General features: G+C 32.9%; 11 protein-coding genes, 1 long non-coding RNA gene and 1 pseudogene across 17 annotated transcripts; 4 read left to right on the forward strand and 9 right to left on the reverse strand.

The window, feature by feature from the left end:
• Positions 1–5,908: 5,908 nt before the first annotated feature.
• Positions 5,909–10,830, forward strand: LOC107915129 (probable ADP-ribosylation factor GTPase-activating protein AGD11). 2 transcript variants are annotated; one of them, XM_016844276.2, is made up of 11 exons: positions 5,909–6,094; positions 6,196–6,273; positions 6,363–6,482; positions 7,067–7,177; positions 7,546–7,630; positions 8,092–8,167; positions 8,861–9,024; positions 9,119–9,347; positions 9,651–9,767; positions 9,889–9,984; positions 10,294–10,830. In XM_016844276.2, exons 3-11 carry the CDS (start codon positions 6,440–6,442, stop codon positions 10,573–10,575), a joined length of 1,203 nt encoding a protein of 400 aa, XP_016699765.1. In that variant the 5' UTR covers positions 5,909–6,094; positions 6,196–6,273; positions 6,363–6,439; the 3' UTR covers positions 10,576–10,830. The 2 variants fall into 2 exon arrangements, with proteins under 2 accessions (XP_016699765.1, XP_016699766.1); XM_016844277.2 differs by having other exon boundaries at positions 6,368–6,482.
• A 1,797-nt stretch (positions 10,831–12,627) lies between these two features.
• Positions 12,628–14,161, reverse strand: LOC107915131 (uncharacterized protein At5g39865). Its single transcript, XM_016844278.2, has one exon. The coding sequence runs from the start codon at positions 13,874–13,876 to the stop codon at positions 13,055–13,057; it is 822 nt and encodes a 273-aa protein (XP_016699767.2). The 5' UTR covers positions 13,877–14,161; the 3' UTR covers positions 12,628–13,054.
• A 10,480-nt stretch (positions 14,162–24,641) lies between these two features.
• On the forward strand, positions 24,642–30,157 carry LOC121222472 (protein ACTIVITY OF BC1 COMPLEX KINASE 3, chloroplastic). Its single transcript, XM_041103330.1, has 7 exons — positions 24,642–25,163; positions 25,583–25,810; positions 26,509–26,844; positions 27,541–28,096; positions 28,209–28,395; positions 28,680–29,046; positions 29,872–30,157. Exons 1-7 carry the CDS (start codon positions 24,882–24,884, stop codon positions 29,998–30,000), a joined length of 2,085 nt encoding a protein of 694 aa, XP_040959264.1. The 5' UTR covers positions 24,642–24,881; the 3' UTR covers positions 30,001–30,157.
• A 1,289-nt stretch (positions 30,158–31,446) lies between these two features.
• On the reverse strand, positions 31,447–33,919 carry LOC107915133 (protein SENSITIVITY TO RED LIGHT REDUCED 1). The gene is made up of 2 exons (XM_016844280.2): positions 33,754–33,919; positions 31,447–32,623 (listed from the first exon to the last, which is right to left on the reverse strand). Exon 2 carries the CDS (start codon positions 32,462–32,464, stop codon positions 31,601–31,603), a length of 864 nt encoding a protein of 287 aa, XP_016699769.1. The 5' UTR covers positions 32,465–32,623; positions 33,754–33,919; the 3' UTR covers positions 31,447–31,600.
• An 893-nt stretch (positions 33,920–34,812) lies between these two features.
• Positions 34,813–43,331, forward strand: LOC107915529 (flowering time control protein FY). 3 transcript variants are annotated; one of them, XM_041103331.1, is made up of 18 exons: positions 34,813–35,246; positions 35,794–35,885; positions 36,657–36,725; positions 36,815–36,919; positions 37,646–37,741; positions 37,844–37,926; positions 38,043–38,114; positions 38,188–38,285; positions 38,603–38,662; positions 38,747–38,807; positions 38,887–38,974; positions 39,076–39,139; positions 39,351–39,429; positions 40,298–40,387; positions 40,877–40,965; positions 41,202–41,719; positions 42,090–42,338; positions 43,000–43,331. In XM_041103331.1, exons 1-18 carry the CDS (start codon positions 35,072–35,074, stop codon positions 43,066–43,068), a joined length of 2,157 nt encoding a protein of 718 aa, XP_040959265.1. In that variant the 5' UTR covers positions 34,813–35,071; the 3' UTR covers positions 43,069–43,331. The 3 variants fall into 3 exon arrangements, with proteins under 3 accessions (XP_040959265.1, XP_040959266.1, XP_040959267.1); XM_041103332.1 differs by lacking the exon at positions 43,000–43,331 and adding an exon at positions 42,523–42,653 and having other exon boundaries at positions 34,863–35,246; XM_041103333.1 differs by lacking the exon at positions 34,813–35,246 and having other exon boundaries at positions 36,646–36,725.
• A 22-nt stretch (positions 43,332–43,353) lies between these two features.
• On the reverse strand, positions 43,354–45,696 carry LOC107915134 (reactive oxygen species modulator 1). Its single transcript, XM_016844282.2, has 3 exons — positions 45,450–45,696; positions 43,892–43,929; positions 43,354–43,678 (listed from the first exon to the last, which is right to left on the reverse strand). Exons 1-3 carry the CDS (start codon positions 45,520–45,522, stop codon positions 43,565–43,567), a joined length of 225 nt encoding a protein of 74 aa, XP_016699771.1. The 5' UTR covers positions 45,523–45,696; the 3' UTR covers positions 43,354–43,564.
• Positions 45,697–47,159: 1,463 nt separating this feature from the next.
• On the reverse strand, positions 47,160–56,799 carry LOC107915135 (PH, RCC1 and FYVE domains-containing protein 1). Of its 2 annotated transcripts, XM_016844284.2 has the most exons (10): positions 56,105–56,776; positions 54,876–54,962; positions 53,225–53,314; positions 52,551–52,631; positions 52,188–52,382; positions 52,052–52,106; positions 49,968–51,946; positions 49,512–49,658; positions 48,146–48,528; positions 47,160–47,667 (listed from the first exon to the last, which is right to left on the reverse strand). In XM_016844284.2, the coding sequence occupies exons 1-10, from the start codon at positions 56,183–56,185 to the stop codon at positions 47,535–47,537; spliced, it is 3,231 nt and encodes a 1,076-aa protein (XP_016699773.2). In that variant the 5' UTR covers positions 56,186–56,776; the 3' UTR covers positions 47,160–47,534. The 2 variants fall into 2 exon arrangements, with proteins under 2 accessions (XP_016699773.2, XP_016699772.2); XM_016844283.2 differs by having other exon boundaries at positions 49,968–52,106; positions 56,105–56,799.
• Positions 56,800–57,549: 750 nt separating this feature from the next.
• LOC107915136 (60S ribosomal protein L7-1) lies at positions 57,550–59,929 on the forward strand. Its single transcript, XM_016844285.2, has 6 exons — positions 57,550–57,755; positions 57,831–58,035; positions 58,470–58,567; positions 58,658–58,795; positions 59,274–59,376; positions 59,461–59,929. Exons 2-6 carry the CDS (start codon positions 57,835–57,837, stop codon positions 59,677–59,679), a joined length of 759 nt encoding a protein of 252 aa, XP_016699774.1. The 5' UTR covers positions 57,550–57,755; positions 57,831–57,834; the 3' UTR covers positions 59,680–59,929.
• A 2,137-nt stretch (positions 59,930–62,066) lies between these two features.
• Positions 62,067–63,185, reverse strand: LOC107915138 (two-component response regulator ARR9). The gene is made up of 2 exons (XM_016844286.2): positions 62,812–63,185; positions 62,067–62,729 (listed from the first exon to the last, which is right to left on the reverse strand). Exons 1-2 carry the CDS (start codon positions 62,921–62,923, stop codon positions 62,284–62,286), a joined length of 558 nt encoding a protein of 185 aa, XP_016699775.1. The 5' UTR covers positions 62,924–63,185; the 3' UTR covers positions 62,067–62,283.
• A 4,625-nt stretch (positions 63,186–67,810) lies between these two features.
• Positions 67,811–69,820, reverse strand: LOC121222474 (septin and tuftelin-interacting protein 1 homolog 1-like; annotated as a pseudogene).
• A 131-nt stretch (positions 69,821–69,951) lies between these two features.
• On the reverse strand, positions 69,952–70,320 carry LOC121203216 (septin and tuftelin-interacting protein 1 homolog 1-like). Its single transcript, XM_041103335.1, has one exon. The coding sequence runs from the start codon at positions 70,279–70,281 to the stop codon at positions 69,952–69,954; it is 330 nt and encodes a 109-aa protein (XP_040959269.1). The 5' UTR covers positions 70,282–70,320.
• Positions 70,321–78,521: 8,201 nt separating this feature from the next.
• Positions 78,522–80,652, reverse strand: LOC121222475 (uncharacterized). Of its 2 annotated transcripts, XM_041103337.1 has the most exons (4): positions 80,583–80,652; positions 80,084–80,151; positions 79,586–79,950; positions 78,522–79,508 (listed from the first exon to the last, which is right to left on the reverse strand). In XM_041103337.1, exons 3-4 carry the CDS (start codon positions 79,925–79,927, stop codon positions 78,672–78,674), a joined length of 1,179 nt encoding a protein of 392 aa, XP_040959271.1. In that variant the 5' UTR covers positions 79,928–79,950; positions 80,084–80,151; positions 80,583–80,652; the 3' UTR covers positions 78,522–78,671. The 2 variants fall into 2 exon arrangements, with proteins under 2 accessions (XP_040959271.1, XP_040959270.1); XM_041103336.1 differs by lacking the exon at positions 80,583–80,652 and having other exon boundaries at positions 80,084–80,335.
• A 36,088-nt stretch (positions 80,653–116,740) lies between these two features.
• LOC107915873 (uncharacterized) lies at positions 116,741–118,220 on the reverse strand. The gene is made up of 2 exons (XR_001689303.2): positions 117,419–118,220; positions 116,741–117,115 (listed from the first exon to the last, which is right to left on the reverse strand). It is a non-coding gene; the product is annotated as an uncharacterized lncRNA (long non-coding RNA).
• Between the last annotated feature and the right edge of the window lie 842 nt (positions 118,221–119,062).

The following is a 119,062-nucleotide window of genomic DNA, read 5'->3' on the forward strand; positions in this document are numbered from 1 at the left end:
TGTATTATCATGGCCTATGTTCAAAACACGTGCTCTTCAAATCCTATACTCGTCCCAATCAAGAACAAATCAAAATTTTCCAGCAGACAAGGTCCAAAAGAACTAAAATAACAAATTCTATTGACTAACAAATCAAGAACAAGGTCCAGCAGACTAAAATAACATTTCATCTTCCACAACAGTTTCATCTTCTACTCACTAACAAACTAAAATAACATTTTCCAGCAGACTATCAAAACAATGTCCAGAACAAACCAACAAAATCTTTATCGCCTATAACCTCTTCAAACATGAATTTGTAATGTACAAGTACTTTAACTTACCTACAAGATTGAAATCATAATAAATTTGATATCTATGTAACTGACCATGTGTATCAAAGCTAACCCACCTCAGAGGTTAAAACTGTTCTATCTCGATATTATCTATCTTGTGACATTACTAGCAGAAAATACATAATTATGTTTAATAAATTATCCAAACACAATGTACTTTGATAAGTTCAAAAACCAACAATAGAACTTAATGACTGTAACAAGTTGATAAAAGGTAGTTGTAGGGAATTTTGCAATAATATTATTGCTTTTTAAAAAGTTCCGATGAAACATTATAAGTTTGACTATAGAATTCAGAACTTTGGACCTACAATTAAACATAAACATATAGATAGCTTGGTTAGCAGAAAAAAAAATCATATTACACTGATTGGAAAATCTAACTCATCATTGCTTTTCTGTTTATCAAAGTCTGAAAATATCAAAATTTATTCTTAATTTACAACAAATTAGTTATATACATATAACTCAAATTCATATCTTGCCCAAATTCATAGATTAAAACACAAAAAGAAAATAGAAATTCTTACTCATATCAAACATCCTATTCAATCAATAACAAGAACCTCAAATTCCAAAATGTTTAATATCTTAAAAAAATCATATTTCTGTTCATCCTAATTAACTATTTAGAAAAAATGGAATACATGAAAGACATTGAAGTACCAGTATCAGTATCTTCACACATATATCCAAAGCCAGGCTACACAAATTGCATCTAACAGCTTCTAGTTACTATGATCTGCACTCAGCATGAAATTCAATATTCTTAATTATAAATTGTTTTGAACATTCGTTATCATCTAACATTTTCATCTTACCTATTTTTGCTACTTTCAGAGGACCAAATTACAACAGAACAAACAAACAAAAGAACTCGAACTGCAAAAATCTTACCTATTTTTGCTACTTTCAGAGGACCAAAAGAACTCAATGATCTTACCTATTTTTGCTACTCAGTTCAGGCACTTAAACAAACAAACATTGGAAGAAATCTCATTCGGTTTTGGAGATCAAAAAAGGACTCGAAAATTACAACAGAACAAACAGAAATCGAAGATTAGCAGAGAAGAGAGAACAACTTCGAACGGCATGCATTTCTTAAGCCTAACCAACAACAGAAAACACATTTTAATCGCACATGCAATACAAACAGAATAAAATTGGCTAAAACTAACCTATTAGCAAATCGGGGCACAATAAGAATAACCTGAAAAAAGCAAAAGGGGAAACCGATTAGATAAAAACAATAGATCATATTTACCTCGAAAGTATTGGTTTTCATCTACAATAGAAAAGGATATTAATCTATCGAGAAACATAGACTAACCGATGACGCAAATCGGCAGAAACTGTGAGCAAATCGGCCGAAATAGAAAAGAAAATAATCAGGGGAGCAAATCGGTAGAAAAGGCAAGAAAATAATACCGGGAAAAAGCAATGAAACAAGGAAGCAATTCGGATGAAGGTGGGAAACGGAAGAGAAACAGAGGGGATCGATTAGGGGAAAAGAGGGAGGGTTTAAGGTAGCGTCGTCTAATCTGGGCAGAAGGGGGGAATAGAAATCGGTGCTTTTCACCGATTAGGGAAGTAAGGGGATACACGTGTATTAGCAATACGCTCAACCAAATGGCATCTTAGATAGGTATTACGTGGGGCCCACCGATTAGGGGTGTATTGGCTTAGCCAATACACCAAACCAAACAAGCTGTAAGAGTACTTGGGAAAACTCGTACATAATGTATCGTACCAATGCCATGTCCCAGACATGGTCTTACATGGAAATCTCGTATCGATGCCAATAGCCCAACTATGGTCTTACATGAAATCTCACCTCGGAAGTCCTAATATCATGACATCAATATCCAATACATTTACTAAGGTTCATTCGGAGCTTTCGACTTCGTAATTAAATCAATTCATGCACGAAACCAATCATCCAATGCTCAAATCAATTTGGCAATATATATCCATATACGAATCAAATTCGACAATGTATAACCATATACAAATCAAATTCGGCAATGTATATTTATAAACAATTCAAATTCGGCAATGTATATCTATATACAAATCAAATTCTGCAATGTATAAAACATATACATTTAAATTCAAAAACATTTATTTACTTATGAACTTACCTCGTACGGAAACGAACGGATCGGATCAACTACTCGTCAACTTTCGATTTCCCCCGATCTAAATCCGATTTATTTCTTTCTTGATCTATATGAATTCAAATTTAACTCATTTAATCACCTATTCATTCAATCTCATCCAAAAATACATATTTGGACATTTTTTCACTTTAGCCCCTAAAGTTTCACATTTATTCAATTTAGTCCCTATTTCACAAATACACAAAATTCACACAATTCAATATAACCCAAGCTTAGCCAAATTACTATAGTGCCCCTAGCAACCCAAAAATTTCATTATTTCACATTTCAACCACTCAATTTGCATATTTCACAATTTAATCCCTATTTGACATTTTTGTGAAAAATCACTTTACAAAACATATTAATCTGTCAACAACTATTCATTTTCCATCATCAACATTCAAAAAAATCAAGCTATCATCAATGGCAACTCACAAATTCATCAACCAATTCAAAAATTAGGGCATGGGCTAGCTAGAACACGAAGCAACAATCTCAAAAACATAGAAATAATTAAAAACGGGACAAAATATCTTACCAATCAAGCAAAATAAGCATGGCCAAACCCTAGCTATGGTTTCTCCATGTTAGAATCGGTTGAAGTGTTTTTGTGAAGAAGATGGACATATAATTCTTATGTTATTTTATCATTATTAATTATTTTACCTTTATAACCTTATAAAATATTACTAATTTCAAAAATGCCAAGCCAACACATTCCACTATCACCATTTATGGTCTAATTACCATATAAGGACTTAAAATTTAATGTTGTATAGCTATTAGACACTTTTAGCTTATAGAACACAACTTTTACACTTTATACAATTTAGTCCTTTTTACCGAATTAAGCATTCAAACAGTAAAATTTTCTTATGTAACTTTCACACATATATAATCACATGCTGTAAATACCAAAAATAATATTAAAATATTTTTTCTCGTCAAATTTGGGGTCTCGAAACCACTATTCTGACTAAACCCAAAATCGAGTTGTTACAAAACCTAACCATACATGTCCTCCAATTATATCTTCCAAACCGTCCAAACTAACAATCCACCCTTCGCCTCCAAGGGGTTATTTTAGTAAATAACCAAATGTAACACTTGGGCTAAGAGTCAAGTTGGTAATTTTTCTTACATCTCCCCCTCCCGGAGCCCAGGTATCGTATACGCCCCCAAAATAAAGAGCCTTGAATACTAGAAGAAAAGCATCTATACCTAGCAAAATTAAGTAAATACCCAAAATTGTGGTCATTTTATTTCTATCTTTCCATACACAACCGAAAAATGAAAAAGATTCTTCAAGAGTTTCAGGTCACAGAAGTGCATGATAAATACCGCAGAGAAGGGTAGTGACATTGATCCACAAGAAGCTCAACAAGCTCTTAAAATAACGGAAGCTAACTTGAGGAAAGCTGAAGGCAAGAGGCAAACAATTGAGGCAAATCTAGCTCTCAAACTGGCTAGGACACGAGTCGAGGCTATCAACGCGATTTCGTAACGAGTTGGTTAATCGAAAGAATTTTCGTAGAAACAGAACTTTCATTTATACATCCCATTTTGATTCTGCTGATTAAATAGAATCAAATACAATCAAAAGTGAAATCAGATTTTGATCTAACGAAAAATTTGAAAATTGAAAATGAAAATAGAATAGGATGAAAAAGATAGAAAATCAATAAAAGAAGGTGGGTAGAAAAACTTGTTAGACACCGGGATCGATGGTATTTAATAAGTTTTACCTACTATTGGATTTGAACCAATGACTCCCGCCGTATGAAAGCAATACTCTAACCGCTGAGTTAAGTAGGTCATTTATTATCATAAAGAATCATAAAGAGAAAGAAAAGGGACCTATTACATCGATGGATTATAAATCCAATATATCTTCTAAGCAATACCAATCAAATCGATCAAAAGGGTATGATTATGATGTTGGATCATGTAATATTCATATTGGCAAGAAATTATCTACGTAATATGATAAAATATGTATCACAAACACAAGGGCTATAGCTCAGTTGGTAGAGCACCTCATTTACACGTGCGCCAATGTATTTTTGTACCAAATTGGTGCCGCCCATCTTTCCCCCTCCACCCTTAAAAAAATATTTTTTAAACAAATCATTTTGTAATGATGATTCAATGAGTGTGTCAGAAAAATCATGGATGTCGCACATCTCTCTCCCTCCACCCATTGCTATTGTTTCAAACATACAATTTGGTAAATAATAGTATTGATATACCGTTTCAGTATTTAATTTTTTTTATTTGCATTATACATGTAAAAAAGCCTGAATTTATTTTCTATTAAGTGCTATGTAGGTCTCTATCTACTTATCATTTGTCACACTTTTTTGTTGAAAAAATGTTATAGTAAATTTCATTGTGGGTTATCAAACTCATTTAAAAAATCAAGTTTCTAAGAATATTAAATTTTATTTGATTGAATTTTTTCAACACTTTATCAAACATGATCTAAGTTGGTATCTAATTAACCCGTGACATTAACTCAATTAAAATTTTTATAATAAATATAAATATTTTAATAATTATATTGAAACGAGACACAAAAATCTTCGTAGCCCATTCTCAATTCCACCTAATTTAAAAAATATATATATTTTTCTTAATGGGGTTGAAATTAAAGATGCTCATGGACCAGACCATGTTAGGTTCATGCCCAGCTTGTGTATAATATTAGTATACTTTGTGTTTGCTCAAGTCTGATCCGACCCAAAATATAAGCTTAAAATTTTGCTCAAGGCGACTCATATTTGTAAATGATTGACCCAAACATGTTTTAAGCTCATCTAAATATATATATTTTTAATTTAATATCAAACATATTTTTAATATTTACATTATGTTATGTTATTATATATTTAATTTTATGTTATATAAAATATATGATATATAAATAAAAAATATAATACAAAAGTATAAAACAAGTTGAGTTAGCCCTCGAATACTGAAACATAAACCAATTCATATTTTAAATAGACATTTTATTTGTCTAAACTTATTTTTTAAGCTTCGTACATAATTCAAATGAGATTTCAAACTTAATTGGATTATTTGACTTATGAACAGATTTACTAAGCAAATCTTTATTTTTTCTTTTCACTCTTAACCATAGTTTAGGGGGAAAAAAACTAACAGAAAGATAGGTTAAGATTTGAAAATTATATACAAGCAAATTATTTAAAAAAAAAAAGAGGGGTGGTCTCACGCGCACGAAATGCGCGTGAAAAAATTAGATTCATGCGTCTGGTAAGAACACAACCGACAAAAAAAGGGCATTTAAGTTTTGAGTTGCCAGAATTACGACTTTGACTTTTCTGAGGGTATTATTCCTCAACATTCTATTATTAAATCTTTTTTATAAAAAATATTTAAATTCAGGTAATATTTTCCTTCTTCTTCTTCTGTTTTTTCTTCCCTTATCCATTTCTTTAATTCTTTTAGATTTGTTTTATTTTTACAGTAAAAGCCAAATTAATTTCTTTTGAAAAATCTCGTTGTTCCAACTAAAACTTCTCTGTTTCCTATGCAAACCCTTCATTGACTTTGTAATTTGGTTTTCCCAACAATGTAAGAACAACCCTTTTTTAAAATTATTGTTTTTGGCATTTTGTTTCAATTTTTTAAATACCATTATTTTATTTATTTTTTAAATAATATATATGATGCAGAAGAAAACTTGATCAAAGGTTCATCATTCTTCTTTCTGATGATCTTCTTTTCAACAGAAAAAGCCACATATTTAGAATGTAAGAACTTTTTTATTTCTTTTTTGTTTTTGGATTCTAATTATTGTATTTTGCTTCTTTGTTTAATGGATGTTTTTATGCTATTTTAGTGCAGATTTAAAGAAGTCATAAATGGGATTTTCCAAATAATAGCAGTGATTAGGGTCTTCAAATTTGAAGGCTGGAGATGTCTACCCAACATGGAAATTCTGATACTAAACCACCTTCTGGTAATGATTCATGCAAACCATTTAAAGACAAAAAGGCTGTCTTGCTTCTTTTTGATGTTGTTTATTTTCAATAATTTCTTACTTTGAATGATTATGAAAAAACAAGAAGGAATTTGAAAGCAATGAAAAACATTCATAACATCAGATCATCTAAATTGTTGCCAAGGCAATGGATTTGGCTGCGATTTCTTGACAAAAAACACTATGTTGGAAACCATTTTGGCTTATGTTTTACCTGAGTTTGGGGGGGAACTGAAAACAAAACATTTTAGCTTCATATGTTGAATAATAGGTTAGATTCTTGAATTTCTTTAATCGTCCGTTGCCGACGATTGTGCTTATTGATGGTGATCTTCTATTTCTGGATCGATTTTGGCGAGTAATGATACCTTTGGTTGAACCGAAGCCAAGAGTCCTTATACATATATTTTTTATGTTTTGTGAGCTTGTGATTAATTGTTTCCTTACTATGACATGTTGAACTTCCTTTAGCGGTTCCCCTATTAGTATTTCAATGACATTTGGCCGGGAACTTGGATTTTTCTGATAATATGTTTGGTTTATTCATTGTGTTGCACATGTAGGATCCGGTTCTCGCTTATATGATCTCCTATGTGCGGAACAGCCATATTGGAATCGACCAAGTGATGCAGATTGTACACCTTGGAATTTTAGGGAGTCGTGGAAATCTTCTGGTATGATGGCCTTTAACTCAAATGTTACGCTTAAGCATATCGAATGGAAAATGAAAAATAGCAATTGCAAAATGAAATGCGTCAAAGGGCATAGAACCTAATTCCATCACGCTACACTATGTTGGTCCCTAACATGGATGCCTTTCCAGTGCTTATATACTTACAGAACCCTGTGTTTGTAGTTTTGTGAAAGCACTCGTGTTTGTCTTTGTGCATTTGGATTAATTCTTTGGTTTATCCCTTTGAGGACCTCAGTCCCTGTTCGAATACGGAACCTATAGTAGCAGTAGTATCTCATTTGACTTCCCGTACAGCTATATAATTTTATCCTGATTTCTAAATTTTAACCTCTACTGCTCATTAAATAGGTGCAAAAGGGAGGCTGGAGAAATTGTTGAAAGAGTCTGGGAACGGTGTTTGTGCAGATTGCGGGACCCCAGATCCAAAATGGGTGTAAGTGAAGTACTTTGATTTATTATAAAGTTTGGTTTATTCGTTTTTAGGAAATAATTTGGATTTCTCAAGACTTAAGCTTCTGTATCTTTCTTTATGGAACTCCATTTCAAGTTTAATACTCTTTTCTTGAGTGACGCGAATGCGTCTCCCAGCTTTCCGGGGGTGAATTCTTGTACTGAAACTGAATTCATACTTTTGAGCATATTGGTATTGGACACGTAGCATTTCCATATCCGACACTTATCCTGAGTCCATGCCGCATATGTCTATGCTCTATTTTGTAAATACTTTTTATCTCTCTTTTTCCATTGAAGTTTGTCCCAATATCTGTAATAGTGGCAGTAATTCATTTGTTAGCCCTTTTCAGGTGTTTTTCCATTTTGTTTGTGCTTAAGTTTGGTATATTAAATCGACATTTCCTTCTTTTTTACTTTGTTTCTCCTTTTCCTGCATATCAGATCATTAACACTTGGAGTTTTTATTTGTATTAAATGCTCTGGTGTTCATAGAAGCCTCGGAGTACATATATCAAAGGTATGGTTTTTGGATTTGGCTCATATTTTACTTGAATGAAGTTCTAAAGGATTGAATTACATTGTGTATTTAGCGAGACTTCTTAAAACTTATTCTAAGTAGAAATTACTACTTTAAATATGATAGTCAAAGGATTCTACTGGTATAAAACCTTGATTTAGTTGCATTAAAGCATCGTGAATCAGCCATCCCTATATCTGCTATGTACAGTCATTGTCATTGCAGAACATGAAATGCCAAGAATCAAAATTATTTCATATTATTTGGACTTGCACATATTAACCATCTTCGGTAACTGGAAGTTGCCACATAAAATTACCGGCCTTGCTGTATTAGTAATTTTTTTCTCATAGATACTCTGCATTTAAGTTTGCCAAATAGAGGCTATTCAACCAGTCCGTGGTCATTGATCTGTGATATGTTGTAGTGTTTTGATTATCTAAGTTACACCAACTCTTCATTTTTGCTTGAAGTATCCATGTTTAACCCATGCCCTGACATGGTATGGGGATATGACATCCAAGAATCTTCAAATACATAGAAAAAATTGAAAAAAAATATGAAAATACCGATGTCAGGTGCGTACCTATACCTACACTTACATCCGAATCCAAGTTACGTAGATGGTTACAGTGTTCTGTCCAGACATGCACTTATCTGCTAATTTTCTAATTTGAAACGCAATTATGCTAGGTTTTATCAGTGAAGCTCGATGAATGGACAGACGAACAAGTTGATGTTCTGGTAAATTTGGGTGGCAATAATGTAGCAAACAATAAATATGAAGCTCTCATTCCTGAAAACCTCAAAAAGCCGTCACCAGATTCATCCAATGAGGAGCGTGCCGATTTCATTAGGTAATGCCAAAATTAACTTGCCAATACCTTCTTTCTTTTTCTGGCTAGAACACTTAATTCGTTTTTCTGAGTATTTTATTTCTTGAATGCTTAGGAGAAAATACGAGATGCTGCAATTTTTCGATGGCAATAAACATGACCCCCATTCTCCTCAACGGACTTTGTCTTCCTCCTCACAGGGTTCTTTGTCCAACCTGTTCGGTCAAGATAAAAGACAGTATGAGAAACAGCCGACCAGACATCGTATCGGGCAAAAATTTAGAAACAGCTGGGGAAGAAGAGACAGTGATCATCACAAGTCCGTAAGGAAGAGCAACTCATTGGTAATTATTACCTTTTCTTTTACCAATGCTTATTTTAATTTTCCGATTCCAGAAGCACTTCTTTCCGCAAGAACTAGCTAGTTGGTGCATATTGGAGTAAGAAAAATTGATATCTCTAAATCTGATACAATCTTCTATGCCTCATATCCTTCCAAATTAACTGGACTGGTACTACAGCACGGTTATTCCATGTTAGCTTTCTGGGAATATCAGTATGATCATAGAAAAGCCTTCAATGAAGTTATTTCTGCAAATTAACTGTGTTACTGAATGTTATTTTTTCTTTAAATGTACTGTTTATAGGCGGGTATGGTTGAATTCATTGGGATGATTAAGGTGAATGTTGTTAAAGGCACCAACCTAGCTGTCCGGGATATGGTTACCAGCGATCCGTATGTCATGCTCACGTTGGGTCAACAAGTATGCTTTTATCTTTTTCACAAATTTGATGATGTTATTAAATCTTGAACTGAAACGGACAAATCTAGGGAAGCAAGTTGTTGTAAATGATCTGAATTCTTAGTAATCTCTTTTCTTGCAGTCAGTCAAGACCCGAGTCATAAAGAACAACCTAAATCCGGTCTGGAACGAAAGCCTAATGTTGTCAATTCCAGATAGCATTCCTCCTTTGAAAGTGGTGAGTTGGATTTTTTTAACACAAAAGCACGAAATGACTATACTTTGACACTTCGCAACGCAAGTTTTATTACACTGGCAGTACTATGTTTGCCTGTAAATCATTAAGAATATCTTTACTTGACCAAATGAACTTCTAGAGAAAATGATTAAATCTCTACCAAGACATTATAATTATAAGTTCCTGCTTTTGTCCAAAAGAATGAAACGTTTTCTGGTTAGATAGTGGTAATTTGCCTTTATGTTGTTCTAACTTTTTGTTTTTCCCTAAGTACTCATATTTAACACATTTCCGGACCTTTATATGCAGATTGTGTATGATAAAGATACATTTTCACATGACGATTTTATGGGGGAAGCAGAGATTGACATTCAACCGCTGGTTGCTGCGGCAAAAGCCCATGAGCGTTCAGAGATTCAGGAATCAATGCAGCTAGGGAAATGGGTTGCGAGCAAAGACAACACCCTAGAAAAAGACGGTATAATTACTGTGACAGATGGGAAAGTAAAACAGGATATCTCTCTTCGGCTACAAAAGGTAGAGAGAGGGGTGCTTGAGATTGAGCTCGAATGTGTTCCACTTACTCAATAGCTTGTAAAAGGGAGGAAAAATAGTCAGGTTCATATCAGAATGTCCGAAAATATGCTTGTTATGACCACTTTGAATGGATACGTGTAATTTTAGGAAAACATCATCATAGAAGGTTTTAAACATGGCTTGGTGATGATAAAGCAGCAGGCAAAACCCCATTTTATAGTGTGAAACAATGATGTGTATAATTTTGTAGCACTCATTTGTACTCCTCAGCTTTCTTCTTTATAATGGTTCTTCTGTTCTTTACTGGAACTCAAATATGAACAGCATATATGAGTATGTTTGGTCTTTTCATATATTCGGAGGATCGTATCTCATACTTATATCTGAATGTGTTGGAAGAACATAAGCCTCTCCAAATACTCCAACGGAGCTAATATAGTGAGAGTTATGCCTAAATATGTATTGAATATAAATGCCAAAATATGGAGAATGGTTCTTTCTGTTCTTTACTCAGACTCGAATGTGAACAGAAGTTATTATGTTTTAGTCTTTTCATATATTTCGAAGGCATATCTCATACCTGCTTTCGAATAATGAAAATGGAGAACCGGAACAACATAAGCCTCTGATACTCCAATGGAGCTAATATATTTCAAGGATTATAGTCGTGCCTAATTTCAAGGATTACAGGCGCATTTCCATGGCAACCATCCTGATGGTGAATGTACTCCCAATGTTGGAATGCAGGAAAATGGAGGCGTAAAATGGTGCAGTTTCTGAAAGATAATCCCAGTGTTCTGGTTAATTTAAGAGCTAGAGTATCAGTTGCTCTTTCATGCTTGCTCTTAAGGATAGCAAGTGGTCGCCTAAATGTTAGTAACTTCATGTATACAATGCTCTCTTTTCATTCATTCATACCTGGAATATTATACTGATGGAAAAGAGAGGATTGAAGATGAGGTGATTAGTGCCTACTCCAAGCCTAAGGAGTTATGATGGTGACTGCTCACCTGAATTATGATGGAGATGGATTGTCCCGACCAAACTAAGGGGAAGGGAATTAGGCCAGAAGCATCCAAAATTTAGGTCTACCTTCAGAAAATGGAAAGCTATTGTTTACAGGCACAGATTAGTGTAAAGGGTCTTTGCATTGTGTGGCCCAAAAAAAAGTCCTTGTATTATCGTATTCCCACACAGGTACTTCAAGTGAACTGAAAAGTCGGAACTAACATAGCTGGAAAATAAAACAGTAAATAATCCTTGACATAACAGCCCTGATATCGATCAGTAATCAAGAGTTAAAACATGCAGGAGATAAAATACAATATAACTTGGGCAAAAACTAAGAACAGTCTTTTAGGTAGAACAGACTTGTCATGAAAACACAACCCAGAAAATCCTATAAACCAAATTTAAAGGAAATACTTCATAGACCAACACAACTACAGTTTAGCACTAATCATGTAACTCATGGCTCTTAAACATATTAAAAATTTGCCTCAGAAGAAAGGGATAGAATGAATATAACAGTATAGAAGTATTATACACCATCCAATGATATGTTTCTACGACTCTACAATTTTCTTAAGTAACCCCGTATAAGATATAAGATTATGAGCCTCCAAATACAGAAAAACTTGGAAACAATAAGCATACCCATACTGTCACATCCAAGTCAAAGTAACGTAGTAATTTGCTAACACTTTTACAGACTCCAAAATCCAAATTATTCCACCATTTGGAGCATCTCTAAATTCTTAGCATATCAATATAGAGGCACATGGACTGAATTGCATTGATAGAAAATTGGTACAAAGTAAAGTAGTTAGGTTATCAAATCAATGCATGCAAGATAGTCGACATTTGTAGAATCTAGACATCAATCTGTCTAAAATCTCACAATCTATGCACTCAACACACAAAGCAGCTTTTGCTTACGGTTCACTCATTCCTTAGAGTAGGAATAATTCCAGAGCAATAAGCGATTAGGTATATTGAGTTCAAGGCCTTGAATAAACAAGAAATTTGTTCCGTATGAATGAATGAAAATCCAGATATATATGCATTGCAGCTTCTTTGATTACAAAGTGAATTCAAGAAAAGAAGTAAAGCATAAATAATATTCTATTCTCATTATAATCTATCACAAAAATATGTGAGTCCATTACATTAAGATAGCACTAAATATTTACAATACCATATGGGAGAGAGAAATTTCGGATCTCCTCCATAATCGAAATGCCAGAACCAAATATGGCATTTTGATTTTACATTACAATATTATTTGTCAACATCCAGTTGAACATGACAAACGAACGATCATCAGCTCTCTGCTAACAAAACGTTTCACGCCAAACACAATAGACCATTAAACACGACATCTACATTAACAAGCTTCTAAATCTGCTACTGAAAGGGCTCATACCGACACACTAGACCATTAAACACAACATCTACATTCGTTAACACCTACCTTCGTTAACGAAAATGAAAACTTCTAAATATACCTTAGCACCATGCAAGTACCAAAGCTTTAAGAGCAGCAATCTGGGCAACGAATCAAGCCATTCTCATTGCATTCCAAGCATTTTTTAGGCAACTCTTCATCTTCGTCAAACACTTTTCGACTCCCACTACAGTTCCAACAAGGCACAAACCTGACATCCCCACAACCTTGACAAACAAACCCAGGTTGTCTCCTTGGGAACCCATCAAGAATCTTAGCCAATTCCCCAACTTCAAACATGCTTTTAATCACATCAGCACCACCAACGTACTTGCCCTTTATAAAAACCTGAGGCAAACTCACTGTCTTCTCTTTCAAAACGCTTTGCAACTCTTTCTTGTAAGCTGCATCCATGGAGATATCTCTCTCATCGACCCAAACTCTAAACCCTCTAAATATCATCTTAACAGCATAACAATCCTCGTAAGTCCTTCGAATCCCTCGCAAACTAGTTAAATAAACAACAATTCGATCTTCAGTTCCCGGTAACCTTATCGAAGAGTTATTAAAGCTCAAAGAAAACGAAGACGAATACGCAATCGATTTCGAGGGTCTCAAAACAACTCTGGGAGAAGTTTCTTTAGGACTGGCTAAGTTCGATGGTGAAGACGAAGACTTAGCGGATTCGAACAAATTGCAAAGCTTTTTAACTTTACCTTTGACGGAATCGAAGGAATTGTAAAACCTCGAAATGGAAGCTGCTCGATTGAGAGACGACGGGCTGTTGAGAAGGAGATGGAATTTGGGGGAATTCGACTCAGCTGCCGCCGTAGAGTTCATCGTGAACGAACGATTGAAGAACAACGACCCAGATGATGACTTCGCCTTGCTGTCTTCCATTTCTGCCATCGACCCAGATAAAAAAAATCGCAAATTAACGGAAAAATTCAAACTTTTCCGGGAAAAAAAAATCAAGATTATTGGGAATTGTAATTTGGGTTCTTCTTGATTTCGTTGATAAAACAACTAAAAAATAGAATCCCTTCCAATCGGTTGAAAGAAGATGAAGGCTTATTCTTGTTAGCCTTTTTTTTTTTAATTGTTTATTTGGAGAATGGTAACTGAAGAAAGAAGGAGAGCTTTGCTTTTTTGTAGGCGTAGCAGCAAAGCAAGAAATATTTCTTGTTTCTATGTTGCTTAATTTTAAATTTACAAAATAATTTATTAAACCAATATTTTTCAAAAAAATTTGAATTTAAAATAATATTCAGGTATATTTATTTACTCCTTCTTACGTCATTTATCGTTATAAGTAATTTTTTTATTTTTTATGTGATACAAAAACGGTCAGATAAGATATCATTTTAAAAAAACAATTGATGGAAAATTAAAAATCTTTGTCTAGAAAATAAAAAGAATTCCTGATAAAAAGGAATTTTTATTAAAAAAGCTTTTTCTTAATAATATTATAAAACTTACTGTGTAGGTGAACAGGAAATGAGGTAGAAGCTGTCTCTTTTGAAAGACGCGGTTTTTGGGCTTTTGCCGTTCTTTGAAGGGTGTGATTTTTGGAACAAAATCATTTGTCTATTTATATATATTTTTTATTCACAATAAACTCACGTGTATAACACATGCCACTTTCGTTCTTTTTTTTAAAAAATAATCCTAATAATAGTAGTCATAAAAATGGTAAATATAAATTATTTACAGTGTGCTCTCTCAGTTTCATCCCACTGTTTCTCTTCTTTTTTTCACAATTTTACTGTGTGCTTGAAATTACTGCCCACAATCAATAAATTCACAATTAAAAGGAAAATATATAGAGAAATAAAATAAATGGAATTATAAAAAAAATTTAAAATTTTAATTTTTTTTTTTAAAAATTGTGTTTGGATTGAGCATATCTAAAAATAAAAAATGGAAATAAAAGTTTTGGATAAAATTATCTAAAAATAATCCAAATTGTTTAGATGAGTAAGTTCCAATTTAGTTAGTAAGAATAATAATATGCATTTTTTCCATTTTCTTTAATTTAATTTTGGAGAGTTGTTCACCTTCACCGTATATGCTTCACCAATAAAACTCATTAATTTAGTAAGAAAGGATGTCTATTTTCCATTCTAATGCATAAAAACCAATCATTCCAAATTAGAAATACGAGAGGAGAGAAAATAAGATAGATGCGTATATTAATTCAAAATTATGTATTTTTCAAATATTTTATTTTCTTTTATTCCATTTTTTAACTCTACAAAGCTTAAAGAAAAATTATGATTTCCATCATTTTAATTTTTTACCTCTTCGATTTTCCATGTTTTTAAATTTCTTCTCACCCTATAAAACAAAGCCTATATCTCAAATTTGAATGATCGGAATAACAACATTATCTTTTAAATCAAAACAATTTTTGAAGAAAAAAACAAAACAATCCAAAAAATATATTATTATTTCGATTTAAACTATAAATGATCCGTTATAATAAAATAAAAAATATTTCTTTTATCCAAAGTCCAAAGGAATCATAAACAAATGAGACATGACACCCTAACCAAAGAAATTATGGTCGACTAATTAAACCTTACTCTCTCTCTTTTTTTTTTAAATATAAATAAAAGAATTACAAGTTTTAGAAGTAAAAAAAATTGTAACCTAATATTGAAAATATTTGGAAAATAATTTTAATTCAGTCAACTTATCCATAGTGACCAAATTAAATTGAAATTTCGGAATAATGAAGTTCATAAAATTATTAAATATTATTTAAAATTGATATTAAATCCACATGACTTCATTAAAAAGAAATTCAACCATTATTTTCTTAATGAATTACTGTACCATTATGTTAACAATTTCAAATTATGTCAAAATTTTGAATGGAAAACTGATGTTTGGCTTTTAATGACTCATTTCAAAGTCAATGAAGTGGATGGGAGCTGGTGGGCGGATTAAAGTTTTCATTAAGTTATAAGCTAAAATCATTACTTCAATTTTAAATTTTTGTCGAAGTTTTTATTCCGAATTAATGATAAATTTGATAATTAATGTTTGCATATTTTGTCAAAATGGTTCTAATTGTATTTTTTAATTTTTATTTTTGTTGCCATCAACCTTTGTATATTTATTGAGAAATTTTTCTATTGAGTTAATTTTTTTTAGATAATTACATCTATTTTGTTTAAATTAAGAGTTATTTTTTAAAATTTAATGTATTATTTTTTTATTTTCCACATGTAATTATCTTGTTGGGTTATATAAGTAATAAATTACATCTCAATAAAAATATTCTACATATGAAATTCCACATCATCTCTATTAACTTTTTTAACGGTGTTTTTATTAAATCTGTTAGAAAAAGTAGATTGAAAAAAAAAAGAACAAAAGTTGATGGCAAAAAAAGACTCAAAATACAATTAAGACCATTTTGACAAAACATACAAACATTAGTGGCCAAATTTATCATTAAGCCTTTTTATTCATTCTCATTGTGGTTTATTTTTATTTTATTTAATCCATTTATTTTTTTTTATGAAAATCAATATTTTGTGTTCTTTTTATATTTATATTAAGACAACAAGATTAGTTGATTGAGCCTTAATTTAGCTGACACTATTAATTAGGAGAATATGAGTTTAAATGCTTAAGTATGTTTTTTTCTTTTGATTTAAGAGTTGAGAGATTATGAATAAAAATAAACATTTATAAAAGTCTTAAGGGTGCAAAAAGCCCTCAATTTAAAAAAAAAAATTTAAGCCTTTGCTTTTTTTTTCGCACTTATTTTGGTACTTGAACTTTCAAAATGCATAAAAAATGCTCTCAAACATTTAAAAAAAAGAAGCAATTAAGCCCTACCTTTTTTGCACTCAATTGGGTACTTTAACTTTCAAAATGTATCAAAAAGACTCTCAAACTTTTTCAAAAAAATAATTAAGCCCTTGCTTTTATTAAAAATTATAAAAAAAATTAAAATCAATAAAATCTATAAATAATATTATATTTTAATAAAAATAAAATATTATAAATTCATTATAAATTATAAAAATTATAAAAATCATTAAAAATATATAAAAATTTGTAAAAAAATTTAAAAATCATAAAATTTTATAAAATTTTATAAAGTCGTAAGAAAATTATACAAAAGGTAAAGAAATATAAATTTCATAAAAAAATTATAAATTTTATCGTACCAAAAGAAGTATTTTATAATTTTTCTATAACTTTTATTGATTTTTATTTTTTATCATTTTTCGCCACATGTCACATTATGCTGCGACACGTGATGATTTTAATTGAAAAAAAAAACTAGGGGTCATTTTTTATGATTTTTATAAAATTTTATAATTTTTTTATTTTTTACGATTTTTATAAAGAAATTATAATTTTTAATAAATTATAATTTTTATAATTTTTATAATTTTTTTTATTTTTTATAATGTTTAATAAGAGCATGGGCTTAATTTCTTTTTTAAAAAAATTTTGAGGGTTTTTTTGATGCACTTTGAAAGTTCAAGTGCCCAACTGAGCAAAAAAAAATATCATGGGCTTCATTACTTTTTTTGAAAAAATTTAAAAACTTTTTACACCCTTAAGCCTTTATAAAAAATATATAAAAATAGATTTATTCAATTTATTTTATGTACATTAATCAAATTTATAAAAAAAATCTTTTATTAAAACCTCGAACTCCCCTTTTTTATTGGTTTAACAGACTTAAACGATCAAATTTATGGTCAATTTACCAAAAAAAACTTTTTTTTAAATTACCGAAATGGGCCCGGTATTTTATTATTTACCGAAATGGGCCTTTTCCGGTAAATCACGTCCACGTCAGCACGATGTCAGGGGACGTGCCAGGAAATCGCAGCCACGTCAGCGCGTTTTGCTGACGTGGCAACAAATCGCATCCACGAGGGGGCGATTTGTTGCCACGTCAGTAAAGCGCGCTGACGTGGTCGCGATTTCCCCCAACGGTCCAAAAAAAAACTATAAATACCTCCATCCCTTTTTTTTTCACAAACTAATCATCGCTCAATTTCCTCTCAATTTTGGTGTTGAGAGGAAGCATTGCAAATAATTAAATAAGATATTTCGAAAGAAGGTGGAAAGGAAGACTAAAGCATATTGACGATAAAGTTAAAAAAAATTGAGAGAAATTTAAAAAAAAAAATTAGAGTCAAAATTTTAAAGGGTCAAAAAGTTCTTTCACAATTATTCATAGTGATTTAAAAATAAGAATTACAAAATTAGCAATTAATAAAAATAATGAAATAAATTTTAATTATAATGACATTAATGATTAAAAACGGATGATAAAAATTTTCTATTGGTGATGGTTAATAGCAAAAAGGAATTCTTTTTAAGGAAAAGAAAAAAGAAAAAGAAAAGCATTCAAACAATAGGTAAAAAGATCAACAAGAAAGTACTAATTGAACGAACTTCCGATTATTGACCTGATCATGGCTCGGGTTGTCTAGCTTGGGTCGAAGGTCCGCCCAAAAAATAGTAGGATTTGAATAAAAATATAAATTCGAAAAATATGTTTGAATAAAAAATAAGGTCCGTTGTCTAAACGGATCGAGCCTCGGGTAAAAGTTTTTTGGCTAGGGCCCGACCTAAATAAATTAATTATTTTTTAATAAAAATTATCTTGTTGTTCCTAGTGTTTTGGTGCTGTTATTTTTCTGTTGTTTTTGTTGTTATTTTTGCTATTGTTTTTTTGTTATTTGTACTGGCCAATTTACTAACAAAAGCTTAAATTTTTTATAATTTTTTTATAAAAGCGCGGCCACGTCAGCGCGCTTTGCAGACATGGCAACAAATCGCCCCCTCGTGGATGCAATTTGTTGCCACGTCAGCAAAGCGCGCTGACATGGCCTCGATTCCTGGCACGTCCCCTGACATCGGGCTGACGTGGAAGCGATTTGCCGGAAAATGGCCCATTCCGATAAATAATAAAATACTGGGCCCATTTCGGTATATTTATAAAAAAATTAAACTTTTATTGGTAAATTGGCCCAAATTTATGATATTTATAATTTAGTAAATTTACCAAATTAAATTAATCTAATATCGTTTTATAGATAAACACAATTTAAAGCGACAAGTTTTGGTTGAAATGATAGTGTATACATTAATAAAACTCATTTATAAAATATAGTTTTTTTTTAAATAATCTCATTATAGGTTATTATCATATCAGCTCTTTTTGACACGATGCCTAAAACTACCCATAACCCCTCCCCAATTCATAATTAGGAGGATAATGCGCTTCGACGTACTCGAACTCACATCCTCATGTATTGACAATAATGTCCATGCCAATCAAGTTAAGACTCAATCGATCATTTATAAAATATAGGGAAATGTTGTCCCAATGCTGCAGTGGTATGATTTAGTTACATTTCTTACCTTCTTATCTTCTATTTTATCATATTCAAATAAAATACCTAATTATATGATACAATTATATGTTGTTGATAGGAATCACGATATATCAAAATCTGAATATAATGTAGAAATATGATATTTATGTATTAATTATGCTCACAAATACAAGTATATTAAGCCAATATATTATATTTGATGAATTAAGTTTAGCTAAAAAAATAGCAGAAATATATTCACAGAAGATTATGATTGCATTCAAATATAACTCATGACATCTTCTATGTTAAAAAATTTGGGGGCAAAATTTATATTTTTAACCACCATAATTTTGTTTTATTGAAACATTTATATTTTAAAAATTAATCGGATCTTTAATATTTCAATTACGTACAAAAATCATATCGAAGTAATGTTTTTGTAATTGGATCAGTGGTTGAGCTGTTAGGTTACTAGTTTTTGGTTTGACTAGTTGGTCCGGTTTGATTAAATGAATTATTTAAAAAATCATAAAAATAAAAATAAATGTTTTTTTAGCTCGGTTACAGTTTCGCAAGTCAACCAATTCAACTTCTTTATCCAGACCAGTGTACCGACTAGTCTGGTCCAGTTACAACAACCTTGTATCAGACAATGTTTTTTTGAAACCGAACCGGTTTGATTAAAACATATTAAAATTTTTAATTTTAAATTTTTTTATTCAGCCGGTTTTTAAATGGTACAACTGGTTCCTGATCTAACTTGTTTAAAGTTACTTTTCGAACCGGTCCCCTGATTGGTTTTCGATCCGACCAATTCGGTCCAATTCAAACAAAATTGTTATATAGTAAAAATAAGATTTTGAAATAAATTTAGTATAAGATCTACATTTTAATGAAAAATTTGATGATCGCAAAATTTATTTTGCAATTTTATGAACCTCGAGAAATTATAAGGCAACATATGGAGAATTGTGTAAAATTATTACACGGTACATAACATCTTTTTATAATCTTCAACATATATTTGTTTAGAATTAGTTTAATACGATATAGGTATTTTAATATTTTAAAGCTTCCTAATATGACAACATTTTAAATAAGTAGTTTTATTTTAATTTTGTATATATTGTATATATCGCATTATCATTTATTTTAAATTATATGTTTTATTATTTAATAGATGTTATTTTCACATATATATATATTTTAAATATGCAGTTTTCACGTGCATACATTATTAATTATCATTTTAAGTCAAATTAGTTAAATTAGTATAACTACGGTCAATCCATTATTCATTAAAATTTAGAGAGAGGTTAAACGTCTATTGATAACAAGTTAATTTTGTGTTTTTAATGTATCTATTTTTTGGATCATTTTTGAATAGCATACTGTTAAATTTATTATTTACTGCTTAAATCTTATCAAGGATGAAATTAGAATGCCAAAATTAGAAATCAAGCAAAGTTAAATTGGAACAAGAAGCAAAAAAAATGGGCCGAATTGAAAAAATGGCAGAATTAGTGGCTGATTAAATCACATTTTTTAAGTTGTCAAATTCTATAAATAGAAAAAAAAGAGAGTTGATATATTATTAAGACGAATTATGCTAAATATATAAATACCTTATATTGGTGGCATGAAAAAAAAACAGATTTGAATGGAATTAAATACAATTGCTTTCTTTTATTTCATCCAACGTCCGTAGCTTTTGAGCTTCTTGTCAATTTCCGTCTTTTTCTTTCTTTTGTTTCAATTGCTTTGTATGCCTTTTATCCTTTTTCACCTATCACAATTACACTCAAATCCACTTTTAAACCCCAATTGAGCATGATTAATTTTAATGCTCAACAAAACCTTATTTAGCCTTAGGTCGGTTATCATTCCTTTTAAAAATCGTGAGATATGAACCCCACTAAAACCTTTCAATGCAGTATTCATTATCTCTTCGGAATATGGGATAGTCATAATCGTCCATTTAAAAAGCGTGCGTTGGGTTGGAGTTGTTTGACATATAGTTGGGAAAACGAGACGGTCGTCTGTCGAGTTCAAATTCTTGCGAATAAGTTGGCGTGTTCAATTGAGAAAAGCCAGTTGGATTCCTTCAAGGGAGACAGTGATCGAATTTAAATGACCCACATGGTTAAGGTTGTTAATTTGAGTTGGGGCTTTTCTAGATCACAAGGCTGTCGAGATATTAAATTGCGGACACGTGTCACGTGATTAGATAATCGATAAGGGTTGGTTTGTAGGTCGTATCAGGACCAACTACACAGGGAAAAGTTGGTGGTTGGGGCATCCTTGACCGCTATAACCAGCTTATCGTTTGGAAAGAAAAGTTTACTTTCAATGATCGATTCAATTTTGGAGTGTACCGAGGTTGAGGTTAAGCATTCATATATTTGATTCACCGATTTAATTTAATTTCCTTAATTTTATTTTGCAATCATAATTCTGTTTTTATTTTTTTTATCAACTAAAATCCCCCTTTTATTTTTTTTAGCTCTGTAACGCACAGGTCGTGAGCATAACTAGGGGTGTGCAAAATTCGGGTAAAACCGAAAAAATTCGGTTAACCGACTGAATTCGGTTAATCGGTTGGTTAACCGAATTTTTTCGGTCGGGGGTCGGTTAATTATTTTTTAATTTTTCGTTTAACGGTTAATTCGGTTAGAAACCGGTCGGTTAACCGAATTTTTCTATTTAACCAAAAAAATTAATAAATAAAATTATAATATATAAATAGGCCCACTATTCACCTAAACCTAATTTAAACCCATGTATTCAACCCAACCCAATTACCTAACCCAACCCAATCATAAAAATTACAAATAATTTAATAAATAAAAATAAAATTCTAAAACTAAAACTAAAACTAAAGTCAAAAGTCTAAAAATAATTTAATTATGTAGTGATTTAATTCGGGTAATTCGGTTAATTCGGTTAATTTTTAACCAAAAATAAAAAACATATAATTTTCGGTTAACCGATCGAATTAACCGAAAAAATTTCGGTTCAGTTAATTTTTTTGAAAAATTTCGGTTCGGTTAACGGTTAAAAATTTTGAAAGGTCGGTTAATTCGGTTAATGTTATTTCGGGTCGGTTAACCGAATGAACACCCCTAAGCATAACAATTGTCTAGACTTAGGAATCTGATTATGTAAATAGGAAAATTAGGAGTCCCAATCCTGTGGGATCGATCCTACTACTTTATACTACTATTTAATTAAGTTAGAGCGTAGGAAATTATATTTGGTGGTTTTGACACCCATCATCTATTGATCGAACGTTTATTTTTTCCCAAAAGATACCAAAAGAAATTTAGAGTCAGATTATTAGGGCTAGTTTAGCAGTACTTTTAAGAAGCAATTTTGGGACAAAAAGCTCTTTTGAGATAAAAACATCCCAAAACAAGCCGCTTTTGAGAGAAAAATACTTTTCAAATGCCAAAAGTTGATCAAATGCAGAAGCAGAAAATTTTGAGCTTTTACTGCAATCAGGTTTCGAATTACTTTTTCGCAAACATTTAAACACACCAACAATATATTTTTTGATTACTACACACCAACTAAAATAACATTTTCTCTAGTTCTTTCAACTTCTGGAGCAATTCTTTGAACTACTTTTCCTTTGTCCTCCTTCTTCAAAGATACATCTTTTGATCTTTGTTCCTTCGAGGTATGCTTTTTATGTTAAGGTTATATTTTTTAGGTTAATATCTAATATAGTTTATATATTCAAATTACATTTTACAAAAAAGTAATACAACTTATTTTTAAATATATTTAACTTTTCTAATTCATGTATTAAAATATTAATATAAGTTACAATAAAAATTTTTATAATCTAATTTGATGTATTTCATATATAATAACATTAACGAATTTTAATATCATTTAAATACATCTTTTCTTCCTTAACATCATTATGTCTAAAATATACATTTTATCTTTTTAAAAGTACTTTTTTACAGCAATACTACACACTTAAATTTAAAATCAAAATTTTCAAAATTAATTCTGATAAATAATTTTTAAAAGTACTTTTTAACAGCAATACTAAACAAACCCTTAATTTTTATTTTTATTAACAGAAGAAACCAATTGCTGTATAACGATCACGTTTGTACGAAAAAGGGTGAAAATTAAGATATACCGGCTCGGCCCAGAATTTGGCTTAGTTCGGCCCAACTAACTTTTATTTTGCCAATCAATTTCTTATTTTATAAAGCAAGCCTACTTCATAAAATTGGACCGCTCGATGCCAAGACCCGTTAAAAAAACTGGATTTTTTTCTTGGAAATATTTCTTAAAACGATATTATATTATAACTTACGTCTAATTCTGCACTCAGTCCCTGTACATTTAGATTTTTGAAATTTAGTTTCTCTACTTTTAATTATATAAATTTATTGATTTGATTTGAAAATTAAAGTTCAATCGATATTACTTTTAAGCTTATTTGGTTGACTATTGAAAAAATTAAATCAATTGAAAATTAATATTTTCAATAATTTTAAATTTTTTTTACCCATGTTTGATAATCTAAAACAAAACAATTTGATAGAATTATTTTATAAAAAATTATAGAAAATGATTAGTAGATGAAAGCTACTTAACACTTAGTGGAGATGTTTCAATTAATTAATTTTAGTTTATTTAGTTTAATATTATATTATCCTATAAAATCTTAATGTTTAAAATTTGATTTTTGTTTAGAATAATTTAAAATGTTTAAAAATTAAGGATAAAATGTAGAATTTCTTTTTATAATTTAAAATCTACATTTGTAAAAAAATATAATTATATTTCGTAATTAATTTTAAATAATATATCAAATGATTTTAGAAATTAAATTCAGTACCTAAATTTTCAATACTTAATTTTTCAACACTTATTTTGTCAGCTCTTAATTTTTTAAGTTTATCAAAAAATACCTTAGTTAAATTTGAATATGTGATATCATTTGGACTTTAATTTGTAAATCAAACCTTTGAATATTAAAATTTAACAAAATTCTATTAATAGCATTATTAATTCAACTTTTAATTTTTAAATTAGATAAGTAGAGACACTACTTGGAATTAAAATTAGAGGGATTGTTGACTGAACTACGGTGGATGTAAAATCTTCAATTGACCTCAGCCTTGAGTTCAATCCATGGAAAACTCGAACCCATTTACCTTATCAAAGAAAAGAGAGGGACTAAGTTTCAAAGTCTAAAGATTACGGAGACTGTAGGCACAATTAAACCTGAGATTTAATATAAAGTTTTAATTGAATTGTTGAAAATTCTCATGGATCTTTTTATGATTGATTGGATGAACACTGCGGCAGAAGTGAGTCAGAGTGGGACAAATGGCAGTTTTTGGTTCACTTACGTTCATGGCAGTCGTGCAAGCAACGAACTTACGTGGAGAAATACAAATAAAAAAAATATCCAAATACCCAATTGCTTGAACTGAGTTAAATCAATCAAACTGTGGCGTACAGTTTCCGTTATTTTTCCTTCACTTTCCATTTGTTGAAGCAGAGGGAAAGTTTCAGCAATGGCGGCCATGAATCTGGTTTCAGCTGGGGTTCGCTCTTTCAATTTAAAGGCCGGTAAAGGGTTTTCAATTTCCAAACCCAAGGGGTGCAAATTGGGTCCGCGGGCTGCTTTGGTAGAAGCCGGACCAAGAGGCGATGGTTCCCCGGTGGCTCTGCAAGTATCGAGAGGGGACCTTGCGGCTGACCTGCAAGCGGAGGCCAGGGCCATGGCACGAGCCGCAAATGCCTCCGTTTACAGCCCCGAACTTCTTGCCAACAAATATGGGTCACGACCTGTCCAGGTTAGGCCCCAGAAAAATTGAAAAAAAAAATACACTGAAAATTTACTCTAATAATAATGATAATAATCAATTCAAAATCGGTGTAATCCAATTAAGTTAATTTGGTTATCTATAATATTTTGTTTGATTTCAATCAATTTTTAGGTAAGCATATATATATATTAAAATTAACCATTATCATTCTTCATCGCTCTTAAATTCATCACTATTCTTTTTAAAAATGCAAGAAATAATTTATGGTTTAAATTTGAACATAATTCTTCTATCTTTTATTTATCAAAAATCGATCCTCTTGTTAGAGGTTAATTATTGAATATTGGTAAAAATTCAGAATTAGGGATAAAATTTGATTGTGAACGAATGGAATTAAGATGGGTTTCGTGTTTGGTTAACGGCGATGGAATTGATATGATGAATAGGCGGCGAAAAGGACATTGGAAATATTGGTAGCCTTAGGCTCATTTGCTTTGCAACTGTTGGTGGATCAACGGAACGGGACATTGGATCGAAACAAGAGAAAGCGAGCCATTAAACTAAAAGGCATATTTACCAGATTAGGGCCCACATTTGTAAAACTGGGTCAGGGTTTATCCACTAGACCCGATCTCTGCCCACCTGAGTATCTCGAGGAGCTGGCTGAACTCCAGGTAATTTTCTTTCTTCTACTTCTTTCGGTTTTGTAGATTAGCCCACAATAATCAATAAATTGGAAATTGATTATAATACATGTTTTTGGGTGATTTATGAATTATAAGTTAAAAATAAATTTAGAATTAATCTATTTATTTTTATAATGTAAAAATAAATATTATATTTAAAATAGTGAAAATGATTTAGAATTTTTATATAAAAATATTTTTTGAAAAATGCAAGTATTTATGATTATTATTTACTTGAAAATTTATTTTTTTAGTTTTTTAAAATAATGCTTACTAAAAAAAATTAAACCCTTATAAAATATTTTCAAACTTTTATTGAAAATAAACTAGTTAAGTTTTCTCGTTAAAATTGATTATGGTAAATGATTAGGCAAGGCAATAACATATGACATGTCAACGGTAACTAATGTTTATGTGACAAATGCCTGAAAATCAATTAAGCTCTTTCGTTAAAGTTTATCGTGACAAATGATTACACAAGATAATAGTATATGATATGTCAACTGTAGTTGATATTGATGTCACAAATTCCCTCCACTACTTGAAATAGTTCAGTTGATTGTGGCAAATGATGCAAGAGAATAGCATATGACATGTCAACTATAGCTTATGTTGGTGTGGCAAATGCCTGTCGCTACTTGAAATAGTTTGTTGGTTCGACTTTACTAAGTATTGTATGTTACTAGGATGCGCTGCCTACATTTGCGGATGCAGATGCATTCTCATGCATCGAAACAGAGTTGGGGATGCCGATCGAATCCCTTTTTTCTTCAATATCTCCATCTCCTATTGCGGCGGCCAGTTTAGGCCAAGTCTACAAAGCTCAACTTAAGTATTCAGGCCAAACTGTTGCTGTCAAAGTACAACGACCTGGTATTGAAGAAGCCATTGGACTTGATTTTTACCTTATAAGAGGTTTGGGATTTTTCATCAATAAGTATGTTGATATCATCACAACCGATGTTATCGCCCTTATCGATGAATTTGCACGCCGAGTTTACCAAGAGCTCAACTATGTCCAGGTTAGTTTCTCTACTATGTTACATGTAATGTTGGATATGGTGCGTGTTTTCAAGTCTTTTATATATCGGACTACATTTTGCACACTCATGTTTAAGTATGTATTGGATACGATGATTTCAGCAACCTCATTACAACATTATGCTTTTGATTCCCAATTTCGTTTTCAATAAGGAAACATCCTTAACCACTCATCAATTTCTCTTTTTTTGTTTGTTTTCTATGTTTCCAAAGAGTGGATTTGGATTTAGTTTTGTATTGTATCGTTTGAATGTTATTCACATACTATATAAAAAAAATTCACATATTTAGTTGGGGTCAAATCTCTATATCTATGTTCATACATGGTATCTAAGCAACATAGCTTATATATGTTAAAACCTTGTAGTAAAATTACTTACTTGTATCCTTTTTGAATTTGTGAAACAAAATTCATGTTACTTAAACTCTTTATTTTTTTAAATATTTCTACCACACATATTTGAATGCAAGTATGAGGATATGATCTCAAGACAGGACGTTTCCCAATTCTAAGAGCATGAAAAAACATAGAAAAAAGTTAAAATTACTTGTGTAAGATACACATCCTTGTTAAACATTCACATTCGAGTCCGAGTGATCTTATAAAAGAAAATAATAAATGATGTGCAGTTTCTTATTCTATATATGAGATGTTAATTTTAACAGGTTGCCTGCAGGAGGGACAAAATGCAAGAAAATTCAAGAAGTTATATGCTGACAAAGAGGACATCCTTGTCCCAGATATATACTGGAATTACACAAGTGGCAAAGTACTAACAATGGAGTGGGTTAACGGAGTGAAACTAAACCAACAAGCCGCCATTGAAAGCCAAGGTTTAAAGGTTTTGGATTTAGTAACTACAGGCATCCAATGCAGCCTAAGACAACTCCTAGAATACGGATACTTTCATGCCGATCCTCATCCTGGTAATCTTTTGGCGACCCCCGAAGGGAAGCTGGCTTTTTTGGATTTTGGAATGATGAGTGAGACACCAGAGGACGCAAGATCGGCAATAGTAGGGCATGTTGTTCATATGGTGAATAGGGATTATGAGGCAATGGCTCGTGATTATTATGCTTTGGATTTCTTATCGACTGATGTAGATGTTTCTCCCATTGTGCCAGCTCTTAGGGACTTCTTTGATGATGCACTTAATTACACTGTCAGTGAACTTAACTTCAAAACACTTGTTGATGGTTTGGGTAATGTTTTATATCAATACCCTTTTAATGGTGAGCTGGTATTTCTTTTTGTCCATTTACTTTTGAGCCCTATAATTCAGTTTGGTTAGTAATTACTAACATTTTATGGAGGCTAATGGTTTGGTTTTTAATGTTGTTGCAGTACCTGCCTATTATGCACTGATATTGAGGTCGCTTACAGTGCTAGAAGGGTTAGCCCTGTATGCTGATCCTAATTTTAAAGTGTTGGCTGCCTCATATCCTTACTTTGCTAAAAGGCTTCTCACTGATCCTAATCCATATTTGAGAGATGCTCTCATAGAGTTGCTTTTCAAGGATGGCAGGTTCAGGCATGTATTTCCTAACCAACTTATTTATACATCATATTTTCTCTGTGCATTTGAGTTCCTGAAATCTAGCTACTTGGAATTTGTTGGATATATGTACATGTCTGACACGAGTATGTTTAGTTTTATAAACTTCTTTTTCATACATACGGAAGGTCCTTAGAGTATTATATCATTATACCCATGTCGAAATATGTATTGGACACGAGATCAGATTAGGGTACTTGAAAAGTGAAGAGTCTGTAAACAGCATAGCTTGAAATACCTATAATTTTTGTTTGTGACAGGTGGAATAGACTAGAAGACCTTCTTATTGAGGGAAGAAAAGACCGAGATTTCTCTGCAAAAGATGCATTACAACCTGTTTTAAGGCTACTTTTGGGACCAGACGGTGAAGAACTTAGAAATTTAACAATTAAAGAGGCAGTTCGTGTCACTGAAGCCATTGTTTTAGGCTCAGTCGCTGATACATACAACTCTGCACCTTCTTTTATTCAAACTCTAATGATCAATGGCAATGGAAATGGAGCGCTTGCAATAAGCACCGCTGATTTGGAAGCCACGATGGAGCTTCGGAACCAGGTTTTCAGAATCTGGGGGCTTCTGAGTTCCTCTGAAAATTTCGATCCGGCACTTTTGCAGCCTATTTTACAGGTAAGTAAACCTTATTTCTGGTATAGTTTGTTTTATGTCTAGCACTTATATCTGACACAAATTCGAACATAGTATAAAGATATGAATATGACTCTCCATATACGCTCTAAATACGTGAAAAAAACTTATAATTTTTGAATATGACCATCTTAGAGGCATATCAATATCCGATACTCTCATTAAAGTCTGAATACCATAGGTTACTACCATAGAAAATTATACAAAAACACAGATATTCAGGAAGCCTCATTGGTGCAACGATGTTATATTTTTATGTCAGAAGTTCTTTTCTCAAAATGTTTTAAATGGTTGATACATAGATACACCCTGTATGAGGGCTGGGATTAATTGTTAATTGAGGGTTTAAAGTTGCATAAGTTGCTCTCCTTGGCATCTTACTTGAATACTCATTTAGATTATTCAAATTCAAAGGTGAATATCATATATGAGTACGCATAGGAATATTATATTCTCGTATCTATATCCAAATATGTAACGTCTTGAGTCTAAAATGACTGTTTGCACTGAGACTTGGCAATCGCCTCTGGTTGTGCTAACATTAGAAGTATTGTCTTCTTTGAGCACTTATCGAACCCTGAAAAAGTTAATCTCCAAAGACATTCTTCCCATGGTTCGAACTAAGGGAAGTGCACTTCAAAGGCCGGTGAGTGTGTAAAAAGAAAAATACTTTCGGTGTAAGCGCACTCACAGGCGACAGTTAGGGTGACACTGACATGGATAGTGTTGCATTTGGCTTAAACCATTTTCTTTTTACAATTATTACACTGAATGAAGTTGGGTAATGAAGGGTGGGTTGTGGAACAGGTCCTCCAACAGCCGGAGGGACGCAGTCTAGGGGGCCGAGTAGTTGGAGGGGTCACTCAGCGACTTGCAGCTCGCTTACTGCAACAACTTCTTCGAACACCAACTGTTCCAACTTCCTCTAGTTTATGACCATTGGATTTCCAGATAAAGGTTACAGAATTGTATGTTTATGAAACATGTTAAAATCTGCAACTATATTCTTTGTCCTGTGATTTAACATTAAAAAAGATGTAACAAAAATGGTACACTTGTGTTTTGGAATGTATAGTTTTACCATTTCCAGCTATTCAGTTTATAGCATTATTTACAGAGTCAAATTGGTGAGACCTTTGAGTCGTCGGTTCAATGAACTTAATTACCATACTTAACTTCAAAACTTCAAACTTGCTCCAGCTCGAGTTAAACTCAGTTTTCATTTTATATTAAATAGTATTAACAACCTCGCAATGCGTTTCAAATTTTCTTTCAAGCTATATAATTTATGGTTATGTTCGAGAAATTGAAAAAAATAAGTGTTGGAAAATAAGTATTGAAAAATTAAGTGTTAAATTTATTTTGTATTAAATAATAAGCATGTCTATCTATTTATCATTTTTACACTTTTTTGTAGAAAAAATCCTATCCGCTAATTTTCTAACTAATCAAATATGAATATTAAATTCATCTTTGAGTAAATGTATGGATAAATTTCTTTATTTACAGCATTGAAAAAAAAAATAAAAATGTTTCGCAAGATCGTAAATGGATTTGTGAGTGGATGTACATCATTTAAATTTAAAATAATAATTATTTAAATATATATTTTTAGACTGAACATGCTAAATCCGAGATGTAGTTAGGGGGATCTCCCTAAAATAAAAAGCTTTTTTTAAAGTTATTTAAAATTTTAAAAATTTTAAATTGATAAAAATAAAATTACACTTTGACTACAAAAATAATAAATTTTGATTTAATCTTTTAAAAATTATAAAGATATAAGTTATTAAAATAGTGAAATTATATTTTTACTATCATAAAAATTACAGCTTAATTTCGACCCTAAATTTTTTTTTGGGACTTCGCCCCTATGCTAAATTGACATTTGAAATAACATACAAAACAATACTTTTAAATATATAAATTAAAAATATAATAAAACTAATTAAGTAATAAAACATTTTTCTCTAAATTAAATCACTATAACAAATTATTAGATTTTTTATAATTTAATATTTTATGTAAAGAATTTTTTGATAAAAAATTTATCGCAATAATTTATGTAAAATATGAAATGAATTGAAATACAGAGAAAATAATTAAAACACTAAACAAAAATAACTTCAACATAATATATAAAAAAATATAAATTCATGCATTTATCTATTTATAATGATAAAATTATAATACTACAATATCTAGAAACAAAAAAAAAAAAAAAAGAGACCTGCCTACAGGCTACAGCACCCAAAAGTTAAAATATTAAATGGGAAATTAAAAGGACACCTGGAGGGTTCATGGGTGTGCACATCTACAGTGCCACCCATGCATCCTCTTTTTATATGATGTTTATAGATAAAGAAGAAAAACTCAGATAGATACAAGGAACTCAAACTAAGCATTAAGATATATATTGTTACAGCTCAAGCATTTAGCAAGCTATCAATCCTTTATGCAGTTATAAACCACACACCAAAATGATTTTAGAAAAAAGCAATATGTTCTTCTTAAATTCAGAATAAAAATCGGTAACTTAATTCAACTGCAGCTCATTCTCACAAGCAAGCTTGAAAAAATGCCAACTTGAATCATGAAAAGCTGCAAAATAATCGTCTGAAATTGTCTCGATCCTGAATTCATCTATGAATCTTCGAGCAGCTAAGATGTGTGTGACTGACTCAGCTACAGATGAGTTCATAAGTGACACTTCCTGATCATAGTACTTAAATGACACATGCTGCTCGTAAGTTTCAAAGCTATTTCCGAACAGCGCAATTCGATTCAATGACTCGACTCCCCAATTTGCCTGTAAAAGATTGTTGTATAACTCTGCTTCACAATGTGGCATGAAGAAAAGTGTTGACTTCTTAGCTTCCCGCCTGCCTTGCTCATTTAAAGACAAAACGGAACAGCCAAGGTCTTCTAACACCTGAGATTCAGTTGCAGATAGAACAGGATCAAACACCTCAATATCCCCAATCCAGCTGAACTTTCTTTTCATCAAGAGTGCAAGGCTAAGTTGAAGTCGAGGAGTTTCATGAGACTCAATGCTGCCAATACCATATATCACCATTTGCAGTTGCGACTCAGATCCCAAAACCCTGTGAAAGTGATTCAAGACTTTCGGAATTTGCATCTGATCCAAGAAAGCCAAGAAAAATTGAGAGTTTTCAATTTTCTTCATACATGCTTGTATCTTATGCATAAGTTTTGATTGTCTCTCAGGGTCAATCTTAAGATCGGTTGGAACCCACGGCTGTTGTTCTTGTTGTTGTCCTTTTGCAATTGTTATTTTTCGGGAATTCCTTCTATGTCTACCCTTACGGGGTAGAACAACTGTCCACTCTCCAGTTTGAGTTGGACTCTCAAGGGCGAGAACTTTTGTAGAAGCAGCCATTGGCAAAACAAAGATTTTCTTGTCTCCGACAATCCTCCTTTTTTCCCCAAATCAATAAGGTACAAGTACTGTTAAGATCTTGGGGAGTAGTGGGTAGCATATGACTTACATCAACTTATGCAAAAAACTCTTCTTCCCAGCGGGGAGAGATGATTGCACCTATTATCATTATTGCAAATATTGAATCTTAATCAGATGTAAATATAGAATTGCAGCGGAAGGAAAACAACACAAATACACAGGCAAGACACATTTGCATGCTAAGTTAGTTTGATTCGGGTGTGAGTATCAGAGACTGGCATGTTTAAGTTTTTTTTTTACCATGATTTGCATGTTTTTAGAGGATCTTTAGAGGATCATATCTCCACTTCTTCATACCTACGTCTGTATATGCATTGGACATGAGTACTTCAAGAAATATGAAGAATTGGAGCAACATAGCATTACAACCAATGCTACAACTTTTGAATGATGAATTTAAGTTAAACATATTTATTAGAACACTTAAAGAGCAGAAAAAGGTTTTTCGAATGCCAGACAACCAACATTAGTTCTTCCAAATTAAAGCCAATCATGCTCATCCAGCTTCATGTTTTGTAACTTCAATGATGCATTTGAGAGAAAAACAATATCCCAAGTCAGCTCTACTCTAATGGAGGAAAAATAAAGAACTTGAAATCTCATAAAGTTCAAATGTGAAGGAATTCTAGTTTTCTTAAAGTGTCAAACATATAATATCTTAAAAATGTTTATGCCACAAGTGACGATAACACGAACAGGACATGAATACATCGATTATCAGGTCAAGCCACAATCCCCAACCATAGGCTCAGTTTTTTTACAGTTTTTTGCAGTAGGGATCACATAGCCTAATTGGCTTCCCGGCTAACATGAAGATGAGGAACATAAACAAGAAATACAGCAACATGATCTGATGTCATCTTCGCTTTAAGGTGGAGAACAAAATCTATGATGATAGCAGACAGGAACGCCTAAAATGTAATAAAATACAAGGTTGAACAAGAACCAATCTTTTGCCAACCGGACCCTACCTTAACACTAACAGAGAGGAAGGAAAAAAATAACTGAACTGTTACTATCCCATCCCCAATTCTCAAATCAACACATTCAAAAGAACAACTAAAGTCGAGTTTAGAGATTCAAGTTTGGTAATATGAAACCAGGCATGTGTTTTTCTTCTAACAATTTAACCTATACCCTAAAATTGATTGTGCAGAGGGGTAAAAATGTAAAATTGGTCTCCTGGATGATTTCCTTGTGTGGAGTACCTTAAAAGTTAAAAGCTCCGTTGATTGGACTCGTCTTTTTCGACAGCACACCGGTGCCAACGCGATTAGACACTGACGCCGATGTTTGAAGTGTGTCAGATTCAATGGAGGCGGGCGATTATGGGTGGCTGTTAGTGGAGAAAGCAGATGAAGAAGATGCACAAAAAAAAAGGTATTGGGCTTGATGATATTTGGGCCAAAAATAAAATCCAAAAGTTATTTTGGGTTTTGGTTAATTAAAGATATTATTAAAGAGTTTAGGCTTTCATCACAGTTTTTCATTTTCATTTTTCTAATAAGTTTTTTTTTTCTAATGCATGTCCACTCTAATTTTAACTAGTTATAGTCCTTCTTAACTCTTAGACAGGAGGTTAATACATGTTCGAACTTACATCTTTTTGTCACGGGTAAAAGTTTATAGTTGAGATGAAAGATTTCTATTTACAGTTGAACTTCCTTAGATTCAATGATATAAATTGAGTTATATCGACAATAAAGATTAAAACCTATCTACAATTGAGATTCTTAAGGGTTACAAAATCAAATCTTTTAAGATAAGTTTTTTATATTTACCATGACAACCCTAATTTTTTTTAAGTGCTTTATTGGACCATCAAAACTTCAAGTAGATAAGTTTTTTCACATTTTCCATGGATCGAATCAATTCGAGTGAATCGAATGTGCCTTATGTAACAAATTGACATTTACGAGACTCTCTTTGTGCATTTGTCACGGGCTTTGATCCGTAGCCTGTGAAACTTTTATATTGACAATAATACTGAAACTAATCGAGTTAAGACTCAATCGAAAAAAGAAAATTCAATTCATCCAATTCAATTTTAAATTTATCCGAATTTGAAAAAAATGAATATAAATTATTAAAAAATTAAAACAAATAGTTTATAATGTTTAATTCTAAAAACAAAGATATTCAAAATCGAAATATTAAATCGCTCAAATTAAATCCAAATTAATCAGATCTGAATCAGTCTTTAATCGATAGATTCAAATTTAATATCTTAAAATCAAGAAACAAGCAAGGTTTGATTTACCTAAAATGAAATTAGAGGTAATCAAATAGAGAAATGATTTACGCATAATTTCATAAACGGGATGATCCTAGTCCATTTTCATTAATGGGTAAAGACTAAAGGCCAGAACCCGGTCTTATTTCCTTTTGCTTTTCACTAGAAAATTTCCACTTGCTTTCCCGCTCCCAATTCCACAACAGAATTTAGGGTTTAGGGTTTTATTCAGCGCTTTCCAAATACAGTCACTCCAATTGAATTTAGGGTTTAGGATCTCTGGGGTTTTCACAATGATGTACGGTGATCCGCAACAGCAGCAGAACCAGCCGCACCCGCAAGCTGGGGAGTTTCAGAGAGGTCCTCCGCCTCCGCAAATGATGCGGCAGCCATCTGCTTCTTCCACTACTCTTAACTCAGAGTACCACCACCCTGGTGCTCCTCCTCCTCAGATGCCGCCTTATGACGGTAGAGTAATTATCTCTGTTTCTTTTGGTTCGAATTGGTGGGAATTGTAAGAATTCTATCGAAAAATAGTCACTTGGTTCTTGAAATTCAATGTTGAAGTTGGTTCATACTAAGGCACTTCTAGAGATTAGTAGAATACCGGGGGGGGGACTGCGCTTAACGTAGATAGGCTTCGCGCCTAGGTTTATGGTTGCTTTATAGATTCTTCTGGAAGGCATATTTGCTGCTGGAATTCTAACAAACAAGTTCTTTAGGCTTCAATTAATTTTTGCTTTTTTATAACTTTGTCTGCCTAGTTAATAGTGGGGATATTTGATGTTCTTATACTACAGGCTTTTATTGTAGTTTGCTTCTATTGGCTCTAAGCCTTATGTATTTACACTCTGATGTTCATTTTCTACCATGAGCCTTATCTTTTGGTAACCCCTCTAGGTCCATGGCTACTCTCAACTGCCTGTTTAGATGATTTACAATTCAGAGAAGTTAGGCTATCTAAATTTTAGTTCTGACAAAATTCTTTTATTTTTCTATTAAATACTTCTTTCAGCTCATGGTGACAATTTTGCTGCGAAAAGAATGAGAAAGCTGACCCAAAGGAGAGCTGTTGATTATACTAGTACTGTTGTGCGATATATGCAGGTATTTTTTTCATGTTTAGTTGTTTTCATAAGCATTTTTTTTCTATATCTTTCTATAAGTTCTTGCATGGTCAGATTGGTGAATCTGATTAACATGGATGCTTATGTTTGTTCTTAGATGGCTTAAATGTCTCTTCATTATTGTGGTTGTTGGCCTTCTCTTTATCAATATGGGCATTGATTTCTCTATCATAGAAATCAGTTTGCTTTTTTCTTCTGTAGCCTTTTGCTCAAGTTTATTATTCAATGTACTTGGCTGCTGTATTTTAAAGTTTATAAAGCTCTCTAGCACTATTATAGCCATAATTGTATCTTTATGATAGCTTAACTTATGGAGTTTTGTTTCAGATTGCTGCTGGAAAATCCATTAATATAGAGGCAAAATGACTTGGTCTTGCTTGCCATTGATGTATGGTGTTAAGATGTTTTTTTTTTTTTGCTTCATGGGAAAAATATTAAGTTGATGTCTTTTTATGTCATATTTTTCCTAGTTGCTAAGAGTAGCTCCTCTTTATCATAGTTTGGACCAATGCCAATAGACTTTGTGTTCATCACTATTCAGTTCATGATTCATGAGTAGAACCTATCATTACACCCATAATCCTTGTTCATGCTTAGGGGTGTAATGGTTTATATCCTTAGGAAGAAGGTGAGAAGGTGTTTATTTTGTTTGAATACATGTTCTCCTCTTATTGATATTAAACACAATTTTTTCCCTTTTGAATCTCAAATGATGTTGACGTCCTTATATCTAATAGCAGTGGTTTTGCAGATTCAAATGTCACAGCGGGATTCACGGGACAGGACAACATTGCAGCCTACACCAGCAGCAGCAATTGATGTTACTGAACATGCTTTTTCTTTATTCTGTTATTTCCTGGATTATGAGTAGCAAGATATAAATATGTACTTGGTTGATCCTCCATGCAGATGTTGCCGACAGCTGCTTATTTAGATAATCCATCCACAAGCTTTGCTGCCAAATTTGTTCATACATCTCTAAACAAGAACCGGTGTTCTATAAATCGCGTTTTGGTGAGTTTTATTAGAATAAACTTTTTTCAGTAGGGTTATCTTTTCCTTAGCAAGTTAGATTACAATCAATCTTATCCAAGTGTTTTCCATTATTTCTGTGATTAAATGCTTCGGTCTAGCTTCACTTGGAGGAAGCAATGGAGCCCAAATTTATTTGGCATCTGACTTTGGGACTATTGTTTTTTAGTTAAAAGGTTCCATAACTAGCTTTTCTTGCTAGAAATGATGACACATGTTACTGTAATGTGTTTAACATGATTACATACAAATCCAATTGAATTAACTTCTAAAATTTTGGGTTTTCTTTGTTTACCCAACAAATTGAAAATAAAGGAGGCGGTGATATCAGATGGCCAAAAAGCCAGAACCCTTCAACTTATCTTAGTGCATCTTTATCCACAAATCACTGTTAGGTGTAGTTAGGTAGCAAGTAGCACCTGTATTTATACTTGCATGCTTTCATTACTTATCTCTTGATGTTTTATGCATAATCACAGCTAGGCCTATGCTGTGGAAAGGCTTAGCTTGTCATTATTGCTGTTAATGACACTTCTTTTTGAAATTGTATACAACTATCTGGATAGGATAGGGTTGGTTCTACTGTTGTTTTATCTATTTTCTCTGGAATAGCAATGTGTTTCACCCAGTTCCCGAAAGGGAAAATGGTTTTTGTTTTAAGTTACCAAATTTGCTAAGCTGCTATACCGGTTTTTTCCCTCATCTTAGTGGACTCCCACGGGTAGACGTCTTATCACAGGGTCGCAGAGTGGAGAATTTACTCTATGGAACGGACAATCATTCAATTTTGAAATGATTCTTCAGGTATTTTTATTAACTGAGATGTTTATCATATTTAATTAGGATTACTCATTAAAGAATCCATATTGATGGCTTTTGGACTCATTTTCCCCGTAAAATATTTAGGCCCATGATCAAGCCATCAGGTCTATGGTATGGAGTCACAATGACAACTGGATGGTTTCTGGTGACGATGGTGGTGCAATAAAGTATATATTATTGTTGTTCTTTTGTACTATTTAGCCTCACTGCTTTCATGCTTGTGAACTTTTGTTTGAATTAGACATGTTTTTGTGCTGATATAATTGTGTTCGTGACTTTACAGGTATTGGCAGAACAACATGAATAATGTTAAGGTCAATAAGTCTGCTCACAAAGAATCAGTTCGTGACTTAAGGTTCCTCTTCTGACATGTCTTTTTTCTGTAAAAGTTTTATCTGTATGGAAGTTAAGATGTACTGTTTTAACAGTTTCTGTAGGACAGATTTAAAGTTTTGTTCCTGTTCTGATGATACTACTGTAAAAGTATGGGACTTTGCCCGGTGCCAGGAGGAGCGTTCATTAACTGGTAATGTTTCTTTACTTATCAACTATAAGAACTAGTATGTTTCTGTAGTTGGTATTTTCTTGATGGCATAGTGAAGCAGCATAATCTCTTGCCTCATTGATTACACTAGGTATTCTGGTTTTTTGGCAGTTTTATGGTGATTTGTTTGTACTGAGATATGTAATATCATTATCTTCCGGTAAAGCATTGTCTTTGACAAAGATTGTCAAAATGCACATATATTGGTATATACATGCATATACATACACATACACATATATATTTCTTGCATGCATGGATTCACCTAAGAGTTTCTTACATGGTTTGAACTCAGGCAGGCCATGGTTGGGATGTCAAAAGTGTTGATTGGCATCCTACAAAATCCTTACTGGTTTCAGGTATGTGTCAAGTTGATTTTCCTAGCTTCTTGCATGATCATTTTGCTAGTTGTCATTGTAATGCCATGCTTGGCTTCTCTTTAGGTGGAAAAGACAACGTTGTGAAACTATGGGATGCTAAGACAGGGAGAGAGCTTTGCTCATTGTGAGTAAATATCTTGGTGAAACTAATAGAAATGCTAACGATTATAATTATCTTGAGAAGTAATGCAAGTCTTTTGCAGTCATGGCCATAAAAATACAGTACTTTGTGTCAAATGGAACCAGAATGGGAACTGGGTGTTGACTGCTGCAAAGGATCAAATCATTAAGGTCACTATCCTTTTTCTCCCTGCTTTATTTAATTGATGGGAGTTGATATATAAACACATAAATGTTAATATTTTCTTTTTCATATTCACTGTCCTTTTCAGCTCTATGACATTAGATCTATGAAGGAACTTGAATCTTTCCGAGGCCACAGGAAGGATGTGACTGGTCAGTCTTAGTGGAACCCCTTTTGCTTAAAGCATCTGGCCCATCAAATATATGCTTCAGTGCAGGATTTTGGTCACCATTGTGATAGAATTGATGAGAAGACTGTGTTGATTGTGGCTTATTGTTATTATCGTGCATGATCATTTAGTTCTTTTCTTGCATGAATTCTATAAGGATGGTACTTAAACTTATTGATTTCCAATTTTGCCAGCATTGGCTTGGCACCCATTCCATGAAGAATACTTTGTCAGTGGGAGCTTTGATGGATCTATTTTCCATTGGCTGGTTGGGTAAGTCTTCTGATTCAAAGTGCTGGCTGCATTACTGAATTCTTTAGTTTTGTCCTTTCCTCTGTGCTCCAGGTCACAAAGCTTGTTTGATTTTATTTGTTTTACTCTACATAAGGTATTTATCTTTCGGAATATACATTTAGGGTGGATTATTAAGTTGGTGTGTGACAATGCCAATTATCAGAGACATCAAAACGTTTGAAACATTCAGTTTATAGACCTTGATGGGGTTAAACTTGAGTTGTAATCATTAAGGCTGATAATACTATAAGGGAACAGGACCTTTTACCAAAGAAAATTTATTATTTTATTGTGTATATATTTTTTCATATTAAAATTCATTTTTGATGTTCATCTAGGAACATGCTCATCTGTTTAATGTACATATGCAAGGTTCATTATGCCCTTCCATATCCAAAGCTAATTTATCTCTCTTATTTCAAATATTAGTTATATATTTATTGTTGTTCTTTGGAAGACTAAAGTAACAAAAAGAGTCTTGAACTTTATCACTTTTTTTTTTTTTACTTTAGCCCTTATACATTTATTGCACCAAATAAGTCCTTTAATTTGCACCCAAATAAGCTTTTAACCTTTTATTTATAACTGGATAAGCCTTTAGCCTTTAATTTGTTCCAATTAACATTTTAAAATTCGAGATATAAGTTTTTGTTTAGAATAAGGGCTTATTTGGATACAAATTTAGGGTTAAAGACTTATTTGGGTACAATAAAGCATAGAGGCTTACTTAGAAAAAATGAGAAAGTTCAGTGGTTCATTTGATATGTTAGCGTCTTTCAGATTAATGGTAGTTGATTTATTATTATTATTTCAACTTATGTTTGCTAAAGATTATTATGATGTGCAGGCATGAAACACCTCAGATTGAGCTTCCCAATGCACATGATAATAGCGTGTGGGACATCGCCTGGCATCCTATCGGATATCTTCTATGCAGGTGCCCAATTCTAGACTTATGGTTGTCCTGCATCCTTGTTGATTTCCTAATATATGCATACCATATGAAACTTAAAATGCATATGCTTCTATTTTTGACATGCTGCACTGTTTGAATGCTGGAAAGTGTTGGCTATATATCATGTTTGATTTTCTGCGATAGAAATTGAATGAAATGTTGGGGAACATCTCTAAAGCTTCAAAATGTCATCTGATCCTCATCTGACTCAATACCATTTCATTAGTGAACATTATCAAGTTTCTTATGGTGATTGTTGTTACTGTTTTTTCTTTTTGCTGCTCTTAGTGCTAGAACTCATTTGATTTTATTTGGATTTCTGTTCTTTTCCTTTTTAGCTGTATTTGGAATATAGAACTTGATTTATTCCTGGCCAGATCAGTATACTAATAAGCATTGAGTCTTATCAATCTGTAAATTATATGTCAATCCCATCATCAGGTGTTTTAACTTGTATTCATAATTATGCAGTGGTAGCAATGATCACACCACAAAGTTTTGGTGCAGAAATAGGCCTGGAGATACCCCTCGTGATAAATTTAACATTGGTCAAAATCAAGGTTTCTACTTATTCTACTGCTTTTTACTGTTTTTATCTCTTCCCAATAATCAGGAAAAGTAATAGGCGAAAAGAGAAAAATGTTTAAGCTGTTATATTTTTTTTTCCATTCTACCTGAATGATTCAGTTGTGCAAGTCATTGTATTTGTCGCAAAAGTCAATGTTGTTCTGTAATTATCCCGGAGTATACTGTTTATACTTGTTCTATACTTAATAGCACTATGAACTGTTTCTAGGCTATGGTGAGCAAAATCCTGCATTAGCCAGTCGCATGCCTGGTAATTTTGCAGCACCTGAAGGCCCAACAACTCCGGGGCTATTTGCAACCCGGAATGAGGGAACAATCCCTGGCATCGGAGTTCCCATGCCATTATCAGTTCCATCTCTTGATGCATCTTCTCAAGGGGACCAAAAGCAGCTTCATCCTGGTTCCTTGCCTTTTGGTGCTCCTCCTCTTCCTCCGGGACCACATCCATCTCTTCTAGCCAATCAGCAGCATGGATATCAACAAAACCCTCAACAAATTCAGCAACAGCAGCAACAGGGAATGCAACAGCAAATGCCTCCTATGCCAATGGGACCTCCAAATATGCAGCTACAACCTCCATCTCACATGCCCCTGCTTCCACATCCTCATTTACAACGCCCTCCTCCCCAAATGCCTCCTCATGGTATGGCTTCACAAATGCCAGGATCTTTGAATCCACCTTCATCAATGCCGACATCACATCCAATGCCAATGCCTGGTCCAATGGTATGACCTTGTAAATAGCTCTACTACATAAATCATTCCTTTTTGCAACTCTGGTTTTCTTTTTTGTATATTACTCTCTAAATGGGTCATAGTTAATTTGTTTCCAAAGAGGGAAGCTGTTTTATGCTCTATAGTTCCTTTGCTGACTGGCTGCATGCGTGGATGGCATGCAGTCGATATTTCTGTTGAAACTAGTTTTTTGAGTATGGGTTGTGGATGCATCTCTTGTAAAATTTCAAAATTTATTCCGTATTTTGATTGGAAAGTGGAATTTTCCATAAGCCTGCGGTGCTAAGATATTTGTTTAGATTCATTCTTTTACCGGAGACAAATTTAAGAAGCTTGATCAAAACTTATTTCAAAATTTTAGGGCATGCAAGGTACAATGAATCAGATGCCTCCTTCAATGCCACAAGGTCATTTTATGGGCATGAATCCAATGCACTCAGGATCATTACCCACCAGTGGTGGCCCTTCAGTTGGAGGTTTTCCAAATGGTATGCAAAATATGCAGGGCCCTGGAAATATGGGCGGTGGCCAAATGTATCTGCAGGGTAGTGGATTCAATCGTGCACAAGGTGGTCAGATGCCAATGATGCCTGGGTACAATCCATACCAGGTAAATGATGTCGTTCACTATCTTTATATTGTTCGTCTCTGCCCTTATATTTTATGTCAGTGACTGGATTTATGGCCAGAATTAGTGATAGAACAGCATTCAGAAGCACTTAAGTGGGACTGATTGGTAAATGAATGAATAGCTGTCACGTTCCTTCTTTCCTGATGCTCCCTTCTCTTTATAGTAATCGGTGATAATCCAAAGCTTAAGCAGGAGTGAGGTTTGAACCTTGTCCCTGCATCATCAATATGAGCCACAGGGCCAAATCCTGCAGTTCCTCTTCAATGCCCCCTTCAGTTTCAGCGGAATGGAAAGTTAATGGAAACTATTGAGATTCTTTGCTCGTGCTTTTACTTCTGTTGAAAACCAATTTGATTAAGTGCTTATTTTCATTTTGTCTGGATTGAGAGTAAAACAATTTATGCATCCTATTTCCTATAGGCGATGCTGCCATACTCGTTAGATATTCCACTATTATAATCATATTTGGATACATATCTATATTCAGCACTCATAAAAACACACATTTGATTCTGCTGCGCGGTTGTATAACCGCTGGAATGCTCCTGCATTTCATGCAGCCTCATCTGAGGCAACTGTATTTGGGTAAAATACCCAAGTTCATATGATACTAACATGTTATTGCTTCCGCTTATTGCAGTCTGGTGGTCAGTCTGGTAAGCCTCCACCGCCAACAGGTCCCACACCACATGGCCAAACTCCGCAGTAAGACCTATGGTTCTAGAATGTTTACAAGTATTTATTTTGGCTTCGTTGGGACAACTGTTTTTTGTTTGACGTGGATGGAACAGTTGGGATATCACCAAGCAATTGGTTTTTGTTTGTTTTTGCTGTACGTTATCGTATGAAAATTGGAATGCTTGAAAGCCCAATCCTCATTTTGCCTTGGCTTCTCAACTGTACGTTTCAAGTTTTTCTCTTGGAAAGAAATATTGAACATCGGTTGACAATAATGATTTATTTTGATTTAAATGCGTTTTTATGGGGATAAAAATTGAAATAACAAAGGAGAAACATTTATGCAACATTGATTGAAGTCAAATGTATTCCCAAGTATGCATTCTCCCACAGAAAGGCAATAGAGGAAGCTCAAAGAACAAAACCGAGGCTTGCAATCGTTAAACACCATTTCTTTTTAAATCTAAAGCTAAGCACCATTCTGAGAAATACATTCTCAAGGTCTTCAAGACAAACAATGAATTGGTTTAGTAGGACTTCCCACAATGGATTAGGCTCCCTGCACCCAAGAAAAGTCCGAATATTGCTGCACTGCCCAATGTGGTTTGCCCAATATATCGAATCTTCAGCAGTCCTGGAACCTGCACAACTCGAAAATATGAATATTGACATACACAGCCATTTTATACCATTGCGTGGCCGGATATCTTTAACTACTACCTCCGTCACCACAGAAGTAGGAAAAACAGCAAAACACGACATAATCATTGCATGGGCTATAGAAATATGAATCATATATATCCATGATAGTTTTATCACCTCTCTTGACATAAAAGGAAAATATTGGACATTACCTTGTACCTAATTGCCTCATAAGTCCCATAAACAGCACCTGCACAAGCAAAGTCACATAAATGTGCCTATTTCATGACCATAAACAAATTTACGTGATGTAACACGGTGCAATAAATAATTAAAAGAACCGTCAGAAATATTGGATCTTGGAAAGAAATATTTGCAATAAGGTAGAATAGTTGCATTTAAAAGGTGGTACTAATAGCAGACCCTGTCCTTGAAACCACCTCCGTCGAGCAGCCTAATTTTATGCTAATCATCTTCATTCTTCTAACCTCTAAGGACATTCAAGCACATCTATGTTACTCATATTCAGGTGAGTGTCAAATTCGAGTACATATCCGACACAGGTAGGCCGACTCTTTCAAGTTTCTTTATTACATTTGGACAATCCTAGGAGGATCAAATCTCCATAGATCAAACATGGGTGTCGAGCACATTATCCTAGAATTCCAACTCTTTCTTTAAATACCAAGTATTCTACGAAGTAGTGGTGTTGCATGTTCCTCGATAGTTGAAAACTATGAGCAGATGCATTGAACTCCAACACTATGTCCCTAATGCTTAGAACTTTAACTTCCAACTAAAGGTCTGGGTTTGAAAGCCTTGGGACGGACGGTTTGAGATTTACCGAATGCAAGAGGACAAGCTCCCTGTCATTAGCTGTAAAGGGATTTGCATTGTGCTTTGACATATGCCAAAAAAGTAACAATGGCACAGTTCTAGATCCCAAAACTACAAATAACAATACTTTTGTCTCTGAATCATTTCTTTTCAATTTAAGCACACTATATTTTCTCAAGTGAACCAATTGAAACATACTATCAACAAGATAATTGCTTGATCATTTAAACACATATTCCACAAAATCGCTTTTCAATGTCACAATAAGCATAGACACTTAAGCATGAAAGAAATTAAAGAATCAACAGTAAGAAGAAGAGAGAGAGAGAGAAACGTCAAAACAAGTATTTAGCTAACCAAAAATCATTAGGTCAGCCTTTCTTTTTCCTCTTTGGCCATCCATAAAAAGAGTTAATAAAAGAACCAATTTTCCACATTTGTACAAAATTAGGACCATAAATATTATCCTTTATTTGTTTTTTTTTCTCCCTCTTTTTACTAGGAAATAAGAAAATAGCATGCATAATGGTGCAATAGTGTAATAGTGTAATACTGAAAAGAAAAAAACCACCATCCATTCTTAAACAAAAAGTGGGGGCTTTTGTTTCACATTGATTTTTTTTTATAAAATAAATAAAAAAAATTCTTCGAGTTTGGGGTTTTCCTTTTACTCGTAATTTTCTTTGCAAACAATCAGCTAAATCAGTAAAGAAAAAAAATAGAAAAAAGTACTATTAAAATACTTTATATATGTTAAAAAAGCCTTAGGTTCAGAAATCTAAACATTTTACTTCTAAAATTCTAAGCCCATAATTATAGCTATTGCTATTGTAATTGAAGTAAAATTATTGGTTTCAATGTTTTCAGTAGCTAACTAAAACAGAGGAATGAGGTTTAGGGTTTTACCGAGCAGTGGAAGAATAGGAAACTTACCAACGGCGCCGCCAACAGCGCCTCCGACGGCGACCCCAGCGGTGACGCGAGCCAAGCAGCTGTCCCTTGCCATGTCGGCTCAGTATAACGTCTTCCCTTGTTTTCCGTTTGTTTTGTTTGTTTAGGTTTTCTGCGAGTTCGGTTAGGCTTAGATGCTTAGATTGTCGGATGCTTCTACTTTTTTTTATGTTTTTGTACCATAAAACTTATTAAAATATTTAATTTAAAATATTACTCAGCTTCAAAATAGTCAGAATTAGATTTGATAATTTTTACAATGCTTAAATATTCATTTAGCCCCTCAAATTTTCACTTTCCCTCAAATTGGTATGTATGATTTTTCTATCCAAATTAAAAAAAATGTCAAGTTTAGGTACTAAATTAAGAAAAAAAATATCAAGTACCAAATTGGATAAAAAAATCTTAGTAAATTAAAAAAAAGTGTTAAGTTTAGATACTAAATGTTATCTTAATCCTATTATAAATTAGAAAACATGTTAAAATATTTAAAATAAATATACTATTTATACTAAATACACTAAATTATTATATTATTTTTATATTTATTAAGAACTTTTCTTAATTTCACAATCTTTTAGTTATATTTTTTTGAATTTAAAAACTAAAAATGATATATGACACTTTTTTTAATCTCGTCCAATAATCCATAAATATACCGCTTTTTTATATTATATTTAAAATTATTAAATTTAATTATATTACCAGTGTTTTCAAATATTTTTCAAAGTTTAACTTATTAATCTATATCTAATATATAATTTGATATATATACATTTAAAAATAATTATAATTCATTTACACTTATTAGTTGAAAAATTTTGTATTAATTTTAAAATAGAAGTTGTGCTAATTTTATTTATATAAAATATTATAAATATCTTAATTATCACTTAATTGATATTAGCATTAATTACATAAAATATAACTATATCATAAGTTGAATATGTTAAAAATGTTTTAATTATGATTTGAAAATTTCCTATTGTAATATTTGAATTAATAAGTTAATATATTTGAATTATATTCAATAATTCAAATAAGAAATATTACTTAACTTTAATTACTACAATTAAAAGTTCAATATTTAAAAAATTATCTAATATTAAATGCGTAAAATCACATACAATATATTAAATTAAAATATATTTGTATATAATAATTTTAAATAAAAATTTTACTAGACAAAAATGAAAAATCCATATAATAGCACTGATGAGATCATATTGAAAAGAGATAAGAAAAAAGTAAAGATGTAATCCAATATAGCCAGCCAAGAAAGTTGGGTTTCAATTAGATAGAGTCAAAACTTAGGGTTGAAGAATCCCATGTGTTAACTTGATAGTTAGAGTTTCAGCAGCGTCTCAAGTGTAGTCTGAATTCGAGTTAGGTTAGTCACATTGCTATAGGGCTTTACCCTTTTCTTATAAGGTTGAAAGTTTATTTTGTTTAATTTATAAAAATCAAATTATTTTTTGAAGACAAATCATAAATGATACATGTTTGACAAACCATAACTAGAATAACAAACTATATAAATCACAACGAACTAAAGATTGAAATATATCCGAACATGATCCACATGATAAGACTTAAAACCAGAATAATAATCTAATAATTGTTGATGGTGAAACTCAAGCTTAAACTATCAAATCCCAAAACCTTGACCTTTCTAATACAACCAACGCATCATTGGCAAAATCAAATTGCTTAAACTAACTGTTTAGTAAAAAAAAAGAACAAGCACATGCAAGATGCATTCAGTTTATGAATGCTATACAATCAGACTGTTAGTAATTTCTTATGCATTTACAATCTGTTTCGAATACAAAGCCCTCCGCAGCCTAGTCATAAAGAACTCAATCAATTCCTCACAGTTTATCTCCTAAAATCCAACATAGTACAATTATACATTTACAGCAGAAATTTAAAGTGCCGAAACCAGAACTAGTACACACCCTCGCAAAACTAAAACAAAATCGAGGGCATCTTACCTTGGCTCAGTCTTCAAAGCTGTAGCCCCGAATGAACTTTGGATTAAGTAGCCTGAGTCTTGAATCTGCCAAGTCAATGAGCTAACCCTTCCCTTCCCACACCAAGAGCGGGTTTGTCAACCAAGGGAACGTTGTACCGCTGATATACTCTAGCCCTGTTTGCTGCCCACCATTGTTCTGCTTGCTTTTCGCTGAAACGCCTCCGACTGCGATCATGAGAACAATGACCATAGTCAAACATAATTTAAGCGGTGGGAGTGATAAACAAAGACCAACAACTAGAACAAAAAAATAGATTTATGATTAAAACAAAAAAGACAACGAGGTTAGAGAATATGGATGTTTCTAAACAGGGTCTAAGTTTTTTATTTACACTGCTCTTGAATAAGAACGCTTCAGTAAAACAACCCAGCACTCTTGTGTTTTACTTGAATAAACAAACAAGGAAGACAGAGTAAGCAGTAAGAGGCCAATGCATCTGGTAAGTCATGGAACAGCTGGAGAACTATGGACTGCTTAATGCTTGTGCCCAATCAGAACTGAGTACTACAGTTTTAATCAGGCACATGTTGGTTCAATCAATCCCTTTAATTGAAGTTCTAATCCTTTTTCCAGACCATGAAAACTCAGAATCTCAGGCTGTTTAATTTTAAATGCAAAAAGTTGGCAGTGGTTATAACAAACCTGAACCGAACACGCTTAAGATCTTTGATACCTCCAGGCAATGCAACAAGGGTAATGTATACACCAGGCTCATCTTGCTCAACCCATTCATCCCCATGGTTGGGTTCAACTTTTGTAGTTCTGTTCCTATTCTTTGCTGTTCCATCTGAATGATAGACATCAGTGGGGGTTGAAAGGTTGTTATTAATGGTTCCTGACCCATTAGAAATCACTAGGCTGTTTGATCCATTTGAATCCATTTCATGGCAACTTATTGGACCACTCGATTGCTCACTGCCCGCAGAAGAAACATCCCGAGGAGGAGTTGAGCTAGAATAGAAAAAAGAGGGTGAATTGCTGCTTCTTGCTGCACCAATCGGTAATCTTTCAGCCATTTCCTTCAACTGCCATAAATAAAAAAAGAAAACTAGTTAAACATTGGATGAAGTCTTGAGATCTAAGCAATCTACTTTGGCCCCATTGAAGATGCATGTAATTCTTAGGAACCCGAGATCTCATGTTCAAGATTGAACAATAATTAACCAAGCATTTTGCATCTTCATATAGATGCCTTCTAACAATGGTCATGAAAAGTGCATAGATTTGCAAATTACAAGCAAGTAGAACTTATGGAGCTGCTGACACTCTAGCAATTGTTAAGCGACTTGGGTGTTTGCAAATTTCACGAAGGAAATCATACAAGTCAGGCTACCTAGATACTTAAACAAGCTGCTTTTGTACTCTTGGAAGTAGCCTTTCTTTTCTTTAAGTGCTAACTTTCCCCCTAATTTAATAGAAACGTTCAGAACTAATATTAAGCATGCATCCCCATATACATGATTGATGTAGCAATTGAGAATCTCATAAATATCCTTAATAGTATTGCTAGTGTTAAATATAAGTAGTCAAACTATGGAATTTGACACAGAAGTAGAAAGGTTGACAAGAACATAAAGCACCATTTTGGAAAGGTTTTCCCCTTCTTTTATGATACTATTAAGAGATATTTAGTAGGTCACAAATAACTCAGTATTTCAAGGACTTATCATCTTTGGAAGCTTGGATGAATGGCTTTTAAGCCCCAACAAGAGCGAGGCAGGAGGTAGGTGTTTTGGGGATGATGAAACCTATTATTTGTAGACGTTTTTCCATCCTATCCGGGTCTCTTTGAGACATATGAATATTTCAAAAAGTCCTTAATTTTAGCACAGTAGAGTTTTTAGGGATTCAAAACTTACCTGAGACGATGCACAGTGGCTTATAGGAAGATCAGGCACAAATATTTTAAGTCATAAAAACTAAAGATTACCAATTATGATGTGAAAATAATAAATGAACAGTTAAAACCCTCCATAAATAGGCTTTAGGAATGAGTCAATTAACTTACTTGAGCAGTGAGAGACTTTATGACTTCCTTTGCTGCTTTGCATTTTGCAGTCTCTTCTGTTGCTACTGCTACGGCTTCCTTCAGCTGTTGAGTTGTTCGTTCAAGCTCAACTTCTTGAATTTGTGCCTTGCCAGTAAGTTCTTCAACCTACATCACATAGCCAATTAGGTGCAGCAAACAAATTTAACACCCTTGTGCAAAGACCAAAAGTTTAAAGACTAAAAAACAGTTTAATTCAATCCGTCCTAATATTAAAATCCAGAGCTAGCTATTTATATTGATATATTACTAACTTTATAAGCATGAATTTGCATACAGAATTTACTGAACTTAAACTATTCCATCCTTCCGCAGCACATTTTCTGCAAACAACTAATGCTGAAAAAGAAAAAGGGAAACCTAAGAACTAAAAGGAAAAACACATTTCCCTGCAAATAATTTAACTTGTAAAATTACCTGAGTTCTTAATTTAACAATTTCTTCGCTTAGACCTTCATTTGTCCTTTTAACATCATCAACAACAACCTTCTTTGATGAAAAGCTTGACAGAGTTGGTGTAGGTGTAGTAGCACGATGTGGACTGGCTCGTCTAGATGTAGGTGATGTTGCTCGGGATACAATTCGTGATGCAGGAAGAGAAGTGGAAAAAAATTTCTTGGATGACCCAAATAGAGCATTTGACGTTTTGGGGTTGTTTAGTGGAGCACATTGAGAAACTCCATTTGGGAAGGGTGAAACACGAGTACTATTAAAATCCAATCTCTTGTTTCTTTTGGAAGATCCACCATCCAGTTCTTTAGATGATTCAATTGAGGCATTTCGACTAAGTTGGGCAGGGGTTCTTGAATCCAACTTCTCCACCTTCTCAACTGTGTCATCTGGTCCCTGATTCATACTTCCTCTTCTACTCAGAGCATAATGGTTTGATGAGCTAGTTTCAGAAGCTTTTGTGAGTTTGGTAAAACAATTATCACAAACACGATAAGGTTTGTTAGTATTTGGTGCCATCGAAGCCTTAAAAGACTTCTTACTGCTGCATGAGTTGCAGAATACAAGTCCACAATTATAACAGTTATGACGTTTTCTTTTGAAATTAAACAAAAGACGGCAGCCAGAGCATTTTGATTGATCAACACTGGACACAGACTTATGAAGACAGATAGCTGCAGTAAAGCTTGTGCCACAAACAATACTCTTGACCTGTTTGTCTTTTAGAGCCTCAACAAGCCATGGAGAATTTCTATCATCTGTATCACCATGACCTAACCGTCCATTTGCACCTTTTCCCCAAGTGTAAACTTCAGTTCTTGAAGTTAAAACAGCAACATGGTAGGCACCACAAGCTATTTCTTCAACAAAATTCTTTGTGAGCTTGCCCTCAACTTGGATAGGGACTTTTCCATCAGCTTGAGGATTTCCCAATTGCCCATAAACAGGGCTTCCCATAGTATAGACATGACCATTGGTTGTAAGTGCAACGGTCATGCTATGCCCACAGGATACTTTACAAAAGTTAGGCTCAACAAGAGCGGCAACACAAGTAGGCACCAATCGAGCTTCTTTGTCACCATGCCCAAGACGACTTTTATCTCCATCCCCCCAAGTAAAAAGTTTTCCTGAAGAGCAATTACTGGTGCTTGAAGACCCAACCATAATTTCAACAACAGCAGCAGTGTGCCAAACACCGCAAGCTGCTCGGACGGTACGTAGGCCCTTGAGGGATTCTATTTCCCTGGGTACAGACAAACTTTTGCGGTCACCATGTCCTAAAACACCAAATGTTCCATCACCAAAAGTAAATAATTGTCCAGCAGAAGTGACAACAGCTGTGTGCCACGGTCCACAAGACACTGATGAAACATGTATTCCCTCCAAAGGTCCATTTAATTTCTTTGGAACCCATTGACTTGTTTCAGTTCCATGACCAAGTAAACCAAAATTGCCTGAGCTACCACCCCATGAATACATTTCACCAGAAAGCGTTACAGCACAAGAATGGTACTCTCCGCATGCAACAAGTTCAACATTTATATGTTTAAGAGAATCTATAAGTTTTGGATGGGAGACATTGGAATCCACACCATGCCCCAGTCTGCCACCACATTCGGCTCCCCAAGAGAAAACCTCTCCTTGTTTGGTTACCAAAGCAGCATGTTGCTCACCACAAGCTATGTTCTGAACATCCAAAAGAACTGCAGATTCCAAAGCTTTAGGCAGAAGAGAATCTATCTTAATACCACTACAATCTCCAATTCTATGTATTCCTCCACCTAACACACCATCACCAGTGCCTTCACCCCAAATAAAAACATCACCTAAAGCATCACCATCATAGTGACCAGACCCCTGACTTGAGGAACTAACAGCACTAGATAAACTAACTCTGGAAGCATCCCCATTCCAACCTTTTATGAACCCAGCTTTTCCATCTGAACCTGCGGATGACCGAGAATGCATTGATCCACAAGCAGATTCTGAAGGATAAAACACCTTGGGAGGCACAGAATACAATATTACATCAGATAATGCCTTCTCTAAACCTGTTTTAGGAGGACTCTCATGTGGAGTATGAAGGCGAAGAGAATCCATCCCATCCTATATCAGGAACAAGAGAATTGTCACTATATATATATAAAAGATTGTAGTAAAACACAGAAAATGGAAGGGGAAAAAAACCTTCTGTGAACTAGCACCACTACCAAATGGAGAGCTCAAAGGTGAACTTCTTTGGGTAGGTGCTTTGGGACTAGTTGCTTCAGATGAAACCCCATCACTTCTAGATTCAGGTCTGCCTTTCCGATGATGACCACGTGATATCAGTGCCTTTAAACCTGTAAACCAGACTTCTGCTTCATCTTTATCCTTGCAAATCTGGTACAAAATAGAAGTCGGACTCATGGACTATAAAACAGTTTCATCCAACAAAAACTCAGTAAATAATTAACGATGCAATAATTATGCATGTATGGAGAATCAAACAACTAGAACTTAGGCACATGTGCGCAATTCACTAGCAGGGAATAGAAATGGGAAGCTTACCAAATCAAGGGATCTATCATTATATATAAGAGAAAATGATTGATATTCTTTTTCAGGCCGGGGATACCTCTGAAAAATTGGCTGCAATGAGCAAAATTGAAAAAAAGAAAAAAGAAAAAAGATCAAATAAAATTCCATACGCCAAAGAGTTGCTAATTTGCATTTATTATTGCTAAAACTAAAATTGGAATTCAATTAATGAACTCCAGCTTGACATATTTTATTTGGAATAAAAGTACTCCAACTCATTAAAAATTCACTTCAGAAAGAAATTGGAAAAATAACCGCTATCTAAATGCATATCTGTTATAACCCAGGAGTCATGCAACTGGAATATGTAAGCTAAGCTACAAATAAACATGCGGCTAAGATACCTGTCAGATTAGGTTACGTCACTTGTCAGTTTCCATGAAGGCATGAAACAAAGTAATCTACCTCAAGCATACCACGTCATTAAAAACTTTACAAATTTAGAATTTTGATAGTAAACAATACAAGTAAAACACCCCTTGGAATTCAGGAAAAGAAAATTCTCACTCAATGATATTTAAAAGCAAAAACCTTTAAACATTGCAATTGTTACTATGCAGAATCACTTGAATTTATGTAGACTTAGTCTTTAGTGCTTGATATAACTAACACATATAACAAAAGATAGACATGGATAAACTTACAGTACGCTGACCAGGTATAATTCTGGTGACCTGGTTTAGTTTAAGGTATTTTTCCTCTTTCCCAGAGATCCATATTAGAATAGATTCATCCTGAAAGAAACAAGGAAAAGACATGTGGGAAATGAAGTTTTAGGTTACAGTAGGCTCTTGACGCAAACACCAATAAGATGACTGCTTTCACAGAAAGGAACAAAAGAAACAAAATGCAACCAACAAAATTCAGTGTGGACATACTGGTGGTAGACTATTTGCAAGCAACCACAAAACATCATTCACAAATTGAATAAATGGCATACCTTATGAGCACATTTGAATTATCTCACATATTTTCCAAGGAAAGCAGCATACAAACAATAAAGAAAGCATTTTAAGGAAGCCACCTAGGACTGTCCTTCCCTTTACAAATAGTATTATCTTTTTCTTCTTAGTACTGTTACCTAGATTTTACATGTCTGATTTCAGTCTCATGCTTGCTATTATCCATAAAATTGACACACAGATTTTTCAAAACCTAGTAAAAGCATAGAAATAGCAAAGGATAAAAGCTGTGTAATACAACAATTCCAGCAAGTAAGGGTGAAACTGGAAATTTTATATGGGGCCAAAATTGAATTATAAAGTTGGGGTGGGGGATGCAATTGTACCATCGTAAGCCTCATATCATCACAAGCTTGATGGTTCACTTCTGTTTGTTCATTGCTTCAATGATACAGCAACTTATAAGTTTCAATGAACAATTTCCATAATTTTCACTTGTGTCCTAACATATAACTCTTGTAAGCAATGTTACTTATAAGACTGAATTCTTGAACCCATTCCTAAGGCTTTCTTTTTAGGAAGGAAAGAAACCTTTTTAATATAATACTTGGGTTTCGTTATCACTTTCCTACTCTGTAGTTTAACCATTGTATTAAGCCTTTAGCCTTCCTTCCTCTCAACCAAGTAACCCTAAGTGCCAACATGCATTCACCATAGGTAACAATCAAAGACTGTTAGTTGCAACCTCTAAGCAACATAAGCCCCCACAATTAGTTGATTGAAACAGCAATTGTCTACACAAGAAAAATAGTTGCTCAAAACTGTAAATTCAAAACCTTCATTCTATTAGAAGTTAACTTTCTTGCATGTCTAACATATAGGAAGCAGGAAGCTCCGGTGATAATCACCTACGACTAGATTTTACAATCTTTCCAGTAATGTTTATGAAACTCTAGGTAAACAGGCTTCCAAAATTGAGTTTCTGAAAATTTATTCAAAAAAGTAATTATGTCGAGATCGCGAAACAGTCATTTTGTTGTCATTAATCTAAAATCTGTTAAACCAATCTGCATAAAATGTATCAGAGCCATTCATAACTAAGAAGAGATCATCTAACACCCCCTTCCTGGTACAGGTATATAAAAAATTTTCTGTTCACTTTCGTAGAATGACAGCTCTTCAGACATCTAACTTCCCGAAAGTAAAAAAGATCATCAACTTTTCAACAACTCCATCATGAAACATAGTTTACATAAATAGTAAGACAGACACAAAGCTAGCCGCATTCAAAGATGACTTTTACAAACAGGAAAAATAGTTAATGTCTGCAGATTTATTAACAGAAATACATACAACACTTAACATATGCATCTTCAAATGCATTCGTTCTTACATTAGACAGCCTGAAGGGGCAAAATTTGGGCTTTCCTCTACGACCATATTTGAGCAATGGCGCACCTTTTTTAAGGGCAGTGATGGCCTGTCGTAAATAAATAAAAAAATTGAAAATATGAATTAAACCACAGAAAATCCAACTTGCAAACTGAATTATATATGGAAAGAAAAGATTTCTAGTAGTCGATTGATATAAGAATTTATTAAGGAAAATATGATCACAATGTGTTTTCTTTCTTTTTTATTTATTTATTAAAGGGTAGGGGAAAAGGGTGTTCATGTTTGAACCGGGGACCAAACGTCAACAAGGATTAAAGCAACGCAACACATTGGCCGCTACACCTATTGCTTGTTGACAATATGATCATAATGCTATGTGCAAGTATGAAATAACTAAAAAGATAACGCAGAACATCACATTTAAACCAGGAAGTTCACCAGACACCCAAAAAAAAAAGAAAAAAAAAAGAAAACTAATCAGATAACAATCTCCACATTCCAGTGAAGTATATAAAATTTATGAAAAACAATATTCTGGACATCAAATTTGTTTCATCCAGAATCTCCATCTAAGCTATGGCTAATTATGCCAGTTAATTTCAACGATATTCAATATTAACAGATTTCATAGTTTCCTCAAGTAAGGTATTGTCATCAAGTTCCATCATTCTTGTTTTAATACACCCACATTTACCAATCATAAATATATTCCCTATCTTCCTTTTCTTCTCAACAAAAATATTTGTTCTTCTTCCTTCTATTTCTTAAAATGTACACATTTTCTCCATCAATCGGGGCGTGGCGGGACATCATGGGTTACAACATCCTTGACACTCAAATGCTTGCCTAATACAAGAAACTCAAGTTTTCCCTATCCATTGTAGCAAGTAACAATTATTCCACCCAACAACAAAACAAAATCCACCAACCACAATCATAGTCATATCCAACTCCATTAATTCAAAGAAAAGAGAAAATGCACACACACCAAAAAAAACAAAAAAAAAAACAATTAACAACATGCTTAACGGCTCTCAATCAGAAATCTACTCAACAAAGCTAATAACAATAGTAACAACCGTTTTCCATTCTCCATTTTGTCACCAGACAAGCTAAGACATTCAAATAGGTAAGTAATAGCGTAATTCACTCTAAATAGCAACATACCAATCAATTTCCTTTTATAATTATAAACATTATAAAAAGGATCAAAGCAAAAAGGTTTACCAACTCAATATCCCTCTCCGGTACATCCGCCGTCTTCGATTGCTCCGCCCTCACCGCAGCCATCCCTTCCGACTTCAGCATTTACTAATAATAGCAATAGACTTTCTCAACCATACTCTGATCCATCACTTCCCAATGCACCCGCGCACACACGATCGAAACCTCTCTCACTCTTTTTCACCACATTAAACCATTTAAAAAAAAAACCTAGCTCGATCGCAGCTAACCCCGCGTTTCACGTCGGCGACAAACCTTAAGCAAATCAAAACTCGAAAACGGAATTTCCTTCAAAAATTAACATCGTTTTATTTAACAACTAAAACAGAGCTAAAACCGAAAAGACAATATAGAAACAATTTTAAAATTTTTAAAAAAGAAAAATCGAGTAAAACTAGGGGAAAGTGGCAACTAGGTTGAAGCAAAGAGACAAAGGAGAGTAAAGGTAGAAATAAAGAAAAGGTGAAAAATCCTAAGATTCTCTTTGTACTTTTGTGTTTCTTTGTGCTTTAAAGGTCCGTTTGGTTCGAGGATTATTTTCGAGAAAATGAAGGAAAATGCGAAGGAAAAAAAAATGAAAAATGGAAGGCGGATCAGCTGAAAAGAGACATTAGAGGGGGAAGGAGAGAGCTCAAGTAGAGTGAAAGGCAAAAAAAAAAAAAGAAAAAGAAAAAAAAAAGGGAAGAATCTGATGGAAAAGTTTGTTGAAAATGATTGTTTTGTTTGGATGTAATACCGTTCAACATGTTGACTTCTTTTTTTTTAAGTCAGGTCACCAATAGTCTTTCGCCACCTCATTTTTAACTCTATTAATAATAAATTAAATTTATTATATAACTAAATATAAATAATTACATACGTACGTTTAATAATATTAAAAAATATAATATTTTATATTAATATTTTAAATATTTTAAAAAATAAAAATAAAATATATTATCAATATAATAATATTAAACTTGATTTAAGTTAATTTTTATATAAAAGTAAAATTATTTATTGAGGAGTTATTTTCCAGAAAATGACTTATGCTTTTTAAAAGGGTAAGTCATAAGGCTTATTTTCCGTTGACCTGTAAGTCATTTTCCGTTGATCAAGCTATTTTCTGTAAAACAAACACAGGAAAATACAAAAAATATTTTCCGTAAAATATTTTACATGAAAACAAACGGATCCTTAGTTAGATTGATTTTTTACAAAAATTATCAAACAAGTCACTGTCCTTAATAATAGGTGGTAAGCTTAAAATCGGTATAAAATTTTAAAAATAAAATAAAATTTGTAAGAGTCGTGAAATCTAGATTTTTAACCATAGCAGGCTTGGCCTTGGGCCTTAAGGACTAGGCTGAATAAAAATGTTTGTATTGGGCCTCCACCGCAATTTTCCAAAAACCGGGTCGGGAGGACCGACGTTTTTGACAATTTGTTCCAATAACCCACCCACAACTTGACGCGAAGAACACAAATGCCCTTAAAGGTTAACATTTTATCTTTTATACCCTTGTTTTCTATTTTCATACCTTCTCTTTTACACTCTCCCCTTTTGCCGCCGCCGCCACTCAGCTCCCAAACTCTCAAAACTCTCCGTCGCCGCATCGAATCACTTGCACCGTAGTTCCTCTGCTGTGCTGCCAATTTCAACGCCGTTTACCTAGTAAATTCCGGTTTTCTCTGCTTTACTGTTTTTTTTTCGTATAATTTTCTTATAAAAGAAATTTTATTGAAACAGAAAGATGATGACGGAAGAGGAAGGACAGCCGTTACCATATGTATCGGAGATAGTGTTGAAGAAAAGGAAAGTAAGAGATGAGTTAGCTATTACGAGGAGGACCCAGTTGGAGTTGGGTAAATACGGAGCGAAGAAAAGCAAGAAGCAATCTGATGTTTCCGACATCAAAAGACCCGAACAATTCATTAAAGAGTTCAGAGACAAGGTAAATCATTGCCATATTTTAAGTCTCTTTAGCTTATCCATCATGTTTACTGTATTTTTTAAATGGGTTTTTACTGCTGATTGAATGTATTATTGTTTTGAAAGCTTTGCTGCTTTCTTTAACTAGGGTATGTTAAAGGGTGTAACTGTAAATGAATGAAACTACTCGAGTCGGGATCTTTAATACTTGATTCGAGCAACTCATGAGCCTAGAGACGTTTTTGAATTGTTGTTTTTTATGTAATATGAATTCATTACATGTTTTCAACATTGTTTTGTGTTCGAACTCGAGCTCAAGCTCGAGTTTCAAGTTCTGTATTTGAGTAATGATAATCCTAATTAAGTCTTGTGTATGCTTGATCAACTGTTTGCATTTACACTCCTTTTAGTTGTACTTACTGCAAAGACCATCTTAATTCTACTTTTGGGGTTTAGGAATTGGACCTGATCAGAATGAAACAGAGGGCAAAGAGGCCAAAATCGATGATGCCAAAACTGAGATCGAACTTGCTTTTCATTATCCGTTTACAAGGGTAGGTGATCTTTTTCATCTTGGTCTTGTTCAGTATCTCTGCTTTCAATATTTTCCAGCTCTGATTTTTTTTTTATTTCCTTCGTTGCAGCAAAAATGATATGCATCCGAAAACTAGAAAGATCCTATACAATCTGGGATTGAGGAAACTTTTCAGTGGTGTCTTTGTGAAGGCAACTGAGGGTGTGATGGAAATGCTACAAAAGGTGGAGCCCTATGTTACATATGGGTATGAAGGCAATCTTTTTTCCTTTCGAGTTTGTTTATTCTTTCTTATGGTTAATATAAAATTGTGAATCAAATAAGGTGAAAACTCGTATGTATGTTGATTATTTTCATCCTCTAGTGTATGCATATCATTGTTTTATCAATGCCTGGTTTCATTTAATTACCAACATCTTCATATAGAGCATATATAATCATTGCTTATAGCCTGATTCCATTTAATTGCCGGCATTTCACACAAATGATCTTAAATTTATTTGGCATTTTGGAAACTATGGACGTCATGTATGAGACGGGCTTTACTTTGGGAAATGTTAGAGGTTTACAACTGTTGTAGGCATAGGGCCAAATCTTCATTAACTATAATCTTAAGCTACTTAATAAGGGTTATGTTCGATTTCCAATGGCTCGAACTTTTGTTTCTTTAACTTAAAGTTGCCATTTAAGCCGTCAATTTATATTGCTAAGATTGTTTTATGCAGATATCCTAATCTTAAGAACATGAAAGAGCTGATTTACAAGAAGGGCTATGCAAGGATCGACAAGAAAGCGGTTCCTCTGACTGATAATAATATCATCGAACAGGTATCGTAATTGTCTTAACTGAATCTAAGGAAGAAGTTCCGACTTAACCTTGTACAAAAGTGTATAATGCTTGGTCTTTTTCAGACATTGGGAAACCATGGAATCATATGCATAGAAGATATTGTGCACGAAATCGCTAATGTCGGTCCACATTTCAAGGAGGTTATTCATTTTATGGGACCCCTTATGCTGAGCAAACCAGAAGATGGATTAATCAAAGGGAAGAAACAGCCGTACAAAGAAGGCGGAGATGCCGGTAACCGGGGAGACGAAATCAATGACCTAATCAGTAAGATGAATTAGTTTGAACATCATAGTCCATGCAAGAAAATTTTGATTTGTTGGATGTGTCCAGATTTAAATTGACAAAACAATTGTCTTTGGTTATCATTATATCAATGCTAATTTACTACTTGTTTGTTGAGGAAAAAACAATTCCCTTGATTTATTAGCATATTGTTGTGCATTATTAGAGCATTTTGAGTGATTGGTTCCTGAGCAACAGAATGAAAGAGAGAGAAAATACCATGAGGCTCCGGTAGTTGGAGTCAAATTGCATTTTGGCTCCGTTTGTTTCACTGGAAATGGCTTCTGGAAAATGACTTACTTTTCTGAAAAAGTTAATATTTTCTGGTGATTGGATAAATCTGTGTAAAATATTTTTTTCTGTTTGGCAGGTTGTTTAAAAATATTTTATAAAAGTCGTTTTCAATTAAACAAACATAAATTTGAGTTTTTTTTTTAAATTTTTTCATTGTTTAATTGAGTTTATTTTATATCTATAACTTTATATTTTACATTGTTTTTACATATATTAAAAATATTTTGTTAAATTTAGGTTCATTGTAACGATTATTTTTTAGTTACATGACTACTAACTAAGTATTTTTTTATTTAAAAATGTGACATTAACAAAATCGACAAAAATAATTAACAATGTCAGTAATTGGACTTGATTTTCAAATTTGAAAAATAAAGGGACTAAATTCTTAAAAATAAAAATATGGAAATTAAATTGTAAATTTGTGAGGAGTATATAGACTTATGACATATTTTAACATTTATACTACAAAACATTTATTATTAATATATTTATAATTGTAATAAATATTTAGTATTAAAATATTAATATTGATATTTTCAATAATATGTGAATAATATTATTTAAAATAATTATTTTTAAAATTTACTATTAAAATAAAATTTAAATATTAAATAATTTATTAAAAATAATAAATTATATTAATTATATTAATAATTTATTATATGACTAAATATAAATAATTAAATACGTATTTTTAATAATATTAAAAATATAATATTTTATATTAATATTTTAAATATTTTAAAAAATAAAAATAAAATATATTACCAATATAATAATATTAAACTTGATTTAAGTTAATTTTTATATAAAAGTAAAATTATCTATTGAGGAGCTCTTTTCTGAAAAATGACTTACGCTTTTCAAAAGGGCAAGTCATTTTACAAGGAAAAAGGCTTATTTTCCGTTGACCTGTAAGTCATTTTCCGTTGACCAAACTGTTTTCTGTGAAACAAACACAGGAAAATGCATAAAACATTTTCCATAAAACCTTTTACATGTATACAAACGGACCCTTTGACTTATCTACTCAAAAAATGGGTAAAATGTTAGATCAAAGAGAAAATTGATTTTTTTGTTAAAAAATTCATTCATTTATAATTATTAAAAACTGGTGTGACTAACAGCATAATCAGATATGGACACTTGATGTGCTATGTATATTTTATGTTGACATGTACAAGGATTAGCTTTAAACAATAAAAATGGATGGAATTTTTAATGAAATGATGGGTTAATCTAACGAATTAGGACTAATTTGCTCAGTTTTTTAATGGAAGGAACAAAATAAAATCTGATTATTAGTATAAGGATTGCCATGGTACTTTTACTAATAAATTCGCTTATCATTAAATAAAGAGTAAACTACACTTACGGTCACTAAACTATTAATAAAATTATATTTTGATCACTTAACTTCAAAAAGTTATAAAATAGTCACTGAATTATTTAAAATTTTTTATCTAAGTTAATAAGATATTAATTTTCTTTTTTAAAATCCAACTAAAGAGCGCTAAATGATTATTTGATTATCAATATAGTGGCTTAGTAGCCATAATAAGTAAAATAATATATCTTATGTTTAAATTGAGGTGACGATTAATATTAAATATAAAAAAAATTGTTTAGATTTTGATTTAAAGAGGAAGTATGTTACATAATTAGTAATTTAATGGTTTTGGATGTTGTTCATCCTTAAATAAAATGTTATTTAGAAAATTGAATTGTAAGTAAAAATTTAAAGATTAAATAGAAGAAGGAGCTTATAGTTGCAATAACTAGATTAGAACATTTGTGTTCAAACATTTGCAATTTTAGGCCTCTTTGTAAGAATTTGTTAAAATATGACCACACAAATGTATCTTTCAGATAAGGAATGATCTCTTCTTTTGATGGAAAGGTATGATCTTATTTGGACATGAAATTAGGCTTCAAATAATTAACAAACTAATAACTTTTTAATGGGAAATCCGGATTTAACTATGATTATGTAGATCACACATCTCGATCTCTCTAACTCTTTCTCTATTTTTGATAACAGAAAATCCAAAACCTAGATTTTAGGAGTTGATCAGTGAGGATAATCTAAACAAAATTGAGTTATGTTTTTCCTTAGGATAATTTACATCGGAAATATGATTCTTGCTTTCAAATGAAACTAAAATCATATACACCGCATCTGTATAAGCATAGAGATGAAGGATAAGGGAAAAAAAAAAAGGACCAAAAAAGGAGAGAGAATAAAAGAAAAATTTCCCGAGAAAGTTCCAAATCTCAAAAAACCAATAGAAAGATTAAATCAATTAGTTCCCAGAGGTAATCAAACGAGTGGATGTTGTTTTATGAGAGGAGTCAATGTCTTTGGATCTTCCTTTCATCAGGTGAGGCCTGAGCTTGTTTACATCAGATAATTGAACTGGTTTCAATAAGAATTCTTCAGCTCCATCTTCCAAACATCTGCTGATTCTCGATGGGATATTCTCAGAAGACATGATGACAACTGGTATGTCTTTGAAAGATGAAGATTTTTTGATCTTTTTCAAAAGATCATAGCCAGTCATCCCAGGCATACAATAATCAGTGATAATCAAATTCACCCCCAATCCCAAATCTTGATGATCTTGATCTTCATCAGACGAAACAGATTCAGTGTTTGAATCCCTTTGTTCATCTTCTTCATCATCATCAGCATCATTATTATTCAATCCAAGAAACTCCAATGCTTTACTTCCAGAATCCACAGCAGTAACTGCAAACACATATGTATAAGGACTTAAATTGCTAAATACCTTAGAAAAAAGAAAAAAGAAAAGAAAAAGAGAGAGACCAACCTTGAAAAGAGGAAGTCTTGAGGAGCCTTTCAATGAGCTTCCTATCAATGAGACTATCATCAACAGCAAGAACATGAAACTGGGTGTCATCACGATCAATAGCCATACCCATGATTGTTGTTATGATTCAAAACAAAAACCCAGAAAAAGAACCAAGGAGGGAAATGGAAAAGATGAAGGGAAAGGGGGAGATGGGGTGACTTAATAAAAGGGGAAGCCATTGATGGGAAATCTGACAGTTTGGAAAGGCAAATAAGATCGGGGGGAGATTTTCATACAGAATCTTGCGGATCTTCTAGGTTGATTTTTGAATTGGACAACAAGCAAAGATGCTGCTTTTGTTTTTCCTATTTTTTATTTTTATTTAAATAATAATAATAAAGATGGGGTGTTGACTCTTTTGATTAGTGGTTAAGGCAAAGTTAATCAAACATCTATTCTAATTTTATGGCCTTTTCCATTCTACATGGGGCTACTGTTTCAGACTTTTCCATGCACGTCTATTATTTTATTTTTTATTTTTTAATTTACAGTACATGTCAATTGAGTCGATTGAAATGGATATTGTTGTCAATACAAGAAGATATAAGATCGAATGTATTGAAACACATTATCTTCTTATTTATAGACTGAAATAAAATTATAAGTCCTTCTAAATATTAGTATAAAAAAATAGATATTATCAGAATCTGTAACGATATTATTAAAAAAATCATTAAACATTTGTACTTAAAATATGGGTTTATATTTTATGACAGTGTATTTTTCTTTATTATATATAGATATGACGGTGTGTAATAATCCCATATATATTTTTTAAATACGGTACAAATTGGAACAAATATTAAGAATATGAGAGAGAAAAAGATATTTTGTTAGTGGTTTAATTATGCTTCAGTCCTTGTACTGTTTGGACATTTGAAATATAGTCCCTCTGCTTTTAATGCTAAAAATTTAGTCTAATTAGTAACACTATTAATTGACTTTTATTAAATTTAAGTGGTAAAATAATATTTACTTCTGGAACTTGACAATTTTTCTCAATTTTTTGTTTCTGTGATGATGTGACATTCAAATGTTGTATCACCACTTATAAATTATAATTTTTTTATAAAATGTTAGTTGATGATGCGTTATAGTCTCAAAGTATCACGTTATCACAATGACTAAATTTAACGTTTCAAAACTAATGTAGACTAAAAAAAAAGTTCAGGGGCTAAGTTGAAAAGTTACCGAATCGAGTGATATTCATTTATTTTCTGGATAAATATAATCAAATACACAAATTAATTATGAGATATATTTTGTTATTTTTTAGAAGGAAACTACATATGATTCATTTATTTTTTTGGATAAATATTCATTTTTATTATTGAATGACCAGATTATGGCAGCAAATAAAAAAAAGAGATTATTTTTAATGAATATATATTATTTGATTGGTTGATATATTTTAAATACATCAATCATAAAGTCAGTAGGTCTTGCCTTTCACAATAGGAATATTTTAGTAAACTACATGTGAAGATTCCAAATATATATATTTTTAAAGGAAATGAGATATTAGCAATGTACATACATTTTGACTTTTTTTATTTTTTTTTATTTTGTGAAAATAAAATCAAACATTTAAAAATGTTTATATTTAAATATATCTTAATTGCATAACAGAGAATTAAACAGTTTTAAGTAAAGATGATTGAGAGACCTACTACAACATTTACAATAAAATTTTAGAGTCAATATGATTATCTTGACTATAACAAGCCAAGCCATGTAATAAGAAGAAGTCAATGTTTTAAAATTTTGCTCCATTCTTGGTTTAAGAATAATTAAATAAGCATTTAAAATTTTTTTTAAAAATTATATATTGTTTCAACCAACTCAATCATAATTCCTTTGTTTTAATTTCTGGGTTTTTTTTTAATCTCGAGCGAATTAATTTAAATTATTCAATTATATTAATCGATTCTCGATTTAATTGATTTAATCTAATTCTAGTAATAGGCGTAGAATCAACCACAAGTTGGGTGATGAGTCTTGCTGTAGGTTGAAATTAAGGTTGGGTAAGGGTTTTTTTCTTTCCCTGTAATTCAATATTTATTAATAATAAGTGTAAAATGAACTTAGCAAGAGCGTAGTTAGGGGTGAGCAAAATTCGATTTGATTTGAAAAATTTGATAAAAAATTCAAATTTTGAATTAAATAATTCAAGTTATTTGAGTTAATCAAGTTATTTGGATCAATTCGAATAAAAAAAATTAAGTTTTTAGTTTAACTTGAACATGAATTGCACAATTCGAGTTATCCGAAAATCTAAATAAGAAATGACAAAACTATGTCGTTTTGATAAATGTTTACCTTTTCTAAAGTTAAAAGTCAAAATCATTAAGTTAAAAGGCAAAACTACAGTATTTTGATAAATGTTTACTCATTAAGTTAAAAGGCAAAACAATTATATTTGTTTATGTAATTAAATAATATTGTACTTCGTCTACTAGTTAAATAATCGGTTTATGTAAACACAATATTGAGTATAAATAATATGATTCGTCAACTAAACTCGAAATTTTTTGACTCGACTCGATCGAATACTCACCTTTAGGTGTAGCTAGGGGATTGGCAGGACCTCAGCCCCTAAAATGGAAGAAAATAATTTAATTAAATTTAAATATTTTATGAGTCAAACACGTGCTAACATAAACAGAGAGTCAAATTCGTGAGCTAAGATATTTAAAGGAGTAATTTGAAACCATAAATTTTCCATGGTTTGTTTGTTTTTGCTTGGATTGTGACAGAATGGTTTGCTTATTTTCAATGGAGCCAATTGTATTGAAAATTGGTAGGAAACTTCCATTATAATTTAGGGTTTCTCATTTTTGTGCAAAATTCCCAATCCCTATTTATGTAAAATTTTAATTAAGTATACAAAAATATTAATATAAAAATATATATTAAATTAAATTATCCCTGTTTAAAAATTTAAAAATAATTTAATTGAAAATTAGCATTTTTAATTTTTTATTTTTATAAAATTGGACTTAACTTCGATAATAATTGAAACCAAATTATTGAATTGAGTTTAGCTTGTACAACCATGATTTGATTTAAACCATGATGACCTTTGAATGTGAACTTAATTTGAAAAAAAAAAGTATTCAAAGTTTCAAACTTATTATTCTATTTATTTTTCATTTTTCATTTTTTATTTTTTATTCATTAATATTCAATTAAAAAAATTAAAAAATAAAAATAATTAGTTCTAAAATTATTTTAACGATTATTAAATTAAAATATAAATTACATCACAAATATAAAATTTTTAGAAATGAAATCCTTTGGGATCACTAAAGTCCCAAAAATGTATGAAATATTTATATATAAGTTAAATTCATTTTTTGATTCTGAAAATATTTTAAATAAAAAAAAAGTGATTTGCAGATGTAACAATGATTTTGTTGCTTTTTTTTTTCAAAGACGAAAATAAAATCAAATATTCTTTACAGAGAAAATAAATAAATAAGATTTCAAATTAAAGAATTTATGAATCTATGAAGATTTTCTGCATTTTTTTTAATGAACTTACAATTATTAAGATTTTGTACTTTTTATATTTCAGCATTACTAATATACTCTTTTTAGATAATTTCTTCGAAATAAAAAGATATAATTGTAATAATATATCAATTTAAAATTGGTGAAGCCCAAAATTTTATAATTCAATTTCGGCCTCCTGAGAAAATTATGAATTTACCCCTGAATGAATTCAACAACCGACTTAACTCTAACTAACCAAAACAAATCTAAAATAAAACTCGATGATGCTATTTGTAATTTCAAAATTCCCAAAACTTCAACCTTATCGTTAAGCCAAAATCTCAATGGTAGTTATGTTTAACTTTTTTTTATGCAGACGAATAGGGAAGATCAACTTAATATTATGGGTAAACTATCAAAATAATCACTTTTGTTTACCTTAGGTTACATTTTAATCATTTATATTTGAAATGTTTACGTTTTAATCACTTACATTAACGTGTTATAACATTTTAATCATTGAGCCATTAATTGTCGTTAACAGTGTAATAGTAAGCTGACATGACACGTTAAATCATCATTTTATTAATGTTTTAATAATCAAATTGGTAATCAAACCGGTTTGAAAAATTAATTTTTTCGGTTCAATCAAATTGATCGTCAATCCAATGATAATTAAATATAGTTAAAAAATAATTATAAAAATTATAAACTCGATTCGATTAGTTCAACCGATAATTTTTATTCCAATTTTTGATTGTTTACTGATTCTAAATAGTACACTCAAAGGTCGGTTCAATCTGTACATATAAACCGATACATCAACCGATCAGATTCAAACAATACTACCTTTCATTTTCAAATTTGATATTGTATTTATTTTATTCGATAACATATACAATTTTTTTTCTTTTTGTGTAAAGCAAATTCCAACTTAATTTATAAGAAGACATAGAATGTTGCTTTCGGGGACCAAATAGATCAAGTTGGCTGTATAAAAAGAAAGGAATGTTAGCGGTGGTCCAAAAATAAGTCTCCTTATAATCAAATGCCATTTTTTAAAATTAATATTGAGATTTAATTAAGATTACAATATCGAGATGATATTATAAGCATAAAGTTTCCAAATCTAAGCAAACAGTAAAATTTTGTTTAGTTGTGGATAAAATACTCACAAAAACGAAATTAATAATTAATTAAAAATGTAAAAGAAAATACATCAAATTAACTGCTTAAAGATTTTCTTTGGTTGTGTGTAACCGGCTAAGTTCACTACAAGTACTTTAGGACCGGTGTCGCAACATCGAAAGTAAGATGCTCCTTTCCTCCTCGCCTGAGTTAGATGTCACGACAACAAGGTTTTGGAGCAATCTTGGTGTTGCAACATCAAAGGCAGTCTACTGATAGCCTGCACGCTTAATTGACACGTTAGTATTCTTTTAGGTCTGGATTGGGCCGAAAGTTCATAAAAACACTTAAAATTGCTCATTTTATTATCTGAACCTAAAACTCAAAAACAATTCTCACTGCAGCATCTTTCCTAATAAGCTACCTAAAACTCAACGTCTCCTTGCAAGAGAATTAGAGTGCATTTTCAACAAATCATCAAGTGAGACCAGGGACCGGCCATTATTCTTTTGGGCAAAAACTTTCTGGTGAAGTGAATCAACTATTACACTTATGTTACCCAAGCCATATATCTGTTGACCATTATGCATCCTTCCAGGCTTGGGCTTGAATACTAACTCATGCTGCTGTGCATAGGCCTTAACTACCTCCTTCAAACTCATCTCAGGAACACCATCCATCGGGGCTGCAGCTGGCTGTTGTGCATGTGCGTCTGCTCTCTTCTGAGCCTCAAACTGCCTCTGCTCACGCACCTTAAAGATATGTAACATTCTCTCTCAAACCAGGCTGCACTACTGATACATGTTCAGCAGCCTGAACCATCATCTCAAGACCACAGTGAAGTTGATTGCGGATGCTTTCATTAGCCAAAAGCTCCTGTGGCAGAAGTCCCTTCCAACTCATGTACCAAATTTTTATCTCCTCAAAGTCGGGTTTTGAACACAACCAATGATACAAAACCTGCAGCCACTTTACAAAGAAAAATTTCTCCATCAAATCAACCATGAGATGAATGGGAATTGCAGAGGCCCAAGACAAAACCCAATAAAACTGATCAAGCTTCTAATCCGCAGGGTTTATTTGGAACTCCAGCAGAGCAATCTGCAACTTGGGGACTATATACCGGCGCATAAGTTGTTCCCAACTCACTGAATCAAATTCAGTCTTCCATGGTGATAGTATAGCATAAGCAGATGGATCACTTGGGTGCCAAGCATCAAGAACATCACTCAACTTCATACGTATGGTTTGATACAAACCCTCCAACTTTGGCCCCAACTTTGGCAACCATGGATGAACCCAGACATGGATTGGAACAGTTTCCTTACGGGGATTCCATGAGTCAACTTCTCTTGACAATTTCCGCATTACCACAGTATCCAATATGGTTTGAAGAATAGGTGACGGAAGCAACTTTTCCCATGATTCCAAAAATCCAAGCATTGGTTCAGGGTTCCTAGGCTCCCATGTGTTTATGCCAGATATCCTCACAGCTGGTAAAACAACTTCCGAGATCAACTGACAATATGGTGTTGTTGCATCCTCCCAAATGTCATAACTACCCTCTATTTGCAATAAATCCTTCCATGCTGATCCCCTCCATCCTGTAAGTTGGATTTGCAAGAGGATCCCAACTCTGAAACATTCTTATAAACATAGGCAAAGCTAATGAACATGCAATGCAGGACAAGTTAGACAATCTGTAATCATCAGCATAATTTTTCTGCAAATCCCTAAAACTATTTGCAAGGGACTCCAAGGTCAATTTACCAGACGAGTTCTCTTCCTCAATCTTCTGAGTATCAAACTCTGCCAAGTCAAAAATTAACTTCAAGTTATGCTGCAACTCGGGCATCGCAACATCATTCTCTCTTGCCTTCTCTTCGGCATCTAGATTCTCCAAGTTGATCAAAACTCTAACTTGTGGCACCCTCATATCAATCACCTTCTGAACAATCTCAGCACCCTCTTCTTGCTTCTTTGCTAACAACTCTTCCACTGTAATATACTCCTCCTCCTTCCTCCTCTTTGCCTTCTTCGACCGAAGCCTCTCCTTTGCTTTCCCAACAGGCTGCTGACTCACACTTTTCCTCTCTTCCAACTGCTGCAACCCTGGCAACTTAGCCTCCTTAAAATCATTAAACCCCATTCCCATATTCTTAGGCCTCATCTTTGCCTCAATAGGTGCAACAATTCCTTGCTCATTCTTCCCAAGACCACCTCCTTTATACCCCATTTTCTCAAGCAACTTCATCCCAATACCCTTAGTATGCTTCTCGAAAGACCCAACATCCCCATTACCACCTCCAGCCTTTGTTCTGCCTCCTAAGCTTTTCTTCTCCATTATCAATCTCTCCCTCTCTTTCTCTCTCCTTTGTGCCCCTTCCTTTATCTTTCTCCCAAAACCCTCAACCTCATCAGCAACACCATTACCATCACTTTTGGGCAAGCTATCATTGCCACCAAACCCTAAACCTATGCCAGACCCCAATCCAGGCCTGGTATATTCCTATTCTCATCAGGAACACTATTATCGTTCTCTACCTTAGAATTCTTATAAATTTCTTGGGTAGGCATTATAGTAGCTGTAGAAACAAAGTTGACAGGCTTCGTCAAGCCGACTTTTTTCCCGAATACTTTCCTTCTCTTCCTCGATGAAGAAGAACCACCGTCTTCAGAGTCGGTATTAGATGCAAAAACACCGTAAATAACATCATCTCTTGTCTGAGTCCGTTTTGCTTTGCGCTTTTTGTAGTAGAATCTGCCTGCGTCTTCAAAATCGCTCTCCATCCAAAACCTTTCCATCTCTTGATATTTACAAAGAGGGTGGGAATCAGACTTATACGAATGGGGAAATTAGAAATTAGAAGGAAGTGGGAGTTAGTTACGGGTTTAGGATTTAAGAATTCAGGGTTTAACTTACATGAATGATAATTATATATATAATCCCTATCTTTTACTTTTTGATTCTAATTTTTAAAATAAATTTTATTTTAAATACATGTTATAAATTTTAACTTTAAAGTTTGGGTGGTGATTCGGCCCGGCATACCTAGGTTTAAAAAATAAGGTCTGTTTAGAATATGGGTCAGGTTCGGATTTGAATATTCAAGGCCCAAGTTTGACTTGATCTAATTTTAAGTTTATAATACTTTATATTATATTATTTTTATATATTATGTAATTTAGAACAAATTAAAAAAAATAAACTTATACTAAATATATAATACTATTCTAATGTAAACATTAAAATAATATTAAGATGATTATAAAATTTTTTTAATAAATAAAATATGTATAAAATTATTAAATATTAAAATAATATAATATAAAAATTATTAAAAAAATTTAAAAACAATATGGGTAAACCTAAAATAGACTTGGGCTAGTCTCTTGCAAATATAAGCAGATTTGAATAAAATTTTAGTATCATATTTTGGGCCGGGCTGAGCTTAGGTAAATATAAAGTATGTTAATATAATGTTTAGGCCCGACCCGACCCGACCCAACCCTTGAGCACCTATATAAAGAATATATAAAAATATTAAATGTGTATATATGATACACAAACATAGATGTGTTCATGGGTCGAGTCTAAATTTGACTTAAGCATGACATTAACACGCTTTATGATTTCTCAAGCCCAATTCAATCCAAAAAATGAGCCTTAAATTTTGCTCAAGCCCGCTTATATTTGTAAATGACTATTCCAAGCCCATTTTTATGCCGCCCATATTATTATTTTTAATTTTTTTTAAAAAATATTTTTATATTTATTTTAGTATAATATTTAAAAATTTTATATATTTTTATTTTGTTATAGTTTTACATATAGTCATATTAATTTTTTAATGTTTATGTGTTATAAATTATATAATATAAAACATTACAAACTTAAAAATTAGGTTGGGCAAGCTTGAGTCTTGAAAATTAAATTCAGGAAAACTTGTCAAACAACAGAAACTAGTTTACGTAGAAGCATCCAAACACCATAAAATATAATTTTATTTTAGAAAATTAATTTATATTTTAAAAATCATTTTCTGAAAGTTATTTTCAATGAAATAAAGATATCCTCAAACACAAATCTTTTGCCACTACTCCATTTAAATTATTTTTCATTTTAATTTCGTACGTTTTATATGTGTATTATTATTAGTTTCTTCATCATTTGTTGTATATTATTTGTAAACATACACCTATATTTTAAATATGTAATTTCTACACGCATATAATCTGATAGAATTTCTAGTTAATTATAATGTATTTAATTTATTTTAATAATTTAAAAAGTTTTGTTACAATTTATAAAAATAAGTTATGAATATGACCTATTCTAATTAAATTGTGTGAAATTACATATTTGAGAAACAAGTTAATTAGAGTAGCTAAAAGTTTTTTAAAATACAAGTTTTTATTTTAATAAAAAAGTTTAAAGATAATTTTAATCATAAATAAAATTTCTTATTTTAAGAAAAACCTAAAATGCATTGTAAATAGAAATGGTTTCAAATTTGAGAAAGTTATTTTAAATATAAAGAAAATATTTATATTTATTTTAAATTAAATGAAATATTATTTATTGATTAAGATGTGGGCTCAACAATTACATAAAAAAAGATAAGGTGTTAAGTCATAAAATGTGTCCACTTATTGTGATCTTGTGATGCCACTTAGATTATTTCTTAATTTGTTTGTGTATCTTATTTTATTATATATACTCTCATTTTTAGGATATTTTATGCTTCTTTCTTGTGATCATATCTTAGTTACTCCCAATTTCTTTACTCAACTTAAAGCCTCTTTATATACAACAATTACATTGTAATTGATATAATTTTATAGTAAAAGTATGATTCATTTTATTAATTTATTAGAGTTCAAGTAACTCTCAATTTGATTTATATTCTCAGCAAAAACTTTATTTCTCAAAACGATTAGTCCTTTACTCTTCAATAGAAGACTTATATTTTGTTAATGACCAATTAAATTATACAATTATATTATGAATGAAATTAAAAAAAGATTAAATTATAAAATTACTAACATATACTTTTCAATTGAATTAATACTTTGAATGAAAGTGAGAAAAAGGTTCATCTAAAAACATAACAAGAAAAGAAATAAAAAATTCAAGCATTGGTTCAAAATTATCCTACGGAGGTTTAGAAGTAACCTATATCCTAAATGGAGACGACTGTCGACGAATAGCAGTTGGTGAATGATAACATGTTAAATTTGCATGATTTTTTATGTTTGAATCCGTCAATTCTTGAATTGATCCTTGCTAAATTAGTGATTTTATGTTTTAATCCTGTTAGGAATGCAATTGGGATGTTATGACTAAAAAACGAGTAGAAAAGGACTTATCAGATTTCTTTTGATCTTGTAGAAGCTAAAATCAGAAGAAAATCTGATTTTATTTTTATTTACTTCTAATTTTGTATAGTGGGTAGTTAGGCCAAATTTAGTAAATCATTTATATATAAATAGGGCATTTGTGGTAGCTTGAAGACAGACCGGAAATTAATTGGATTTAATGCAATTATCCATTTTATTTCTTTTGTTCAAAAACATATGTAGCTTATTCTTTTCTTTCTGTTATTTTCATTTCAATAGCTTTCCATTTCTTTATTAGCTTAATAATTTTCCAAGTCCCGTTTCTTTTCCATCGATCTCCATTTCCATTTAATCCTTTGCCATAAACCAACAAAAGCATAATAAATTTCATGCTTCACTAAAATTCTAACTTAGCTTTAGGCTAGGTATTATTTTCGGTCAGGAATTGTGAGAAATGTATCCGCACTAAGAATCTTTCAAATTAGTATTCACCATCTCTCCGGAATATTGGGATTGAAAAATTCATCCCTTAAAGTTAACTCGATTTCAATTCAAAGAGTGCACGTTGGGTTGGAGTGGTTTTAGCGTACAGTTGGGAAGACGAGTCGACCGTGCTTTATTCAGATTTTCGTGAACAAATTAGGGAGATTGTGATCGGATTTAAACGTCCCACGCGGTTGAAGCTGTTAATTCAAGTTGGGTTCTTCAGAATGCAAGGCTGCCGGGGTCTTGAATCACGAACGCGTGTATCACGATTAGACAATCGATAAGGGTTGGTTTGCAGGGCATACCAGGATCAACTACGAGAGGAAGAATTGGCGGTTAGGACGTTCTTAACCGCTACAACCAGCTTATTGTTTGGAGGAGAAAACTAATTTTCGAGGATCGATTCAAAAACCGGAATCTGCCGAATCTAGGGTTAAGGCTTTTAATTCTGCTCGCAAAAATCCAAATTCATTTTCTAATTTAATTTTACTTTCGATCTCTTTAATTGTTTATTTCTACTATTATTATTTAATTTCTAGACATTTCCAACTCCCCTAATCTATTTAATTTTCTTTTCAGCAGGTCTGTTTGGAGTCGTAGGAACTACTTTTGCCACGATTATTGGCTCGACCGAAATTTTGCTCATATGAAAAACACGAAAGTTGATCATAATATCCAATCCCTGTGGACTCGACCCTACTACTCTTTACTACTATTTAGAGTTATTTTATTGTAGAAAGTAGAAACTATTTTTGGTGATTTTGACGCCCATCAGTGAACGCTGCGAAGGCGTAGATTTTTGTTAAAAATATAAATTAAATTGGGGATTTGAGAATAAGAGTAAGACATTTATTAAAAAGATCTCAATATTGTAATTCGACTCTATCTCTAATTAAGTGTTGTTTGATTTGGAAAGAAAGAAAGAAATTTAAAATAAGTTATTAGAATTGTTATGTATTTACATTTGATTAAAAATTTTATTTAATTTTAAAATTATATATTTACATTTGATAAATTGTAAATAAATAGTATATTTAAATTTTAGAATTAAAAAAAGAATTAATTTATTAAATTGTGTGAAAATTAAATTTTAATATTATTATATAGAATTTATAAAAAGAAAAAAAATGGAAAACCCCGACATAGTGGGGTTAATTAAGATTATAATATCGAGCTGATATTAGAAGCGATAGCAAGTTAACTTTGTGTGTTTAATGTACTTATTTGTGGTCAAACCTTGAAGAGAATGCTACTAGCTAAGCTTGTGTTTCTTGTTTTAATTTTGTTAGAGACGAATTTAGAGTGTCGAAATTCAAAATCAAGCAAAATGGATTGAATTGGAACAAAAAGAAAGAAAAGGGGTCAAATTGGAAAAATTGCAGAATCAATGGTTGATTAAAAAAGTCAAATTATGAATTTATTAAACTCTGTGAATAGAAAAAAGTTTGATTTTAGTTGGTTGATTAAGTATAATGTTAGGTGGAATCATGCTAAAATTTGGCATATGAAAAGTGTATAAATATTTTGTAATGGTGGCTTGGTAAAGACACTTGAATGGGATGAAAAACTATTTTTATTTTCTATTTTCCACACGTCTTTAGCTTTTGAAAAGCTTACTGTCATTTTTTTCACTTCCTTATTTTGGTTCAATTTTTTCTTCACCTATTATTTTCCATTAAAATTATTATTTTTTAAATACCCATCGATTAATTTCATGCTCAATTAAATCTCATTTAACCTTAGACTGGTTATCATTTCTATCAAAAATCGTGAGATATGAACATGTACTAAAACTTTTCAACACAGTATTCGTAATTTCTCTAATATATGGGATAGTCACAATCGTCCCTTAAAGTTGATTCAATTTCAGCTCAAAGTGCATGTTGGGAGGGAGTTGTTTTGGCGTACAGTTGGGAAAGCAAGTCGGTCGCCTATTGTATTCGAGTTCTCGCGAACTAATTGGCGTGTCCAATTGGAAAAATCTAGTTGGTTCTGTCAAGGGAGATAGATAAGATTTAAACGACTCACGCGGTTGAGGCCGTTAATTCAAGTTGAGCTTTTCTAGGTCGCAAGGTTATCGAGATCTTAAATCGCGAACACGTGTTACGTGGTTAGATAATCGGTAAGGACTGGTTTGCAGAACGTACTAGAACCAACTACACAAGGAAGAGTTGACGGTTAGGGAGTCCCTGATCGCTATAATCAATTTATCGTTAAGAGAAAGAAAATTCATTTTCAAGGATCGGTTTGAGTTTGGAGCGTATCAAGACTAAGGCTAAGTATTCACACATTGATTTACTAATTTAATTTAAATTACTTAATTTTATTTTCGCAACTATCATTCTAATATTCATTTTATTTTATATGCTGTCGTAGGCACAATAGCTACCTAAACACAAGAATTTGATCACCTAAATGGGAAAATTAGGAATCTCAGTCCCTGTGGGATCAATCCTACTACTCTATACTACTATCTAATTCAATTAGAGCGCAGGAAATTATATTTAGTGATTTTGAAGCCCATCAATAAGCATAAATTTTGTTTAGTTGGGAATAAAGTACTTAAAAAAATGTAAAAAAAAATCAAATTAATTGTTTAAAGTTTTTTTTTTGGTTGTGTGTATCCGGCTAAATTCAAATGAAATAGAATTGGTTAAATGTGAAAATATTTATTTTAAATTTTCTTTTATTAGAAGGAGCATTTTAGTCTATACGTCTAAAAAAGTTAAAATTTTAGCCTCTATACATTAATTTTACTGTTAATAGAATGACATGACTTAACAAAAGTCGGACATTTCATTAAATCAAATTAAAAAAATTATTGACTTTGAAAACAAATATAATGATGTGATGGACCAAACTACAAATAATATGAACAAATAGAATTGAAAGCAATTTGAGACATATCTTCGTCTTTATTTAGTAGTGTTTAAAAAAATATTTCTGGAAGAAAATTTGTGCTAAATAAATTACTTTTGGCTGAAATATTTTACTTTTCAGAAATGCTTTTGAAAACACTTCTGAAAATGAAAAACTAAAATTTTTAGTCTTTCCTCTCCCAAATACACTTTTTCACCATTCCAATAACATAGTATTTTCTTTTTTTTCTTGGTACTTAATTACAAATGTGTTAAAATTATTAATTAAAAATAAAAAAAATATTTTTAAAATACTAATTACAAATATTTAAAATATAGTTTATATATTCTAATTAAAATTTATAAATAATTAATATTTATTGCTTAAAAATATTTAAAATTTATATTTCATATATTAAAATATTAACAAGTTATAATAATTTTTTTATATTCTTACTAAAATATAATAATATTAACTAATTTAAATATTATTTAAATGCATATTTGTTACTTGATAATAACATGTCTAAAATGGATATTTTATTTTTCAAAAGTACTTTTTAACAGCAATGCTAAATACTCAAATTTTAAACTAAACTTTTCAAAAGTATTTCTCAAAAGCACTTTTCACAGCACTTTTCAAAAGTATTACTAAATTAGCCTTAAGTTTGTTTTGATAAGATGTTCATTTTCTCCCCTTCTATTACATGGATATGGGTTGTTGTTTTTGTTCATTAAAAAGTGAAAAGTACATAATTTAGGTGAAAGAGATAGAAATTTGTTCCATTTATTGATATAAGTTTGGTATGTGTTTGCATAAATGACTGAACTTTGTGATCATAATTCAATTTAATAAAAAAAAAATTTAGGTTCTGCTTAAAAATTAACATTTTTTGTTGTGGAAACATCTAAGTTAATGTAACACATAATTATAATGCAAGTGCATATATGTATACACCCTAAAACAACACAAACCACACAGACATTCCACATGCAAACCTTAACGTTTCAAATTTCAAGTGTTAAATAGTAGGTACCACATAACATTTCGAACAACTAAACATCTAGCAATGTCTCAAAGGAGGCCATTGTATAACCAATTGCAATTGAGAGGCAAAATTGTTATATCTTAATCTCTGGGACCGAGCAATAAGCTTAGTGAACCCCTCGGGCACACCTCTTAGAAGCACACCTAAGCTTAGCACTCATGAGGGCCTCATTTAGTAACTGCCACTTCTGACTCCAACTATCATGTCTCATCTAGATGATTGAAAGTATGTCCAATTGCCACCTTATGTAGGCCAATAGTAGCAAGCTACTTGGCCACTTTCCTCTAGTCCACTTGTAATAACTCGACACGTGAGACAAGGGTCTCTCTCTCTCCCCCCCCCCTAACACACACATTCTTCCTTTCTCTCCTTCTCCCTCTAGCACCTTCCTCGACAGCTCTCCACTTTGCTTTGAGCGAAGTGAAACATCCATCTTCATTTCCCTTTCCACCTAGCTTGATACATACATCAACAACAGTATACACTAAAGTTATATAATTTAAGAAGAAAAAGAAATATTTTTCTTTATATAAATGAATACTTTTTCTCTATATTGCAAAAAGGGAAAATTATATTTCTTGATTTCTCTTTTATTGCAAGCTTAGTTGAACAAAAAAAACCATATTTTTTTAGTAGTGTGTTAGGGTCTCTTTTAAAATAAAACATAAATGCAATTTTTCCTTTTTGCAAATCAATTGATTAAATACATTTTTATCTATGTTCTTTTTTATTTCCTTCCAAACTCTAATCCTTTTTATGTAAAACACAAAAAAACAAAAACAAATGAGTGTTATTGTTTGAGTCCATTTTTTAGACATTGTTAGTCAAGATTTAAACTTCTCGACCAGAATTAGTTTTTTTCTTTTTAAAGAGAGTTTAAAAAGCTGATTGTTTTTGTTATGTTACTTATTTTACCATGATGAAAATCTATCAATATACTAAAATTTTTAAATACATGTTTCATATTTGTTTTATATTTTATGTACAGGGTTTGTCATTGTTCTTTTCGATAATATCATCTCGAGTTTACCTTCTCTATTTGCAAGTACATCTTAATTCAATATATATTTTTTTAACTGCGAGATTATTTGATAAATTGATAAGTTGTAGTAGGAAGACATTGATTGTATGTTCCCAAAAATTATTATTCAAACAAATTTCCGAAAGCATGCCTTGGTAAAACTATAGGCCTAAGCAAAATAGGCCTTTTCCTTTTTCGGGGGCAAATAACATAGACCTTCGCAGAGAGTTCATTTATCAAATAAAACTGAGTGCAAATTATATATTAAGAAAAATAAATAAGTAGAAGTCATTAACCAACCAAATAGTAATCTTTCCTATGAACATTTACCTATAAAAGATATTACATAAATAAAGATATATAGTAACTTGTAAGTGAAGTGAAAGTGACCTAATTAAGAGTATTATTAGCTACAAACTAATGAAGCAATCATATTGATTTCTATAGCCTCCAACTCAAGGGAAGTCTCCACTTCTTATGCCAATGTATTGACACTCTTGGCCATGGTGATTGAGATCCAGAACTATTCGATTCAAGAGGCCGGCCACCGATCGCTAAAGGTAACCATACATACCTCGAATCGTTTAATTCAGCCGGATTCCATCGATCCGCCATAAAAATATATGAACCTGGAAGGCCTAGCAGAGGAAGCACAAATGTACTCTGTGACAAAAATGTTGTAAGTCGAAACATTTCCTTCCCTCCGATGCACGGGTCACCAATCGTCTCCCACGGTCCCATGATCGACTCGGCTGCATCTACCTTTGCTTCATTCGGTGCCCATCCAGTGCAAGCCGATGTTATCATGTAGTACGTCCCCTGGTACTTGAAAACAGCAGGGGCTTCCCGGCGTTGTCCAACTAGAATCCTTCGCATATTAGGCTGCACGTCTAGATAATCTTCGGTTAAAGGTCCAATGTGAAGTTCTGTATTCATTTTAGATGAATAAATGATATATGCTACACCATTGTCGTCCTTGAAGATGGTCATGTCCCTACTATCGAATCCATGAGGCCTTCGACTACCGAGATACTGAAAAGGACCTGTTGGGCGATCGCTGATAGCAATGCCAACAGCAGCTTTCCTGTAGTGGACATCGTCAACATGCATCCACATTACGTACTTTCCTGTCTTGTCATTGTAAATGACTTTTGGGCGTTCCAGCATGTTGGATTTGTGGGTTTCATTATTTATCTGTTGTGCAGACAACACAATACCTTGGTTTTGCCATGTCCATAAGTCCTTGGAAGAATAGCAACCAACTCCTATAACACCCACCTGCAGATTACAACAAAAGCAAAATATTCAATATAGGATCTAATATGCAATGAAATGTCTGTCTTTATTAAACTTACTTGTCTGTATTCTCCATACCAATAGTATGTATGCGATGTTTCATCATACAACACACCACCTCCATGAGCTTGAATGGGATTCCCTTGAGTATCCAGCCAAATGTGGCCTGGACGGTAGTAGTAGTGGCTACCATTTGCGGGATGTATAGCACTTTTGATATCTGGAAAGAACAAATGCCGAAGCGGGGAGTTCTCATCCAGAAATTCATCGATCAAGGGTTTAATACCAGCCTGTGGGGAATGCTTGTGTCTCAGAGGAGGAGAGGCCGAGGGCTGGGGAACATGAACATTTCTATGGCTAGCAACAAAGTAGAGTTGGAGCATAAGCAGTAACCCCACCATAGCAACCCTTGACCATCTATACCCTGCATTGCATTTATAAATGAATAAATTGCATTAAGTTACCACCTTTTCTGCATGCACGAAACACCAGTTACTAGAAAAAAAGAGTACATAAACAACATATTCAATTTCAGTATCAATCAACTATGAACGCACATAAGCCTGGAGAGAGGGTTGCAGAAGCTCTACTTGCAGGGGTTTGTGGCCGTCGGCCATAACGATGGCTGGAAAAGAAAATAGAAAAAGCAAAGACAAAAGAGTTGTTTGTTAGAGCAACCAAAGGTGGTGAACCGAATAAACAAGAGAAAGGATTGATGCTTGTGATTATATATAATAATATAGAATTGTCTTGCCGCATTCGTTGATATGGCCGAGACTTTATACTTGGCAATTGGAAAAGGAAAGGTAATGCAGTCGTTGGTTCATTTAAAGCTCTTTAATTTATTTATTTTTATAAAGTTAAATATAGACTAATTCAACAGCAAATTAAGAAATTATTAGATCTATAACGATAAATATCAAATTTATACATCAATTTTGATTTACTGTGCAATTTAAATATGAATTTTGATTTCAAATTAACGTAAAATTGTAATGCTGTTAGTGATTTATGTAAATTGAATCGAATAAAAAAAATTCATGTATAAAATCTTACCTTTAGTCCATCCCCAACCCATAAATAAGAGAATAATGTGCTTCAGCACACTCGAACCCACATCCTCCTATATTGACGACAACATCCATACTAATCGAACTAATGCTCAATCGACTATTTAAATTTTACATTACAATTTGGGAGGAAATTAATAGGGAAATAGTGGAACCTAATTCAAGAAGCGAAATTGTTGGCACATTTGTTTTGCATGACTCCTAACATTGGTATTTAGTGTGTTGGAATGAATGATTAGACAACTTCCTGTAAATGTTCCTTAAATTCCCCATAACTCTAACTAAAACATTATCATAATAATAATGAGAATAGAGTAAAGCTCAACTAATTCAACTTCAATTGATTTATTCTATTAAACTACACGACATTCATGATTTAAATTTTAGATTATAAACAAAATATAATATTCAAAATTTAAATTTATCAAATAGAATTTATTTTTGAAAATGATGACTCAATGTATGAATTAAAACGTATTTTTTTCATACTATTAAACGCAAACTATAATATTTATGGTTTATTATTCATGAGTTTCTATTTTCTTAATTAATATATTTAGCTAAATTAAATAAGACGTATTACAAAACCAAATTATTCATTTTATTGTTTTAGGAATATGCAAGGAGGTGTATTTATATTGATTATACATTACCAAATTAAAGTAAGAAATAGGAAATGGAGGAGCTTAACTAAACAACAACAATAATAAAACTCGTGACTAGCATCTATTTTTTTAGTGAATTTATTGAACACGAAGGGTTAATCATTGAATTTGTTTCGGTGGATAATTTGAATCAACAACCAAGAAAAATAATATTTCATTCTTTAGGTTGTACTTGTCCTCCTACTTTGTTTAACTGTACCGACTTAATTTTTAAAGAAAAAACTATTCCAACTTAATTACTAAAACGAAATCCATAAATTTGTACTAACAAAATGTAAAAAGCTACATGGATGTGGCAATGGCAGACAGATACCTTACCCTCTTTAAAATGGTAAATTTCTTTTGTGGTCCCTTGAAAAAAATATGAAAGGATAAATTAATATAACAATAAAATTATGCTTTTGACTTCCAAAATGGAAATATTTCACTCTACTCCTTTTAAATAGTTTGGAATATTAAATTAATACAATAATAAAATTATATTTTAACCCTTAAAAATTTATAATTTAATCTTGATTCCTGGCTTGATGTTTGAAGAACTCCAAAAATAGTTAAAAATAATTTATATAATACAAGAAAAGGCTAAAGACAAGGGTTTTAAAAAAATTTGTTTGAATAACATTTTTGTGAACATGGACGTACAATCTTCTAAAGAAGAACAAAGGAGTTTTAATAATTGTAATAACTTTTTGTGATTTTTATAGTAATATAAAAAAATATTTAAAATTACCGATTGAGTCTTAACTCTTAACTCGATTGGCATAGGTATTGTTGTCAATATAGGGGATGTGGGTTCAAGTGTGCCGAAGCGCATTATCCTCCTATTTATGGGTTGGAAAAGAGTCATGGGTAATCCTAGACATTATGTAAAAAAGAACAAAGATAATAAATACTTCTTTTTTCGTAAGCTTAATCTCCAAGTTTGCTATTTCATTTAAAAGAACAAGGGTCAAATTAAATTTAAGATTACATTTATTGTTACGCCTTAAATATAAACACTAATTTTGTAATGTATAAAGATGAGTTTAGTCATTTTTAAGTAGAAGGATTAAAATATAATTTAAAATATAATACAACAATTTCTAAAATACTTTTATTTTTGTATTTAATAGATAATGGTGGATCGACCCGTTGAAGGGCCAAGCCCAAAACATCATGCCTACAAGGGTTTAGAAAAACTTATTTAATAATTAGAAGTAGTTATACTTAACTCAGATTAGGTTAAATATTTATTTATTTTTGTTAATTATAGATAAAAAATTTAAAATTGTAATATGCCTTAAATTTTTGTATTATTTATATATTTGAAATGTAGTTTTCATATTTTTATTTTTAGAAATTTAGTCTTTCCACTTTTTTAGTTTAAAATTATAGATCTATTTGTTAATGCATACGGTTAAAATTCATTTGTTAAATTTGTTGATGTGACAAATTGAAATTTTATAAAAATACTCACTTGGTATTCATGTAGCAAAATGACATTGTAATTAGACCTACTCACTTAGGCTCGAACGCCTCGAAGGCCCACCTAAAAAATAGGAGGGTTTGAACAAAAATACGAGACCCAAAAATAGGTTTTGGTAAAGTTTAAGACTCGTTTTCTATATGGGTCGGGCCTTGGACAAGAATTTTTTTTACTCTAGCCCTATAAAAACAATTATATTAATTATATATGTTAAATATTTATTATATATATTTATATCAAATCACTAACCCAATAACAATTAAACCCATTACCTAAAACCTAAAAAAAAAACCTTATTGAACTAAATAACCTAACCAAAAATATAAAATTTTAAAAATTAATTTTAATATAATAAAAGATTTATTATTTTTATTTGTGTTTCTAATATAAAAAAATATTTATGGTAGTGTTTTTAATATAAATGTTTTTTAAGGTATTTTTAATGTGTTAGAAAACTTTTATTTTAGTTTTTTTTAATGCATTTAGTGTATTATATTTTTGAAAAAAATTGTTTTAAAATTAAAACAATCTAAAAGAAATCAAATATGGGCGAGCCGGGTTGGACCGGGGTTTACTTTTCTTAAATTAGGTCGGGCCAGACTAGAGCTTGAAAAATTATCTACATACCTTGCATAGGTCTGACTTGACCTGGCCTATGAGCACCTTTAATTGTAATGGACTTGAATTTAATAAAGAATTTTATTAATGTTAACAAATCATAAAAATTCACATAAACATTTTACTTGAAATAAAGTATTTAAATTAAATCTCGGATAAATATTTAAACTGAAAATTAATTACTTTTAGATAATCTAAAAAAATTAAAATTAAAATTGAAGTTTAAATATGGAAAGATTTGAAGGAATGTCTGAAGGCACTTCTTTTATATATATAAGTAGTATAGATTAATTAAGTAGTGATTTGGGCCATCGTAGCAACTTATTTCAATGAGTTCATCCATTAAAAACAATTGAGAAGAATCATGAAATAATTAAATTAAAGAGCTTTACTTTAGTAAGAAATTCAATAATAAATTAAAAATAAAATTTAGACGAGAATAATGTGGATACATGTTGAGAATGTCCACTACAGGAAACCTATTGATTAGTGCCTAAAATTTTTAATTCATCCTATTAAAAAATATTTTAACTTAATATAATTTACATGAATAAAATATAATAATAAGTTGAAACAAAATTCAAATAAAAATTAATGTAAATTTATAAAATTATAATTGAAATTGGGAGAGTTCTATTTTAGTGTTACAAAGTTCATATAATCACTATCTTAAGATATATATTAGATTAAGTGTATTTTTGATAAATTATTAAAAATAATTTAATATTTAATATATAAATGTATTTGATAATATTTTAATTTTTTACTTAATATAAAAATTTCAACAAGAAAGTGTTATAAGATAAGCGATCGTTACTTTTCAATTAATATATAAAATATTAAGTTTATATTATTTTATTAAAAAATTAAAATAAACTATCATTTTTTTAAAAAAATTGAGATCTTAAAATTGTTATATTTATCTTTTATCCAAGACTCTCTAAAATAATATAAAATATATATTAATAATATTAAAATTAAAAAACAATAATCTTTCAAAAATCAATATTTACCCTTTATCAAACAACATAATTATATTCCATTTACCAAACAATTTTTAATATAAATTTAATACTTATAAATTTTAGCAATATTATAATCACTAGTTTTTTTATATCATGTGTGTTACATGTGAATGCATGTATTCAATTATTTTATTTTTAATAAAATATTTTAATTTTGTATAATTAATATAAAATAAACATTATTAAAATATATAAAATATTATAAAATAATTTTATTTGTATAATATTAAAAATAAAATGTTGTAGATTTTTATTTTTATTTTTCCATTTTTATTGTTTTGATATCTGATATATCGATATAAGTAAAATATTATAAATGAAATAAATAATAATTTTATTTTTACTTTGATAGAGTTACAAATAAGGTAATCTTTAATATTTTGTTTTAATTATTATTAATAAAATAATAATTATAATAATAATGATTTTTAGTTTTTAGCTTAAATATTATGTTAGAATTAGTTTTGATTTCTAGTTACAATGAAAGTTGCGGTGACAAAACTCACTTTATTTGTGTTGGTAAATTTTTTTTTTTATTATCTAAAACGATATGGGCTTTAGTTCTTGAACTTTGGAAGTTGCTCATGGCCCATCTATAATGCTTAAATGTGCAATAATCAAATAAGGGATGAATCAAAGTCTTTCAATATTATTCAAGTTTCCCATTTAAGAAGATCAAATCGTATTGAATTTTTTATATCACGGAAATCTCGGCCTTTATCTTAGTCCTTACCAACATAATTGAAGACCTTTATTATGTGACTACTTATGTAGGAATATGATTGTAATTGATTGTAACTTATCAAGTCAAATCACTTGTATATATGCACGACTTATATTAAGTTAAAATGTACTGAGAGAGCAATTTATATTTGTTCAAATATGAACTACTTATTTGAGTAAAAAAAATTGTAAATAAGTACAAGTGAGTCATTTGGTTTACATTTAAGTTTTCAGAGGAAAGTCTTAAATGAAAATGGTCCTATTTAGAGTATAGATGTGAGCTTGCTACATGATGAGTGTGTAAGACTTAAATCATAGTTTGTAGTTGTTGAAGGATAGTGCATTGACTCTTTAGACAAGACCTCACAAATGTAAAAAAAATTCGATTTGCATAAACAAGTTCTTTATGACCAACTCTTTTTTTACTTACTGTTGTCTCTTTATCTAGTTGCAAATTGATAATGCACGTAATCAACATATATTTATTATTTATTTTAATTAATTTTGGACATGAATTTTACCTAATTTAACACTTAATCAATCAATTTCTATGTAGGTACAATTATAGTCTAGCGTGTCGGAAAATGAACAAATATGCTAATTGCATGAAAGTTTTGGCATTAGATTTTAGAATTATTTTATTAACACTTTTTATATTTTTAAACTTATTTTTTTATTTTAAAATTTATAAATTAGGGTTATTATATAAATAAAATTTAGTTAGAAATAATATAACACCTCAAACCCGGCCTAGACGTTATGACCGAATCCAGAGATGTCACAAAGTAAGGTTTTGAAAACGGAGTCGTTACGATAAATCATCTAGTTTGTAACTCATTTTCGTTTATATCTATTGTAGAAAACGTTATTTAATTACTTTATTCGCCAAATTGTAATTTACAGCAGAAGTCATAGAAAACGTTATTGTACAAGCCCAATAATGCCCGGGCCCGCACAAAACAAAGCATGCCATCCAGTTTTTTTTTTCTAGTAGGCCTAAACCCATCAAGGCCCAAATATCCCATTTGACCCAAGCCCCATCAGCCTAAAACAAAAAAAAAACCCTAGCTTCCTAGCCACCAACAGTCACCGCAAGCTGCAACCGCCCCGCATATTGCGCCCCTCGCTCCCTCACGTCGCATCTGCCGTTCCACGCACGTCGCGCGCATTCTTCTCCAAGCAATACCTGCAGCAACAAACACAAAGAAAACAAAGAAGAAAAGGGGAACAAAACAGAATAACAAAAATTGGGGGAACAATATTTATATTTTTTATTTTGTTTTTGTTTCGGATATAAAGCCGAAAAGATTGTAAAGTAATGTGGGGGGGAGAAAGGAGGATTTGAAAAAATAAAAGACAGAAGAAAAAATCAAAAAAGTTATTCTTTGGAAGGTGATTTGTTGGCTTTTTTTTATTTCGAGTTTCTTTTTTCTCTTTTCTTCATTTTTTTCTCTATATTTTTTTCTCTATTGCATATTAAAAAAATAAAAGAGGGAGAAAGGAACTTACCTGGCGCCGTCACGGTGCCCCCTCTCCGTCGCAATCGGAGGTCGGGGCATCATCTGAGGCCAAAGGTCAACCTTGATCGGCGGCGGCACAAAAAGAGAAAGGGTACAAAACCCTAGCAGGCAAACAAAGTTTTTTAAAAATTTTTTAGAAAGCTGCAAAATGTTTTTTAAAATGTTTTTTTTGTTTAAATAAGGCTACAAAAACGACGCCGTATAGGCCTATACCTGCGAGTTTTCGCTGGTGGGGGGTATTTGCGAAATTGATCCCTCTACTTTTAAATTTCCTTCAATGTAGTTTTCTATATATTTTTAATTTTTGCCCCGTTATTTCTCCTTTATTTTAATTTGATCCCAAGGCCATGCATATGCCCCTCATTGGGACGACGTCGTTGGATGGGCACGGGGAATATTTCCCTTTGGGTCCTCCAATTATGGCATGCGATATGATTTGGTCCCTTTTTGTGTTTTCTATCTTCGAATTTGGGCCCCTAAATTCCGTTTTTTGTCATTTTAATCATTAATCTGTGATTTTAGGTTTTTTTTGATTGAATTGCATTATTATTATATTATCTATTATTTATTATATATTATTATTAGTAGTATTATTACTTCCATACGCATGCATATTTTTTTATATAATATATGAGTATAAATTTTATGCTTTTGTGAAATTGTACATGTATATATTTTATATATTTTATTATTATTTTATCTTCATAATTTTTTATTATATATATACTTATACATTTTTTTCTATTTTGTAAATAAATTTATATATATACTTCTAGATGTTTTTTTATATTATCCTTCATTTTTTTAAAATACATACAGAAATGCATGCATATATTTGCAAATTGTACTTGTATATATATTTGTAAATATTTATATATATATGCTTTAAACTAGAGTATCCGTTTCATAATTGTACATTAATGTTTTTGACATACCTTTTAGAAGATATATTTGTTTTGGTTTCACCAAAGGCTTAAAATTATTTTTTTTCAATTCATAAGTTTGTAAATAAAAGCAATATTCAAGGTTTTGGGATTTTCAAGGAAATTGAGCCCTAACGTTTTGGGTTTTGATTTTCTTTGTTGATTTCAAATTACCGTGGATATTCTTTATTTTAAAAAACGAGCACCAAAAATCATTTTTGGGAACTTAATTTGTCGTGCCCTAACGTATTGGGTGTGGCATGTTACCTTCTCGGAATGAAGATTTTCGCATAAAATAAAGAGTGATATTCAAAGTTCGGGGATTATGAGGAATTGTACCCTAACGTATTGGGACTCGATTTCTTTACATGACTTGAACAATTGATTATCCTTTTGCCAATTTCATCATTCAAGCTTATTTTAAAATCTTTTTTTAACTTTCGACATTAAGACATTAAATGGTCAATTTGGTATCGATTTTTGGGCGTTACGAGGGTGCTAGCCCTTCCTCGTGCGTAACTGACTCCCGAACCTGTTTTCAAAATTTGCAGACCAAAATAATTTTTAAGGTGGGCCAGTCACACCTAAATAAAGGATCGGTGACGACTCCAGATTTATTTTTAAAAAAAAGTCGACAACTAAATTTTTGTTTTTCAAAAAATGGTTTCGACAGCTTGGGGACTCCGCTGGGGACATTAGAGAGTCGAGCCATAAACTGATTATATTTGTCTTTCTGTCGAAAATCAAAAGTTTTTTTAAAATTCATGAGTTCCCTTCGCGCTCATTGATTTTTCATCATGGTTCGTTGGCAACTTTGCATTTGCACTTTGCATTTTACCCTTTAAGTGGGAGTGAGAAGCTAGTCCTTCGTGAGGTTTTCACCTCCTTGCAGGGTAGTGGGCCGCTTCCGGGATACATCCGTACCTATGTCTTCGTGAGATTTTCATCTCCGTGCAGCCATAGGGAAATGTGTCCCCCTGAACTGAACTCGATCTATATGAGCCTATAATGGGTGAAGACCAAGGAATCTGCTGGTTCGGGTACCCTTACTCTAGAAATTGAGCCTCATATAGTGAGCCTTAGGAACCCGCCCTAGGTAGAGCTACACTAAACCTTAGTAGATATCCGAATAGGAGTTTTTCTATTTCTTGGTTATATTTTATGTTTATATGATACTGACCTTTTTGTTTTGTTTTGATTGCATGACATGACATGACATGACATTTTCATCTTAAAAAAAGAGGTGTTGATTCACGTTCAGTTGCTAAATAGAGAGCTTGTCATAAGAAAATGAGTTTCTTGATAAAGTGGATGACAGTATGGTTGTCCGAATATGGTCCAAGAACTCGTGATAAGAGAAGGATGATAATTTAATGGAGGACTACACGACTATGGCTCCGTTGCCCAGGGATTCAAGATGACAAAGATTATTCGAGAGCTGCTGAACCTTCTTAAAGAGAGGCCAACGAGCATCACGAGGATGAGTGAGTAACGAGTTGTGACCCGGATCGAGCAAAAAGAGATAGAAGAGACATCTTTTTTGAAGAGTTCGTGAGATTTATCTTAACGCTCGAATGGAGAAGAGGATCGAACGTCTCCGCCTATGAGGGCAAGGCCATATAAATATCCATTTTATGTAAAGAGATTTGTTTTCTAGTAGAATTTTCTAAATGGAATTGAATAAGAATCAACGTCTCTTTATGCATTTATTGCATGCATTCGCATCACATGACATCATACGCATTAAAGTCCATTAAAAGATCCTAATTGATTAAAATTATTGCTCAGTTAACCTGGAAACCAACCAACTAACCAGGCACCGTTACGGCACCCGAGCAAAGATTAAAGATATGGATCAGAGGTTAGAAAAACTCGAACAGTGTCAGAAGGAGATGCAAGACCGACTTCAGCTACAGATGCAGGAGCGGTTAGACAAAATGAAACAAGAGATATCTGAGAAGATGCGAGAATCCCAAGATGATATTATGGCGAAGTTAACCAAACTGTTGACTGGAGGAGGTGATAAGGGAAAAGGTCCCATGGCTGATGTCGAAGTGGGTAATGAACCACTCTATCCTCCAGGCTTTACTCCTCCATATGCTCGAACTCAAGTTGAATATCCGCACAAACCCACTGTCACAATCAAGCCTCAGTAGTCCCAGGCCAGTACTTCAAACTTTCAAGCTAGATTGGGCCCTAACCCTGAAAACTACCCTGTTAACTCTGCCATTCCCGACTTCGATGAAGTGGCTGGAAAAGAAAGAATAAAGGAGGAGCTACCGAAACAGTTAGAGAAAAGGTGCAAATGGCTCGAGGAGAAGTTCAGGGCGATGGAGGTCACTGAGAGCTATCGAGGCATTGATGCAAAAGAGCTGAGTCTAGTACCAGATTTAGTACTTCCTTATAAGTTTAAGATGCCTGAATTTGAAAAGTACAACGGGACAAGCTGCCCAGAAGCTCACATCACCATGTTCTGTAGGCGGATGGCGGGATATATTAACAACGACCAACTCTTAATACATTGTTTCCAAGACAGCCTTGCAGGGGCAGCATCTAAGTGGTACAATCAGCTGAGCCGTACCATGATTGGTTCATGGAGGGACTTGGCACAAACATTCATGAAACAGTATAGTCATGTGACAGACATGGCTCTTGATAGAATCACCCTTCAAAACATGGAGAAGAAGCCGAGTGAAAACTTCAGGAAATATGCACAAAGATGGAGGGAAGTCGCAGTCCAAGTCCAGCCACCGCTCTTGGAGAAAGAAATGACCATGCTATTTATTAACACACTGAAGGCACCGTTCATTATGCATATGTTAGGGAGCGCTACAAAAAGCTTTTCTGACATAGTTATGAACGGTGAAATGGTCGAAAATGCTATAAGGAGCGGGAAAATCAATGCAGAAGAGAGTAACAAGAGGTCAGTTTCATGCAGAAGAGAAAATGATGTGAACAGTATGGGTTACTCTAAATCAGTTACAGTGAGTCAGCCAAGGAAGGTGGTTGGTAACCAACAAAATTCATCAAGGCAGGGTTCCGGCATGAAAACTGAGAAGTTCCAGTTTACACCAATCCCAGTACCGTATAGGGAACTGTATCAAAATTTGTTTGATGCACATGTTGTTTCCCCTTTTCATGTGAAGCCTCTACAATCTCCGTATCCCAAATGGTATGATGCGAACGCACAATGTAAATACCACGCGGGAATTACGGGACACTCGATTGAGAATTGCACTGCCTTCAAGAAGCAAGTTGAAAGACTCATCGACATGGGTGTTGTCAAGTTTGGTGACTCATCAAGTGCAGAAAATCCATTACCCAATCATGATTGATAATGGAGGGAATGCAATGCTTTCTGGTCAGATATTCGCCTGGGAGGTGTTAAAAATAATGGGACTGCAAAGGAAACCCCTATATTATTTAGAGTCTGTTAGAGTAATGTTCAGAACACATTTGTTGCTTTTAGCCTAGAAGCAATAAGAACTCCTTTGTGAAATAGGCTCATGTCTGAATATTATTTTTAATGAATACATTATTGCAATCATCTTTGAGCAAATGTTCTTTCAGTCTTTACGTTTTCTTCATTCTATTAGATTTCTCCTGCCAAATCATTCATTCGTTCATTCATATTATTCATACATTCTTTTTTATATTTTTTGGTACCCACTATGGGTCCCTAAATATCAATGACATGAATGACACTGCTACAGATTTAGAATCTCTTTTTGAGTGAGACATGTGTTTAGAGGGATTTCACAACTTTGAAGATGACATGGATCGTAGCTTATTTCTGGATTTATTAAGGATAGTAGAGCAGGAAGAAAATTTTACCTCATGAGGAGACAATAGAAACTGTGACCTTGAGGGAACATGCATGACCGAAAAAGCAATACGTTGTTGGGTTACTTCAAGCATTCAAAGATGCCTTCGTATGGTGATACCAGGATGTACCCGGTTTAAGCGCCGTCATTGCAATTTGAACAACAGCACGATATTAGAAATTTGTAGTATGTTCAAGATTAATATCATGAATGATGCAGTGAAAACTCTACCGGAGTAGTGCCTCTCTCTTTAGTTCATCACGATTTTTTCTATTGAAGTTGCAATTCTTTCTTTTCGAGTTTTGGCTGAGCTAAAGTAAGATGAAAATCCAATCCTGACACGATTAGTTGAACCTAATTGAAGGAAAAGGCTAATGGCTATTCAGCATGGTCAGATGTACCAGAAAAGAATGATGCGAGCCCACAACAAGAAGGTCTGACCCAGAGAATTTCACAAGGGGGACCTGGTGTTGAGAAAAATTATTCCTCTACAAAAAGATTTTAGGGGGAAATGGATGCCGAATTGGGAGGGTCCTTACGTTGAAAAAATGCCTTTTCGGGAGGAGCCCTAATCCTGGCTGAAATGGATAGAAGAAACTTGCCTAATCTAGTAAATTCAGATTCGGTCTTGGGAAGGAACCAAGGTGAAAACCCGCAAAGGGCGCCTTAGACCAAAGGGGATTTGAGTTGAAAACCCGAAAAGGGCGGCTCAAATATTGATCAGAATGGGGCATGAAGTAATCAGAGTAGCTCAAATACTGATCAGAATGGGATATATAGTGGTCTTGCTATACCAGAATCAGCAGGAAAGGGTATGCGACATCTTGGGGCATCGATAGAGTATGGTAGATCTCCTAAACACATGTCAAACCCAGAAAGGTCTTCAGCAAGTTTGTACAGTGAAGTTCAAGCTACGATATCTAGGGCACCTAATCCTTATACCATTTTTGTTATTCTTGGAACACTTCATTCATACACATTTCTTTGTCATTTATCTTTATTATCTTTGATAACTTATTCATTTCAAACTATGCTCAGAACCAACTCTATTCTTATCCATAATCTTTTTTGCAAGCATGTTGCATTAGAATAATGATTAATGGACTAATAAAACTTTCACAAGGGAAGTTTTGCATATTACTCTAGAAGTCTTTGAATAATATAGGAACCTCAAACAGGACTATTGTTTGGAACGCACCAGGTTGGAAATCTGATAAAGAAGAGTCTAAATTAAAGACTATCCCTTTGAATTTTCTTGTCTAAATTGAATAAAATGGCAAGATGTCATGTTGGTGACAAAGCTTCAATGAACAAGCAAGCAATAATCACCGAATAATAAGAGGAAGTTGTTCTTGGAGAAGATTTCCTCATTTGTGCATGAGCACTTGGTACAGCACCCTGGGAATGGTGTAAGAGACCAAAAAGTTTCACATCCTGTATCCTCGAATTGTGATAGTAGAGGATTGAAAAAAGGTCAAATCTTTCTACACTTGAGTTACAAGATGGTTCAAATTTTGCATCCCAGTGGATCAAACTTAGAGGTTTACAGTGGGGGGCAATCTGGTCAAATGTTTCTTCGGAGACGCCAGCCGAGCAAAGAGGCGCTATAGCACATTTGCGATTAAACCTTAATAAACTTGGAGTAATAATAACTCAAACGTTAAAATATCATTTTCATGACATTTTGCTTTCATTCAAATGTCATTCATACATGTCTAGTTAGGGGCATTTGATTCATTCTGATCATGACATCCTAATCATTAGGCATAATTGGTTCATAAAATAAATCATACAGGTCATGTTCTACAGAGAGCAGATTAGTGAAATCATGAAGCCTTATCTCCCTAAGCAACAGTAGAGCAGGTTGAATACAAAAGATCTTGTCTTCCCATACTGGTGGCGAAGTAGATCCAAGAAAGCAGATTTTGTCTTCATGTATTGGCGTGAAGTAGATCGAAGATACCAGATCTTGTCTTCCCATACTGGTGGCGAAGTAGATCCAAGAAAGCAGATCTTGTCTTCATGTATTGGCGTGAAGTAGATTCAAGATACCAGATCTTATCTCCCCATACTAGTGGTGGAATAGATCGAAGAAAACAGATCTTGTCTTCATGTATTGGCGTGAAGTAGATCGAAGATACCAGATCTTGTCTCCCCATACTGGTGGTGGAGTAGATCGAAGAAAACAGATCTTTATGTATTGGCGTAAAGTAGATTGAATAAAACAGATATTGTCTTCATGTATTGGCGTGAAGTAGATTGGAGAAGGCAGATCTTGTCTTCCCATACTGTGGCGAAGTACATCAGAGATAGCAGATCTTGTCTTCCTGTAGTGGCAGTGAAGTAGATCGAAGATACGAGTCTTATCTCCCTGAAGTCATAGTGAAGCAGACAGGAGTAATCAATCCTATCTCCTTGAAGTTGCAATGGAGTGGATTAAAACAGCAGATCTCATCTCTCTGAAGTTGCAGTAGAGCAGATTGCATCAGATTTACCCTCAAGTTGTAACAGAACAAGTTAAAGCTATAAGTCTTATTTCCCTGAAGTTGCAGTGGAGTAGACTAAGGATAGCAAATTTTGTTCTTTTGAGAAGCCACAAGGTACGAATCATATCTCCCTGACGTTGTAGTGGAGTGGATCGAAGCACTGGTTCCTATACCTCTGAAGATGCAGTAGGAAGGAATGAGGCTACCTGAAGATAAGAAGCACAAATTCCTATACCTCTGAAGATGCAGTAGGAGCGAACAAAGCTATTTGAAGTAGAGAAACATTGAATAAGTTAAGGCTCAGTATGGCCAGGCACAATTGGGCCTTGTGGCCTTTGCTCTATTCTCGTTACACGACAACGAGCAAAGAGGGGCAACTGTACAAGCCCAATAATGCCCGGGCCCGCACAAAACAAAGCATGCCATCCAGTTTTTTTTTCTAGTAGGCCTAAACCCATCAAGGCCCAAATATCCCATTTGACCCAAGCCCCATTAGCCTAAAACAAAAAAAAAACCCTAGTTTCCTAGCCACCAACAGTCGCCGCAAGCTGCAACCGCCACCGCATATTGCGCCCCTCGCTCCCGCACGTCGCATCTGCCGTTCCACGCACGTCGCGCGCATTCTGCTCCAAGCAATACCTGCAGCAACAAACACAAAGAAAACAAAGAAGAAAAGGGGAACAAAACAGAATAACAAAAATTGAGGGAACAATATTTATATTTTTTATTTTGTTTTTGTTTCGGATATAAAGCCGAAAAGATTGTAAAGTAATGTGGGGGGAGAAAGGAGGATTTGAAAAAATAAAAGACAGAAGAAAAAATCAAAAAAGTTATTCTTTGGAAGGTGATTTGTTGGCTTTTTTTTTATTTCGAGTTTCTTTTTTCTCTTTTCTTCATTTTTTTCTCTATTGCATATTAAAAAAATAAAAGAGGGAGAAAGGAACTTACCTGGCGCCGTCACGGTGGCCCCTCTCCGTTGCAATCGGAGGTCGGGGCGTCATCGGAGGCCAAAGGTCAACCTTGATTAGCGGCGGCACAAAAAGAGAAAGGGTACAAAACCCTAGCAGGCAAACAAAGTTTTTTTAAAATTTTTTAGAAAGCTGCAAAATGTTTTTTAAAATGTTTTTTTTGTTTAAATAAGGCTACAAAAACGACGCCGTATAGGCCTATACCTGCGAGTTTTCGTTGGTGGGGGTATTTGCGAAATTGATCCCTCTACTTTTAAATTTTCTTCAATGTAGTTTTCTATATATTTTTAATTTTTGTCCCGTTATTTCTCCTTTGTTTTAATTTGATCCCAAGGCCATGCATACGCCCTTCATTGGGACGACGTCGTTGGATGGGCACGGGGAATATTTCCCTTTGGGTCCTCCAATTATGGCATGCGATATGATTTGGTCCCTTTTTGTGTTTTCTATCTTTGAATTTGGGCCCTAAATTCCGTTTTTTGTCATTTTAATCCTTAATCTGTGATTTTAGGTTTTTTTTGATTGAATTGCATTATTATTATATTATCTATTATTTATTATATATTATTATTAGTATTATTACTTCCATACGCATGCATATTTTTTTTATATAATATATGAGTATAAATTTTCGCCCTAAATTATTACGTGCCCTAACGTACAAATTTTCGTAATTTTCAGTTTATATAATATTATTACGTGCCCTAACTTATTGGGTGTGGCATGTTACCTTCTCGGAATGAAGATTTTCACATAAAATAAAGAGTGATATTCAAATTTCGGGGATTATGAAGAATTGTACCCTAACGTATTGGGACTCAATTTCTTTACATGACTTGAACAATTGATTATCCTTTTGCCAATTTCATCATTCAAGCTTATTTTAAAATATTTTTTTAACTTTCAACATTAAGACATTAAATGGTCAATTTGGTACCGATTTTTGGGCGTTACGAGGGTGCTAGCCCTTCCTCGTGCGTAACTGACTCCCGAACCTGTTTTCAAAATTTGCAGACCAAAATAATTTTTAAGGTGGGCCAGTCACACCTAAATAAAGGATCGGTGACGACTCCAGTTTTATTTTTAAAAAAAAGTCGACAACTAAATTTTTGTTTTTCAAAAAATGGTTTCGACAGTTATTTTTGGAAATCCCATTCGTAAATTTTGGAAAACCTTTGTTTTAGTAAAAAATCATGTTTCTTTTTTTATATCCATCGCAAATAAAAAGTAAAAACAAAAATCCAAAATCCCAAAATAAAATCAAACAGTCCGAAGAGTTCATTTATTACAAAACTCCCGAAAATAATTCTTTAAATTAAATAAAAACCAATACTTAAGTCAGTTTACGAACTCATAGTCACCATGAGGCTCTGTCACATCGATCTACCTAGGCCCATGGATTACCTGAACAGAACAGACAAACAGATGTGAGTTTTCGTAAACTCAATGTGTAACCCAACAGAAATAGGCATGCAATGCATACAAAGATCTCATATGTAGTCAGATACAGATTCGAACTCCTGTCCATTTCAGATACAGAATCAAATAATTAGTACAGATATGCAAAATCCTACCCCCATCCTCTACACACCATCTCCAACCAGCCCATCACACCATGTGGGGTTATAAACACCCACCCATCCTTACAGACCATATAGTGTCAATGCGACACGTTACAGATAATATGTACACAAGCTGCCAGAATATAGGCGAAGTGTCGCCGTACAGATCACTTCCTCCACATATACAAACCCCACCCCTGTCACAGATATAGAAATAACAGTTACAGTAATATCATACATAACATGCTCAGGTATAGATGTCATATATATACACTTATTAGAATAATCAGTCATGCATACAGTGTCCTACTCAGAGCAGAATATCAATTTATCAAGTCACATAGTTTTAGGGTTTGATTAGCTATTACCGGCCCTACGGTAGGCCCACAGTCGACCGAAACGACTCGTGCGACCCTAGAAAAAAATTTAGAATTATGGGTGTGTGGACCCACATGCCCGTATGGTATGCCTGCGTAGCCCACACAACCAATTTGGCCCAGCCCGTGTGGCCTACACGGCTACACTCACATCATCATATGGTCGTGTCTTGCGCACGAGCATGCCCTCATCAATCACATGGCCAACCACACGGCTAGATACATGCTCGTGTGGCGTCGGCAATGTGGTTTTTCGGCTTCAGCTGAAATTTAGTCTTTCGTATTTCGGGTACACACCTGGTACCGTTTTGATGCGCAAGCACTCTCGAGACCACCGAAACTTAAGAAACAACATCCAAATGCCCAAATTCAGTACACACTTACGAAACTCAACCGAAAATATTCCTCAAATGGAGCCTTACAACATCAATCAATGAATTCGAATACTTACTGCCAACGAATAGAAACCCCTAACGCTCAAATCACTATAGGAGCACCAACGAATTCTTGCCCTTCCCCTAACCGAGAGTAAACACAAAACTCCCATTAAAACACTAGCCACGAAACATTAAGATCATATCAATACAAGACTTACTGAACGAACGCAGTCAAAAGTTGCACAAAAAGGGGTGAATTTGGAAAATCGAAAATGAGAGGAAGAGACGAAAATTGAATAATGGAGAAAAGGGAATATGAAACGTCAAAAAGGGAAAAGAGGAATTTTGGGAAAAATAAAATAAAATAAAAAAAGTTAAAAGAAATAAAATAAAATCTTTTTAAAATACAAAAATCCTACTAATATCCTGACTCCCCACTAATCCACATCCAACTACCCTAGAATTTCAGCTCTATCGAAACTTTATCAGTCAACTGAGAAAAAACTAACACCCATGCCAATGCAGAGATTCAAACATAGGACCTCCAACTTACTAACTCCCTTGCCACTCGAACCAGTAGGCTCATTCTAATATAAATTAGCAGACAATTTAATATAAACCCACTCAACAAAGGTAAGACTAGGATCAGAAAAATAACAAAATTTGGCAAAGGTAAGACTTGAACCAAAGACCTCTCAAACACACTTAGAACACTTAACCACTAAAGCAAACAAATATTTGTGTTAGATTTTACAGAAACATAAATAAATTTATCAGAGCGTTACAAATAATAGAGGGCGCATAACAGCCAACCCCAATACTTATTAGGTTTTATTTATTTTATTATTAATATATATTCTTAGGAATAGAAACGGCAGGGGGAGGGGCATTAGGGGCAACTAGATCGGATTATGGGTTGGGTCGGGTCGGGTTAGATCGAAATAAAATTTTAGTGTCGATGCGACATGTTACAAATAATATGCATACAAGCTGTCAGGATATAGGCGAAGTGTCACCGTGCAGATGACTTCCTCCACATATACAAAACCCACCTCAGTCACAGATACAAAAATAACAGTTACAGTAATATCATGCATAACATGTTCTTGTATATATGTCATATATATACACTTATAAGAATAATCAGTCATGCATATAATGTCATACCCAGAGCAGAATATTAGTTTATCAGGTCACATAATTTTAGGTTTTAATTAGCCCTTATCGGCCCTACGGTAGGCCCACAATTAACTGGAATGACTCGTGTGACCCTAGAGAAAAATTCAAAATTATGGGTCCAAATGCTCGTGTGGGCCCACATGCTGAGATTGGCCTCACCCGTTTGGCCCATATGACCTGGCCCAAATCCCACACGCCCAATTTGGCCTAGCCCATGTGGCCCACACGCCATACTCACACCATCACACGACCGTGTCTTGTGCACGGCCATGCCCTCGTCAATCACATGGCCGTGTCTCACACACGGCCAACCACATGGCCAGACACACGCCCGTGTGGCGTCGACAGTGTGGTTTTTTAGCTTTTGTTGAAATTTAGTTTTTCATGTTTTGGGTACACACCTAGTACCGTTTTGATGCACAAGCACTCCCAAGACCACCAAAACCTAAGAAACAATATCCAAATGCCCAAATTTAGTATATAATTACGAAACTCAATAGAAAATATTTCACAAACGGAGCCTTACAACATCAATCAATGAATTCAAATACTTACCGCTAATGAACAGAAACCCCTAGCGCTCAAATCGCTACAGGAGCACCAACGGATTCTTACCCTTCCCCTAATCGAGAGTAAACACAAAACCCCCATTGAAACACTAGCCAGGAAATATTAAGATCATACCAATAAAAGACTTGCCGAACTAACGCAGTCAAAAGTTGCACAAAAGGAGGTGAATTTGGAAAACTGAAAAGGAAAAGAAGAGACAAAAATTGAACAGGGGAGAAAAGGGAATAGGAAACGTCAAAAATGAAAAAGAGGGATATTGGGAAAAACAAAATAAAATGAAAAAAAAGTTAAAAGGAATAAAATAAAATCTTTTTAAAATAAAAAAATCCTACTAATATCCTAACTCCCCACATATCCACATCCAACTACCCTAGAATTCCAGCTCCACCGAAACTTTATCAGTCAACTGAGCAAAAATTAACACTCATGCTAATACATAGATTTGAACACAGGACTTTCAACCCACTAACTCCCTTGCCACTTGACCCAGCAAGCTCAATATGATATAAATTAGGAGACAGTTTAATATAAACCCACTCAATAAGGGTAAGGTTAGGATCAGAAAAATAACAAAATTTGGCAAAGGTGAGACTTAAACCCAAGACCTTTCAGACACGCCCAGAACACTTAACCACTAAAGCAAATATATATTTGTGTCAGATTTTACAGTAATATAAATAAATTTATCAGGGCGTTACAACTCTACCCCTTTAAAAGAAATTTCGACCTTGAAATTTACTTGATCTGAACATATGAGGATACTGCTGACACATCGAGTCATCAGGTTCCCAAATGGCTTCCTCAGTGCCATGATTATGCCATAGAACCTTAACAACGGGATGGACTTTCTCCTCAAAACCTTAATATCACAATCCAAAAACTGAACTGACTCCTCCTCAAAAGTCAAATCCGGTCTAACCTCAATCTCCTCAACAGAAACAACGTGAGATGGATGAGACCGATACCGTCTCAATATCGAGACGTAAAACACATCTTAGATACAGTCCAACTCTGGAGGTAACTCCAACTGATAAGTAATATGTCTACACGCTTCAGAATTCAATACGGTCCAATAAACATAGGGCACAACTTGTCCTTACGACTGTATCTCAAAACTTTCTCCCACGGAGAAACCTTAAAAAAAATGAAGCCACCCACAGAGTACTCAATATCTCTCCTCTTTAGATCTGCATAAGACTTCTGTCTATCAGAAGTCGCCTTCAAACAATCCCGAATCAATCTAACCTTATCTTTAGCCTCAGAAACCAACTCCGGAACCAAAACTCGACGCTCACCCAACTCAATCCAACATAACAGAGTACGTCACTTACGACCATACAAAGTTTCGTAAGGTGCCATCTGGATGCTAGACTGGAAACTGTTATTGTAGGTGAACTCAGCCACCGACAAAAAATCCTCTCAACTAACTTAGAAATCAATCACACAACTTCGAATCATATCCTCTAATACCTGAATCACCCTCTTAGATTGACCATCAGTCTAAGGATAGAATGCAGCACTGAAGTCCAATATCAAACCCAAAGCCTCACGCAACTTCTTTCCGAACCAAAAAGTGAAGTGAAGATTTCTATAAAAAATTATCGAAACAAGAACCCCATGCAGCTTATAATCTTGAAGATATAGAGCTTCACTAACTTTTTCAAAGAGTAGTCTGCCTGTACTGGAATAAAATATACAAACTTTGTCAATCGATCCACGATGACCCAAACAAAATCCTTCTTAGTAGGTGTCAAGGGCAACCCACTAATGAAGTCAATCGTCATTCGTTCTCATTTCCATAAGGGACTCTTAACAGGTTGTAACAAACCCGAAGGTAACTGGTGCTCAGCCTTAACTTGCTGACATGCCAGACAACAAGCAACAAAATCCGTAACCTCACGTTTCAAACCCAGCCACCAATACAATTCACGAAGATCCTGGTACATCTTATTACCACCAGGATACATAGCATAATGGATATTATGTGCCTCCCTCAGAATTGACTGCCTCACATCAGAATCATTTGGCACATAGATCTGACCTCGAAAATACTCTCAATCTGAGAAAACCGTAAACCCAGAGACTCATCCTCTAATTGCTTATCTTGAATTTGATCAATGCAAGTCAGCTTAACTTGCAACTCGACTAATAGACCCCCATCATCAAACAGACTAAGACGAGCGAACATCACCTTTAAATTAGTCATCGCTCTACGACTTAGAGCATCGGCCACCACATTGGCCTTACCAGGATGATACTCTATCGTGCAGTTATAATCTTTGTGCAGTTCATCCATCGACGCTGTCTAAGATTCAACTCCTTCTGAGTAAGAAGGTACTTGAGGCTCTTGTGATCAGTGTAGATGATACACCTCTCACCGTACAAATAGTGCCTCTAAATTTTTAACGTAAAAATTATAGCAGCCAAATCAAGATCATTAATCGGATAATTCCCGTCGTGTGTCTTAAGATGACGGGACATATAAGCCACAACCTTACAATCTTGCATCAGTACACATCCCAAACCGACGTGCGATGCATCACTGTACACCACAAACTCTTTACCAGATTCAGGCTGTATCAAAATAGGAGCCTAAGTTAGAATAGACTTGAGCTTCTTGAAGGTTGATTGGTGCGTATCAGTCCAAACAAAAGAACACCCTTGCGCAAAAACTTAGTTAAATGAGCTGCAATTAGAGAGAACCATTCCACAAACTACCGATAATAACCCGAAAGGCCCAAAAAACTGCGGATCCCAGATACATTCTTAGGCTGTTTCTAGTCCATCACAACATCTATCTTTTTTATCAACTAGAATCCCCCCAGCAGAAACTACGTGACACAGAAAAGTTACCTCACGTAAATAGAACTCACACTTGCTCATCTTCATATAGACCTGTTTCTCTCGGAGTATCTGAAATACTACTCTAAGATGCTCCTCATGCTCATCCTCAGTCTTAGAGTAAACCAGAATATCATTGATAAATACGACGATGAACTGATCTAGATACGGCTGAAACACTCGGTAATAAGATACATAAATAAATAGTAATAATAAATATAATAATAAATATGGTACAACAAAAATAGAAAATAAAAAAATGAAAAAATGTATAAATATAAATAAATAAATACAAGGAAAAGTAAAAGATCGAAAGTAAGGGACTAAATTAGAATCTAAGCCAAATTTAAAGTAAAAATCATAGTAAAATAAATAGATGAAGTAATAAAATAAAGTAAAAGGCTAAAATCAAATGCACAGAAACAAACGGGGACCAAATAAGAAATTAGCCCCATCCTCAGGACACGTGTCCTTTCCTCTGCAGATCAACGAATTGGGGACTAAATTGAAGCACGAAAAAAATTAATGGCCTAAATTAAAAAAATCCAAAAAAGTAACAAAGGACTAAATTGAAGCGCATCGCAAAAGCGAAAGGGCTGATTGCGCAAATAACCCATGTACTAGAAAACACGTGGATCCTCTGGGCAAATCGGTCGGGTCACGGGTCAGAGGCCAAAATGACTTCGTTTTGGTCTCTGAACCCAACTCTCAAAACGACGCCGTTTGATGGTTACTATTTAAAATAGAATTTCAGATTTTTTTAATTTTTAACACTGTCCTCAAAAAACAAAAGAAAACCTCTCAAGCCTCTCCTCCCTTTCTATTTTCGTCTAGGGGTTTGGCCGTCGGGCCACTATGGCGGCTGCCAGTCGCCGGCGATAGCACCGCCATCCACGGTGGCTGAAAAATAAAAAAAAGGCCATTTTTTTGGCTTTTCGACTCCTTAAGCCTAAAATCGTCATTTTTTATCGAAAATGACAAACCTCGGCCTTCCTCGGCGGTGCAAAATAAAAAAGTAAGATCTTCTCCCCCCTTTTTTTACTGTTTTTGTTGTTTTTTTAAAAAAATAAAAATAAATAAGTAAAACGAAATGAATAGAAAAATAAAAAGACCACCTATAAAAGATTTCATTTTTCTTTTGTTTTTGATTGCTTCGTTTTTTTGTATTCTATTGTCTGTAAAATATAATTACATTGATATGTTTGGCTTTTATAGCCATTTACAACACTGTATATTATTTCTATTGTTCTACTTTTGTTTCTGCCTACTATGTCTTCTCTTTTAAATCTGTTTTGCAGGGCTTGGCGAGGTTAATGGAGGTAGAGGCTCTAGATTTTTACCGGTTTGGTGCAATGTCAACAGAGGGAGGTCAGACCTCGGGACGAGGCGCGGGCGGTGCGCTCGAGGAGGAGCAGTGCACATAGGGGCTAGGGTTTCTTTTTTTTTCTTTCTGAAAAGATGTTTAGGCTTTGGGCTTGTTGGGCCACTAGGGTTTTTGGAATTTGGGCCTGGTGGGTTTATTGTAAATGGACTTGGTATTTGGACTTTTTATCCATTTGAGTTTTATTTATTATTTATATTTGGTCTTGGGCCCGGGCGAAATTATACCATTACAGTTGCCCCTCTTTGCTCGTTGTCGTGTAACGAGAATAGAGCAAAGACTTTAAAAAGGGCTCATTTTGTCCAGTCTCACTGAATCTTAACTTCTTGGTGCTTATCTTCTTCAAGTAGCCTTGTTCTAACCCATTGCCACTTCAGGGAGATAAGACTTGCGGTTTTAGTCTGCTCCACTACAACTTTAGGGAGATAAGACTTGTTATGGTCGATTCAATCCGACTTACTACAACCTTAGGGGTATAAGATTCATCGTTTTAATCTGCTCTACTGCAACTTCAGGGAAATAAGATTAGTAGCTTCAATCTGCTCCACTGCAACTTCAAGGAGATAAGATTGGTATCTTCAACCTGCTCCACTGCAACTTTAGGGAGATAAGGTTTGCCATAATTTGTAGCTTTAATCTGTTCCACTGCAACGCCAGGGAAATAAAATTCGCCGTCTTCAGTTTGCTCCGCTGCAACTTCAATGAGATAAGGCTGGTGGCTTCAATATACTCCACTGCAACTTTAGGAAGATAAGATTCGCCATAATTTGTAGCTTTAATCTGTTCCGATACAACGCCAGGGAAATAAGATTTGCTATCTTCAGTCTGCTCCACTACAACTTCAGGGAGATAAGGCTGGTGGCTTTAATCTGCTTCACTGTAACTTCAAAAAGATAAGATTCGCCATAATTTGTAGCTTTAATCTGTTCCACTGCAGCACCAGGGAAATAAGATTCGCTGTCTTCAGTCTGCTCTGCTGTAACTTTAGGGAGATATGGTTGATGGCTTCAATCTGCTTCATTGCAACTTCAGGAAGATAAGATTCCCCATAATTTGTAGCTTTAATCTGTTGCACTTCAATGCTAGGGAAATAAGATTCACTGTCTTCAGTCTGCTCCGCTGCTACTTCAGAGAGATAAGGTTGGTGGCTTCAATTTGCTCCACTGCAACTTCAGGAAGATAAGATCTGCCACAACTTCAGGAAGATAAGATAATATTTGTGGTTTTGCTGGTCTGTTCTCTGGGAAATATGACCTGTAGAATCTATTTCATGGACCTATTTATGCCTAGTGATTAAGATGTCATGATCAGAATGAATCAAATGTTATTAACTAGATGTGTATGAATGATATTTGCATGAATACATAATGTTATTTTTTGAGAATGATCCTTTTTTAATGCTTGGGTTGACATTACTCGTTGTTCATCAAGGGTCTATCACTGACGCATTACCCTGACTTCTTATTCAGCTGGTATCTTTGACAGAAAACATGAAGAAATAGTCATAATTTAGACTATTATTTCCCAAATGTTTCCAATTTTTAAATTTGGCTAGTTCTAAATAATAGTCTTGTTTTAGGTCATCGTACTATTTAGAAGCTTTCAGAGTAATATGCAAAATTCCTTTTGCTTGAATATTATCAGTCTATTAATCGTTATTTTAATGAAAAATGCTTGAAAAAAGATTATCACAATTGACAAGATAAAATTTTATGGAGAGCAAAGCTCGAAATGAATAAATTAATCAAGATAGAAAATTTTGCTAAGATACGAAATGAATAAGATGAAAATAGGTGCCCAGATATCGTAACATGAGCTTCTCTGCACAAAACTTCTTGAGGACCCTTTAAACTTGATACGTGTTTAGAAGTCCTGGAAGACTTTGTTGATGCCCCAAGATGTAGCATCCCTCCTTCTTGTCAATTCGGAGAGGACAAGGCTACCACATGCCCCACCTTTGATCAAAAATTTAAATTGCCCATTCCTAGGTTTTCAATTCAAAACCCATTTAGTCTCAAACCGCCTTTTGCGGGTTTTCACCTTGGCCTCTCCTTTTTTTTCTTTTCTTTTTTTTAAAGTGAAGTATTTCTTGCTTGAATCAGAATTTACTGGATTAGGCAGGCTCTTGCCGTCCATCTCAGTTAATATCAACGCTCCTCCAGAAAAGATCTTTACCATATAAGGTCCTTCCCAGTTTCGCATCCATATTACTCTAAAATTTTTTTTGTATGAGAAGGATCTTCTTCAATACTAAGTCCCCCTCATGAAATTCTCTAGGGCGAACCTTTTTGTTGTAAGCTCGCATCATTCGCTTTTGGTACATTTGACCATGACAGATAACTTTCAACCTTTTCTATTCAATTAAATTTAGCTAATCATATCGGGTTTGGATCTATTCTGCTTCATCTAATCTTCAGCCCTGACAAGACTCGAAGAGAAGGAATCTCAACTTCGATGGGTAAAACTGCCTCCATTTCATATACCAATGAGAAAGGAGTTACCCCGGTAGAGTTTTTTTTTGCCTACATTACACTGTTCACTTTGAGACAATATGGTGTTAATCTTAAATAGACTGTAAACTTCTGATATCATACTATTGTTTAAATTTAGTGCATTGTCAGATAAGATCCTTTTTTGGTATTCTATACCGACATATGATTTCTTTTTTCAAGTATTTACTGATTGTCGACTTTGTGACATTGGCACATGAAGCAGCTTTCGCCCACTTAGTGAAGTAATCAATGATCACAAAGATGAATCGATGACCGCTAGAAGCTTTTGGCAAGATCGGCCCAATGACATCCATGCCCCACATAGAGAAAAACCATAGATTCTATTGATTCTTCGTAAGGTAGGATCTGTTTCTCATCTTGTTCTACAATCCTTAACAAATCAGGAGATAAGCTACAGTCTCGGTCATCTTCAAAGTCCTGCGGTTCCTCTAGACACATATCTTACTTAAAAGGAAGTTCTGAGTCAATAGCAGTGTCACTCATATCATTGATATCTGGAGACCTATTATATTGCGAAAGAAGATCCAAAGAGCAAAAGAATCTAAGAATATTTATCTGCATAGTATGATTATGAATGAAATGGAAATAATAAAAGAATATTTGCTTGAAGTGAGAAACAAAGATGTATTTTATTAAAATAAAGATGCTGGACATAAACCTATCTCACAAAAAGATTCTTATTGCTCCTAGGCTTAGAACAATAAGCGTGTTTTGGACATTACTCTGAATTAGGTATAAAAACTACAGGAATCTCTTCAACAGTCCCATTGTTCAAAACACTCCTAGGTGTGAAAGGGCAAATGCCTTATAAATTCTCTTCCCCGGCTCCTTCTTTGGATACGTCGTTAACATTTAAATTCCTCAACATTCCTTCCGGGCCTTTGACTTCTTCAAGGAATTCCAACTCTTTATTATCCATTAGGCCCTGCACCAAGGCTTTGAATTCAGCGCACTCTTAGATTTCATGACTTTCTTCAGCGTGGAACTCATAGAAGCTCCTCTTCCCTTTTGGTCTTTTCTCCGAAGTTTGAATGATTCGTCACAAGTCTATCATTTGTTTCAAAACCCATTTCAGAGGGGTTTTTACTTCTGCAATATTGGTTTTGGTTCTTTTTCCTCCATTCTCTATTATCGCGTTTACCCCTTGATCTGAATGACTGGGTAACGAATTTCTTACTACATGAGGTCTCGATAGATCATCGAATTTCACGTTGCCTATCTTAATGAACCTTTCAATTAACTTTTTAAATGTGGTGCAGTTTTTAATTGAGTGTCCTATTATTCCTGCATGATACTCGTATTGAGTATTCGCGTCATACCATTTCGGGAACAGAGGTTACATGGGTTCCAAATAGAACAGGGATACCACATGTGCATCGGGATGGGCATAGACTCCAGTTCATAGAATTTTACGATACATCTCCCTATATGTCATCGGGATGGGTGTGAACTGGAGTCTTTCTGTGTTTGGCCTCGAGTTGGATTCTTGCCTTGAGGTGCCTTGATAACTAGTAGTCATGATCCTCGGCTGGCCTACAGTGACTGATTTAGAATACTCTTTGCTCACATTATTCACTTCATTTTTATTTTTTTCAGGGTTAATTTTTTAACGCTTTCTCCAACGTTTATCTTTCCACTCCTTACCACATTTTCAATCATCTCGCCGGACATTACCATATTGAGAAGCTCATAGTAGTGCTTTCCAACATGTGGTTAATGAATGGGGCTTTCAGAGTGTTGATAAAAAGTATCGTGGTTTCTTTCTCCAAAAGAGGAGGCTGGACTTGTGTTGCTACCTCTCTCTATTTTTGGGCATATTACCTGAAGCTCTCTCACTTTGCTTCTTTTCCATATTCTGTAGTGTAATTCTGACAGGTGTCATGTCTGTTACATGGCTATATTACTTCATAAAAGCCTGTGCCAAGTCCTTCCATGAGCGAATTTTGGCACGGCTCAGTTGGTTGTACCATTTGGCAGCCGGCCCAATCAGACTATCTTGGAAGCAATGAATTAATAGTTGATCGTTATTAACGTATCCTGTCATTTTTCGACAGAACATCGTGATGTGAGCTTTAGAACAACTAGTTCCATTATACTTTTCAAATTCTGGAGTCTTGAATTTTGGCGGGAGTACGAGATTTAGACCAAACTCAGATCCTTGGTGTCAACCCCACAATGGTAATCAAAATTTTCCATTGCTCTGTGTTTTTCTTCTAACCACCTGTACCGTTGCTTTGGCAGTTCCACCCTTGCTTTTTCTATTTCTGCCATTTCGTTTAGATCAGGAACTACAGGATTGGTTGGATTGTCCTCCGGATTGGAACCTGAGCCTGTCGGGTAATTTATTGGTGCCGATGTGCTGGTCTGATATTGTCGGGGTCTGATAGTAACAGGTGCCCCTTGTAGATACGCGTTTGGTTGGGCCTGGATGCTTATTGGGGTAAAACCTGGGGGATAGATGGGGGATTCATTATCAACCCCACTGTTGACCATTGAACCTTTCCCTTTTTCAAGCCCTCCGGCTAGTAACTGCGTTAATTGGCTCATTATATTTCTTTGGGATTCTAGCATCTGATCCCTCATGTTTTGTTGAAGCAGTTGGTCTTGCATATCCTTTTGCATTTACTCTAATCTCTCTAATCTTTGGTCCATGGTTTTAGTTTTTCCATGTGTACCGTAATGATATTCTAGGGTAATTGTCATAATTCTAATTAATCAGAATCCTTTTATGAAATTTAATGCATATGATGAAATGCAATGCAGATGCATGAATGCAAAAAGAGGCGTTGATTCTTATTCAATTCTATTAGAACAACTTTATTAGAAAACAAATATTTTTACATAAAATAGATATTTATACGGCCTCGCCCTCATACGCCAGGTGAAGACATCGATCCCTTTCTTCATATCCGGATGTTAATATCAAATCTCGTGAACTTTCCAATGGATACCTCTACTAGCTTCTTTTTGCTCGATCCAGGCTGCGACCCATTGCTTACTCATCGTCGTGATACTCGTTAGCTTCTTTAAGAAAGCTGGGATGTTGACGGCTCTCAAATAAGCTTTGTCAGCTTGAATCCTCGGGCAACGAAGCAAAGTCGTGTACTCATTCATCAGACTATCACCTTTCTCTCGTTGCGTTTTCTCGGACCATATTCAGACGATCGCATTGTCTTTCACTTTATCAAGAAATCCATTTTCCATGACAAGCTCTCTATTTAGCAACGGAACGTGAATCAACATCTTTTTTCTATGATGAAAATGTAATGCAATCATAATCAAAACAAAAGAAAACACGTCAGTAAAAACATAAAAAACGAAAATAGTACCTATTTGGATGACCATTAGGGGTTTGGTGCGGTTCTACCTAGGGTGGGCTCTTAAGGCTCGCTATATGGGGTTCGGTTCTAAAGTAAAGGTACCCGAACCGGTAGATTCCTCGATCCTCACCCATTATAGGCTCATATAGACCAAGTTTAGTTCAGGGGAATACATTTCCCTATGGCTACACGGAGATGAAAATCTCATGAAGACATAGGTACGGATGTATCCCGAAAGCGATCGACTATCCTACACGGAGGTGAAGACCTCACGAAGGAATAGTTTCTCACTCCCACTTAAAAGGGTATAATCGAACGGTTATACCCAAATGCAATATGCAAAAATATGTCGAGAGACTTGAACAAATAAAGCAAATATAGCAAAATGACGCAAACTATAAAAGTGAAATGCAACGAAAGGATCGTAAATTTAAACCAAATTATCAACTTTCGACAAAAAGGCAAGAAATAATCAACTTGTGGCTTGACTCTCTTATTTTGTCCCTAACGGAGTCGCCAAGCTGTCGAAACCATTTTTTGTAAAAGGGTCGACTTTTATTTAAAAATGAAAATGGACTCGCCACCAATCATTTTTATTTAGGTGTGATTGGATCACCTCATAATTTAATTATTTTAATAAAATTTTAAATTTACTAAAAATATAATTTTCGATCTACAAAATTCAGAAAATAGGTTCGGGAGTCGGTTATGCACGAGGAAGGATTAGCACCATCGATACGCCCAAAATTGGTACCTAGTTGATTACTTAATGTCTTGATGTCGAAGATTAAAAACTCGAAAAGAATGTAAAATACGATCCCTCTTTATATTGTGTTATTTTAAAATTACTCGAATAAATCAAAATGTGTAAAATGCCTTCTTATCTCGAAACCTAGGCTTGCCTTTTATTTTTTTATTTAAACATCGTTTATTTTAATTTTAAAAAGATATTCGGTTATTTAAGTTTAACGCGAGAAAAATTGAAACCTAGTAAGTTAGGGCACGACTTCTCGAATTTCCAAATACAGAATATTGCCTTTATTTTTGAAATTTTCTTTTTTACGAATTTAGATAAAAATTAATGTAATATTAAGATTGATATCTGAATAAAATGTTACGCTAATGAATGACAACAATATAAATGTACTAATAAGCAATCCATAACACATATCACTTTAATACCAATATAAACAATTAAAGAAAAAATAAAATAAATAAATAATAAAACAAATAATGACGATGATAACAAAAATAGTTCTAATGACAAAATATGCGCATGAAATGACAATACCAATTTTTATATATAATGAAGAAAAAGAAATAAATAAATAAGTAAATAAAAATAAAGGAAAATATTATATATAATATTGAAAATAAAGGACTTAATTAAAATATAAATGAAATTATGGGTGCAATTTGTAATAAGATACATAAATAAATAGTAATAATAATAAATATGGTACAAGAAAAACAAAAAGTAAAAAAATAAAAAATGAATAAATATAAATAAATAAATAAATAAAAAGAAAAGTAAAAGATCGAAAGTAAGGGACTAAATCAGAATCTAAGCCAAATGTAAAGTAAAAATCATAATAAAATAAATAGATTAAGTAATAAAATAAAGTAAAGGGCTAAAATCAAATACGCAGAAACAAGCGGGGACCAAATAAGAAATTAGCCCTATCCCCAGGACACGTGTCCTTTCCTCTGCAGATCAACGAATTGGGGACTAAATTGAAGCACGAAAAAAATTAGTGGCCCAAATTAGAAAAAATCCAAAAAAGTAACAAAGGACTAAATTGAAGCGCATAGCAAAAGCGGAAGGACCGATTGTGCAAATAACCCCTGCGCTAGAAAACACCCGGATCCTTTGGGCAAATGGGTCGGGTCACGGGTCAGAGACCAAAATGACGTCGTTTCGATCTCTGAACCCAACTCTCAAAATGGCGTCGTTTGATGGTTGCTATTTAAGATAGAATTTCAGATTTTTTTTTATTTTTATTTTTAATACTCTCCTCAAAAAAAAAAGAAAACCTCTCTACTCTCCCCTCCCTTCCTATTTCCGTCCAGGGGTCCAGCTGTTGGGCCACCGTGGCGGCCGTCGATCGTCAGCGACGGCACCGCCGTTCATGGTTGCCGAAAAATAAAAAGGCCATTTTTTTGGCTTTTTGACTTCTTGAGCCTAAAAATGTCGTTTTTCATCGTAAATGACGAACCTCGACCTTCCTCAGTGGCGCAAAATAAAAAAAAGTAAGATCTTCCCCCCTTTTTTACTGTTTTCGTTTGTTCTTTTTTAAAAAATAAAAATAAATAAATAAAACGAAATGAATAGAAAAAAAATAAAAAGACCACCTATAAAAGATTTCCTTTTTCTTCTGTTTTTGATTGCTTCGTTTTTTTTTTGTATTCTATTGTCTATAAAAAAATTACATTGATATGTTTGGCTTTTATATCCATTTACAACACTGTATATTATTTCTATTGTTCTGCTTTCGTTTCTGCCTACTTTGTCTTCTCTTTTAAATCTGTTTTGCAGGGCTTGGCGAGGTCAACGGAGGCGGAGGCTCCGGCTTTTTTCCGTTTTGGTGCAAGGTCAATAGAGGGAGGTCAGACCTTGGGACGAGGCGCGGGCGGTGTACCCAAGGAGGAGTGCCGCACATGGGGGCTAGGGTTTCTTCTTTTTTTTGAAAAGATGTTTAGGCTTTGGGCTTGTTAGACCACTAGGGTTTTTTTTTGTAATTTGGAACTGTTGGGTTTGTTGTAAATGGACTTGGTATTTGGACTTTTTATTCATTTGAGTTTTATTTATTATTTGTATTTGGCCTTGGGCCCGGGTGAAATTGGGCCATTACAATGGATATGTGTTTTTTTGTTGTTCGTTTGGTGGTTTGAGGCATCCTTGATCACTATAACTAACTTATAGGTTGAAGGAGAAGATTTGCTATCAAAGATTGGTTCGAAACAGAAGCAAAATTCGAGCCTGAAGCTAGAATTTTATCACATTGATTTATTCAAATTTATTTTATTTCTGTTTAGTTTTACTATTATTTCAATTTCAATTACCTCTATTATTTTTACTTTTATCAAATTTAGATTTCTTTTTTATTTTATTTTTTCACAGACCATTACACGTCGTGGGCACGACAACTACCTGACGTGCAATTTGATTAAATCGAAATGACAATTTTAGATATATCAATCTCTGTGAGATTGATTCTACTCCATAAACTGCTATTTATATACTGTTTAGATATAGGGATATTATTTTTTATGAATTCGTCACCCATCACTTACCATATATCTGGATGTGTGTTTGCCTAGCAAAATTCAACCAACTTTCACATTAATAATATTTTATCATATTTACTAACTAATAAACATCGAAGTAGAAGACGAAATGCATGGTTAAATTATATGCATTATACTTCTAATAATAATAATAATAATATTGATAATGATTCATAAGAAAATATTTAATGTTTAAACATGTTGAGTTATCAATTCAAGATGAACTATTTAAGGGATAAATCTCAAAATTATACATGAACTTTGATTTAATATGCAATTGTATACATGAACTTTAATTTGGTGCAATTATATACAAGAAACTTTCAAATGTATACTTGAAAATTTAATTTTGATTTAATTATACACATTGAAAGAAATAAATACATCAAATTATTTTTTATATTGGATAAATATAATTATTTATGCATCCAATATATAAATATAGAATAATGTTATATTAATAATTATATTAAAAATTTATAAGAATTGGATCAAATAAAAATTTCATGCATAAACTTGTACAAAATCAAAGTTCAAATATACAGTTACACATTGAACCATAATTTATGTATAATTTTGAAATTTATCTCAATATTTAATGTATAAAAATGTTGAGTTATCAATTCATGACAAACTTTTAATGATCTTCTTCTTTAATCTATCATTATTATCACCATCATCAATCAATAAGCGATTCTTCACATGAAGAAAATTCTGCTAATATAAAAAAGTAATAGGAATATTATTTATCAAATAATAAAAAAATTAATAAAAATTGAACACATCACATCCTAATGAAAATCACACTTCTTTTTGGTAAAATAATCTTAAAGTTGAATGAAAATGTTCGCTAATACCTTTACTTATAGTGTGAAATAGTAGTATTAATGGGTATATAATTGTAACATTAATTAAGTGATAATCAATTTAAAATAATAAATAAAATTTAATATGGATCTAAATTTTTAATTAAATATAATAGTTATAACACTAATAATGAAAAGATATTAACAAAATAAACATAATAAATTTTTTTTATAATTATTCTTATTTTATATTAATAATATTTTATCATATTTTTTAAAAGAAATGTGAAACTAAAAAATTACATCCACATATAATAATTAAGAATATATGTAATATCTATATATCATTGATCTAAAGGTTTTTTTATTATTTTAAATTTATTTAATTATATAAAATAAATTAATTGTTAATAATTAATATTAAATTTGTTATTATCACATAATAATTGTAACATATTAAATTGTTATTCTAATGTCAATTTAGTAATATAACAAACAATAAAAAATATTTTTATTAGTTCAAAAGTATCTCTAAACTCATATTGTTATACATATTATATTATAGCAAATAATATTTTATTTTTTGAATAAAGTATTAAGTAAAATCGATGTTTGTTTAAAGGTTAAAAAATGTCCTAAGTCCCTAAACATTTTATAAATTTAAAATTTAATCTCTGTACTTTTATTTTTAAGAATTTTAGATTTTAAAATTCAAGTTCAACTGTCAACATTGTTAAAAATATCTTGTTAAATTCATATTCATTACAACATCTTCTTTTTAGTTATATTACTACCAAGTGAATATATATATATTTTTATTTTAAAATATCATACTGAAAAATTAAAAAAATAATGTTAACAAATAGACTTAAATTTTAAAATAAAAAATAAAAAATTAATTTCTTAAAAATAAAAATAAAAATAAAAAATTCATAGATAGAGGTATAAAATATTATAACCTTGTTTGAATCTAGAAGTGATGAATTTGAATATGGAAACAAGATATTTACATTGAAAGTAAATTTGTCTGTGGATGGGATTTATGAATGATTTTGTATGGTAGATAACGTAGGCTCCTAGAAATTCTCCAAGCCACATACAGACATCTGATATTGGCAGAAAATAATTAATGATCGCACATGTCACGTCCTTTTCTTCTGATTTCTCTTCCACTAATATGGTTTTTTAATTAAATTTAAATAAAATATTTTTTATTATTTAAGGACTTCAATTAAAAATTTAAAAAATATCAAATTGAGATAATAATATAATATATAAATATTGTAAATTATTTTTTCAGAATTATGACCAAATTTACATGATTTATAAATTTTAAGAATTTAATTTATTATTATATAAAATTTTTAACTATCAATTTAAATTTTTATCACGATTAATGGCCATCTTGCTTGGTGGATCAATGGGAGCAGAGGATAAAGAAGTCAGTCACCTTGAGGGAGGCCAAATTGGAAAAAGGCAGTGAAATATTGAAATGCTTTGGACCACACCAAAACACAAAGGCATTACGTGCCGCCCTAATGTGCCACACAGTCCAAATAACAGGCATTGTGAGGGTGAGGGACCCAAAATTCGAATGAATCTCACCATAGAATCCAACCACTTATTGAAACTTACATAGCCTTCACGTCTCGGCTTGTAAATGAAGCATGAGATCCCCTCCCCTATACAACCCAGTTGAATGGGCAGAAAAAAAAAGCACGTGCTCAGTTGATTCCATCTAGGATATACAGGAGCTCAACTCTTTTTCTTCACATTGCAAGAGTATCAACAGCATTATGACACTCTAAATGAAGTGTGGATCAATAGTTTTAATCTAACCTAAGTATGTAAAATTAACTAAAAATTGATCTCGTTGGTCCAAAAGCACAACCCACAGTGTATGCTCCGTTAGTCAATACTTTAGCAACCCCTTAGATTTATCCTATGAGTTTGCTACAATATATTTGACGAACCCAAACTGTCATTTCACCCTATTAGGGCCCTACTCCATGATGTGGAAATAGATGATGGCCACTCATGCCCTGAATAGCACATATTACTTGAAAGCTATCTCTGATATGATGACAAACACCACATTTTCCAAGTATAACATCCATTGAAATTGCAAATATATACAAATACAATTATATTCATTAATAGGAAAATGAATTCAACATCTACATACCTTTTCATTGGCTCGTCAATCGATTTCTTTTCACATCCAAATCAAGTCCCTTCTATAACATGTATGATCCAAGCACTTTTTAAATTTATTTAAATATTTGCAATAAGGGATAGTAAATATTGATGGTTGAATAAATTTCAAGATATTATACACAATTATATATTTTTACCTTCTATTGAAAAGGAACTCACATAGTTGTGAATGGATGAGCACTAACCACAACATTTGTATTTATGCCCTTGTTTGTAGATGCAGGAAACAACCATTATTTTGTTGATAGGTTCTCGTATCACCCTACAAAGTGCATTGTACAAATATATCATAGTTGCAAAACCCTGGCTAAATCTACTGGTTGTATCAGAAGACTCCAGTAGAGAAAGACATTTGCAATGGATCTTGTTGCCAGACATTTCTAGCATCAACATTCCCCCTACCATCCAAAGCATCAAAGCACTGGCATATCTATCCATATTTAAGAATTTTAAATTATGTAGAGCACAAGTAATTCGATCTTTTTGCTGTTCAAAAAATCACTAAAAAAATAATATGACCAAAAGTAAAATCTTAAAAATATTCCAAAATAAAAAAAAATGAAAAATGGATTGAAAATTTTATCATATTTACAATATAGTTTGCAACGTGTTCTTCTTGAAACTTTGAAGTAACTATTTTTCCCGTGAAACGAAGTACAAAATAATAAGTTTAAATTTTGATATGACTATTTTACCATATACACAATTCTATTTTTAGCTTTCATTGAGAGGGAACTCTCATGATTGTTAAGGGATAAACACTAACCACTACATTTGTATCAATGCTCATGCTTGCATAAGCAAACACCAACTATTTAATTCATCAATTGGTTTTCTTGTTGCCCTAATAGTGTTAGACAACAACACCAAAGTCGCAGAACCCATCCGAACCTATCGACCATCTTGAAGGACTCTAATAGAGAAAGATAAATGCAATGGACCTTGTTGCCAAACTTGTCTGGCAACAACATTTTCCTTATCATCCAAATCATCTAAACTCTATCATATCAATTAGTCTCCTCTCAATTGCATGTAGTTGAGGGGGTTGGTCTAACAAGCCTCTCAACTACATACACTTCATTTGTTTCCCATTAAATTATTCTCTAACTTATTATTAGAGAGGACGGCACCCAATAATCGTTGGCACTTTTACACCCCATCGCTGTTACTGGCTTTGGTTACCACATGCTTGTCGATCGAAAAGCAAGTTATTAAAGTGGTAAGCACCTTCGATATCATACTAAACTTCGTTATTGTGGATGTCACATGTAAACCAGTCGTCTTTAATCAGCCTTCGATATGTGCATAGACTATTGAGAATTGTAGATTATGTTAAACTTGAAGAACTTGATCGTCTCATTGGTCAAAAAATCAAAATAAAATAATTTAATTTGGCAACACCTTGAAAACATTTTTGCAAAAATTACAAAACTAAAAAAGTTGAGTTGAAACTTTATGGGAATATAATTTACAACTAATTTTTTACCCTTACTATGTGTATAAAATATTTGAAATATAAAATATTAGTAATATTTTCAATATATTACATGCACAAATATTGCGAAATACAATTATTAAAATAAAACGAGTAAAATATACATGCCCAAAACCCCATTGTCCAAATTCCCAAGACCCAAAAAAATAATACAAAACTAAAACATAAAAATATTCTAGTATCCAGACTACAGAACCTAGATCAGACAAAACCCAAAGACCCAAGGCCCGACAGGCCCAAAACCTTAATTGGTTTCGGTAAGGCAGAAACCCTAGTGCCCTAACGCGCCGTTGCTGCCCATGTGCCTCCATAGCGCACTCGTCGCCCAAGATAGCATCCATTTGCACCAAAACGGTAAGTTGACTTTGCAACAGACCTGCAAACAAAGCCAAAAAGGAGACAAACACAAGAACGACAATAGAAATAATAGCAGAACGAAAGCAAAAGCAAAAGGAACAGTGATATAGCAATGTAACTGTGGCTATAAAAGCCACAAAAATAACCATGTAATTTTTTACACAGACAACAGGATACTAAGAGAACAGAATCAATCAAAAAATCCAAAGGTTGATATCTATTATCATCTTAGCTTCTGCTTCATTTTTTAGTCTATTTTATTTTTTTATATACATATTCTTACATGCAAAAATAAAAAAAAAAGGAAAAGGAAAGAACTTACCCGTATTCGGGTTCGCAAAGCCGCCGGGACGGCCGAGGGAGCCACCTCCGAGGATAGGTGGCCGGAAGCCGAAAGGTTTCTTGAGTCTTTGGGGTATTTTTGTTAACATTTTCGGAACTTTGAACACAGATTCGGGCTTAGGAGGCTTGAAAGGACCAGATCTGAAGTTCTCCCATTCTCCGGCCACCGCGTATGGCGGCGCTGTCGTCGGTGGTCGGCAGCCGACGCGGCGGTTGATGGCCGTACCTCTGGTCGGGTTCTGGGGAGAGAATGGGGTTTGGGAGGTTTTTTTTGCTTTAAAGAAGGGAGAAATGAAAATTTTGAAGAAATTTTGGCTTTTATAGCATAAGTAAAACGACGTCGTTTCACCTGAGTATTTCAACTCCAAAATGGCGCCATTTTGTGCGACCCGCGCTCGACCAGACCCGAATGCGGCTAGGATCCGCGCATTTTGGCTTGGAGGGGCTATTTGTAGTTTTAGCTCCTCCGCTTTTGTCGTATAGTGCAATCTGATCCCTTTTTTGTTTTTAATTTGGGCCGTAAATTTTGCTTCTACTTCAATTTAGCCCATGGACCATGAGCAGATGTTGTCCCTTGAAGCGGTGCCATTCAAATGGCATGGGAATATTTCCCTTTCGACCCTGCATCTTTGCGCGCATTTAGTTCGGGCCCCGATTACCTTTTTTATTTAAATTCTATCATTTAATTTTGTTTTAATTTCAGTTTGGTCCTGGGTCCATTTAATTTCATTTTTTTGTTCTTATTTTCATTTTTTAATATATAAACTATTTTGTTGGACGTTTTTTCTTCTTTGTTTATTTAATTCCTTTTAAAAAAAATCAAATGCTTTATTTATTTTATTTACTCAATACTTTCATTATTTTTGTTTTATTTTTACACTTTTTGCGTTACCATTTATTATTTGTCATTCTTTTTTATTGCACTTATTTTTATATTATTACCTTTATTATTCTCAATTTTTATATTTCATTATCATCATTATTATTGCCATCATTATTAGTATTTAATTCATTTTTATTGTTTTAGCATTAGAATAGTAATTAATATGATTATTATTATTTGGTGTTGTTATTATAATCACTTCTTTGTTATTATTGTATACCTTTATTTACCTTTTAAACTTTTTTTTACCCATGGAGTTATGTTATATTACTTCATTATTGTTGTATTATACATTACGTTTAAAATATTTGTTCGCTCCCACGCGATGTTTGAATGAATTAAACACATATCTTATCAAATATCGCATTAGTGCTTATTCAAATTCAAAAAAAGAGATTTTCAAAATAAGATAATATTTTGAGTTTGAAAATTCGAAAAAACGTGCCTTAACGTGTTAGGTTTCGATTTCTCATTTGACCAAATAGCCAAGTATCCTCTTAAAATTTCAAAGTATGGGTTTTGGAAACCATAAGGTGATCTTGGTTTCGAGGGTTTAAAGTATCGTATCCTAACGTGCTAGATGTGATATTCTTTCAGAACAAGAGAATCCTAAATTCTAACCCATGTTATTCGAGTTTTTTAAAGGATTGTATTTTTTAAAACTCTTTAACGTTTTCAACTTTCGACAGTTAGATATCAATTAATCAACTAGGTACAAATTTTGGGCGTTACGAGGGTGCT

Source organism: Gossypium hirsutum, chromosome D10, assembly GCF_007990345.1.
Source record: "Gossypium hirsutum isolate 1008001.06 chromosome D10, Gossypium_hirsutum_v2.1, whole genome shotgun sequence".
NCBI lineage: Eukaryota > Viridiplantae > Streptophyta > Magnoliopsida > Malvales > Malvaceae > Gossypium > Gossypium hirsutum.

Excerpts from the sequence above, each read along its gene's own strand:
- LOC107915136 (XM_016844285.2), top strand. The coding sequence starts at position 57,835 with ATGATGACGGAAGAGGAAGGACAGCCGTTACCATATGTATCGGAGATA. Across the intron at positions 58,036-58,469 it reads TTAAAGAGTTCAGAGACAAG|GAATTGGACCTGATCAGAAT; the intron begins GTAAATCATTGC and ends TTTGGGGTTTAG. Across the intron at positions 59,377-59,460 it reads ATAATAATATCATCGAACAG|ACATTGGGAAACCATGGAAT; the intron begins GTATCGTAATTG and ends GGTCTTTTTCAG.
- LOC107915529 (XM_041103331.1), top strand. The coding sequence starts at position 35,072 with ATGATGTACGGTGATCCGCAACAGCAGCAGAACCAGCCGCACCCGCAA. Across the intron at positions 37,927-38,042 it reads GACGATGGTGGTGCAATAAA|GTATTGGCAGAACAACATGA; the intron begins GTATATATTATT and ends GTGACTTTACAG. Across the intron at positions 40,966-41,201 it reads TAACATTGGTCAAAATCAAG|GCTATGGTGAGCAAAATCCT; the intron begins GTTTCTACTTAT and ends AACTGTTTCTAG.
- LOC107915135 (XM_016844283.2), bottom strand. The coding sequence starts at position 56,185 with ATGCTGAAGTCGGAAGGGATGGCTGCGGTGAGGGCGGAGCAATCGAAG. Across the intron at positions 54,963-56,104 it reads CGGAGAGGGATATTGAGTTG|GCCATCACTGCCCTTAAAAA; the intron begins GTAAACCTTTTT and ends TATTTACGACAG. Across the intron at positions 52,632-53,224 it reads TTATACCTGGTCAGCGTACT|CCAATTTTTCAGAGGTATCC; the intron begins GTAAGTTTATCC and ends TGCTCATTGCAG.
- LOC107915138 (XM_016844286.2), bottom strand. The coding sequence starts at position 62,923 with ATGGGTATGGCTATTGATCGTGATGACACCCAGTTTCATGTTCTTGCT. Across the intron at positions 62,730-62,811 it reads CAAGACTTCCTCTTTTCAAG|TTACTGCTGTGGATTCTGGA; the intron begins GTTGGTCTCTCT and ends ATGTGTTTGCAG.
- LOC121222475 (XM_041103336.1), bottom strand. The coding sequence starts at position 80,285 with ATGCGGCAAGACAATTCTATATTATTATATATAATCACAAGCATCAAT. Across the intron at positions 79,951-80,083 it reads AACCCTCTCTCCAGGCTTAT|GGTATAGATGGTCAAGGGTT; the intron begins GTGCGTTCATAG and ends AATGCAATGCAG. Across the intron at positions 79,509-79,585 it reads GGTATGGAGAATACAGACAA|GTGGGTGTTATAGGAGTTGG; the intron begins GTAAGTTTAATA and ends TGTAATCTGCAG.
- LOC107915134 (XM_016844282.2), bottom strand. The coding sequence starts at position 45,522 with ATGGCAAGGGACAGCTGCTTGGCTCGCGTCACCGCTGGGGTCGCCGTC. Across the intron at positions 43,930-45,449 it reads CGCTGTTGGCGGCGCCGTTG|GTGCTGTTTATGGGACTTAT; the intron begins GTAAGTTTCCTA and ends TTGCTTGTGCAG. Across the intron at positions 43,679-43,891 it reads ATGAGGCAATTAGGTACAAG|GTTCCAGGACTGCTGAAGAT; the intron begins GTAATGTCCAAT and ends CGAGTTGTGCAG.
- LOC107915133 (XM_016844280.2), bottom strand. The coding sequence starts at position 32,464 with ATGGCTGCTTCTACAAAAGTTCTCGCCCTTGAGAGTCCAACTCAAACT.
- LOC121203216 (XM_041103335.1), bottom strand. The coding sequence starts at position 70,281 with ATGGAAAGGTTTTGGATGGAGAGCGATTTTGAAGACGCAGGCAGATTC.
- LOC107915129 (XM_016844276.2), top strand. The coding sequence starts at position 6,440 with ATGTCTACCCAACATGGAAATTCTGATACTAAACCACCTTCTG. Across the intron at positions 7,178-7,545 it reads GGAGTCGTGGAAATCTTCTG|GTGCAAAAGGGAGGCTGGAG; the intron begins GTATGATGGCCT and ends CTCATTAAATAG. Across the intron at positions 9,025-9,118 it reads GAGCGTGCCGATTTCATTAG|GAGAAAATACGAGATGCTGC; the intron begins GTAATGCCAAAA and ends TTGAATGCTTAG.
- LOC107915131 (XM_016844278.2), bottom strand. The coding sequence starts at position 13,876 with ATGGCAGAAATGGAAGACAGCAAGGCGAAGTCATCATCTGGGTCGTTG.
- LOC121222472 (XM_041103330.1), top strand. The coding sequence starts at position 24,882 with ATGGCGGCCATGAATCTGGTTTCAGCTGGGGTTCGCTCTTTCAATTTA. Across the intron at positions 25,811-26,508 it reads AGGAGCTGGCTGAACTCCAG|GATGCGCTGCCTACATTTGC; the intron begins GTAATTTTCTTT and ends GTATGTTACTAG. Across the intron at positions 28,396-28,679 it reads TTCAAGGATGGCAGGTTCAG|GTGGAATAGACTAGAAGACC; the intron begins GCATGTATTTCC and ends TGTTTGTGACAG.